The sequence below is a fragment of the Microtus pennsylvanicus genome, chromosome 3, assembly GCF_037038515.1.
Source record: "Microtus pennsylvanicus isolate mMicPen1 chromosome 3, mMicPen1.hap1, whole genome shotgun sequence".
Lineage (NCBI taxonomy): Eukaryota > Metazoa > Chordata > Mammalia > Rodentia > Cricetidae > Microtus > Microtus pennsylvanicus.
The window spans coordinates 63161512-63271963 of NC_134581.1; the positions used below are offsets into that span (position 1 = coordinate 63161512).

At 50.5% G+C, this 110452-nt stretch overlaps 5 protein-coding genes across 13 annotated transcripts; 3 read left to right on the forward strand and 2 right to left on the reverse strand.

Moving 5' to 3' along the window:
• The first annotated feature begins 9439 nt into the window (after window positions 1–9439).
• Window positions 9440–33629, forward strand: Csk (C-terminal Src kinase). 4 transcript variants are annotated; one of them, XM_075965768.1, is made up of 14 exons: window positions 15286–15872; window positions 26343–26395; window positions 29082–29158; window positions 29485–29598; window positions 29714–29826; window positions 30089–30308; window positions 31119–31212; window positions 31404–31469; window positions 31551–31650; window positions 31749–31839; window positions 32015–32088; window positions 32186–32381; window positions 32456–32542; window positions 32762–33629. In XM_075965768.1, the coding sequence occupies exons 3-14, from the start codon at window positions 29144–29146 to the stop codon at window positions 32942–32944; spliced, it is 1353 nt and encodes a 450-aa protein (XP_075821883.1). In that variant the 5' UTR covers window positions 15286–15872; window positions 26343–26395; window positions 29082–29143; the 3' UTR covers window positions 32945–33629. The 4 variants fall into 4 exon arrangements, with proteins under 4 accessions (XP_075821884.1, XP_075821883.1, XP_075821882.1 ...); XM_075965769.1 differs by lacking the exons at window positions 15286–15872; window positions 26343–26395 and adding an exon at window positions 9440–9605; XM_075965767.1 differs by lacking the exon at window positions 26343–26395.
• A 7162-nt stretch (window positions 33630–40791) lies between these two features.
• Lman1l (lectin, mannose binding 1 like) lies at window positions 40792–56917 on the forward strand. Its single transcript, XM_075965750.1, is given in 13 exon segments — window positions 40792–41085; window positions 44469–44623; window positions 44722–44829; window positions 44931–44989; window positions 46819–46918; window positions 50425–50545; window positions 51521–51576; window positions 52256–52388; window positions 52878–53029; window positions 54033–54100; window positions 54836–54959; window positions 55778–55905; window positions 56785–56917. Coding segments are annotated over 13 exon segments (1512 nt in total). The 5' UTR covers window positions 40792–40910.
• A 931-nt stretch (window positions 56918–57848) lies between these two features.
• Window positions 57849–63030, forward strand: Cplx3 (complexin 3). The gene is made up of 3 exons (XM_075965752.1): window positions 57849–58014; window positions 59192–59279; window positions 61974–63030. The coding sequence occupies exons 1-3, from the start codon at window positions 57851–57853 to the stop codon at window positions 62196–62198; spliced, it is 477 nt and encodes a 158-aa protein (XP_075821867.1). The 5' UTR covers window positions 57849–57850; the 3' UTR covers window positions 62199–63030.
• A 5630-nt stretch (window positions 63031–68660) lies between these two features.
• Window positions 68661–75225, reverse strand: Ulk3 (unc-51 like kinase 3). Of its 6 annotated transcripts, XM_075965757.1 has the most exons (17): window positions 74941–75149; window positions 74413–74543; window positions 74180–74320; window positions 73975–74095; window positions 73402–73506; window positions 72582–72725; window positions 72304–72386; window positions 71724–71879; window positions 71448–71553; window positions 71218–71258; window positions 70864–70966; window positions 70666–70730; window positions 70505–70580; window positions 70394–70434; window positions 70019–70066; window positions 69829–69895; window positions 68661–69736 (listed from the first exon to the last, which is right to left on the reverse strand). In XM_075965757.1, exons 4-17 carry the CDS (start codon window positions 74066–74068, stop codon window positions 69720–69722), a joined length of 1146 nt encoding a protein of 381 aa, XP_075821872.1. In that variant the 5' UTR covers window positions 74069–74095; window positions 74180–74320; window positions 74413–74543; window positions 74941–75149; the 3' UTR covers window positions 68661–69719. The 6 variants fall into 6 exon arrangements, with proteins under 6 accessions (XP_075821872.1, XP_075821873.1, XP_075821869.1 ...); XM_075965758.1 differs by lacking the exon at window positions 74413–74543 and having other exon boundaries at window positions 72304–72410; window positions 74941–75225; XM_075965754.1 differs by lacking the exon at window positions 74413–74543 and having other exon boundaries at window positions 74941–75174.
• Window positions 75226–76455: 1230 nt separating this feature from the next.
• On the reverse strand, window positions 76456–101907 carry Scamp2 (secretory carrier membrane protein 2). The gene is made up of 9 exons (XM_075965759.1): window positions 101734–101907; window positions 86811–86879; window positions 86313–86411; window positions 84436–84553; window positions 83094–83222; window positions 82355–82514; window positions 80928–81029; window positions 77985–78105; window positions 76456–77760 (listed from the first exon to the last, which is right to left on the reverse strand). Exons 1-9 carry the CDS (start codon window positions 101788–101790, stop codon window positions 77626–77628), a joined length of 990 nt encoding a protein of 329 aa, XP_075821874.1. The 5' UTR covers window positions 101791–101907; the 3' UTR covers window positions 76456–77625.
• Between the last annotated feature and the right edge of the window lie 8545 nt (window positions 101908–110452).

Consider the following 110452-nt stretch of genomic DNA (forward strand, 5'->3'; position numbering starts at 1 on the left):
CCTATGACCTGCCTGTCTTCAAACCCAAGGCAAACTCCTCAAGGAATTCCAGACAGGAGGAGACCAGCTCATCTCTTAGACTCAGAAAGGCACATCTCTAACCCTGGGCAATCTCATTCTAAAGTGAGAGAGTGATGCCCCAGGATTCCAAGACTGATCAGGCCATAGCCCAGTCCTAGATATTTCAAAACGGAAAAAGGGACAAAGTTCCACAGGAAAGCCCCTGCTCTGAGACAGCCCACTAAGGAGGAGGAAAGCCCAGCTCTTGGAGAGCAGGGAGCAGCGGCCTTCTTCTCCACTCCTCGTTGAGAGAAGAGGCATGGATCCAGTCTGAGGGGCATGGACCACGTTCTAGAGCCTTTAGCCAAATGGAAGACTCCCTGGGCATGATAGTGATGTGGGATTCCCCTCTGTATGCTGTGAATACCATTGGCTAATAAAGAACTGCTTTGGACCTATAGCAGGGCAGAACAGAGGTAGGAGGGGAAATCTAAACTGAATGCTAGGAGAGAGGAGGCAGAGTGAGGAGAAGCCATGTAGCCCCGCCAGAGACAGATGCTGGAACTTTACCTGGTAAGCCACTGCCACATGGCATTACAGAGATTAATGGAGGTGTGTTAAATTAATATGTAAGAGTTAGCCAATAAGAAGCTAGAGCTAATGGGCCAAGCACTGTTTTAAATAATATGGCTTCTGTTTGATTATTTCAGGGCTGAGCAGCTGGGAACCAACAAGTGATAGCTAATGTTTTTGTGTCACATATTAGTCATACACGGTAACAGGTTTTAATTATGACATTGTCATAGGTGTGTTTTATGTATTTTTGAGCATATTCCCCCACTACCCTCTCTCATCACCTTCAACTCCCACTGATTCCCTTCCTCTTCTCTGCCAGTCTTTCTTCTGATTTCATGGGTTGCTTGATTTGTTCTCTCCCTGTCTCTGTCTGTGTGTGTGTGTGTGTGTGTACATGCCCCAATGACTTTGATTAGGGTTCCTTCTTCCATGAGCGTGGGTGTCAGGTTTTTTTTTACAGGAGCATGGAAAACTTACAAGTAGCTACACCACTAGGGAAAATGTCTCTTCCTCCTCCAGGAACCATTGACTGTCAATATCAGAAAAGGATGGGGCCTCATGATCCCCTCTCCCGTTTATGACTGAGCATTGACTGGCCTGGTCTTGTCAGGTAATCAGAGCTGCTGTGAGCAGCACCCTATCACGGCCTCAGCTCAGCACTTTGACCAGTTCTACGTCTCAGCATTGACTGCTGCCCACTGTAAAACAAGTTTCTTTCAAAGTGGGGAGAGCCCCAATCCATGGACATAAATAAAAACATTTAGAAGGCAGTTTGACAACACATCCATTCAGCAAAACTACAGTAGCAGTGATCTCATCAGAGCCTAGGAGCTTGCCAACTATGAGCTATTAGCAGGCTTCAAATCCAATCAGAAAGTGGCTGGACTTTAACCACTGTTGTGCAAGTGGGCACATATTGGTGGTTAATCTTGAGTGACTTGATTGGATCTGGAATTAACTACGAAACACATCTCTGCATGGCCCCAGAGTGGATAGGCAGCACCTAGTGGAGAGCAGCTGATGAAGAGGTCTGTGGGGGCGGTACTAGAGAGATGACTCCGTGATTAAGAGCCCTGGCTGCTCTTTTGATGCCCAGCACCCACATGATGGCTAACAACTGCTGTAACTCCAGTTCCAAGAGATCCTCTGGCTTCTTGGGCCACTAGGCAAGCGTGTGATGGACTGATGTGCGTGCAGCCGAAACACCCACCACAAAACAAAAGAAGCCACTGTTTTTCCTGTTGACTTCACTTCTTTTGTTTTTTTGAGTTTTGATTTTGTGGGACTGGTTGGTTGGTTGGAGATAGGGCCTCACTCTGTAGACCAGGCTGGCCTTAAACTCAGAGATCCTCCTGCCTCTCCCTCCCCAGTGTGTACCACCATCACCACACCCGGCTCCACCTTCACTTCTTGCTGAGTGTCTACTTAGCCCTTGTTGTCTAAGCCAACCGTATCTCATGATATGGATTCGTTCTAGCACTGCTGTTCCTCTGGAGAGCACGGACTGATGCACTGGGTACCATAGCGGCATGTATAAACCCTCAGAGGCAACGGTGGATATCACCATACTTCTCCAATCCAAGGTCAGCAAGGCTCAGCTTCCTGTGAAGTTTCAGGACTGATCTATTGATTGTCATCTAATGGTCATGGACCAATCTGACCTCACGTGGACTGGAGTTGGCCTGAGCTTCTCACGCATACCTGGCCAATCTTTAACCAGGCGACCTAGGTCTCCGCTCTGGCAAGAGCCAAGCTAGGAAGAATTGGACATAGAAACCTCACTCCTACACTTGCCGCTCATGACTGACAGCTGGTAAGGGGCACGGAGCCAGGTCTGTTGTGGTCTGTCGTGGGCAGACATCAGCTCAGGCTGTTCTCACTCCACCAGATGGGTTAACACTGAAGTATGGTACACCAGGCATGAACGAATTGGTAGAAAAAGCCCTGAGGTGGGATCCTGCCTCTGTCTCCCCATGGAGGTTGAGGAACTTCATCCGGGCATGATGGTTCACAGCTTCAGTCCCAGCACTCGGCTCAGGAGACAGAGGTTTTCTGGCAGTCTGAATTCTAGGTCAGCCACGGACTACATAGTGAGACCCTGTCTATAAATAAGAAAATAGAATCAAGATCGTGATCTGTGGGCAGAAAGAAAACCCTCCATCTTCACTCTTCCCTAGCTGCTGTTTTCCTTTTGTTTTTGGAGACAGGGACTCACTATGTAGCTCTGGCTGTCCTGGAACTCCATATATAGAGCAGGTTGGCCTTGAACTCATATAGATCTGCCTGTCTCTGCTTCCCAAGTGCTAGGATTAAAGATGTGCACCTCAACACCCAGCTAAACTGCTGGTATATTATTCTCCTTTCTTGCCTGGTCCTGCGTTCTCTAGCCAAGCTTTGCCCTTAGCTTCCACTGTTCTGGGCTGTAGCACTGAGAGTGTGGTCTGCGCTGCCCCCTTGTGGTCATCTGAGAAAACTGTTTCCCTTAGTGGTTGACCCACAGAACCCGCCAAACTAGGCAATAGGGTGGAAAGTGGTTTGTGTTACAAATACAACTTCGAGGGAAATCTCAAGTCTTTCCACCCCAAAAATTCTAGAGAAGCTACTAATAGTGGCCATAGCATGCGCCCAACCCCACCCTTCTCTGGATCTTTTCTTGGACTGGTTTTTGTTTTGTTTTGTTTTGTTTTGTTTTCAGATCAAATTGAAACAGAAATTCTTTGTCCAGGCAGGTGTGGTGATACACACCTGAAATCCTGACACCTGACAGGCTGAGTCAGGAGGGCTCGGGTTTCTGAGCTAGAAACCAGGATGGGTCACAGAATAAGTTTCAGGTTGGCCTGAGTTTGATACTGAGCATCTCAAGGTAAAGCTTGGAACCAACTAACTACATAACTTAGACACACAAACCATCATCAGCCCCAGGAATGTGGAGGACCAGAGTCCTCAGGGCCCTTCTGACTGCTGACTGGGACGTCCTGAACTGCACCTTCCCCTCCTCCAAGCCCTGTTCATTTCCTCTCTCACTCCACCCCCAACACACTAACCAGGAAAAACCCATACACATTAACATTTCCCAAGACCCAAGAAAACACCCAGTGGGGAGAAGGGTTAAAAAGCCACAGAGGAAGAACAAGAATAACACAACGAATAATGAGAATGTGCGGCTGGAGAGATGGCTCAGTGGTTAAGAGCCTTGGCTTGTTCTTCCAGAATCCTATCCTCAGCACCCCCATAGTGCCTCACAACTGGTACTCCAGTTCCAGAGGATCTGACGCCCTCTCCTGGCCTCCATAGGCACCACACATACACACGACAGACATACAAGCAAGCAAAATACTCATACACATAAATAAAATAAATAAATCTTACTAAATCAACAGAAAAGAATGAGGATAATGAGGAGGATGGGAAGCAGGGGGATGAGGGAGGGGAGTTGTTTCTTGTCCAGCTCCTTCTGTGGTGTCTCTTCTCGTGCCTCTGAGGACCACCTTTGTGGCTGAGCCACTGGTGGTTTTGTGTGCACATGATGCGTATGTGGAAATAAGAAGACAGTCTTGAGCATCAGGCCTGGCCCCCCGCCTCCTTTGAGACAGGGTCTCCTTATTGTTTTCTCTGCATCCCCTGAGCTTCCGAGGGTTCTCTGGTCTCCACCACCCATCTTTGCAGGAGTGCTGGGATCACAGTGCCCGCAATGCTGGGGTGCTGCACTCAGTCCTCGCGCCTGCTCAGCCATCACTTTCACTCACCAAGCCACCTTCCCTGGTCCCCACTGTTACTTCCTGTTTGTCATTTTTGGTTGTTTCATTTGGTTTCTCCCTTTCTTTCTTTTTCTTTCTCTCTTTGAGACGGGATCTCTCTGTATAGACCTAGATGTCCTGGAACTAAATATGTAGACCATGCTGGCCTCAAACTCACAGAAATTCTCCTGCCTCTGCCTTCAGCATGCTGGGGTTAAAGGTGTGAGCCACCACATCCCCCTTGGTTGCTTCACCGAGACAGGGTTATATGTAATACAGGCTGACCTCCAACTATCCATCCCTCTGCATCAGCCTGTCAAGTTCTGAGACTATAGATGTGTACCCCACACCTGGCCCATCATCTTTCGGGGCTGGGGCTGCTGGAAACATTGACACGCACCCATTTTTGACTTGGGATACATGTGCTGCTTGCTTGCCTACAATGACAGATGAGCAATGAGTCGTAGTACAGGTGTGCAAGGGCACAGAGACAGGAGTGGTCAGTTCCGTAAGGCCCCCCACACACACTTGTAGGCGGAGACTGCTCGTTCATTTCCTGGCCACCCAGACCAAAATAATCACAAAGAAACTCTATTAATTACATCACTGTTTGGCCAACAGCTTATGCATATTTCTAGCTAACTCTTACATCTTAAATTAACCCATTTTTATTAATCTGTGAATTACCACGAGGCTGTGGCCTACTGGTAAGGTTCTGGCTGGCAGCTGGCAGCTGGCATCTTTCTCCTTCAGCAGCTGCATGGGGGTTCCCTGGCTCCGGCCCACTTTCTCTCTCTCTCTCTCTCTCTCTCTCTCTCTCTCTCTCTCTCTCTCTCTCTGTTCCCGCCTGGCTTTACTCTACTAAGCCATTGGCTGAAACAGCTTCTTTAATAACCAATGGGAATAAAACATATTCATAGCGTACAGAGGGGAATCCCACGTCACACACTCACATTCCTTTCAGAGAGAGTGTATTCAGGGGAACTAAATTCCAAATTAGAGTCCAGCCGCATCTAGAGGCAAATCCCTTGTGCAGGCGCTTGCCCCAGCTGGCTCTCCTGCTGTTTGCTCCCACTGAACCCTTGCCTGCATGTGTAGCTTCTGCTCACTGAGAAGGTGGATACAGAGATGCAGAGGGCTAAGTCGTGGGCTATGACGTCTTCCTGGTCATCTTTAGAGTTGACAGTATGAACAGAGCCCTCAGAGAGAAGCTGCACCTACAAAAGCTGAACTGATTCGAGTTTCACCATTTGGTTGGAATGTTGCAGGCCCAAGTCACAGCTGCACTTTATCTTGGCCATCTTGAGCCTTCCCTTTGAACAGCCATTTGCTGCCCACCTCCACGTGTGATCTAACATCACGACGAGGTGGGTCCTTTGGGAACGTATGAACAGATCCCCACCTTTCCCCGACCCAACTCAGACAGCTTCTGAGGCCTACAGCAGAGAGGTCTCAATTCGCTGTAACCGTCCACGTTACGTATCTACCCACTGTATGAAAAGTGCGTTTGCCCATGACTTACCTAGTTCTGTTACTATAGTAAAAACTTCCTAAGTCTGTGTTCCCAAGCCAGAAGACACGATCTCTTATCCCCCCTTGAGGTAAGAGGTAGGTTTTTACATTTTTTTCAAGATTTACTTTTATTGTTTTTAACCGTATGTGAGTGTTTCTACTAGTAGGAATGCACACACTCAAGTGCAGTGTCCACCGTGGAAGCCAGGAGTGTAGGAACCCCAGGAACTGGAGCTACAGATACTCGCAAGTCTCCTGATGAGTGTGGTAGGAACTGAACTGGGGTCCTCAGCCGATTTCTCTTAACCAGTGAGTCATCTCTCCAGTCCTGTGTGTCTGCCTGTCTGTCTGTTTTAGTGCCCACAGAGCTGTTCCTGGAGAATTCCCTAACGGTGAGAGACACCCCAGTCTGGCACCAATGCCCTGAGCTGCCTCTCAAAGCGCCTGTGTCAAGCCAGACCTTACAAAGCATGCTCAGAGCAGATTACAAAGCCTGCCTCCTTTCAACCCACCCTCCGAACGCCTTTGCTGTTTCCCACCTGTTGGCCCGGGGACCACTTTCCAGCAGGCTGCAGGCACCGATGGCTACCTTATGATGAGTGGAGGCGAGGTGGGCAGCCACCCTTCTCCTCCAGCTCACAGCGCTTCTCTACCAAGCGAATCCAGCATGTGGGGGCTCTGGCTTCTGCAGCTCCTATCAGAGGCACGTCCCGGGGCAGGAGAAAGAGGTCAGGGTTTGAGCAATTCTGTACATCAACCTCATCATACAAAGACGATCTAGGTGCTACCTTCTTTTTTTTAATTTTTTTATCTTAAAATATTATTTACTATATACCCAATCCAAGTTCCCGCTCCCCCCTCCTCCTATTCCCTCCTAGATGCTACCCTCTTACTTGAAGAACGCTAATCAAATGAGAGATAGCACATCCAAAATGCCCTCTTCACAGTCCTCATTCAGAAAAATCTGGGTTTATCAGGAACGCGGCTGCCAGGGGCCATTATAGCGGTTGCCTTAGGGTCAGGGAGCAGGCCAAGGAAGGGAATTCAGGGTCTCCTGCTACCCATGAGCTCACCTGGCTGTCCTGCTCCAAAACACCCCGCTAAAAATGCCCTCCTACAGCAGGCAGAGGCATTGGGCGTGGCTTGTGGAAATGTGTGTTCCCTCCATTCTGTGGAAGTATGATTAGTGCAGCCGAACTCTCTAGAAATGGCCTTATCTCCTTCCTGCTCCAGCTGCACTCCGCCCTCATTCATCTAGGTTTGCTCCGGCCTGTACAGGCCCTGATGCTCTCGACTCTGCGACAGCGTCTCTCCGGGCTCCTAACAGCCTAACTTTCCTGAACAGGTGTGCGGAGTCAGACTAGCCCGACACTCGGGGTAGCGCCCTGGTGTAGAGTCATGTGACTTTGACTTTCCTCGGGGCCTCGCCTCCTGTCCTTTCCTTTGTGGGTCTGGGCTTTGGACACCAGAGGGCGCTGTTGCCTCTCATATATGACTAGAGTAGGAACTTGTGCCCTCAGAGACCAAACCCAAGTCTAACAAAAGTCAGGAGGAAAGAAACGGCAATTCGCAAGAAGTAGACATTGGTGTTTATCTGCCACAGCTGTGGCTCTGGCATTTCCCCTGAAAAGTAACCCCATCGCTTGGGAGGACTGCCACAGTCTGCTAGCCGGGGCAAACGTCTATGCTGTCTGGGGCTACAGAGTGAGAATATCTCAAAACGCCAGTAATATTATCATTAACTCTGTTGATATAATCATTTTTATTAGTTGTTGGATTTTTGTGGGGTTATTTTGCTTTTAGTTTAGTCCGTTTGCTGTTTATGATAGTCTCTTTCAGTCCAGGCTGGCCTCATACTCACTATACAGAGCTGAGAAAGACTTTGAATCCTGCTCCTCCCACTTCTGCCTCCCACGTGCTGGATTACAGGCAGGTGTATTTTTTAAAAAAGCAATCTATGAAGGAGATGGGTGAGCTGGCACATGCCTCTTTGATGCCAGCACTTGGGAAGCAGAGGCAGGCAGATTTCTGTGCTCAAGACCAGCCTGATCCACATAGAAAGTTCCAGGACTGCCAGGGCTACAAAGAGAAACCTTGTCTCAGTACAACAACAAATCTAAGGGAAGCCTGGTGTGGATCAGGACCCAGTCACTCAGGAGTCTGAAACAGAAGAATTCAAAGTCCAAGGCCTGCCTGGGTTACAGAATGAGTTCAAAGCCTGTCTGGGAAAGTTAGTGAGATACTTTCAAGATGAAAGTTCAGGGTCTAGAGAGATGGCTCAGTGGTTAAGAACACTGGCCACTCTTCTAGAGGACCTGGGTTCAATTCCCTACACCCACATGGGAGCTCACAACCATCCATAACTCCAATCCCAGGGGATCTGATGTCCTCTTCTGGCCTCCAAGGGCGCTAGTCATGCAGGTGGTGCAAAGACATGCATGCAGAATACATACAAGAAAATAATAAAATAAAAGTTCAAAGAAGACTGGAGATGTAGCTAAATGGCAGAGCACTAGCTTGTTATGTGTGAGGGCCCAGGCTCCATTCCCAATACCACGAACAGGAAGAGGAAGAGAACCTGTCACTTGTCACAAAAGATATCACCATGTCTCCTGCAGCCTCACCCCATGGGGGTGAGTTGCCTAGGGGATAGCGGCCAGGATCTAAGCGACAACAGAAGTTACCTCTGCTAACATCAGCAGAGACTACATAAACCCACTGCTCATAAAAGCAGCCGCAGACAGAACCACGCTGCGGAGGTGACAGGCACCGAAGATGAGGCCTCCAGTGCGGTTTGAACAGGATGTGGCCCCTGGCCTCTCAACTTCGGCTGCCAGGAGGAATAATCTCCAAATCCTTGGTGCCAGTTTCCCTTCTTTCCACATCCTCATACTGGCTGCCGTAAAGCACCAACATGGGGAGCCACCAGCTCCTCCCAATCTGTGCTCAGTCATTCAGATATCCAGTCCTTCAGTCCTTCACTCAGGCACAGGGGAAAGCCCTGACCCCGCAGCCCTGGGCAGTCCCTTCTCCTGACAGGCAAGTTTGCCTTCTCTTTGAGGGTGCCCCTCAGTACTCACTGGTCTTCTGGTGGAGCCGAGCTAGATATGAATAACAACAGATGACTAGCTGCTAACAGCTGAGAGCTCAGGCCCAGGGAGCCAAACATGGCCCCAGGGATCAGGATGGAAAGTCTCAGGTTATCTGCACACAGGAGGAAGCTTCCCGAAGGCGTGAGGTTAGTTAGAGTTCAAGAAGACTGAACAGAAGGCAGACGTGGAACTCCTCCCTGGACTGATTGGGGGTCCCTGTGGCAGGAGTGACAGACAGGTCCCTCTAGGCCTCAACTCCCACTCTCAGGAAGCATCCACAGCCCAGCTTTTGTGGAGTTTCCCTTCTGACAGCTCCACCCCATCCTTGACCAGACAAGGACAAATGGTTTTGTCACGCGTTGTCACTCCGGGTCTAGCAGGTAGACCTCCTGAGCTTTGCATGTGATTTGCAAAAGCTGGACTTGAAGCAAGCCCCTGCTCCTCCCCTCAGGCACCCTGCCTACCCAACCCTGTTAGACAGCCAGCCTTCCTTCAGCCAAGCACCCCAGGGCCTCTGCTTACCTCCCCACCCCCCCTCCACCCCCATCGACCCAAGAAGTCCCCTGAGCAAGCTAGAGCAGCAGCTAAGAGGCTTCCAAACAGCTGCCGGAGCTAGGGATTTCTGGGTAGGGTGAGTCCTTCATAAAAAGAACATCCTCCAGCCGGGGCCTCGGGACAGCATGAAGGGGTGAGTACCAACCTGCAAGTGGCTTTGGGAGTGAGAAACAGGGGTGCATTAGCCCCGCCTAGTAGCAGCCATTCAGTGTCTTGGGGAGTGGAGTAACTGAGTATTTGGAGAGTAAATGAATGAATGAGGTTTTTCAGTTCCTCAGCTTTTGTGGCACTGTGGGTTCAACAACAAAAGCTCCAGCCCCACCATGCAAGAGGCCATGAGATCCCCGAGAGGACTGCAGGCGAGAGCTAACTACAAAGCTGTTCCAGAAATGAGGGAAGGGGGAAAAACCATTTAACTGCCAATGAGTGCCAGAGCTTTGAGCTAAGTCCCACTAGGCCAGAGCGCTCAGCCCAAGTCCCCTCAGCTGCTGCTGTTCTCGTTGAAATAGGCTCCTGAGGATGAGAAAGGCTAGGGGTTGGGTACCTGAGAGGGCTCAGAGGGCAAAGGTGCTTGCTGCCAAGTCTTATTGCTTGAAGTCTGTCCCTGGAACCCACAAGGTAGAAGAAGAGAACCAACTCTCAAAAGTTATTCACTCAAATACCTCCCACCCCCCCGCCAAAAAAAAATGTAATAATTTTTTGAAGCCTCAGCGTTGGCCTAGGAGTACGGCTCAGAAGTGGATCACATGACGAGCATGCAAAAGAGCCTGGGTTCCATCCCCTGTACTGCAGGAACTTCAACTGAAAGGTCACATAGCTAGGCAGGGGAAAGTCAGCCCCCTCTAACTAGGAAGCTGCTAAAACAGCTTCAAGACATCACCCCGGTCCTTCCTCCCTATCAGAGATCTGATGACCAACCGAGTTAATCTCTCTTTGGTTTCCTTTTCTGCAAAACAGGGCTAGTAATAACACTGTATCAGGAGATTCAGTGTAAAAACAGAACTAACTGCTGGGCTGGGGGGTGGCTCCATCAGCAGAGAACTTGCCTAGCATGCACGAAACCCTGGGTTTGATCCCCAGACAACACAAACTGGGTATAGCGACCCATTCCTGTAATCCAGACCCTTGGGTGGTAGGGTAGGAGGATCAGAAGTTCAAGGTCATCCCCAGTAATAAAGAGGGAGTTCAAGGCCAGTTTGGGATCTGTAAGATTCTATCTCAAAAGTAAATTAAGTACATAAACAAATGCCATCATCAGTGCTAAGATGCCTGGCAGACAGTGGCGTGGACTAAATAAAAAAAGAGGTCCCTAGGTCTCCAGGGGACAGGAGCTGGAGGCAACTTGTAGCCCCCATGCCCATCTGCAGAACCCTCCACTTGTGAATGCCGGCAGATCACCAAATCTAATGCTTAGATATGCAGGTGGGGAAACTGAGGCCCAGAGTAGAAAGACTAATTGAAAGTCAAAAGAACATGGATCTCCTAGGTCATTTGATACTCAAGACGAACTTCAGTCTCAAGAGGGAGGTGAACAGTGTGACAACTCTGCATTCAGGCATGGGCCCTTCCTCCCACTGGCAGTATTGGGAAGTAGGAGCTGGGGTATTCTGAGGCACAGTGGGGGAAGGTCACCTGGAGGGCAGAAGCCCCCACCTTAGCCCTCTGAGTCCTGGCTCCTTTGGCATCTGTGAACATCAGCCAAGCCAACCCAGGCATTGACAAGAGGACAGAAGCCACTGTGGCCACTTGCTTTCTCCTGGTTTCTGTCCTTTCCTACATACTTGGGGCCTGGAGCACTAGCCTGGTCTTTGTGACCATCTTGCCGTCCATCTCTGTTCCACTGTTTCTTTCCTTTCGTCCATCTTTTTTAACTTAGTGGAACCCCGCAGCTGGGAGGCCTGAGTGACCCTGGAGCCCATGTTCTTCCTTCTTGGTCCCCCACCTTTCAAGAGTTCTAGCTACTGTGTCCTATCTCCATTCTCATTAGGCTGTGTGTGAGGAGATGAAGAGGTCAAGGCCGTGGAACAAAGCTGGAGAGGCAGCCACAACCTAGGCAGGTGCCACCTCTAGGAAGTCAGCCCAGGCCCTCTGCTCTGCACTCTGCTTAGAGTCCAGCCCCTGTGCACTCTGCAAGGGGCACCTGCCCTGCAGGAAGTAGGAGACTTTGCTGGAAATCAGTCTTTAATCTTGGCTTCCTGTTTTCTGCCCTGGGGGACGCCCAGGGTGACTGAGTTTCAAGCTACTTCACAGCAGCTTCTCTAAACTATCATCTCTTAGCGTAAAAGCTGGGGGAGGGGACCATGGGAACACACTCCAGTAAAAGTGCTATCAGCTCTGGACCCGCCAACCCCCTCCCAACCAGCTCTGCAGCAGCTGGGCCATCTGGTCCCTTCCCCCAAAAGCTGCCAGAAGTCTTTGGCTCCATCACCCTTCCCTTCCTCTGCCTTTCTTTTTTTTTTTCCTCCACTCTCCTGGAGCTAGCCTCATCACCAGAGAACAAGTGGTCCAGTCTGGGCACACAAATCTTAAATGCCGACTTGATATAACTGTATATTACAGGCACTCAGATTCAGTTTAACCAAAGTTGTGCACCTGAGTGTTTCCTGGCAGCCCCCAACCCCTGAGTTCACCATCTCCCAGGAGCTGGGCTACACCGGAGTCATGAGGCTCCATGAGACTCTTCATAAACTCTCCTCGTGGACAGCTGACCCTAGACACTCCAGTCTACTCCCCTCCACCTGTCAGCTCTGCCAGGACCTATGGCCCTCTTCACCATGTGGACCCTGCACACTCTTGGCTGAGCTTTGTGGGTTTGTTATGGTTTTTGTTTTGTTTTGAGGTAGTGTCTCATGGAGCCCAAACTGGCCATGAACTTCCTCTGAGGTCATGCATGACCTTGAATTTCTTATCCTCCCACCTGGATATCCCATTTTGGGGATTCCAGATATGGGTCACCACGTCCACTTCATGCTGTCTGGGGATGGAATTCATGCTCGGCAAGCACTCAGCCAACTGAGCTACATCCTGAACCTTAATTAATTAATGATGCACATCCCCCTTTACTGGCCTTTTTAAACACACACACACACATGCACTCACGTGGTGTAGGGGTTCACCCTTACCACAGTGTGCCTGTGGAGGGCAGCGGAGTCTGTTCTCTCCTGTCATGGAATCCAGGAATCAAAGTCCCGTGTTTTGGGAGCAAGGGATCTTTTCCTGCTGAGCATCTCACTGCACCGCTGCTCCTCTTTCCAGTTTCATCCTCCTCTTCACCGCTTTTGTTCTGTCCATTGGGTGAGCATGGCCTCCAAACACTGTGGCTGATCAAACTAGGTGTTTTCTTTCTTCTTTTTCTGTTTTGGACAAGAACCATGGTGTTCTCCCCCCCCCCCCCCCCCATATCCAGCATGAAGACCACGGCTAGCAGCTGTTCCGTGACTGTTGAGAGGGAGCGAGAGCATGAACGATGAACTGGATGGTAGCTCTTTCTTGCAGTATCCAATTCAGGCTTTAATTCCCAAAGCCTGGAATTCAGGAAGGTTAATTTTTTTCCCCTCTTCACTTTACTGAGAAGAGGTGGAGCCAGGATTCAAATACAGGTTTATTTGATTCCAAAGTTCACATTCTGGGTCCCAGCTCACTTAGAGAGACAGTTGAGAAGGTTTATGGGTAAAGGAAGATATATTGGTGGTAAGATTTAGGTATTAATTCAGGGTTTTCCCCCAAGTTCCCACAGCCTCCCCACCACCTAGCCTCCCTTTTACCAACTAATTCAGACAGAGAAGATATCAATCTCTCAATCCCTCCCTTCCAGAAGGCTTTGCAAGCTGCTAAAGCTCTTCCCTTCGGGCTGAGCAGCACCCCCACCCCTGAATTGGGGCCATATTATCATTCCATCTTAACCTCAAAGGAAAGAAAGCAAAGCCATGAATGCACACACACACACACACACAAAGATACACTGTACGTGTGTGCATACACAAACACACACAGGCACGCACGTGAATACATACACACACACACAAACACACATAAGCACGTGCGTGCATACACACACACACACCCATGCACGCATGCATGCACCATCCCCTCCAGGCCTGTTATCTTGCTGAATCTGCACCATCTCTCATGAAAGAGGTATGCTCTCAGCCTGATCCTACAGAAGAGGAAACAGCTCAGAGATCTTAGGTAACTAGTTCAAAGCCACACAGCCACACAGCTCTTAAATTGAGATCTAACCGAGATTTGATCCCCAAATCCCTGGGTTGGGCTTTTTTCCCACTATGTCACATCTAGCTCTGAGATCTGCTAGATGCCTCCTCTGTGTGTATCCCTAGAGAATTGGTTCCTTGCAAGCAAACTGGTACTGGGCATGCTGGGTCAGAGGGCTAATCTGTAGTCTCCGGGAGGGGAGGTGGGGGTTGAACATACCCAGCTCCTGCTCCTTTCACCTGAAGTTGTGTGCAGTCTGCAACTCTGTCTTTTACAGGACTCTTTACTGTCCTCTTTTGTTGTTGTTTGTTTGTTTTTTTCTTGAGACAGGGTTTCTCTACGTAGCCCTGGATGCTGGGATTAAAGGCATTCGGACCACCACCCTGGCTGCCCCTTAGTTTTTACTTTGTGTAACTTTCCAACTCTGTGCCACTGGCGTCACTTCTTTCCCCCTGAAGAATCGACCCACCCCCCCAAATGGCCGCTTCCTTCAGTACTGGGCCTCAGACAATGCCAACACCTAGAACCTCCAGTGGAGCTTCTGGTTTCTATCTTGTCGCCCTACGTCTGTCCTGTGCCCCTCTCATGCCTGAGCACTGCTTGCTCTTGTAGCTAAGAGCAAATTGCTCAGGGAGGATCCTGAATTCTCATTAACAATGGTGTATAATAACAGTCCGGGTTTAATTGAGGACTCACCACGTGCCGCTGCACACCAAGCACTTTAAAGCTATTAACTCATTTCCTCTCCACAAAACCTTACAAAGTTGGTGGTATTATTTTTGCTCATCTTTTCAAACAACAATGCAACAGGGCAGACAGAGATTAGGTAACTTATCCAATGTGGCACAGCCACTGACAACTTCTTTACTGATTCCAAGCCAAAAATGAAGTTCAAGAAAGTCCTATGAGAGGCTCTTTGGGTCTTTTGCCCTGTAGCTTGCAGGAACCCATCTCCCACCGCTCTCCCCTACCCCCGGTGTAACCCGCAGCCTGCCGGAACTATTTATAGTCCCCAGAAGCCACCGGGAGCTCTCACTGCTCTCTGTCTTTGTGCATGCTGCTCCCCCAGCTCTATGAAGTCAACCCGTGCACCCTTCTTTCCTGTTTCCTGTGGACCTTGTACACTACATTTTCGTTTTATCAGTGTGTTCTTTGTGAGAATCTTTTTGCCCCAATCCCGACTGAGAATTTGACAGAAACAGAGGTCTTTAGAAGTGGACTCCAGAGCAGGGGCCCTGGTAATTTCAGCCCCTAGGATATGTTTGTGAAGGGATAAATACATGCATGCTTCTGCCACGGAGGAGTCTAGCCCTAGCCTCCACCCTAGCAGGGGAGATTCGCCTAGAGAAGGTTGGGAGGTTGGCTCTAGTGAGCTGGTGGCTCTCTGGAAGGACCTTCGGAAGCCTTCGCCAAGGCCAGCTAGTGGGGGCAGGGCGTGAGCGCGGACACACCCCCCTGCATTCCCTCCAAGATCCAGCAGAGGGCGCCGACCCACGCCCCGCTACGCGCCGGGCAGGCCCCCTCGCGCAGGCGCGCCGCAGCGGGCGGAGGATCCGGGCCGCGCTTCCTCTCGCCAGGCCTGCGAGCTTCCTCCCATCGGAGCCCGGGCGAGCTGAGGTTGGCCGCCGCCGCCGAGCCTGCCGCCTTCCTTGCGCTCCCGCGCCACCCTGTACCCGGCCCCGGAAGGTCCCACCGGGGTGGGGTCCGAGCAGATCCAACCCGGGCCGCGCCGCCGTCGGGGCCGTCCCCGGGCCAGCCGTCCCTCCCGCCCCGCCAGCGTCTGGCCGCCCAGCCTCCGGGGTGTGGGGCGCGGGCAGCCCCCGCGGGCCGCGATCGAACGCCCGGGGCGGCCCCCGGCGGCCGGCGCGACGTCCCCAAATCGAACCTCGGTGGCCACGTTCGGAAGCGGAACTCTGCCGGGGCCGCGCCGGCTACATTGTTTCCTCCCCCCGGACTCCCTCCCGCCCCCTTCCCCCGCCTTTCTTCCCTCCCCGACCCGGGCTGCGCGGCCGTCCCCTAGCCTGTCTGGCCGTCCTTCCTCCCCCTATTTTCGCTCCATACACCTCTTTGTACCGCACCCCCTGGGGACCCCTGCGCCCCTCCCCTCCCCCTTGGCCTCATGGACTGTCCTGCAGGCCGCTGATGCCGCCCGCGGTGAGGTGGCCTGGACCGCAGTGCCCCGAGAGAGGTGAGTGCTGGGCAGCCCCCGAGGAGGTGGTTGTCCGAGTGTCCCCTAGAAGGGAGGAGGTCGCTTGTCCCGCCTCTATGGCCACCACTGTCGCGTCCACACCCATCGCCCCCCCACCTCCTAACCGGGTTCGAATTCTCCCGGGAATCACTGTCAGAACATTACTGGGAGGGAGCCACGAGGGAGGTACTGCCCTGTACCACAAGAGACTTAGGTTAGCCGAGTCCTACCCCTCAACCCCGTGTGGAACAGAGTGGGAAGTGGCTGGACCCCGAGGAAGAGAATCGGTATGGGTTGGGAAAATGGGCTGGACTATAGGGAGTTTGGCCCTTCCTGTTCAGGGCTGCCCTGAACATACTGACTTGCTTGGTTCTGAGATCTTGCTGGCTCCAAGCGGCCCAGGGCCATGCCACCTCCCATGAGCCCTGCTAGAAGTCTGGGTCCTTGAGCTGAGTCTGTCACCCTTGGCCTGACAGAGGACCAGGCTTAAAGCAAGGGACCTCTGACCCTTGGGTGGAGAAACTGGGCAGAGCTTCCAGTCTGAGTGGAGGTGACACTGGACATTAGTACTATGCCCCCACCTTTAGCACCCCGGTCAGCCCATTTCCCAGCTCCTCAGGACCCGGCCTGTTGTTTGGAAGGGGTGTGTCGAGTCGCTGGAGCTTTGGAGCTTAAGTAGGCGCATTTTTTTTCTTTTTGTACACTAGGGAACCGAGGCCCAAGGGGCAGGTCATATTCTAGGCCTCTGATGGAGGAAGACTAGCTATCTTCATCCCTATTCTGCAGGGATGGATTGCTGTGGGTGGAGGACAACCAGGCTCGTTCTGGACTTACCAGGGACACAAGCGGTCCCTAGCCTGACCGAGGAGGGACCTTGTGGGGTGAGCACGTGTTCCCCTGCAGAGGTCTAGAGAAGAGGGAAAGGGCTTCCGGCCCTAATGCTACCTCCTTGTGAGCTAAGACATCATGGGTATTGCTTGTGAGACTTCTCCCTGGTGCCTGGGACTGGGTCCTTTCTACTGGTGTGGGGACATGGTGGAGTGGAGTGTACAGAGTGTGGTCCTGACCCTGCCTTCCCCACATTTCCCAGCTGGCTCAGTCAGAGTGGGGTCAGCATGGGCAAAGTGGGAGACAGCCTTGGCATGAAAGTATGGAGGAGTGCGGACACTATGGGACTTGTTTCTTCTGCCTCCCCGTCCCCTGGGCGTCGTGGTGTCTTGGTATGGCCACAACAGGATCAGGCCAGAGGCAGCAAGAGTTAGGTTGATGGTGCAGCAGGATCTTCCAGATCCCTTCAGGATGCTGAACTATGCCTAGGCCCCCTTGGAACAACAGGCAGTTTTGTCCTGCTCAGGCTCTTGCCCTTGTTTAAGGTTTTTCCTGGTGCCCTAAGATGCACTGGGGGGCGGGGGAAGGTGAAATACTCCCCGCCTGTGAGGCTATACTCACATAGTCTCATGCCCAACCCGAACTTCCTGTCCAGCCTCAGGGGTTGTGGCTGGGCCTGACATGGCTGGATGCTTCTTACTTAGCTGTAAGGGTGTGGCCAGGGTCCAGAGGCCTTTTAGAGAGCAGCTTAGCTTAGGCTAGCACATGTTCACAGCTGCTAGTTTCATTCGATGAACTAATGCCCCCCATCAGAAGCAGCCACTCTATGTGTTGGGATGGGAACAAGGAAAGGCCAGGAAAGCAGATGCTGTCCCCACAGAGGCCACTCCACCCGGAGTGTCCCACAGCAGGTGTTGGTGAAGGGGCAGATTCCAGCTTCCTCCATGCCAGTACAAGTGAGTGGGCATGGAAGCCATAGTATGACCCAACCTCCCCGGTAATCCTCCTGGATCCCCTCCAAGTTGGTGGGACCACCCACATCCATTTCTGGGGTTCATCTTTTGAAGGATTCTAAAGTTTTGACACATAGCCCTCAAAGAACAGAGATGTTAAGTCTGGGAAAGAGGGTAGAGATCCTCTCATGCCTGAGAGTGTCCCAGATGGGAATAGCTTCTCCGTAGCTAAAATGTCCTAAGTACCTGGACCAGAGCTGAAGTGATAGGACCTAGGAAAGCCAGTCTGAACTCACTTAAAAACTAGACCTGCATTAATTTTAATATTTCACAAGTACTGAGGGCCATCCGTGGTAGCATACACCTGTAATCCCAGTACTGGGGAGGCTGAGGCAGGAAGAACCCAAGGTCAAGGCCAGCTTAGGTTCCTGACTGTGAAAGAAAGAAAACAAGCCCCGGAAATTTTAGAAGGCAATGTAAGATTACATAGCGTGTTAGCCCCGTGTTCCTGATTTTCTTCCTTTGTTGCTGTCCCATTCAAGCATCTGCCACAACTCTTTCCCCATTTACTACTGTGTCCCTGGGCATTTCCCGAGCTACCTGTCATGGTAACTGCCTCTAAAAAGCTTCAGGGTATTTTCAGGAGCTCTGCTACAGCATCCCGAACCCTCTCCCCGAGTGTACCGTGCTTCCATCTGTCACTGTTGTGGGCTGTTACTACACACCCTGCAAGCAGCTCGTAGAGCGCAGACAGCTTAGCAGCCAAGCATGTGGATTCCAAGCCCAGCCATCCCGTTGCCCCCTGAGCAGAACTAACAGGTACAGAGAGAGACCCTTCTACCTCAGAGGACACTGAACTAACTAACCTACCAAGAAACTAGAAAATGCCTGGGACAGTGGTTAGTGTGGCTGCCTTAGCGTGGAAGAAAGATCCCTGAGCCATGGGCCCCAGAATGGCTGTCCCCTCAACTATCAGCAGTAAAGTGTCCCACCCCTCTGAAAGCCTCTGTGCCTGTGTTATTGGCTGTTGTGTCTATGCTGTGTCCCCCTCCCCCTCCAATCACCACGTGATAGACTGCCTTAGGGCAGGGGCTGGCCTTGGAACCACAGACTGCCAGTTGCTGTCCAAGGCCTGACCCCACCCATTCCCCTTCATAGACTCGGAGTTGAGAGTAGCCGCCTACCACTACTGCTTCCCAGCACACAGTAGTGGTGCTTAAGTAGCCTTGAACTTGAGATCCCTCTGCTACAGTCCTCAGAGCACTGAGATTACAGGTGTGCACACGCCGAACCCAGCCTTCCAGATTCTGCATGACTGTTCTAGGCTGCATGTTCCAGTGGAAAATGAGGGTTCCCAGTTTTCTTCGGTGGCCAGGGAAGGGGAAGGTTAGAGTCTTGTACCTGAGAGTTAGAAACTAGGCTCAAGTGCTAGTGTCCTCCTTTCCAAGTGTTCCCCAGGTCGAAACTGAAGGTGTATCTCTGACATGCCTTGCTATTCTTTATTGTGACTGGAGTAACTGGAATTGCCCTCCAGACCACACTGTGGGCAGTGGGAAGAAATCAGTCTCTGCTTGGCACACCTCGGGCCCAAGAAACTGTAGCTAGCCCTAAGTGACTATAGTGTGGCCCTTTAAATACAGAAGTTCTCAGGCTTGTAGCTTAGGACCCTGGCTGCCAGACTTCCCCTCTCTCTCTCTCTTTCTCTCTCTCTCTCTCTCTCTCTCTCTCTCTCTGTGTGTGTGTGTGTGTGTGTGTGTGTGTGTGTGTGTGTGTGTGTGTGTGTGTGATACTGGTGGCATGAAAATGGGCATTACTACTGCCCTCCTGTCCATAACTTCAGTAGGATGAGGTCACAGGGTTGGAACCTGGCTGGGGTGAGCCCTTGGTGGGTGTTTCTCCCACCCTTGGTTAGGGACAGGATGGGTGGAGGAGCAGGCTGCTCCCTAAACCCAGCAGGGAGCACTGCTTCCCTCCTCCCTTCTGGGTCCCTTCATCCAAGGGCTGGAAATAGAATCCGCTAAGTAATGATTAAAGTCAAATTCGGGCCTAAAAATAAAGAGCTGAAGAAGGAAGAGCCTGTGTGCTCCCTACATGGCTGAGGGAAGATGTGAGAGGGAAAGACCGCCGTTGGGTGGTTGAGCCCTAATCCCCAGAGTCAGGAGTGCTCCAGGAATTGGGGGATGCTCTCTTATTGGGCGCGATGCAGCCTGCCGCACCCACTGGTTGTAAACTGAACGGATGGTGTGCAGGATGAGAGAAGAGAATCCCATTTTGCCCCTGAGGAAACTGAGGCTCACTGAGTGAAGTGACTTGCCCTGGACTAGCAGGGAGCTCCCCTGAGTGTAGGCCCCAGGACTGGAGGGCCCCACACAGCCCCGCCCACCCTGTTTTTGCTTGCTTTCTCTTCCTGGTTCTGTGAGAAGGGCAGCTTCTTCTAGCACACTAGTGCACACCCTCCAACCGCAGCTTCCCTCCGCCTCTCTTCCGTGGCCTGCTGTGAGCAGAAGAGAGTTGCTGGGCGCTCCCCTGGCTGCCCTGGGCTCTGCACGGTTGGAAGACTTGTGGGCGGGTGGAACCTGGGTGTCATCCGACCCGTACATCCTGGCTGCTGCTTTTCAACCCAGCCCAGCCTGGCACCTGGTTCTCACCCAGCCTCAGGCGTTGCAGCCTTTAATGTGCACACTACAGGGAAAAAGGGAGGTGAGCTCCATTACTGGCCAGAGAAGAGACTGGGCTCAGGGAAGCCTGGCAGGATAAGCCTGTGGTTCTCTGACCTGCAAGGCTGCTGGGATCTGCATGGGCTGGAGCAGCTTGGAGGCCTTCCTGGAAGGAGAATACGGCTTGTGAAAGCATTTGAGGAGGAGACAGAGCCAGCAGTCCTTGTTCAGTGGTTCTGCTGTCTACTCTGGGTTGCTGTGAGACTGTATGATGTCCTATCTGTCTGTGCAAAGGCGGGGTGTGCAGACAGCCAGGAGTGAGTGCAGGTGTGCACTGGAGCAAGAGGGAAGTGATGTCAGTAGTTGTCCCTAGCATTCCTGTTCTGTCCTTTTCAGGATGTCATACGATCTGCCAAGGAAAAGTTGGGAGGAGGGCTGCTAAGCCAGGTTCCAATGTAACTAAGTTTAAGTCCCTATTCCAGCACTTGGAAGCTGGTGGCCGCCTAGGTGGTGACCATTGGCAGGCTTGTTTCTTCTCCTGTCTAGCAGGGATCTACCAGGGCTTGTGACAGGTAGAAGGGAGAGGAGGATTAAATAGCTGAGGCAAAGCCTTGAACCCAGTTGGCGCAGCAGGCTATCAGCCACATGCTTTTGTTTTCCTTCAGTCTGCTGGGTTGGGGGTTGATAGCCCCTTCGCCTAGGTCTGTCCCTGGTGCTGTCTCAGTAGCTTAGCCTCTGGGCTGGGTGTTCTGCCCATGCTTGCTCTGGTGGCCCCTTGGTTGCTTTTGTTTGCTTTTCTGAGGCAGGGTCTCACTTTGTAGACCGAGCTGGCTTCAGATTTACCTGTCTCTGCCAAAAGCACTGGAGATGAGAAATCTGCCACCCAGATTTGTAGATCTTTATCTTAGTCGCCTGGCCTCAGTCTCCCCTCCTGTAACTTGGCTAGGAGAAGTTGGTGGTATGGAACAAAGCCGCTGCATGACTTTAAAGGGTTGTTGGAGGTTAGCGAAGAGGCTGTATGTAAATACAGGCAAAAGAAGATGCAAAGACCTAGAGTCTGTTCTAAGGGGTGGGGGGCAGAGGCCTCGGGTAGGACCCTGGGGAGACCTGGAGGCCCAGAGGCCCAGTGCCTGTAAGTAATTAGGCTTCTGAGTGGTAATTAGAAACCTTTCTGGGCCAGCAGTGGCAGCCTCTAGCCACAGTGTACCCTGGGGAGGAGGCTCCCCGTTAACCTCCCCTTAACTCACCCCTACTGCTCCTAAACTGCCAGACAGGATTTCCGGTCTCGTTGAGCCCCAGTGCGTGCTATAATTTGCTTCTTTAACATTTTTCAACCATTAAACTCTGCCCTCCTCTTAGGTCAGAGGTGCTGGAGGCTGAGGGAGCCTGTGGGTGGGGGCAGGGCAGCAGGCCCCAGAGCCCAAGCCAGGCAGCTTTCCCACCCCTCTTGCCCAGAGCTCTGCGCCCCAAAGGTGTGTGCTCTCAGACCTCCGGGGCTTCTGTGCAGTGGGGGTGCTGAGGGCCTGGCGAAACTGCTGGGATAGTGGGAGCCCTCCAGCCCCTCTGCCTAGTGTGTAACTGGGTAACAGTGCTGTCTGCCAGAGAGCCCTCTGCAGAGCCAGGGGTGGGGCTGACTGTGGCTGCCAAACCAGCTCAGCTGCTGGCTGGCTGCCCTTCTCAGGTGCTCAGCCCACTGCAGGGGGCGTGCCCAAGACGGCAACTCCACCTTTGCCCCGGCTGCCCTGTGACCTATGGGAAACTTCCTTTGGCAGCCTTGCTTGACTCTCAGCAACCTGGCCTGCTCTAGGTACTCCTTTCCCGGCCCTTCCTGCTAACTGCTAGGCAGCTCTGGCTGTCTTCAGTCTTTTTAAGGCACTGGGGGTAGAACCCAAGGGGTTGGGGGTGGGCACATGGCTGTGCACATGCTTGACCACTAAGTTATACCCACAACCCTCTGTTTTTTGAAGCATGGGCACACCTGGCCGATTTAGGAAGTGTATTTTGGAGTGTATTTTGTTGGAATCCTCAGTACCTCAGCATAGGCTCGGCACAGAGGAGAATTCTTATACCTCTAAGCTCCTCAGCCTTCCCTCCTCCTGCTCATCTTGACCACCAGACCTGACATGAAGTACAAAAGAAGGCCCCTGAGACTCCAGCAGAGTGAGAAGGCAGAGGACCTTCCTGTGTTGCCACCACTGCCCCCCCCTCCCGTGTATCTGTGTGTGTCTGCAGACAGTTCAGCTGGGTCCTGTAGCAGGACTAGAGTCTCTGTGGCCCGTAACGCCAGTCCCCCCAGGTCTCTGGTACACTTCCCTTTTCAGTGGGTATTTTTAGCTGCGTGTAAACAGTTTCTGAAGGCTCCCACGCCCCATTAAGCAGTGGAGTTTTGGTGAGGGGGTAGGGCTGGAATCTTTTGACCTACCCTAACCCTCTGCACGTGCCTGGTTCTGGGGGTCTGCAGCTGCTTTAGGGCAAGGAAAGGGCAGCCTGGGAGTGTCTGGGCTCCTACTTTCCCCCACTTCTTACCCGCTCCCGGACAGCCTGGGCTCCCAAGAAAGGCCTGCCTGAGGCTGCAGCCACTGACCTCAGCGCTTGGGCACAATGCCCAGCCTGTTCCTGGGACCCCAGCACAAGGGCTTCTGGGAGCAGGGTTTAGGGCAGGAAGTCAGAGAAGCGTTGGCCCTACCACAATCCCAAGCCCCTGTCCTCCAGCCTTGTGGGGGTGGGAGACAGCTGCTGACCCTTTGGGGTTAAATATAGTCCTATTGGTTGCAGAACCTAGCGTGCCGTAGTTTCCCTTTCTTTCGTTCATTCATTGAGTACTCATTACTTAGCAGCAGCTCTCAGCCCAGCCCATGCTGGGGATGCAGACATGAGTCAGAGCCCAGCTCCTCTCTTCTACTGACACAAAGCTCCCCTTCTACCCTCAACTATAGGCCGCTGCTAGTGAGGTCCTTCGCTGGAGCACTGTGACATGAGAGACCCTGGAGGCAGGACCAGCTTGCACAGCTGGAGGACCAAAGAAGGCCTCCTGGTGGAAGTGGCTTTCAAAAATGGTGTATTTTCTATTTTATTTTTAGGGGCAAAGTAATATAGATGTTTATAGCTTTAAAACAAAACTAGGGACTGTCATTATCGCTCAGTTGGTAGTGTTTGCCTGGCCTTTCTGAAGCCCTGGGTAGACAGGTTCAGAAATTTAAAGCTAGCCTTGGCTACATAGTGAGTTAGAGGAACAAGTTTTCCTTTAATTCAGTTCCATCCCAGAGGCCACCTCTGTTGTCTGTCTCTCTCTCTCTAGATGTATTTATTTTATGTGTGTGAGTGTTTTCCTTGCATGTGTGTGTGTGTATCACGAGCATGACCGGTTCCCATGGAGTTCAGAAGGTGTCAGATCCCCTGGAACTGGAATTATAGACATTTATGAGCTGTTGTGTGGGTGCTGAAAACAGAGCCCAGGTCCTCTGCAAGAGCTGCAGTTGCTCTTAGCTGCTGTGCCGTCTCTCCAGCTTTCTCCATGTCTCTCAGAAACCATCTAGGCATCCCTAAGCTTAGGAGTGTGTATTTGTTTTCCGTAAAACACGCCTTGAGAGCCAGGGAAACGGTTCTGCTGGTGAAGACGACTCCACCAAGCTTGACCGCCCAGGACCCACGTGGTGGAAAGGGGAGAACTAATTTCCACAAGTCGCCCTCTGATTCCCACGTGCACCACATGGATATAAGATAAACACATGCGTGTAATAAAACATTTAAAACAGCACAATTTACACCTGAGTGTGCTGGTGCATGCCTGTAATCCTGTCCTGGAGACTGAGGCAAGAGGACTCGGGGTTTAAAATCTATCTGGACCACATAGCAAGAAAGAACCTGTATCAAAAATTCAAAAACACCTTAGCATGGTGGCACATGCCTTTAATTCCAACACTCAGCAGCCAGAGGCAGGAGGATCTCTGTAAGTTGAAGACCAACCTGGTCTACATAGCAGATTCTAGGATAGACGGGACTACATAGAAGACCCGGTCTCAAAAAAACACAAACAAAAAAATCCAAAATCAAGAATAACAGCCACAAAACAAAAGCCCCACCTACAATTTGTAGTACACTATAGGTCATCTGTGTCTGCATTTGCCTTTTTTTTTTTTTTTGCTTTGTTTCAAAATCACCAAAAAGCGGAAATATATTGGATATTTGAAGGTCCTTTGCTCATGTTTACCCATTCTTTAACATTTTGCCACATTTATATTGCTCCTTTTGCTTTTTGTTTTGGGGTGTGTGTGTGTGTCGTGCGCGTAGACATCAAACGTGCCACAGTCTCTGTGTGTGTCCTCTGGGGATCAAAGAACAACTTTGTGGAGTTGTTTCTCTCCCTTCAGGCATGAAACTCAGGTTGTCAGTCTTAGCTGCAAGTATCCTTACCCTCCCTTGGTTTTTTTATGTCATCGCTGGGAGATTGGGGCCTCGGTTACCACCATCTTTCTGGAGATGGGCGCATGCACGTTTTGCTACTTGTTAGTTGCCAGCATCATGTCTCTTACTCCGGAGAGTTTGGTTCTTTAGTTTGTTTTCGTGTGTGTGTGTGTGTGTGTGTGTGTGTGTGTGTGTGTGTTCATGTGCACATAAGAGTATGTGCATGTGAAAGCCAGAGGTCAGCGTCAGGTCATTCCTCAGGAACTGCTCACCGTGTTCTCACTGCACCCTGGACTCACTCGGTAGGTTAGGTGGGAGAGCTAACAAATTCCTGGCATCACGGGGATTGCAAACTCATGCTGCCAACACTCAGACTGCTGTGGGTGCTTGGAACCAAACACGGGTCTTCACGGCAAGCATTTTGCTCACTGAGCTATTTCTTCGGGTCCTTCTGTCTGTCTGTTTGGTTTGGTTTGGTTTCTCTGTGTGTCCCTGACTCTCCTGGAGCTTGCTCTGTAGACCAGGCTGGCCTCAAACTCAGAGACCTGCCTGCCTCTGCCTCCCGACTGCTGGGATTAGAGATTGTTTTGTTGTTTTAAGACAAGGTCTCACTTTGTAGCCCAGTCTTGCTTCAAATGTATAATCTCTGTCCATTTCTTGTCACCACAAAGAACTCCTGTTGTATTTTGCTCTTTTGTTTGTACAACAGTAGCAGCCCCCTCTGTACCTCAAGGCTGCACAAAAATTCCTGGGATGATGGGAGAGGGCAAGTAAGTGGGCAGAGTGTAGGTGTCTGGGAATAGAAGTGAGAAAAGGGGACAGCAAGGTGCTTAGAAGCTAGAAAATGTGGGACATTCCAGTGACTTCCCAAAGGTCACACAGCAAGTCAGTTATAGGGCCAGAGCCAGGACTCAGTGTCCCTTACTCCCAGGACAGTGGTCCTGAACTACCTTCCTAGAGTGACTTGGCCCTAAGGTCAAGTGACCCACAAAGGACTGTCTTCTGTGCCTACTCCTTCGCTAGTCGGAACGTGGCTTATAGGAAGCAGCCTCTTGAAGCTGCTCTGCCTGGAGAGGCCACAAGGCAAGCTCCAGCCAGGACACTGCAGCTGCTCAGCCTCCTGGCCTGGTGACCTCACCATGACTGACAGGATGGAGGGTGTGTGGGAAGGCATGCAGTGACCCAGGTGCCAAGAGGATGGCAATGCTGGCTGTGATTGCATCCGTAGGCCCTGCTGGCTTCTTACCTAGCTGGTGTGTATGTGAGGAAACCGTCCCAAAAGGCTCTGCTCTGGACTTCAGAGGTGGTGGCTGAGCAGCCTGCCCCTCTAGGCAGCATCCCCTGACTACCACTGCCTTGTCCCATCCTCTTCCTACATCCTTGTCCGTCATGGCTGCTCTTCACCCTGTGTGCCCCAGGCTAGGATAGTCCCAGATAGACAGCATTCCTGGGGACAGAACATGGGATGCGGGAGGCAGGGGCTACCAGGAGGGCAGGGAGTCCTGACCGAGGGGCTCAGGAGTCTGAATGTGAATCTCACTGGAGCTATGACCTCGGGCAATCTGAGCCACACTTGGGGGCCTCATCTATGAAATGGGGTTAGTAATAATAGCCCCTCTGTTTCTCAGCGTCTTTAGGATTGGACGAGCTGTGAAGTGCCGAGGATAAGGCCTGACACTGAGTAAGTGCTCAGAAAACGGGGCCTGTGATTATTTTTATTATTATCATCAAGGCAGCAGGGAGGTGGCGCAGCAGCTGCAGGCCAGGAAGGAGTGTTTGCAAACTGACAGCTGGAAGGGTGACTAACAGTGCCCAGCCTCCGCTCCCTCCTGTGGTGGCAGCAGTGAGTTTTGAATTTGGGGAGAGTGGAGGAGGTGTGGTGAGCTGGTGAGCTAATAAGATCTCCATAGAAGGGCCCCCTATGGTTGGGGGCTCAGCCAACAGCAGTGGGACCCCAGCTCATGCTCAGGCTGTGTGTCTTGGGCAACCTCTTGGGCCTTGGTTTCCACTCCTTTAACAGGGGAAGGAGGGCTCACAGCTCTCCATAGCGTGTGGTCCTCAGGACCCAAGAGCTGGTTCTTGTGCTCATGCTGGCTCAGTCATGGAAATATGGGGTGTGAGGGGGTGGTTCCTATCACACTTCCTGGGCTCAGTCTAGACAACAAGTTTGATAGGCTGGCCTCGCCTCTGGGTGCAAGAAGGGCTGTTTGTTCTGGAGAGGACAGGAAGCAAGCCAGACACCGCCAACTCTGGGGTCGCATTCCATTCCTTCCCTAGCCTCTTTGCAGGGGTTCACTGTGTCCCCTTTCAGGATGAGGGCATACGAGGCCCAAGGGGTTGGTTCATTCTCTCCAGGTTGGCATGTCGATAAAGCCAGATTCAAAGTGCAGGTCTGTCTAGCTTGGGAGTGCTGGTCAGTGCCTGCACCCTTCATCCTTGCTTCTGCTGGATTCTGGGAGCATAGGCTCCCTGAAGAAGTCCCCCAGGCTCAGCACCCTCAACGTCCAATCATAGCTCTTCACAGTGCTGCCTTACAGGCTCATGCTAGGGCCTCTGGAACCTTTCTCATAGAACAGACAGACAAGGGTGCTTGGTGGGCTCAGCAAGTTCGGGGTCATAGGGCCCAGAGGGCCCGTTGGTTCCGCTTTGCTTCACCAGCTTCCACCCAGGCCAGTTCTTTTTATTTTTTTTTTTAAATTTTTATTTGCATTGGTGTTTTGTGTGCATGTGTCTGTGTGAGGGTCTCAGATCCCCTGGGACTGGAGTTAGAGCTTAAGCCATGTGGGCTCTGGGAATCAACCAGATCCTCTGGAAGAGCAGCCAGTGATCTTGACCACTGAGCCATCTCTCCAGCTCCCTAGGCCAGTTCTCCAGGCTATGCCTACCTTCTGCTCTGACACCTTGGCCAGGATTGGCTAATAGATTAAGCTTTTCTATGTTACTTTTTCTGGCCCATCCTCATAAAAGAAGGTCTTAATCATGTAGCTCAGGCTAGCTATCTCTATGCCTCACCCTCTACCATCTGCCTTTCTAACAAATTCCTTTTTATATCAATTTTTATTTGCTTGATTGCTTATGAATTTGAAACACACACACACTTTGTGCTAGGGTTTAAACCCAGGGTCTTGAGCATTCTAAGCAACCACTGACCACTAAGATCAGTCTCTACTCCCACCCTCTACCTTTTGAAGTCTGCAGTCTTCAGGGCTCAGTTCCCATGCTTCCTGCATTGGGTGTACGCAGGCGTGCATGCATGTGTGCCAACACTTACACTGAACGTCCTCGTCTAGTAGTGAGGACATAGCCATAAATGCAACTACTAGACCTCACCTCTCCCATCCCAAGTGAGTCTGTCATGTAGCCGTGTGACCACAAAAGGGCCACTGGGTGTTTACTCACCAGAATGGGAACAGTAGCCCCACTCTCTCTGCATCCTTCTGGGGTTCTCTGAGGTCTGGGGCCACATTTGGACCAATAGTAGTGGTGACCTGTGTGTGCAGACGTGCTTGCTGCTCTTGAGGAGTGACCTAAGGAGTTGCCGTTACAAAAGTGCATAGACATCCATAGCCCACAAGCTGCTGTGGAGCAAGCCTTCTCCTGCAGAGGAGCTCAGACAGTCCCCATAGCCAACACCTTGAAGTCCCCTCATACTTGTCCAGTTCTTTTCTCTGCAGACATTCATCCTAACAGGCCTGAGTTGGTTTGGCCAGATTTTGAACTTGATACAAAGGGAATCACAAACCTTGTGCTTCCCTGTACTTGATTCTTTGGCTGAGAATCCAAGGCTGATGGGTGGCTGAGGTGGGTCATGCCACTGCCATACAGAATTCCCTTCTGTGGCCTCTCCCTGTTTCATCTACCTTGTTTTCAGCACCTGGGCAGTTCCCGGTATGAGATTTACTACGAAGCACATCCACCACAGGAGAGCATCTGCCCCTCTCCTGGTGGACATGGGCTATTTTCTCTTGGGTGTGCACGTCGAAGTAGGCACAGACATTTACCTGTGCAGAGGCTTCTGGGGCAAGTTCTGTAGCCTGTGAGTTTGTACAGAGCACAAGTGATTTTCTTGGACCACTAGAAACCTGCCCAGTTTCAGTTTCCCTGACAACCCTCTAGGCCTCATTGGTCCTATTGGTCATTCTGTGGGACCTAGAAGGCCCCAGAGACATAGAATTGATGGCCACTTCTCTGGGACTCTTGAGTCTGTGTGCGTCTGCCCAAGGCTAGATAGAACAGCCCTGGATCCATATCTCAGTTCTCGGAAGCTTTGGCACCGCCGCTTGTACTGCTTTGAAGGGGTTGATGATTACTGAGTGGGTAGGGGTCATCTCTTCTCAGCCTTCCTCAGCTTGGCTTTTCTCCCGCAGCTCTAATGGTACCAAGTAACAGATTGGCCTTCCTGTAGCACGGGGACGCCAGATCTAAGAAGATGTCGGCAATACAGGTACCATGGGGTTGTGGTGGGCATAGATAAGGCAATCCCACGTTCCACCATCTCCAGTCTGGAAAAGAGGAGGTGCTTAGACCAGTCTATTCCCCATGCCCAACCCTTCATCCTAGATGAAACCTTGAAGTAACTTTAATTCCAGTGTGCTCTGTTGGGCACAGGGCCCCAAACTGGGTTACAGAGGAATTTGAGCTGGAAGGAACTCGGTACCTCCCCAGGTTCATGGAAGTCAGCTAAGATGCTCTGGTCCCAAGGGCACTGGGGCAGGTGGGCAGAGAGGTGCGCCCCAGGCTGCACCCACACACCTATCCCTTACCCTGTAGGCCTCCTGGCCATCCGGTACAGAATGTATTGCCAAGTACAACTTCCATGGCACTGCTGAGCAAGACCTTCCCTTCTGCAAAGGAGACGTGCTCACCATCGTGGCCGTCACCAAGGTACTTGGGGACCCTAGATGCCTATTCCATTCTTTCACCGTCAGGGATTCCTTCTGGGTTTGGCTCCCCTTCAGAGGGAGGCAGACCTGAGAGTCTGTCTGGTCTCTCTCTCCAGGACCCAAACTGGTACAAAGCCAAAAACAAAGTGGGCCGTGAGGGCATCATCCCAGCCAACTATGTCCAGAAGCGTGAGGGCGTGAAGGCGGGCACCAAACTCAGCCTTATGCCGTGAGTACCAGGAGGAGGGCTGGAATCTCCTGGTTTGGGGAGAAGAGAGGAAAAGAGCCCCTGAGTAAGAGTCATTGTAGGAATGGAACCAGAGGTTGCACCTAACAGAGAGGAAATGGGGACCCAGCAGAAGAAAAAGAGGGCAGGGGGAAAATGATGTCCTCAAATGCCTGACTGGGAGTTGTAGGAAGTTGCACATGGGAGGCTGGTGGGAGGCACCTGGGTCAGTGCCATTGTGACCCCCAGCCTTGCCATTCTCCAGCTGGTTCCATGGCAAAATCACACGGGAGCAGGCCGAGCGGCTTCTCTACCCACCAGAGACAGGCTTGTTCCTGGTGCGGGAAAGCACCAACTACCCCGGGGACTACACACTGTGTGTGAGCTGTGAAGGCAAGGTGGAACACTACCGCATCATGTACCATGCGAGCAAGCTGAGCATTGATGAGGAGGTGTACTTCGAAAACCTCATGCAGCTGGTGGAGGTGAGCACGGAGTGTGTGTACTTGGGGAAACTCCCCTTCCTCCCCACACTCAGACATACCTGAGTCCATCTAAGGACATTTAGCACAAACCTGGCCCGACTCACCTGGCAGAGTAACCTGGACACGTTGACAGCTTCTGGGAGTCTTGGCTCCTCACACCTCAGTGGAGCACCTGCTGTGGCCAGGGCCATAGTGTTTGCTGCCCATAGTGCCCCAACAAGGGCACTTATAGGTATGGACACAAAGTTCCGGCTCAGTGAAGGTCTCATCTATACGTTGCAGGGGCCACTAGGCTTTGAGCCCATCTGATTCAGAGCTCACTTCCTCTGCCACTTGGAACCTCATGGCTGAAGGTGTACCTTGGCCATCAGGGTCCTTGAGGGCTCTGTACACCCACAGGTTCTTGCAGCTTCCAGTGCCAGCTCTGCCAGCTCTGCCCAGGCCATACTTGGCATTGGAAAACTGTAGATTCCCTCCAAGCTCCCTCATCCTGTCTCTAGCTTACATCGGCCCTGAGTACACCTGGCTCAAGGCTGGAGTAGGGAGCAGGCCAAGCTTTGCTGTTTACCTCAAGATGCTGGTGAGGCCCAAAGCAGTAGTGGCAACGGGGAGTCTAGTGGCCCAGGGTGGGTGGGGTGACAGGCATTCCCACCCTTCTTGAAATGAGGAACCCTCTCCACACAAAGCAGCTCGGGGTTCTGTGAGCTGGCCTCTGCTGCCCTCTGGTGGTCAGGCCTGAGCCATGCATGAGTCAATGAAAAGTGAGGCCCAGTGGGTCTCTGGTTCTGAGGGCCTGCCCTCCCTCTGCAGCACTACACCACAGATGCCGATGGACTCTGCACGCGACTCATCAAACCAAAGGTCATGGAGGGCACAGTGGCGGCCCAAGATGAATTCTACCGCAGTGAGTGCCCACTACACCTCCCACACGCCCACTCCCCGCCCCCCACACGCCCACTCCCACTTCTGTCCTACCCTGGAGGCTTGGAGACCTCAGACACCCACATCTGAAAGAATCTGCCTTGCATCTGTCATCTCAAATGACCTCAACTAGTGTTCACCTCACTGACTGCTGCCTTTCCGCCCCGCCCACAGGTGGCTGGGCACTGAACATGAAGGAACTGAAGCTGCTACAGACGATCGGGAAGGGGGAGTTTGGGGGTGAGTTAAGGGAACCGGGTGGGGGGGACGTTGAGAAGCTTCAGGAGTCCAGGAAACAGCGCCCCTTCCTTCTCCCCCCAGATGTGATGCTGGGTGATTATCGGGGCAACAGAGTTGCAGTTAAGTGCATCAAGAACGATGCCACTGCCCAGGCCTTCCTGGCTGAAGCCTCTGTCATGACGTGAGTAGAGACAGGCATAGGGCGGGCAGGCTGCCTGGGGCCTGGGTGGAGGGGAGGAGGCTGGCCGAACTCAGACCACCCTGTCCTGCCTTGTCCAGGCAACTTCGGCACAGCAACCTGGTCCAGCTACTGGGTGTGATTGTGGAGGAAAAGGGCGGGCTCTACATTGTCACAGAGTACATGGCCAAGGTAGGTGCTCCTCAGCCTCTCACTGTCCCCCCCCCCAGCCCCTCTACCTTGGCCCCACAGAGCTTTGAAGTTGCCAGTCTTGACCAGTCACTTATTGACTGACTTTAACAAGTCATGCCACCTCTCCAAGCCAAGGTGTCCCCCACCCTCACTTCTCTTTCTGTCCTGCCCCCAGGGGAGCTTGGTTGACTATCTTCGATCACGTGGTCGTTCGGTGCTAGGCGGAGACTGTCTCCTCAAATTCTCACTGTGAGTGATGCAGCCTGGGGTGGGGCTAAGAATCCTGAGACCCCTGCCATGCTGTGGGAGCCCCAGTCTGAGGGACCTGTGGCTGTCCTGTCCTCAGAGACGTCTGTGAGGCTATGGAGTACCTGGAGGGCAACAATTTTGTGCACCGGGACTTGGCTGCCCGGAACGTGCTGGTGTCTGAGGACAACGTGGCCAAAGTCAGTGACTTTGGCCTCACCAAGGAAGCTTCCAGCACTCAGGATACAGGCAAACTGCCAGTTAAGTGGACAGCTCCTGAAGCCTTGAGAGAGAAGGTGAGCGAGGGTCCTGGTTCACCCCCTCTCCCGAGCTTCCTAGAGTCAATGCTGATTGTCTTATCACATGGCAGAAATTTTCCACCAAGTCCGATGTGTGGAGTTTCGGAATCCTTCTCTGGGAAATCTATTCCTTTGGGCGAGTGCCTTACCCAAGAATTGTGAGTATGGGTCTGGAAGCCATTGCATTGCAGAAGCTGTTGGCGGGGTGGCAATAGTAGCATCCTATGGGAACCACCTCCCTGGCTGGAGCCTAGTACCTCAGCTCTGTCCTGAGGAACTTCCAGGCCGCTCCCTGACCTGGACCTGAGGCAGGAGGAATTCTGGGTAGGGGTCCTTTCTGTGGTAAGGCATTGAACTCACATGCCACCTGCTCACAGCCCCTGAAGGACGTCGTCCCTCGGGTGGAAAAGGGCTATAAGATGGACGCCCCGGATGGCTGCCCGCCTGCAGTCTACGACGTTATGAAGAACTGCTGGCACCTGGATGCTGCCACACGGCCCACCTTCCTGCAGCTTCGAGAGCAGCTGGAGCACATCAGAACCCATGAGCTGCATCTGTGACCTCTGCCTCCGCCTAGGCTGTGGGCCTGCAGGGACAGGGCCTAGAAGATCACAGATCTGGTGCCTGCTGCTCACTGGGCCTGAACTTGAACTGAGCCCCAGCGGGCTGGTAGGCCTCTTGCCTCTGACCTGCCTGTCCCTTCTGGCCCCCCAGGGACCCCACCTAGGCCTGGCATCTTCTCTCATGGACCCACCTATAGGGCTTGGGGCGCCCACTGAAGGGGCTTGAGAAGGGAGGAGGACAGGAGCGGGAGGCAGTGCCCACAGTGGTCAGCCCTCTCTTGGCCTTCCATCACTCGCCTTCTTAGAGTTTTATTCCTTGCCTTTTTTTGAGATTTTTTTCCGTGTGTTTATTTTTTATTATTTTTCAACATAAGGAGAAAGAAAGTACCCAGCAAATGGGCATTTTACAAGAAGTACGAATCTTATTTTTCCTGTCCTGCCCCTGGGGGTGGGGGAGGAATCAGCCTCTCTCTAGGGACCGATCACCCCAGCCTGTTCCCCATCCCGTGTTCCATGTCCAGTGTTGCCTCGGTCGCCTATGTTTGCGCTTGACCATGTTGCACTGTTTGCATGTGCCCGAGGCAGGCGTCTGTCAGGGGCTTGGATTTCATGTGCTGTGGCCGCTCACCCACCGCCTTGTGAGATGGAATCGTAATAAACCACTCCCATGAGGACACCGCCACCCAGCCTCGGCGCTTTCTCTGCCGAGCCTGCCTGTCTGCCCAGTCGTCTTCCCATGCCATCTTGTCCATTCCCCTGTCTCTGTGAGTGGGGCTGAGAGGGAAGCATGGCCAGAAGATGTAGCGCCTCTTTGTGTCAGCTGCACGAGCCAGTGTCCTGTGTCTGCCCATGGGGGAGTGCTCACCGCCTGTCCGTTCCTACCAGCTGCCACCTTAGCCCAGCACCAGGGCTGCCTTGGGCCCTGGGACCAGCCCGTGGGATGCTGCCTGGGTATTCTGGCTGCCTCTCCTGTCACGTTGTCATGGTCTGAAGCGCAAAGAATTTGAATGGAAGTCCAGGCCTGCCCCGATGGGCTGTGGCCCTGGGACAAGAGCCCAGATAAACATGCCTCGAAGATACTGACCTCAGGGGTGATGGAAAGGGAGCCACTGGTGATTCTCACATTTCATCTAACATGTGACAGCCTTCTTTTTCTCACCCCTACTGTGTGCCAAGCCCTGACCTTCCTGGGCATTGCATGGATTGAGGCATTTTCCTTCTACCCCAACTGGGATAGACAAATGGGAAATGAGGGTGGGCCCTGGGCTTTTCTCCCCTCGGGTTGTCCAAGGGTGGTAGAACGCAGGTAGGTAGGAGAGACTTGATTCATTTGAGATAAATAGGGAGGTTCCCTTTGTCTCTTGGTCCTGGCCCTCCCCTAGTTACAGGACCCGAGCCCCAGGAGTTTTGGCTTGAAGCGTGTCTTATGTCTACCTCCCAGACCCACTGTTTTCCTGTCCCTCCCAAACAACTTTGCCCACCAAGGCCACCTCTGCACATATTGCAGGCTGATTTTTGTGAGAAAGCAGGCAGCTCAGTCATTCAACTGTAAATGTCCAAGTATCTGCGGAGTATAGACTAGGCTGGATGATTGCAGCAGCGTGGACCCTGTGGAATTTGTGGTTGAGAGGACAGACACACAGACAATGATAGGCTCTTACGTTGTGAAGGAACACCCAACACCAGAGTGTCATCCATGCTGAGCTCAGGGAGGGTGCAAACACAGATGGTACCCCAGGGAGAGGAAACCACAGGTCTGGGAACTCAGATGAGTGAAGACAAACCTTGGACAACTGGACACCGGTGGACAGCACTGGGAGATCAAGGGGCCTGCGGGTGGAAGGGTGTGGCCTACGTGTTTCCTATCAAGCCACGAGTTGGAATTCAGTGACAGGTTTGGGGCTTCAGAGACATTTCAAGTAATGCCATTTTCAAAGTGATCACCCTCGGTCCCAGGAGGGAAGTGTGAGTAGGGTGGTGGTGAGAGGTGTAAGGGGGTCAGTAAGTCGCCATGCTCCAGAGTGAAGGAGAGGGAGAAGCTCTGACTTCCCTGCCGGCTGGGTGTGAGCAAAGCGGTAGCTAGGCACCTGCCAATCAAGAGGACCAGAAGAGACCATCCCAGGTTGTGATGAGGGCAGTCTGAGTTGTGTGCTTTTGAAACTGCCAAGAGGTAGGGAATTGGTAAGACGCAGGCTGGAGAAGGAAGTGGTGAGTTGCCAGTGGATGGACTGAACCTGAAGGATGAGGTCCAGTGGTAGGAAAGAGCATAGGACAGAACCTGAGGGGCTCTCAGCAGGTCAGGAAGAGGACGTTCACAAGCCTGCAAACCCAGCGCTCGAGAGACTGAGCCAGGTAGATAACGCGTTAGAGGCCAGCCTGGGCTACTTATTGAGACCCTGTCTTCAAAAAAAAAACCTAAAAATTGCCTGTGCAGGGCACAGAGGAGGACAAGTTTGAGATTAGGAGGGAGCAGGGAAGTGGTGTTCCTGAGGCCCAGGGAGAGGCTTTCGATAGGGGAAGCCACTGGGGTCCTGCCTCCCAGAGGCGTAGAGAGACACTGAGGCATTAGTGTCCAAGTCCAAGGAGACTGGCCAGAGTGACCTCTGTGTCTGGTCAGGCCCGTAGCAGGAAAATGTATCTGGGACTGGGAGGAGAGGGAGTTAATTGTCTGAGGGAAGAACATTGGGTCATGTCTAAATTCTGAAGGGAAACCAAACTGCTGAGAAGGCGTTGGGGGTCAGAGCGTTCCTTGGAGCTGGTCTCTGAAACCTCGGAGGAGACACACACTGAGGCCCTGGTGAATGTTTAATGATCAAATTGAAACCAGATACACACAGTGCTGTATCCCCAGCGCTTTCAGGGTGAGAGGGCAGGAGGATTGAGAGTTCAAAGCCACTTGGACTACATAGAGAGTTGTGAGACCCTGTCTTAGGAAGAAAACAAAAATGACAGCAGCGTGGGTGGGAGCTGATTTGTAACATTGATATCTAAATCATAAATACGGTGGCTAATTTCAGACCACCATCTCTGTTTAGAAGCCAGCAGCAGAGACTTGTAGAGGAGCAGAGTCAGAGCAGGCGCAGGTCTAGGTCACCTGAGACCTGAGGGTCCTTCAGCTTCTCTCCCTTATCCTGTCCCCTGCCTCTAGCTCCCTTCTCTATATTTCCTTTCCTCTTTCTGTTTTTGTTTTATTTTTAAAGGGTTTTTGGGTTTGAGTGTGTGTGTGTTTTGTTGTTGATATCTGTATATAAAGTGCCAGAGACCCAAGACCTCACAAATGATAGGCACGTGTTCTAACAATAGGATTGAGCTAACCCAGCAGCACAGGTTTTCCTTTCTTTTTTGTTTTTTGCTGAGATGAACTTACATTACTGAGGCTCCTACCCCCATTTTCCAGGTGCTGGAAACACCAGCCTGTGACTCCAGGCCCACTGTATGCAGTCCTAGGAATGAAACAGGACTTGGTGTTTGCTAGGCCAGCACTCTGCCAGCTGAGCCTCAGCCCCAGCTTTTGCTTTCTGTTTATGCTGCGTTTCTCCTGTCCTCCAGCTGTCTGTGTGACTGTTGGGTTGTTGTAAATGAGCATGACATAATTCCTAACCTAGAGGGTACCCCTAACATTGTGGACAGATGAGGGAACCCTCTCAGGAGTCAGCTTGCTGCCCAGAAATCCTTTGGGGTGTCACCTACTGCCAGTAGCCAGCCAAATAAGACAGAGGCATCAGGAGGTGCAGGCCACTTTCCAGGCACTCAGTAAAGGGTGAGTATTGGGTGGTGGTGAGGGTGTTCCTTCTCAAAAGAAGGACACATGAGGAACAGAGGTAGAGGTGGTGATATTCCTAAGAAAGATGCATTCAGAGCTGAGGAGTGGGGTTTGGGAGCAAAGAAAGCTGAAAAAGGCTTCGCAGACCAAAGTGGAGCCCAACTTTAAGCAACTGTGTACAGACTAGGGGCTACCATTGGCCTGTGCAGGACAGAGGAATAAGGGGAAGATCTGAAATCTAAAGAGTTTCTAGCCTGGACTGAGTTCAGAAAGGGAACCAGAAATTGTGGGGAAGGAAGCTGCTGTCAAGAGGACAGAACGTGATGGGTGATACTTGAGCTGGGCAAGCAGGAGAGCAGAGATGAAGGTCAACCCAGCTGCTGTTTTGCTGAGCTGCCCAACACTGTGTGTGTCAGGCCCTGGTCTATACACACGTCACATAACCCTCCAGACACCTCTTATATACTATGTCATACAGTATTTATCTGTAGTATACAGCACATTGTAGTTAAGAAAGCCAAGGTCCAGAAAGATTGAGACACAAAGTTACAGGCTAAAAGTGACAAGAGCTCATTTAAGTTAGTGATGGCAGAAGTGAAGGAGGCGGGAGGGTGTAAAGGTACAAGGACATCCTCTGACCCCTGGGGTGAGGAGCCTGGGGAGGGTGTGCTGGAGCAGAGATTCCACTAATCAGGATGTCCGGAATTTGGGGGCATACAATAGAACGGTTCCTTGCAGAGCTATCCATGCCTGTAGCCCCTGGGGAGGCTGGGCTGGAAGAAGGGATTTGGGAATCCCTCGTGGTGGAAACTAAGCAGAGATGAGCAATCCTAGCAGGCAGGTACAGAGGAGGGAAGGGACCTGAGGACCCCAGCTTATGAGGCTGGGAAGGGACAACAGCTGACAAAGGTGCCGTGCAGGGAGCAGAGGACTAGGGGAACAGAGGTGAGCACAGCAAAGGGAGAGTCCAGTGAAGGCGAAGGGTGAGCAAGATCGCAGGGAGTGCTGCATGGAAGCTGCGATGTGAAGTATTCTCTAAGCCAGAGGCCCTGTGTGATGTTAACAAATATCTAATTGGTTCCAGTAGGAAACAGACAAAAGTAAGGATACTGCCATGGTCCAATTTGGTGAACCAGTGAGTTCACCGGGGTTACTTGCAGGAGTATGGGTGAGGGTCATTTACAGGAGGAGGAGGAAGAACTCAAAAGCAGATGCGTTGATACATGGATGAAAATGGGAGTCTCTGGAACTTGCTGCACAGCTTGCAAGAAACTGCACAGATCACAGCGTCTGCTAGGCAGCTCCACAAGTCTGAACCTCCTCAGTAGTTCATCCTTAGATAACCTGGAGACTCTTACACATCTCGTCAGTTTCAGGGACTTCTGAGAGTTCTGAACTGTGTGTTTCCTGGGTCTTAATGAGCCTCCTTTTAGAAACTCTCGAGTCTTAAGGAGCTGTCCTTCCCTCAAAATTCTCTTAGTCTTTAGAATTTACTAGATTTCAGTGAACTTCCATCAAGGTGGTTTGTTAAAGCTCACAAGGAAATGGCTACACAATACTTTGCTTGGATAGAGGTGAGAGCCAGGAAGCAGGGGTGTAGGAGGATCCATTTTTTCCTGAGATTAGCTGGGAAGGTGAAAGTGGTTGAGCATGGTACAGTGACTTCCTTTACCATGTCCTAAATGTGTGTGTTCACAGCCTGGGACTACTCAACTGAACACAGCCCAGACACACAGCTTTCAGAATGCTTGAAAGGCTGCGTGGAAAGCCAACCTCTATCTGGATGGAAAGTTTGGAAATTAGCGTTTCTTACCTTTCAAGAATTTTTTTCTTATTATGTAAAGAGTAGGCTGGAGTGTAGCTCAGTGGTAGGGCTCCCTGGGTTGGATCTCCAGCATGAAAGAAAAGAAAGGAAGAATAGGAAGTAGAAGGCGAGCCTGAGGATATAGCTCAGTTGGTAGATTGCTTACCTGGAAATAAGTCCTAGGTTTGATCTCCCACACCACATAAAACTGATGAAGAATCAGGCGAGAAAGACAGAAGGAAGAGATAGGTGGGTTGCTGTGAGTTTGAGACCAGCCTGGTCTAGATAGCACATTCTAGGGCAGCTAGGGCTATAAAGTGAGATCTTGTCTCACAACAAACAAACAAACAAACAGAGAACAATTGTAAGCTGGACATGGTGGAGCACACCTTTAGTTCCAGTACTCAGGAAACAGAGACAGGTGGATCTCTGAATTCAAAACTAGCCTGATCCATGGAGTGAGTTCCAAGATAGCCAGGGCTACACACACACACACACACAAACCCTGCCTCAAAAATCTAAATAAAAAGCAACAAAAAAAAACCAACTATGACTACAAATGTTGTAACCTTAGCCTTGGGGACAGTGAGCAGAAGGGAGACTCTAAAAGTCATCTCATCTACACAGCAAATTCCAGGCCGACTTAGGTGACATGAGACCCTGTCTCAAAAAAAAAAAATACAATGAACCCTCAAATTCCTACCATCTGGCTGGGGGGGGGGGTGGCGCACACCTTTAGTCCCAGCACTTGGGAGGCAGAGGCAGGCAGATCTCTGTGTGCTGAAGATCAGCCCAGATCAGCCTGCTCTACAGAGTGAGTTCCAGGATAGTCAGGGCTATTACATATTCATTCCTACTATCCTTTTCAACAGTTACCACCCCAGGTCTGACCTGCACTGTCTATACCACCTGCTTGTCCCAGGCTTTGAGATATGTGAGAGCAAATCTCAAACGTGAATTCATCCAGAAAGCTTTAGTATATTTCTCCTAAATACTGAAAAACCATAAACTCAGTACCATATTACACCTAAAAAATTTCCTAAATACTAAAAAACCATAACCCCAATATATTACACCAAAAATTTAACCACAATTCTTTATATCTCATCAAATACCCATTATTCCAATTTCCCCAACTATTTTATTTTTTTTCCAGTTAGATTAAAATTACACTCCAAACAAGTTCTATACATTGCATTTGTACTTGCTCTCCCCTCCATCCAATCCCACCCCTCATTCATCTTTTGTGAGACAGGACCTCACTACAGAGCCCAGGCTGGCCTTGAACTCAGAGTAATCCTCCTACCTTGTAGGTACTGATGTCACTAGCATGAGCCACCACACCCAGTTATACTTTGCTTTTTTTTTTTTTTTACAAAGGCAGAGCCTCACTGTGTCATTATGTCATGTCTGGCCTGAAACTCACAGTACAAACCAGGCTAGTCTTGAACTAATGAAGACCCCCCCTGCTTCTGCCCTCTGAGTGCTAAAATTACAGGTGTCACCACACCTAGCCTCATTTCTGGTTTTTGTTTTTTGTTTTTTGTGGTTTTTTTTTTTTGGTTTTTCGAGACAGGGTTTCTCTGTGGCTTTGGAGCCTGTCCTGGAACTAGCTCTGTAGACCAGGCTGGCCTCGAACTCACAGAGATCTGCCTGCCTCTGCCTCCCGAGTGCTGGGATTAAAGGCGTGCGCCACCAACGCCCGGCCCTCTCATTTCTGTTTTTAAGACAGGGTTTTACTGTGTTGCCCCGTCTGGCCTGCTATTTACCAGTCTTATCAAACTCACAGCGGTCCTCCTGCTTCAGCCTTCTGAGTGCCAAGATTATAGGCATATGGGCCAGCTGCTTTATCTTTAAGACACACTTTCCTTATTTATGGAATTTATTTGTGGGGGACCCAGAGGCACTGGCAGAATGAGCTATCTGGTGCACAGGATCACAGAGGGCCATAGCTGAAGAGGAGGGGAAGGGGCCGGGTGGGAGGCCAGAGAGTAGAATATGCATGTGCTGTTGAAGGAGAGGATGCAAAGACTACCCCCCAACAAGGAAGAGCAGGGCCTGGCACTGAGCATCCCTTAGCACCCCATCCTGTCACCAGCTACTGGAGCTGAGGGAAAATGGGAAGGCAGAGTAACCCAAAGAACAGGGGCGAAGCTCAAATTGGCAAGGAGCCCAGGGGACAGTCAAGGCTGCAGGGTGGAGGTGAGGGAGGGTGGGGCCTAAGATCAGACCTGCAAGAGAAACAGGATGTGTGTTTTGGGGGGTGAGGTGCACAGAGTCAAAAACCAAGATCCTGGAAGGTTCCGGGTTATCTCCCTGCCTGACGGTGCATCCTGGATCCCATCATTATCTCATAGCCAGGATAATCCTGGTGCCCAGAAATCAGCTCCTTTGCAATGCTGGGGACCGGAGGTCCATCACCTTCCCTCTGCCTTCTTTTCCCACTGCTGGCTCTGTACAGTGCTGAAAGGAGCTTCCCTCCTCAACGCAGGTTTGAGTACAAGCTCAGCTTCAAGGGACCAAGGCTGGCAGTTCCGGGGACTGGAATACCCTTCTGGAGCCACCACGGAGGTGAGGAACAAAAGGGGACTGGCCATGCCCAGGGTCCCTCAGAGTGCCAGAGGGCCTCTAGCCAGATGGACAGCGGGGGTGAAAGGTGCTGTATAGCGAAAGGGGTAACACGGGGGCGACAGTGCCTGGCCCAAGACCCCTCTCCGACCAGTCTCCTGCTCTGCCATACCCAGCTGCTTTGTCTTTCAAGACATGCTTTCTTTGTTCATGGGATTGTGTGTGTGTGTGTGTGTGTGTATGTATGTGTGTGTGTGTATGTGTGTGTGTTTGTGTGTGTGTGTGTTTGTGTGCATGTGTGTGTGTGTTTGTGTGTGTGTATGTGTGTGTGTGTGTTTGTGTGTGTGTATGTGCGTGTGTGTGTGTGTGTGTTTGTGTGTGTGTGTGTATGTGTGTGTGTATGTATGTGTGTGTATGTGTGTGTGTGTATGTGTGTGTGTTTGTGTGTGTGTATGTGTGTGTGTGTGTGTGTGTGTGTGTAGGACATGGAGGCACTGGCAGAAGAAGCTATTGGGCTTGCAGGACAACAGAGGATCGCAGCTAAAGAGGAGGGTGAAGGGATGCAAGACTCGGGGAGAGGGATGGGGTTGTGGCCAGAGAGCACCACAATCTCACATCACCTCCCAGCTTTAGTTTCTCCTGTGCCACTCCTCTGCCCCAGGACCCCTACTTGCAGCCTCCTCTCCCTCTGCCTTCTGACTGTGAACACACAGGTGTGCACACATACACTCACGCACACACCTAATATGCCTGACGCACAATAACAAGGCGCCTTGAACAGGGAAAAGTCTCTTTTCTGCTATAGTGATATTTTATTTGTGTTTTAATAAGTAAAGCTTTCCTGAAGATCAGAAAAGCAGAAGAGCCAAGCCACTAGAGAAGTCTTACCTCTGCCAAGGCTGGGCGACCGCAGATTGAGCTCTGAGCCTCTGTCTCCTCCCGTCTTACATCCCCTCTTGTGCTGGGATTAAAGGCACATGACTCCCTGCTACTAAAATTAAAGGTGGTAGGCCCCACCACCTGGATCTGTTTCTGCACAAATCTTACGTAGCCCAGAATGGCCTTGAACTCACAGAGATCCATCCACCTCTGTCTCCCAAATCCTGGGATTACAGGTGTGTACCACCACTGCCTACCTTCTAGGGTTTAGCTTTGCCCTCTGATTTTCAGGCAAGCTTTATTTATTAAAACATAAATAAAACATCATTATACTCTGCTGTCCTCATCCTGAGCTAGAGGTCTGCTGGAAGGGAGGCCCTATGTGTCCAGCTATTTTGTTACAGCGAACACCAGACCCTTTCCTGTGGAGTAGAGGTGGAAGCAGACAGGAGAGGATCTTAACTCACAGGTCTGTGCTCAGGGTCTTCCAAACCCAGACCTACAATTTGTCTGATCTTGTTCATAAAGGGTCTGTGATGATGTCCTGAAAACTATACAATATACAGGATTTTAAATTAAGGGTCAGAGTAGGTCATGAACTGAGCCCAAGAACATGACTCATTTTCAAAATATACTGTGAGTTTTGCCCAGCCATGAATTTTGTTCAGATCCTCCTAGCTCACAAAGCAAAAAGAAAAGGAAGGTTGGCTATGTATTTCTATATGAGATACTAGTTCTGAACAATGGTCTGATTCCTAAGAAGCTCCAAGATGGCAGAAACTTTGATCCTCCTCCTCCTCCGAAGCCCAGGGGGTAAACAGAGAATGGGCTCCTTCACAGCCATGGTGCTGCCTTAGGGACAGTGGCAGAGCCAGTGCTCTCTGCTCAGAGCCTTGCCACGTCTAAGGTGTCACAGAGCATGTGGGGGGTAGAGGGACATCCTCCAAGATCACCAGGCGATATGATTATAGTTGATTCATTCATCTCTCCTTTATCAGAGCCCCACCCAACGCTCCCCTGTGCCAGCCTGGATACCCAGAACTGAGTCAGGTTCTCAGCCTGGGGTGAAGTCCCAGACACTCCCCATAAAGATGAGTATGTAAGCTTAGTCAGATAAGCCTTACCTCCTGCAAATCTCCTAGGGCTGGGTGTGGTGGTATAGTCCTGTAATCTCAGCACTCAGGAGGCTGAGGCAGGAGAATCAAGAGCTTGAGGCTAGCCAGGACTGCTTGGCAAGACCCTATCTTTGTTATAAAAAGAATTGAGATGGCTTAGCTAGTAAAACCCTAACAGCCTGCATTTGATTTCCAGAACCCCACAGTGGAAGGAGACAACAGCTATTGGAAGACTATTGAAAGTTGTCCTCTGACCTCTATGTATGTGCCTGCATGTGTGCTTACACACACACACACACACACACACACACACACACACACACACACACACACACTTTTCTTTTTGAGACAGGGTTTCTTCTGTGTAGCAGTCTTGGCTGCCCTGGAACTTGCTCTGTAGACCAGGCTGGCCTCAAACTCATTGAGATCCACCTGCCTCTGCCTCCCAAGGACTGGAATTAAAGGCGTGTGCCACCACCACCTGGCCACATTAATGTTTTAAAGTATGAGAAGAAAAGCATTGGGCAAGCAGTGCTGCTCAGTGCTGGGCCAGCTCAGCTCAGAGTGCTTGTTTGCATGTTCAAGGCCCTGGGTTGGAATCTGAGTCCCACACAAAACCAGGTAGAACAATGGTCTGATTCCTAAGAAGCTCCAAGATGGCAGAAACTTTGATCCTCCTCCTCCTCCGAAGCCCAGCACTCTGTGGAGATGGAGGCAGGAGGATCAGGAGTTTGGAGTCATCTCTATCCAGAGAGTTCTAGGCCAGCCTGGGCTATTTTATAAAAACAAACAACAGCTCATTTCAAGAAGTGGTGGCTTCCAGGGAACTCTGAAACTTCTGTGCTTCCCCACCCGCCACTGACCTTTGCAGAGCAAACAGGCTGGATTAGCAAACTCCCGAAAGTCTTGCCAGGGTCTGGGCCTTGTACCAGGTTCCAGGCTGGCAGACCAGAGGGTGGAGAGCCAGCTAGAGTGGCTCCTCTGACTCCCCCCTCCCTCTAGTTTCAGTTGTGTCTGGGATTACAGGTGTGTGTTACCACACTCAATTTTAGGGGGACACTGGGGATGGAACTCAGAGCTTTGTGTTTACTAGGCAAGAACTCTACCAACTGGGCTCCATCCCCAGCCCCATAAAATGAAATCGTATAAAAATCGATGGCATAGACTTTCAGTGAGGCTGAAGTGGAACACAGGAAAGGACTGGCTCTTGCTGCCTTTTCTGGGTAACACTTACCAGCTGGATGCCGGTCCAATTTCCCCAATGGACTCTTGCATCTCACCAGCCAGCCCCATATCAAATGACAAGGTCTTTCGATACCCAGGGCTCAACTTTCACCAATGAGACAGGTGGGAGAAGAGGGTCTTGTGGTCCCCAACTGCCCTGCTCCACAGATGCCATACCAGGCCTAGAGGAAGTGCGGCTGGCTCCGTCTATGAAGAACCGTAGTGGTGCTGTGTGGAGCAAGATCTCTGTCTCCTTCCCTGACTGGGAAGTGGAGATGCAGATGAGGGTGACTGGACCGGGGCGCTGGGGAGCCCTGGGTATGGTGAGTGATCCTTACTCATATCTGTTGGGGAGGTGGGTGTTAAATCCCAGGTACCAGTATCCTTCAGAGTTTCTGACCCATGGGCCTGGAACTTGCAGGCCATGTGGTACATCTGGGACAAGGGTCAAGTCGGCTCTGTCCCAGAGGGGCTGGTCTCATGGGATGGCATCAAAATCTTCTTTGATTCCTCTGCCAACAATATCCAGGTGGGTAGTCATCTCCTGCCCATTCTCCCGCCTGTTTTAACTCTGACCCTCAATCTCCTGACTGTGCCTGAGGCTCAGGCTGATTGTCACCTCCCATGCAGAACAGCCCTGCCATTCGAGTGCTGGCCAGTGATGGGCATGGCCTCCAGGAGCAACTTGGGTAAGGGTCTGAGGGAACTGACCTCCCCCGTCCCTGGACTTAGCAATCACCTGTACTTCCTCACCTAAAGAGCCCACCCCTCCTAGACCTGCCACCTTAGCTGACCTCTCATTATGAGCCCTGGGACCCTTTCCCACTGGTCTGAGCTGCACGTCAGGAGCCAGTGCGACAGTGTGCTTGCTCTTCTGGCTGACCGCTCCATCTTTCTCCAGTCATTAGCTTACCAGCCCCAGGTAAAGCGATCAAGACCCAAACTACCATGAGGTTCTCACTCCAGATGTCCTTATTAAGAATGGCTTGGGGCCGGGCGATGGTGGCACACGCCTTTAATCCCAGCACTCGGGAGGCAGAGGCAGGTGGATCTCTATGAGTTCGAGACCAGCCTGGTCTACAGAGCTAGTTCCAGGACAGGCTCCAAAGCCACAGAGAAACCCTGTCTCGAAAAACCAAAAATAAAAATAAAAAAAAGAATGGCTTGGTAGGTGAGGACACGTAGGCCCAGAAAGGCTCATTGCCCTGAATGGTTTCCCAGCAGTGGCCAGGGAAGATCTAGGCACTAGCTGCACTGCTGTCTTAACTCCCAGCTGAGGTGGCCTCCCGTCCTTCTCCAGCTGGCTGCCCTAAGTGGCTGGACTGGTTTGTCAGTGTGTCTCCGCAAACATCCTTAGCCCATCACAATTAGGATAATTGCTGACATTTATGGATTTGGGCTTACTGTATACCAGGCGCAGTGCCCAGACATTTGACATTGTCTTGTGAATACTCATAACACTGTTATGAGGTAGTTGCAATTATTATCCTCATTTGAAAGACAACAGGACTGGGCCCTGGGAAGGGGAGCGAACTTGCCCAAGGTTATACAGCCAGGCAGTTGCTGCCTTGAATCTGGCTTCTCCCTGCTCTCTACTACCCAACACTCGGCTGATTGTGATAGCATAGGTCCCAGAGTGTGCACCCATGAACCAGAGAAACTCCGGCCCAACTCTCTGCTCCTAATTCCCTGGGCCTGCTGAGCCTTTCTGAGGGAAAGGTAAACTAGCCATATTTTCCTTGGCCTTTAGGACAGGTCTCCTGTCTGCCTCCAAACAGTCTGAGCCGCAGAGCTGTGGTGGCGAACACCTTTAATCCCAGCACTCAGGAGGCAGAGGTAAATGGATCTCTGTGAGTTTGAGGTTAGTTTCAGGGCTAGAGAGATGGCTCAGTGGTTAAGAGCACTGATTGCTCTTCCAGAGGACCTGGGTTCAGTTCCCAGCACCCACATGGCAGCTCACAACTGTCTGAAGATCCAGTTCCAGGGGATCTGACACCTTCACAGCAGTGCACATAATATAAAGTAAATAAACAATAAGAAATATTAAAAAAAAAAAGAGCTAGTTCCAGGACAGGCTCCAAAGCTATAGAGAAATCTTGTCTCGGACCCCTTCCCCCACCCCCACAAAGAAAAGAAAGGGACAGGCCTTGAAGCTTAAGGAAAGTAGAATGGGGGAGGGGCAGTGGGCTTGAGAGGTGAGCTGGGGGATAGAAATTGGAAATCTCACAGTTAGCCTGGGCCTCTGTCCCTTTGCAGATGCCCCTGGCTCCTGGGAACTCTCAGGTTCCAGCCAACATTGCCACGCAGCGTTTTCTTTCTTCCTTCTTCTCTGGCCAAGGAAGCAAACTATTGCAAGGGAGCCTCAAGCTAGACAACAGGAACTTATTCCAGGCCAAGTCACCTAATGGGGACAGTGATAATTAATTCAGGCTTGAACAGAGTTGCTCCTGGGATGTCCCCCATTGGCCAGGCCAGTCTGTGGGTCTGTAGGGGCTGGCTGCATTCCAAGTGTCTGTAGGGATGGAACTGTCCGCGAGCTGGGCTCCTGTCAGCGGAACTTCAGGAACTGGCCATATCCCTTCCGAGCTCGGATCACCTACTGGAGGCAGAGGCTGCAAGTGAGTCACCCCTGCTGTTTCTGTGGGAGCCTCCAGTGGGGTGCCTAGCGTTCCAACAGCTTCATGCCTGTGACCCATGTCACTCACACGCGTGTCTTCACAGCTATGCTTACATACATGGCTCTGGTACACTCAGACCAGTACTCACAGGTGCTCTTCCACTCACACAAAGGGTTTTTTTAAAAATGATACTACATTTTTTTGGTGGGGGCATTTTGTTTCTTTTGTCTTTTTTCTTTTTCTACATTGGACCGCTGTTTTCCCTCCTTCCTCTCCCCTCCTCCCCCTCCCCCATCCATTCCTCTTTGTTTCTTTCTTTATTTTTTTTTTAAGATTTATTTATTTGAGCCAGGCAATGGTGCCAAACGCCTTTAATCTTAGCAGTCAGGGAGGCAGAAGCAGGTGAATCTCTGTGAGTTCTAGGACAGCCAGAGATACACAGAGAAACCCTGTCTTGAAAAACAAACAAAAAAGATTTATTTATTATGGTGATACAGTGGTCTGTCTACATGTATGCCTGCAGGCCAGAAGAGGGCATCAGATCTTATTATAGATGGTTGTGACCCACCATACGGCTGCTGGGAATTGAATTCAGGACCTCTAGAAGAGTCTGGGCTGGAGAAATGACTCAGTGGTTAGAAGCACTGCCTGCTCTTCCAGAGGTCCTGAGTTCACTTCCCAGCAACTACATGGTGGCTCACAACCATCTGTAATGAGATCTGGTGCCCTCTTGAGGAAGAGACCTGGTCAGTCATCCTCATCAACTTAGACCATGACACCCAGTATGGACAAGTTCAACAGAACCACCATATACGGGCTGCCCATGCATGCTTCAGTATTGCCAGGGCATAAATTTCAATTTTTCCAGTTTCCTCTAGAAGAGCAGCCAGTACTCTTAACCTCTGAGCCATCTTTCCAGTCCCCTCTTCCTCTTTTTCTATTCAGAAAAGGGCAGGCCTCCTACGGATATCTACCAACCAAAAATGGCATACCAAGCTGCAGTAAGACTAAGCACTACACCTCATATTAAAGACTGGATGAGGCAACCCAGTAAGAAGTAAAGAGTGCCAAAACTGGCAAAAGAGTCAGAGACAGAGAAGAAGAAAAAGACAAGATTTTCTGAGTAAATTGGGAGCATGGGGACCTTGGGAGAAGGTTGAAGGGGAGGGGAGAGGCAGAAGGAGAGCAGAGAAAATATAGAACTCAAAAAAATCAATTAAAAAAAAGAGTCAGAGACAGCCCCCACTCCCACTGTTAAGAGTCCCATAAGAATGGAGCTGGAGAGATGGGTCAGCGGTTAAGAGCATTGCCTGCTCTTCCAAAGGTCTTGAGTTCAATTCCCAGCAACCACATGGTGGCCCATAACCATCTGTAATGAGGTCTGGTACCCTCTTCTGGCTAACTGTATAAATAATAAATAAATAAATATTAAAAATAAGAGTCCCATAAGAAGACCAAACTATACAACTGTGCATACACACACCTCGGCAAGCCCCGCACAAGCTCTCTGATTGTCAGTTCAGTCTCTGTGAGCAACCTCTGAGTCCAGGTTAGTTGATTTTGTGGGTTTTCTTGTGGTGTCCTTGACCCCCTGGCTCCTACAATCCTTCCTTCCCCTCTTCTACAGGATTCTCCAAGGTCCATCTAATGTTTGGCTGTGGGTCTCTGCATCTGTTTCCATCAGTTGCTGGATGAAGCCTCTCTGATGGCAATTGGGCTAGGCACCAGCCTATGAGTATAGCAGTATAATATTAGGAATCATTTCATTGACTGTTTTTCCCTTCAGTCTTGTTTGGTTCTATCCTAGGTCTCTGGGCTGTCCAGCCTCTGGGTCCTGGCCCTCCAGGCAGTATCGGGGTGGCTCCCTCTCCTGGCATGGGTCTCAAGCTGGACCAGTCATTAGTTGGACACTCCCACAGTTTCTGTGCCACCTTTACCCCAGCACATCTTGCAGGCAGGACAAATTGTAGGTCAAAGGTTTTGTGGCTGGACTGGTGTCCCATTCCTCCACTGGAGGTCTTGCCTGGTTACAGAAGATGGCTAGTTTAGGCTCTGTGTTCCCCATTGCTAGGAGTCTTCACTAGGGTCACCTTCATCGATTCTTGGGAGTTTCCATTGCAATAGGTTTTTAGCTCATCCCCAAGATGCCCTCCAATCCCAGTTATCTCTCCAAGTACTCTTTCCCTCCATGCTCCCCTCAACCTGATCCCTCCTGTTCCTTTCCACCCCTGCCTCCCTCCACCCTCGATGTCTATTCTATTTCCCCTTCCCAGGGAGATTTATACACTCACCCCTTGAGCTCTCTTTGTTACTTAGCTTCTCTGGGTCTGTGGACTGAAGCATAGTTCTCCTCTACTTTACAGATCATATTCACTTATGAGTGAGTACATACCATATTTGGCTTTCTGGGTCTGGGTTACCTCACTCAGGGTGATTTTTTTCTAGTTCTATCCATTTGCCTGAAAATTTCATGATGTCATTGCTTTTTACAGCTGAGTAGTACTCCATTGTATTAATGTACCACATTTTCTTTATCCATTCTCTGGCTGAGGGGCATCTAGGTTGTTTCCAGTTTCTGGTTATTATGAATAAGCTGCTATGAACATAGTTGAGCAAATGTCCTTGTGGTGTGATTGAGCATCCTTTGGGTATATGCCCAGGAGTGGTATAGCTGGGTCTTGAGGTAGATTGATTTCCAATTTCCTGAGAAATTGCTGTATTGATTTCCAAAGTCGCTGAACAAGTTTGCTATCCCACCAGCAATGGAGGAGTCTTCCCCTTGTTTCACATCCTTGACAGCATGAGCTGTGGTTCATGTTTTTTATCTTAGCCATTCTGACAGGATGGAATCTCAGAGTTGTTTTGATTCGCATTTCCCTGATGGCTTAAATGTGTTGAACATTTCTTAAGTGTTTCTCAGCCATTTGAGATTCTATCTGTTTAAATCTGTACCCCCATTTTTGATTGGATTATTTTTTTATGTCTAGTTTCTTGAGCTATTTATATATTTTGTCAGATGTGGGGTTGGTGAAGAGCTTTTCCCATTCTGTAGGCTGCTGTTTTGTTCTATTAATGGCGCCCTTGTCCTCACAGAAGCTTCTCAGTTTCATGAGGTTCCATTTACTAATTGTCTATCCTAGAGCCTGTGCTATTGGTGGTCTGCTCAGGAATCTGTCTCCTGTGCCAATGAGTTCAAGCTTGTTCCCCATCTTCTCTGCATTTATGTTGAGGCTTTTGATCCATGTGGACTTGAGTATCATACAAAGAATCTTAAGACACCCAGAACATACAAGGCTCAGGTGAAACATACAAGGCACCCATATCATTTTCATGAACATACACGGCTCACATGAAACCAGCATCCATATCATCTTCATGCCATTCTGGTCCCAAGCTGTGTAGTTTCTATCTTCCCTCAGCTCTGAAGCCAGTGAGGCTGAGTAGGGGTCAGTGCCTTATCCTGGGACCAGGCAGAGGCAGGAGCTCACTCTGCCCATCCCTCTCAGGTGTCCTTGAGTGGAGGCCTTACTCCCAACAACCCTGAAGAGCTCTGTGTCAATGTGGAGTCCCTGCTCTTGGGCCCTGGAGGCTTCTTTGGGGTCTCAGCAGCCACCAGCACCTTAGCAGGTGAGGACTCTACCAGATAGGTAAGAGCAGAGGGCTGTGTTTGATAATGACAAAACTTTATTTATTCTAAAACACCTTTGTATGGTGTCAACTACTTCCTCATCAAGTGGTCTGGGCTGGTTACACCCCCACTCTGACTTCTCCGTCAGGAGGTCACACTGGCCTTGAAGAGTTCTTGAGAGTCTCAGAGGGGAGACTGAGACTGTAGCTCTGTTGGTGAGTACTCTTGTGGCATTCGGGATCCCAGGTGTGGTGGTGCACGCCTGTGAATCATATCACTAGGGAGGGAGAGGTGGGGGAGTCAGGAGTTCAACGTTACCCTCTGCTACATAGCAGATTCAGAGGTCAACCTGGGCCTCATGAGACCCTTACACACACACACACACACAAAAAAAAAAAAAAACCTCTCAAATGATATAACACATGAGGAATTTTATATTCCCGTATCAATATCCATAAAGTCACGTTCCTGGATGCTGCGGATGGTGAGAGGGGGACAGCACAAGCTATAGTAGGGAACCGCAACAGCAGGGTGTCTTGTAGTGGAGAGCCATGGAGAGTCCTGCAACTGAAAAGCAGGCTGAACCAGAGTACTGGAGCCTGTGAATGCCAGGACTTAAGTCTTTAGACCCTGGGTACAGAGGAGCCGTAGAAGGTTTCTAAGGAGAGAAGAGGGACATGGTTGTGAGCTTGCTGTGGCAGCAGCCACTGTGTGCTCGGGATTGCAGTAGCAGCAGCCTTAGGTATCTCGTGGGCTACTGCATGGCTGTTGGGCTGTCTCTCTCTGGCTGTGTAGTTCAACCCATACATCCCACACGCTTGTCTATTTGACCTTCATACCTTCCCCATAAGACAAAGGTCAAAGTCGTCCAGAGTCATGCAAGCCTCTCGTTTTCCCAAAAAATACTAGAGTCTGGATGGATAGGCTGCTGGGTGAAAAGTTCCTTATCTTCCTTTCATCTGCCCCTCTTCCAGATGACCATGATGTCCTGTCTTTCCTGACCTTCAGTTTGAGGGAACCAGGTCCAGAGGTAATGCCAGTCCTTTCTGCCTAGGAGAGGTAGCTCAGAGACACAGCTCTCCTCAGATGCCTCCACTCACAACAGGACATCCTTAGACCTGACATTCTAGTTCTCATCCCAGCTAGCTAGCTCTCTGAGCCCTGCTGAAGTCAGGCCTTGGGTTGGGTAGTGTAGGGGCCAGGGTTTGTCCTTTAGGACCCCTAGGTGGTATTCACCTTTAATTCCAACACTCAGGAGGCAGAAAGGGGGGTGGATTTCTGTGAGTACTAGGTTAGGGCTGCACAGTTAGGATCTTGTCTCAAAAACATCAAAATAAAACCAAAAAAAGCCCAGGGTGGGGGTTGGGAGAGGGAAGAGAAGGAACCCTAAAGAGGGGGCTGGGCCAGCAAAGAGGGGAGAAAAGGATGCCTGAAAGAGATGAGCCTAAATGAGCACCATACCTACAGGCTTAAAATGTCCAAAGGCCTGAGCTCACAGTGAGCAGAGAAAGAAGTGAAGCTGTGGTAGATATGGGGCTCATACGGCTGCTGGGCTCCATGGGGCCCTGGTGGTTGAGCTGTGGTCCTCCTTGGTCCCAGTGAGTCTATGGTTTGGGAGGGAGACTGGGCTCCCAGGGGCCCTGAGGGAAGGCTGTCCCCCACAGGATTCTCATGCATTTGGGGTTTGACCTTTTGTCTTTCTCTTCCAGGTGGCCCCCCAGACATTCATGGTGAAGGAGCAGTTCCGCCTGGCTAGGAAATTGGAAGAGCTGCAGGCAAGGCTGGCCCTGGGCACCAGCAAGGACAGCATTTGACCACTGGGCTCTGAAGTCCAGGAAGAAGGTAAGGACCCAGGAGCAGGCAGGTGGGGCTGTAGTACATTGGAGGCCACAGGTCACTGTCCTTAGAACCCGAAGTCCATTAACCAGGGGAGAAGTGGAGGCCCAAGGAGGTCGTATCTAGGCAGAACCTGGGTATTCTGACCTATTCCTATGAGACCCGCCCCCAAGACACATTTTCTTTTCCAGCGCGCATGTGTGTGTGTGTGTGTGTACAAGAGTATTTGTGTGACAGTCAGAGGACAAACTTTGTGGAATCTATTTTCTCCTTCCACCTCTACATGGGTTCTAGGGATCTGGGAATCAAACTTACATTATCAGGTTTTCCTGGCAAGCACTTTCCTATTGCTTACCTTGCTTGCTGACCCCCAGACCCATTTTCCAGGGGAGGGTCTTAGAAGCAGAATCTACACCTCCTCATGTGCCACTCCAAAGCAGGATCTGCTGCCCCACCCCAGCGACCTTTCCAGTTTGGCTTTGCCCCAATCCCCAGGGGAAAGATTCTTTGACCTGGAGGATATACTGGGCAGACAAAGCCAGATCCTGCAGGCCCTCCAGGCTCTCTCCAGGCAGTTGGACCAGGCTGAGAGGAAGTGGAAACAGCAGCTGGGGCCTACAGTCCAAATCAGGCCTGAGGGAGGCTGGGTGAGTGACCCTGGGGCACCCTAGTCTCCACCCACAGCTTGTAAGAATAGTGGCAGTCTAAGCTAGCCTTGTCAAAACTTGGAGAGAGAGGAGAGCAGGTCACAGGATGCAACAGAGCGGTATGTAAGAGGACATTAACACATAGCAATTGTCCTGGAGCCACAGGCCTGGGCTGCAGAGAAGAGATGCCAGGTATTTGGAATCCAGTCTACAGACAAATGGCAGAAATAGACTAGGCACTGATTGGCATATAGCCTCACGTGTATTTGCATAAGACTTGCTTAAATGCTCTGCTGCACCAGAATCCTCATTTCATCTCTGCTACCACTCTGGCTCCTCCCTCCTCGTCCCCCACCCCCACCCCCGTGTCATTCCCTGGACATGCTCTGACTTGGGGAGTGAAAGGTAAACCCAGCCAAAGTGCAAGCTAGTGGGCAGAGGGAGCTGGCTGCTCACACAGGGTTTGCTGGGCTCTCCCAGCCCAGGGCTTTAATATTTTGTTCTCAGTCCAGAGAAATCTAGGCTAGACTTTTGGAGTGACACAGAGGGGAAAGGCCCACACTCCAGGTATTTCTGGTCCTGCCTTCATGCTCTAGACCCCACTGGCATGATTCTGCTCACCCTCCAAAGGGTCAGCTATGTCTCCAGGTCACTTTGCCAGACTTGGGCCCATTACTGGATTCTAACCAGTGCTGACCCTCATTTTGGATCACAGCCTAGGAGAAAGACACAGAGAGATCCTTTTAAAAAGGGAGAAGAATTTGTGGAAAGCCTAGAGGTCCCTTTTGGGAGACACATCACACCTTTGGGTCCCCCAGAAACCCAGAAACCCCAGAAACTCAGATGGATAACATCTATGGGAGATTTAGTGTGTCCCAAAAGGGAGAGAACCGTGATTATTTAGTAAGGCCATGAAGAAGAGTAAAATATCCCTGGGGAACATGGACCCTGAGGAGAGGGGCACTCTACTCTGGACACTAGATAAGAGCTGGCTCTCCTGTAGAACACTGCTAAGGTCAGCACCCTGCTCTATGGACAGCGGACTCTGCTCCAGGCCCTGCAGGAGATGAGGTAAGGGGAGTAAGGGGTAGAGTGACTGAGAGGGAAACAAGGCTCCTCTGACATCCTGCCTCTGTCAGATTCCTGCCCGCCCGCCCTGCCCCATGATGGGGATGTAGCCATACATGGCTTTTTTACCTGTGTGCTGGGAATGTGGACTCAGGTCCTTGTACTTGCAAAGCAAGCACTTCTACCCACTGAACCATCTCCTCAGTCCCCGAGGGCATACATTTTGATGGAGGTTCTTGGAGGAAGCCCAGCCAAGATGAGGCCCTTTGGAGGAAATGATGTGAGGTTATTTTGCCTCCAGTCTCCCGGACTCTCACTCTGGCTCACCCTTGCCTGCAGAGCTCCCCTTAGAGCTCCTGGGGTGGGAAGATCCCTTGAACATTATGGATCCTGTGGCTGTATCCCCTCCTTCTAGATGCCTGGGGGTGGCAGAGGGCAAGAGCCTGAGAAGAGCTAATTCCCCTGGGCTAGAGATGAAAAGCAGAGCCCAGGGAGCCTGGTCCATAGACAGACACTTTCGGAGAATTCTGTGTATATGCTAAAATTGTCTCAGGTTCTAGGGAGTGTATTTTTTTTAGAGAAAAAAAATGGCCCCAAGGATAAGACTCTATCAATGATATTTATTCTTTACCATGTGCTGGCTTGGGGGATTATGGGAAGAGATTAGGTAATTTGGGTACAACCAAAAAGGATAATGGATCATCTTTCTTGATTTCCATGCCCCCACCACACCACCAGGAAAGCAGCTGCCCGAATGGCTTCAGGAGCCCAGGTCTTCTATCTGCCTGTGGGTACTAAGCATCACTTTTTTGAACTGGACCAGATCCTCAGCCTCCTGCAGAAGGACCTCCAGGATCTGGTGGTAAGAAGTAGTGGATTGTACAAGGTGCTCATCCTTGAGGTCTGGTCTCTGCCACCCTTTTCCTAACACTTCTACAGCTTTGGAGGATTTGTCCAGTACCCCAACAGGCACATCTATGTATCTATATGTGCCTGCACATGGACATGAAAGGACACAAGAACACAAATTTCATAATCAATCTCTCTCTCTCTCTCTCTCTCTCTCTCTCTCTCTCTCTCTCTCTCATTTTTCAAGACATGATTTCTCTGTGTAGTCCTGGAACTTGCTCTGCAGACCAGGCTGGTCTCAAACTCATAGAGATCTACCTGCCTCTGCCTTCCAAATGCTGAGATTAAAGGAGTGCACCACCACCACCTGGCTGTCTTTGCACTCTTTTCCTCAAGAGGAAGGCCCACAAAGTCAGAACTACCCAAATGCCCTAGATGACCAGAGGAGAAGTGGGGTAGACCTTGCCAGGGACCACTCAGGTTCAACAGTGGTACTGACTTCCCCTGAGCCTCTGTCCTTTCCTTGTTCTTTCCCTTGCCCTCATGTCCCCATCTGCCTCTCCTTTTCTCATCTCTTAGACCTTTGGTCTGTTGATGATTCCAGGGCCTGTCTCTTCTGAGCTATTCCCACAGATGGAACCATGCAAGAGTGGAGAAGGAAGCAGTTTTGGACACTTGTCTTTTTTCCTTGTTCTAGATGACAGCCCCAGATAGCCCCAGATAGCCCAAGCTTGAGGGAGCTAAATAGGGACCATGCAAGGCATGGATTCAGGCCCCCTCCCCTCTCTTGGGTTAGAAGCTGAGGCAAGGCCTCATGCTGTCCCCTTTCAGAAAAGGACAGCCAAGGCTCCCCGCCCGTCTGGCTGGCTCCCAGGAACTTCTGCATGTCTTCGGACCAGCATCTTCCTGTTCTTCCTTGTCATTCAGACCGTAGGCTTCTTCTGCTACATGAACTTCAGGTGAGCCTTCCCACAGGCAGGACTTCCCATAGAACATTTATATCTTGGTTCTGGTCTACAACCGGTGAACTTGAAGTAGGGGACCCCAAAGCTCAGACGGGAGCTACCCAGTTCACCAGAAGGCTGGGAGCAGAATATAGACCAGCGACACCTCACTTATCAAGCCCAGACACCCGCTCAGGCCCCAGTTCCATCTGGTCCTGCCCCACAGAGCTCACTCTAGCGTGAGCATCTGAAAATTACCTGACAGCCAGCAGTGCTGTGATGGCTGGGAAGCTTGGAGAGCCGGGAAAAAGCAACGGAATCATGGTGGGGGTGGGGGTTTATGGGGATCAGGGAATTGACCTGGAAAGGATATTTGATTTGGGTCATCAAAGTGACTAAGAGTTTTCCAGCTTGGCAAAATAGGTAAAGACATTGATGCAGAGGGAATAGCATCAGAAAAAGCGTGGAGGCATGAAAAAACATCTTTAGGGGAAAGAAAAAAATGCAGCAATTGAATATTGTTGAAGTAAAGTGCAGGGCCAATTTACAAGACTGGGCAAGGAACCTGGGTGTTCTGGATTAGAAATGAACGTCTTTAATCTCAGCACTTGGAAGGCTGGGGCAGAGGGATGATGAAGTCTGGACGAGCCTGGGCTACATAGTGAGATCTTCTCTAAAAAAGAAAGAAGAAAATGTGTTCACAGGAGTGCAGCTTTGGCACTAAGCCACCCAGAAAGACTTGAAATGCCAGGGTGAAATGTGAATGTCTGTGGCATGTCAAGGGAGCCATAGAAGGTCCTAGAATATGGGAGGCCATGATACACTGTGTACTGAGACGCAAGTGGGAGTCTTGGTTTCAGAAGGAAGACTCAAGTAACTTTTTCTCTCTGGCAGCAGGCAGGAGCTGGACAAGAGGCTCCAGGAGTACCTGTCCACAGGAAGCCTTCCTCTAGAGCCCATGTTGCCCATCCCTAGGACCCTGGGGGCTCTAAGGAGACAGCCTGTCCCCTCCAGCATGCATGCTTGACCCAACTCAAAGCCATGTCTTACGGGGAGACAAAGGGAGGATGGAGGATTTGGCCAGTATCCTTCCTGAGTGCCCACATCTTAGCTTTTGGCAAGTTCATCATATTAAAGGTGATGTTCCTCGCGCTGTGCTGATCCCCTCATTTACCTGGTAGCTTTCCATCTTCTCTGGGTGGCAGGAATAGGGTTCGAGAGGGCAGGAAGGCCAAGGGTCAGATACCCCCACAGCCTTTTCCTCTGGGCTGCCTAGACAAAGGGAGACAGCTGTGCACAATTCTGCCCCTGAACTCACCAAGGACAAGGAGAGTCCCCTGGGTTCCTTCTGGCTCATCTTTTCAGTACCCCCAAACAACACTCCCCTTCCCCACTCCCTGAGGCTCCAGGGACAGCAGGGCAGACACGTGACAGAGGAACTGAGAGCAGACTCACCGAACCATGTAACTAGAATTCCTGATCAGCTCTTGCGGTCTCCCCACTTCCTAGCCTTGTAGCTGCTAGGGTCAGCAGATTGGAGGATGGAATAGGACCCAAGGCTAGGGGTGTTGGTTGAGGCTACCGTGTGCTCCAAGCTGAAGTCCTGGTTCTCGGGGATGCAGGGATCAAGGCACACATCAGTACAGCCCCTTCTCCCAGGGCAGCGACCCCACCACCACAAACAAGCCCTAATCAGCTGTCAGCAGTAGCCGAGCAGAGCTTGGCTGGCGCTAAAGAAGGCACATGGGAAAGGCGGGAGTGAGGAGCGGGCACGTGGTCCAGGCTTCTCAGCCCCGTGCATGCCCCCCCGCCCCCCCTCCCGTGAGGAGGGGTTTGGGAAGGTAGAGGCAGCAGCGAGCAAAGCGTGGGGCGAGCGCGCGCTGCCGGAGCTGTCCCTGGGACTTAGTGCTGAAGTAGGCTCCAGCGAACCAGGCGCCTGGTGCAGTGGCCAGAGAAGACCATGGCGTTCATGGTGAAGTCCATGGTGGGTGGCCAGCTGAAGAACCTCACCGGAAGCCTGGGGGGCGGCGAGGACAAAGGGGATGGAGACAAGTCTGCAGCCGAAGCACAGGGCATGAGCCGAGAAGAGTACGAGGAGTATCAGAAGCAACTGGTGGAGGAGAAGTAAGTGGAATTCCTTCTTGGCTCCTGTGACCCACACACAAATACACTAACGCTGCTCTGCCCACCCCTGGGTCAGAGCTTCCCTTTACATCACCTAAACGTGGTGAGCGGGCGGGAGGGGCACTCGGCTACTTTCACAACCATCCCGTTTCTTCAAAGCCTGGACCCTGTTCCATCTTCATCCTCTGGTCCAGGGGGAGTTGGGGGGGGTGATGAGTGCCTGGGGGGAGGAGTGCACGTGCATCTCTGATGAAATAGGTAATCCCTTAATCCGATCTGGTCTTAACTGTCTGTTTCCAACTGGGGCTCCTCTGAGCCTGAGACTGTAAGAAAAGTGCTTTTTATCAGCAGGGCACAGAGTCATGGGCACAGATCCAGGATGGGGCTATTCATAGATACTGAGCCTACTGTGTGCAGTAGTTCTAGGGCAGAGCAGAGATAGTGAGCTAGGGTCTGAGTTTTGGGGTGAGGTTGCTTGGTCCGGAACCTCATTTTGCTTACTAGCCGAGTAACTTTAGGAAAGTCCCTTAACATTTCTGTGGTTCCTTTTCCCTTCTGGAAGATGGGAGTGGTAATCACAACCCGTGCTTTATGTATCCGTGAGAGCTGATGACGTCACACATGTTAACCCTTTAGTGCGTCACCTGGCACAAGGCAGGTCTTCATGAAATGTTGGCTATTGTCATTTTGTTTAATCTTGATTGCCTTGTGAATTGCAAAGTTTCATCCCCAGTTTACAGAAGAGGAAGCTAAGTGATTTACTGAAGGACACACTACAAGTGGCAGTGGTGGAGCCATGGGCCACATCCAGAGTGCCCACACACGCCTTCACTGCCTGCTCCACACAGCTTGCTGAGAAGGAACGGCAGACCCCAGGCAGCCATTGCAAAGGACGTATATTAGGATCATCTGAGACAGAGAGAGTCAGGATCCCACCCAGTCAACTCTGTTCATTGGCAGGAGTGGAGAATATCAAGGAAGGACGCTGTGACAACCTGGTAGCAAAAGTTAAGACAGTCAGTCTGAGATGACTGGGCATAGGTCAGCTGGGGACTGGAGAACCCATGCAGCCTCCTCCCAGGTCTTCCAGGCCATCTTAGCCCTTCCTTTGCTGACTTCCCAAAACTTCTCTCAACCTCTGAGGGGACTTCACAGCTGGTGTCCTTTTCCCATGCAGAATGGAGCGAGATGCACAGTTCACACAGAGGAAGGCGGAACGGGCCACACTGCGGAGTCACTTCAGAGACAAATACCGTCTGCCCAAGGTATCCAGGGCCTAAATTATGAGGTACTACTGGGACTCTGAGCACTAGGAGCTGGACTTCCCTCAGGGCCCCTCAGCTCTCAGCCCTGCAGACCCACAAGGTGCTTGATTACATTTTCCTTTTCTTATCCACTCACTCATTCATTCAACTCATTCATTCATTCACCTCCTCTCGGAGCTGAGACAGACCCTGGGCCTTTGGAAGCTTACAGGTTTGTGTTTATGGAGTCAGTTCTTGTTTCCTTCATTCCCTCCTCTCCCACCTGGGTCAAGCCTGGCTCATGAAGGCACAGAGGAGTAAGAAAGAAGACCTTATAAGGGGTGAGCCGTTGTGGGGCTGTTGAATGCGTGTGAAGAGCTGGTAGGAGGAGAGAACACGGCTCTGCCTCCTGTGCACCAGGCATTTACCTTCCTGTCCTCAGCGAACCCTCAACAAAGCTGCTAGATAGTTCTCACTGCGTGTGTGAAAAAGGAAACAACTCAGGGAGACTAAGGGACTCGTAAGGTCATACAGCCAGTGGGTGAGAACTCAAGCCCTTGGCTATTGGGCCTCTACCTATTCCAGCTCTCAAGCTACTTTCCCGGATATGGGGGTCTACCTACAAAGAATAAGGTACCCCCTTAGCCTGTCTTTGTCTCAGAAGCCCCTGCCCCATTCTTCCCAAGATGCTGCAACACTAGATTAGCATACAAACGCGCCACTCCTACATGGGACAAGCCACTTCCAAGAATATCACTTTTGTGTGTCCAGAGCTGTGCTAGACTCCAAGGAGTAGGATGCCATAGCCTTGGCCTTGACTTCAGAGATCAAATATGTTGTATCACATTTACTCATCCAGCAAGTGTTTACTGAGCCCTTGGCTGCCATTGATTTCCCACAAGTCTCTCACAGGCAAACCTGGTTCAGAAAATTTGCATTATTGAACATCTGTATTATTATTTTTTTTAATATTTATTTATTATGTATACAATATTCTGTCTGTATGTCTGCAGGCCAGAAGAGTGCACCAGACCTCATTCTAGATGGTTGTGAGCCACCATGTGGTTGCTGGGAATTGAACTCAGGACCTTTGGAAGAGCAGGCAATGCTCTTAACCACTGAGCCATCTCTCCAGCCCCGAACATCTGTATTATTGAAAATCTGGGTAGCAATGGGGTCATGGTTCAAATGCTTACACTAAACGTGGAAGAGACATTATTCTGCTGTGAGGGAATTCGGAGTCTAGCAGAAAAGGCAAGACTTGGGTACAGCAGTGTGGGATGTAGGAGAAGACCCTCCCCCAAGGCCTAGGGGAGTGTGGTGGCTCTCAGCAGGTGCCAAAGGAGTACAGATACTGGAATGAGTGACACAGGTCTGAATCTAGCTGACCACTTCCCTTCCTCGTTGTAAGATCTTAGGCAAATTGTTTAAAATCTGTCTCCTTTTTTAAAAATTTTAATTTCTGAAGTAGACCTAACAGGTTCCATCCTGCTGAGGATGACCTTGAACTCCTGACCCTTCCGCTTGCACTCAGTGCTGAGGTCACAGCTGTAACCACTTCTCATTTTTCCCCTAGTTTTTGCTTGTTTGTTTGCTTGTTTTGAGACAGGTCTCATTATGTATCACTGGCTGGCCTGGAACTTGAGGTGCTAGGTCAGATTAGCTTTGAACTCATAGAGATCCACTGGCCTCTGCCTCCCTAGTGTTGGGAGTAAAAGCATTGATCCCCACTCCTGGCTTTTCCTAGTTTTATTTTGGTCTTTTTGTTTGATCATTTGTTTTGTTTTTGAGACAGGGTTTCTTTGTGTAGCTTTGTAGCTCTGTAGACTAAGCTGGCCTCAAACTCAGAGATCTGCCTGCCTCTGCCTTCTGGGATTAAAAATGTATGCCACCATGGCTGGCATTTTTCTAGATATTTTTTATTTATTTATTTATTTTTATTTATTTATTTATTTATTTATTTATTTATTTTGGTTTTTCGAGACAGGGTTTCTCTGTGGCTTTGGAGCCTGTCCTGGAACTAGCTCTGTAGACCAGGCTGGTCTCGAACTCACAGAGATCCGCCTACCTCTGCCTCCCGAGTGCTAGGATTAAAGGCGTGCGCCACCACCGCCCGGCCTTCTAGATATTTTTTAGTCACAAAAAGAAAAAGCATTCTTGGTGCTAGACTATGGCCACCTGTTGCTCTTGCAGAAGACTGCAGTTTAGTTCTCAGCGTGCACATCAGAAGTTCACAACTGCCTGTAACTCCAGCTCCAGGGGTTTGATACCCTCTTCAGGCCTCCATGAGCACCCCCCACATGTGCACACACACTTCAACATAATAAAATAAATCTAAAAAAATTTAAAAGCACCTAGGTCCCTGTCAACATAGACTAGGTATTAATAACCGGTACCCATCACTGGTTTCGTTGTGCCATTCAGTGGAGTAAGCCACAGTCAACACGTGACTCAGCCTACCATAACAGAGTGACATTTTCCTTTTGATTAGTCTCTCTGCTAGTCCTTCAGTATCCCAGGTGACTAAGGCCATGTAAAAGCTGCAAGGTTAGGAAGTGCAAAGTCTCCGTGTCTACCCACGGAAGGCTTGACTCAGGTGTGTGGGGACAGACGCTGACCTCACTGGAATATAGCCTCCACGAATCCAGGGCCCCAGAACCAAGCCTGCTAGGTCCTCCTAGACCTCCACCCTTGTCTCATCTCTCTTCCCTGCAGAATGAGACAGATGAAAGCCAGATCCAGCTGGCAGGAGGAGACGTGGAACTGCCTCGGGAGCTAGCCAAGATGATTGAAGAGGACACGGAGGAAGAAGAAGATAAGGCCTCTGTGCTGGGACAGCTGGCCAGCCTCCCTGGCTTAGACCTCAGCTCACTCAAGGACAAGGCCCAGACTACACTAGGGGACCTCAAGCAATCAGCTGAGAAGTGCCACATCATGTGACCACTTCCCCTGGGGTTACCTCTGGGATGGCCAGAGGACTGGTCCCATGTGAGGGCTAGGAGAGTGTCTCAGCTTCCAGATACCTCCACTCCATCTTGGGCTCCCCCCCTCCCCCGTCCCAGCCTAGCCCCAGAGCCTTCTCGTCCATGTCCAGCCTGGGCTCTGACTCACCCTCTTTATTGCCAGCAAAGTTCTCATTCTTCCTTCTCTCCCTCTTCGGCCTGGAAAGGTTGCCAAGTTGATAGGATTAGCCCAACCCTCTCTGGGTACAGTCCCCTGTTCTTTCACACAAGAGCACTCACAGAAGGATACAGAAGCCCTGGCTCATTTGCCACAGATGCATCCTGGCACACATAGACACATACCCCTTGGGTTGCCAGCCCCTGCAGATACCAGCACTTGGATGCTCAGAGGGACTCTGGGCACACAGGAAGCCTGTTTCTATCCCCACCTTTATCATCCTAGAAGCTGCTCCTTTCGGGTTTTGTCTCGCCATCTGTAAAGTGGGGATGGACTGAGTGATTTCTAAAATTCTTTCCTGATTGGCATCCCTGACCGCTCAGAACAGAGCTCACATCCCTTCTTGGGCAGGGCAGCAGCTGCAGCCACAGCATCACACAGCTGCCACTGTGGGCTCTGGGAGCGGAGCAATGCTGTGTGAGGGGCGGGGTGCCAAGGATGGAGCTGGCACTGAACAGTAGCGCCAACAGCTCCAGACCGACTCTGGGCCCAGGGCCCAGCCAGAATTTGTTCTGTTCCTGTAGAATTCTCTAGATTCCATAGTTGGAATTTCCTCTTCTCGTTGAGTGGAAAATAAAAATTCCAAATGGCATGACTCTTCCCACGTCCTGCTGACTTGGAGTTCGCAGGCCTCACGCCTGCCCTTGGAGGGGCATCCTCTATCGCTTCACCCCAGCTTCAGAGGGCTCTTGGAGAGGAACGAGAAAAGGAGGCTTCTGTGGGACTGTTTAGTGTCAGCCTCGACAAGAGGCCCTCTCAGGGCCACATGTGGGGGTGGGGGCTTCACTGAGGGAGCAGACGCACTGTGGGCCTGACGAAGTAAGTCTGGGCACCAAGAGTTAGAGGAGGGCGTGGCAGCCAGCTGGATGGAGAGGTGCATGGGAAGGTGGGACATCTGTCCTGTTGTGTCCCCTCACCTAAGAGATGGAGAATGAAATCCACCATGCTCCAGCCTGGCTCTGCTGTGTGTCCCCAAGTAGGTTCTTTACTTCTCTGAGCCTGTGTTGCTCCTAGGAAATGAAGAGTTCTCTCCCCCCAAAATGATATGTGTTTCAAAGAGTAGCCATTTGTTTTCTTTTTTCTTTTATTCTTGGTAGTGCTGGGGACCCAGGGCCTCATACGCTGCATACTAAGGCAAGTATTCTACAACTGAGCTGCACCCACTCCCTTAAGAATAAGAATGCCCTCTATCAGTCCTAGTAACACTTTTTTTTTTTTTGAGACAGGGTTTCTCTGTGTATCTTTGGCTGTCCTGGAACTCACTCTGTAGACCAGGCTGGCCTCGAACTCAGAGATCTGCTTGTCTCTACCTCCTGAGTGTTGGGGTTAAAGGCATGCACCACCACACCCAGCTGTGGTAACACTCTTTAAAATAACAGGTAGAGGAGCCGGGCGGTGGTGGCGCACGCCTTTAATCCCAGCACTCGGGAGGCAGGGGCAGGCGGATCTCTGTGAGTTCGAGACCAGCCTGGTCTACAAGTGCTAGTTCCAGGACAGGCTCCAAAACCACAGAGAAACCCTGTCTCGAAAAACCAAAAAAAAAAAAACAAAAAAAAAAAAACAGGTAGAGGCACCACCAGCACTGAAAGCCACTGGCAAAGGCAGCATTAGGCCCTGGCAGCTGGTGGGGAGGTGCCCTGAGGCTGGAAGCTGGTGCTCTCAAAGAGTTTTGTGTTTAGGTAGTGAATTATTGTTTCTCTCTCTCTCTTTGTTGGTCATTGGTTGGTATTAATGTTATTTTGCTCTATTTAAGACAGTCTCATGTAGCTCAGGCCGGCCTCAAACTTCTACATAGGCAAGGATGATCTTGGACCTCTGATCATCTTGCCACCACTTCCTGAGTGCCTTGATTATAGGAACAGGTCAACACACCCAGTTTAGGCTGTGCTTGGAATCTAACCAAGGACTTTGTGCATGTTAGGCAAGCACTTTTACCAACTGGGCCGCATTGCCTCACTTTCTGTGTTTGGTAGTTTTTAAATTTTAACTTTATTGTTTTGTATGTATGAATGTTTGCATGTATGTATGTGTACCATGGGTGTGCCTGGTGACCAAGGAGGCCAGAAGAGGGCATCAGATACTCCTGGAGCTGGAGCAGCTACAGATGGCTTTGAGTTGCCATGGGGTAGGTGCTGGGAATTGAATGTGTGTCTGGAAGGGCAACCAGTGCTCTTAACCACTGAGCCATCTCTCCAGCCCCTTTGTATCTGAGAGGGGATCACTATCTAGCCCAGACCAGTCTGGAACTTTGCTCTCCTGATCTAGCCTTCCAAGTGCTAGGATTACATTAGTAGCAACACCATGTATGACTTTAGTGAAGAATCAAGAGAAAAATGTTTTTCTTCCATGAAGACTCCAAATGTCATCACACTCTCTGGTGGCTGGCAGGCAGGGTAGGGGATTGGTGTTCTGGAAGTTCCAAATAGCTGCCCCAGTGGGTTATCCCAAGGGCTTGCCAGGCAGAAGGAAAGTGCTACAGGCACCTGGGACCTCCTGGGCTCTGCGCTGAAGGGCTAGCCTGTGGGGAAGCCATCGCTATTACAGGCAGGAATTAAGCAGTTGGTTTTCAAGGGCAAAGTTCCTGTAAAATAAGAACAAGGAAGAGTAGGTAATGCTGAGGTGGAAGAGCTGAGAGAAAGGGAGGAAAAAATCAAGGGGGTGAGGACAGAAGGGATCTACATCCTGATAATAAGAGAGGGGAACAGCCTAGGGAGGCACCTGAGTCTCTCAGATGCTCCTGGTCCACCCCGGGGGAAGGGCTTAGCAGCCACTGGACAAAACCCTCTTCTGACCTTCCCAGAGGAGCCCCAAGCTGGGGGTGGGGAGAGCATGGGCTGCCTCAGCAGCATCAACAGCAGGGTTCACGTCAGCCCTCCACCCTCAGGGGCCTTCTGCCTAATGGGATTGGACAGCCCCTTCCCCCTCAGTGCTTTGCTGGCTGAGAAGGAGGCCAGCACGGCAGGTCAGGTGGTAGGGGTGCTTGGGGACACTCACTGAACCCTGTCAAAGCAGGGCTGTTTGGTGCCTGAGGTCAGGAAGTGGGAGGGGACTCTGCCTCTCACTGACTCCCTGCTCATGTCCCAGGAACTCCATGAGACCCTGACCTGGTGTTGTGTCCCCAGAATGGAGCAGAGGAGGTTCTAGGGCAGAGGAACCAGCCTGAAGCTCAGGCAAAGATGGGTAAGGTGGGCAGGCTGAGCCCCACCCCATCTCTGTCAGCTGTGCTACTGAAGTTTTCTGTCCTTCCACATGGTCATTCTTGGCTCCATGCCCTCCACAGGAGAGGCTAACCTAGCCAAGCTGGAACTGTCTTCAGCACAGGCCCTGGATGTAACCGCACAAGCTCCTGTTCTCCTATTCTGTTTCCACTCTTTTTTTGAGACAGGGTTTCTCTGTGTAGCTTTGGAGCCTGTCCTAGAACTCACTCTGTAGCCCAGACTGGCCTTGAACTCAGAGATCTGCCTGCCTCTGCCTCCCAAGTGTGCGCCACCACCGCCTGGATCCACTCTTATTTTATATAGTCACATGCTCCAGGACTGGCCCACCCATCTGATAGGAAGTGGAGACCACAAAGGAAGCCATTTGCCTCCAACATTTCCCTTGCAACAGAGCCTAACCACCTCCTCCCCAAACAGGCCGTGATGCCTCAAGCCTTCTCTTTCCCTCCCATCTCTCTGCTCTTTCTCCCTTCCTCTTCTATCCCTTGCAGGACACAGGAAATGTCCAGAGTTGATGAAAAAAAGAGTCTTTCTGGGCCCAATTTTTCTTACTCCCTAACTCCTACCCTGAGCTACTGTAGATTTCTTACAGAAAATAAGAACTCCCCCAAATGGGGAGGGATTCTGCGGGAAGTATATCCCAGGACACCTCCTAGCCCACTGCATACACATCAAGGTCTCTGCCTCCACAACACACAGGATTCTGGAGAAATTAGTGACACCTCTGGACCCTACAGTCCACGTCTCCTACCTCCCACGCACCCAGGCAGTTCAGGCCCAGTTCCCAACGGGAAGAGGAGTGCAGAAATAACAAGTGGCTTTCTAAGGCCAGCTGTTTCCCAGGGCTGGGGTGGGGAGGGTGGCCAGGCTTTGGAATGTGCAGGATCTCCCTTTCTCCCAACCGCCAGATGGTCCCTCCTCAGACACTGGAAGCCCTAGGCAGGCACTGGGGACATCTGGAGCATAGTCACTTGTCCAGCTGAGCTCCTGACAGTGCCTATTGACCCAATTGACGCTCAGCTCAGCACTGGGAGGTGGGAGCTTCTGTCCTCTATCCCAGAGCTGAGGTTGCTACACGGCTGTGGAGCCTACAGTCCTGCCTCTAACCCTGTGACTGCCAGGCATTGCTATTCCCACAGCCTGTGGGAGGGGTGGGGAGGTCACTGGCCTGGGTCCAGGGGTGTGTAGCAGTGCCGCCCTCACTCAGCAGGACCATGAATGTAGGTCTACATGTGAGCTAGGACACAGTTGTTTGTGTCTCTGTGTTTGGTATTTCAAGTGATAGCTTGGTAGTGTGAATTACTATGGGGAAAAGCGGCCATTGATGTGCTGCACCCCTCCTGGCTCAGCCGTGTCCCTCTCAGAGAAGCCTGGGACAGCAACTTGGCCTCTCAGGCTAGAGTCCTTCCAGATCACAAGCAGGAACTAAGGCTGTATATCCTTTCCTATAAAAGGGGGAGGTGTGTGCTGCAGGCAGAGCCCAGACACCTGCATCCTTTGGTCTATTCCAGAGGCTTAGCTGCTCCTCCAGGGGCTGGCCCTTGGGAAAATGTGAGGTCCAGGCCCAGGTGCCGTCCCTGCGTCACTGTGGTCTTGGGTGAGATGGGAGGACAAGGGACGGAGCTCCAGGATGGACATCTCTGAAAGCCTGGGAGGTAGGAAGTGGCGGCAGTTCTTCACCTCTCAGATGGAAAATATTTGGAAAGCAGATCTTGAGCTTCCTTTGGCCTGTGCCACTAGAAAGGCTCTCCGGAGCCCCCTCCCCTCTTGCTCCAGCTCCTAGTCACCTGCTTCACAGGTAGTTTGGCAACAGGACCTTCCTGGAGGACATCAGTTCTACACTTGGGAGAAGCCCTTCCCAGAGCCTCAGACTCCCATGCCCCTCCTGTATTGGGTGTCCCATGCAGTCCTCTCCTCAAACACCCTGCTCTCAGGCAGCTGCCCAGCGCTGCTATGACAAGAAACAAGTCTAAAGCCACGATGCCCCTCTGCCTCGCCCTTTTGTGAGCTTTGCCTCCCTCCCAGCCAGTCTTCTCCATTCATCCCTGCCTTCTTCTCCCTAATTTTTCTTACTGAAACTTTTTATCTGCTCCATTCCCAGAGAAAATTTGAAGTTTGCTTTCTCCCTACATTTGAAAATAATATTTTATTGTACTCATGCTATGTAACAGGCCCATAAACACTGCCTCATCACCAACAGACTAACCGTGCAGGCTAAGCATCGGGCCAAGGACCAGAACCATGACTTCAGCAGCTCCCACTGCCCCATAGGACACTGTTGCACACTGCCCCACAATGGCTAGGACAAAGGCTACAGAAATTTCATTCTTTCTGACTTGACCTCTCCTGTATCAGACCCACAGACCCCTCGTAGTAGGCCCGAGACTGTTGGAAATTACCCAGTCTAGGGATCTTTGAGGGACTAGGAATGAGATGAAGAAACTCTAAAAGTTGCCCTTTTCCTAAAACCCAGCTTGCTGTTCAGTCACTGGCCCAGTGTGAGAAGAATGAGAAGCCTGGGACATGGAGGGTGCACTGTGGGATGGTGCAGAGAGAAGGCTTCTAGAGGGCTTGCCACCTGCTACGAAGAAGCTGAGGTATGTACCGCAAGGGCCTGGCTGGGCTCCAGGCCTGTCCCCCCCTGCCCCGCCCCTCTCCAACACACACTAGGTAGTGGGCAGAAATGGTGCCAATCAGTGGGGCTCCTGGATCCCCAGAGAGGAAGACAGATGTGCACCTGCTGCTTCCCTCTCCCCAGCTTTCCTAGGTGATGAGTAGGGACACTTCACCTATTTTTTCTTTTTCTTTCCTTTTTTCTTTTTTTGGTTTTTTGAGACAGGGTTTCTCTGTAGTTTTGGAGCCTGTCCTGGAATTAGCTCTTGTACATCAGGCTGGCCTCGAACTCACAGCGATCTGCCTGTCTCTGCCTCCTGAGTGCTAGGATTAAAGGCGTGCGCCACCACGGCCCGGCTTCACCTATTTTTTCAAGGCAAGAAGAGATGTATAAGTACAGAAAATAATTTAATAGAGAAACAACGAACCGCATTCTTTACATACAACCAGCCTCTGGCAAGGAGGATGCTCCACTTTGCCCTATGGAGGCAGTTAAGGGCAGGATGATTAGAAATCACCAACATTCTGACTTTAGAAATAACCCCTGCTCCCCCCATACAAATAAAAAAAGAAACTCTCACTGCTTGTGATTTGGGGTTATTTGATGCAGAACAGCTCCCCTGTTCCTTATTCAAAATCAGCCTTCAACACAAAAATTTGAAACAAGATGATTGGGGGGGGCAATAAAAAGAAACCCTCCAATAATTCCAGGTATGTAAATTCATCTCCAGCTCACATAAGCTATAAACTGTGGAGGTATCCATGGCTTAACAAGACAAAAGAGAAGACCCTGACCCAGTCAACCCCCCGCTCTAGCACAGGGCCCACTATACGGCTAAGGTGGCATGTTCCCCCTGAGGATCCCCTCCTCTATGCCAAGGCAGGGATAGTCCTGAAATTCTCACATGTACCCCACCTCTACAAAGGACATGACTTTCATGCATGAAGGATTGTCTTAAAGTACTGAAAAGGACGGCAGGCGTGTGCTCCCGGAAAGACTGGAGAGTTCTGCAGGGCTGATTGCATTCTGTAGGGTAGGTAGTCCCTGAGGGGTACTGGAGGGTCCTATTCCAGTGCAAGAAGGGAGCAGGGCTAGAAAAAAGGTTCCCAGGAAGGGTTGGCCCAGGTACAGCAGCTGCCTGGTAGCAGGGAAAGAAGAGAGGTGCCCTCAAGAGACATGATGTCCTCTTTGCAGAGCAGAATACAGTGTGATGATATCCTGAGGCCAACATCACCTAATAACAATGTCATATGAAGGTAATCCTCCCAGAGTTCAGTACACCTGGCCACCAGATCCCCAGGGGTGGAGAGCACTCAGATGAACACTGGGAACTAGGATGAGGGCATCTTGGAGGTGTTCATCCAGGGAGGCCTCAGGTGCACGGGTGTGAACCTGGGCTGGTAAACGGCTTCTCTCAGGCTTGTGTCCCATCCACTAGTCCTTCTGGTGTCATTGTAGTGTGCAAGCTGAGGGAGGGGAAAGGGAAAGTCAGGCTTGGGTCTGTGGCAAGGGAGGCAGGACCCTGTGATGGGCTGTCAGACCCCAGGGCACGACTCACAGCTACGGACAGACTCCGACAGTCCCTCTTTGTCCAGAGTCGCTGCATCCCAGTGAGATTCCCTTATCTGTGGGACGTAAAGCATGGCAGGGGTAAGGCAGACAGCTAGACTCAGAAGCCACAGTGCACACACAACCACAAAGAGGAAGAACCCACAGCCCACTGCCCAGTGTGGCTCATCTATGCCCACCTTGATCTGCTCTTTCAGGTATTCAGCTCGAGCCATGAGGTTCTGAACCTGCCAAGAGAAGGCACGCCCAGAAGTGAGCAGGCTTCAAATCAAGTGCTTCTTCACCCTTGGTGCTCTCTGGAGTCCTCTGCCTTGTCTCTGATCCTCTACTTTGCTCCCTCCTTCAGGAAACCTGCCCTGCTGCAGGAGCCCAACAAACTTTTGGTTTACCCAGGCACCAAAGTCCTGGGTCACTGACTTCACTATTCTGAGGCCTGCACTCTGGTCTTGAAACACCCGAGAGCAGGGGAATTCCACATGTAGTCTAAAGAAGTCCCACAGACACAGCTGGGTAAAAGGAGAGGAAGACACTCTACTCCCACACCCACTGAGTACCTCAGTGTGAAGGAGTTCCCGCCTTCGGCCCTGGGCTTCTGCTGTAAAGAGAGCAAAGATGGTGAGGACAGGGCAGCCAGAGGCAGAGGCAGAAGCGGGCTGTGGCCTTACCTGCCAACAGCAGTAGCAGCTCCCCGAGGCTGTGCTGGTACAGGTCAAGGGCATCCTGCTCCTTGCCAGCTTCCTCCTACAGGCAGAGGGACATCACATTATTCCATGTTGTGCCCTTGGTTTCCTTCCAACCCACCTGTGCCCTTCCCAAGGAAACAAACCTTGGCCATGGCAGCTGAGGCCACTTCCAGGGCAGCAAGGAGGCGAGGCTTGTCACGGGCCATCTCTGATGTGAGAGGAAAGGCTCACAGTGAAGGGAGCAGCCTGTTGTTTTCTCCACAGAAAGCCTACCTCAGTCTCCCTGTCAAGATGGAGTGGGGCTGCCAGGACTCGTGCATGGTCCAAGAACTGAAGCCTACCTCGCAGCAGGCCTTGGACAGATGTGCCCTGCCTTAGCAGGGCCTGGTTGGAGGAGGAGACGATGGCTTTGAGCTCCTCTGCCCGGGACACATACTGCCCCACCTGTAGGAGAATAAGGGGCTGAGGGCTGTCCCCTTAGCCAGCACCCACCTCCAAATTTGTCTCTGGTCCTCAGTAACTGCCTCACACTAACCAGGTCAGACATCAAACACGCTAGCCTGACCTAATCCTTCCCCCAGCCCTATCCTGTGACAGAGGAGGTTCCAAATCTGAGCGCCATCTGTCAGAGATTTGTGATCTTTGGGTCTTCTTCTTCCATGTCCATCCATTTCCTCCTGGGGAGATCACCCTACCTTGGCCTTAATGGCCTCCTTCCGCTGGGAATCCACTTCGTCTGTGGAAGGTGAAGGGTTCACATGAGGATTCTGTCTGGAAATCCCCGCCCACAGTCAGCCCTCTGCAATCCTCAGATACCAGCTCCAGGTTTATCGTCTGCATTGTCTCCCCTAAGGTCCTGAATGGGGAGCCTGACCCCACTCCTGCCCCTTCTGCACCCAGGTCATAGGAATGGTCTGGGCCTCACAGTGCAGGGCAGGTACAAAGAAGTCCAGAGCCTTGCAGTAGAGTGACAGCGCTGTGGCAGCGTCCCCCTCCTGGTCCTTCTTCACAGCCTCCACCACAAGGGCAGTCTAGGGGAGGGGAGAATCAGCGGTCAGACCTAACTTCCCAATGCCACACCTACCAGCACCAGTCAGAATCCCACCTGCCTTGTGGCTACCAGCTCAGCTTCTATGAGACAGTTCACCACCACAGTAGGTAAATGAGACCTAGCCCACCTCATCCCCATTGGTCTGCTTACTGCCCGCGCCAGGCTCTCCCCACTGGGCATGTGCTCCAGGTCCACCCAGGGGTGGGCAAAGAAGTCCTTGAAGGAGATCCGACGGCTGGGATCCCGTTCTAGAAGTCGCTGCAGCAGGTCACGGCAGTCTAGGGAGAGTTGGGGCCGAAGGGGGAGCTGCAGAGGAATATGGCAGGGACATATGACGCTGAGTCCAAAGCCCGAGGCTTCTTAGGAACTCCCGTAAGGGGTACATATTTGGAGGTGGGCTATCTAAGACTTGAGGAGAACACGCAGGTGGTGACGAGCAGGAAGAGAGCCACACATCCTTTACCAGGCTCCTATCAAATGGGAATTTGCCACCAGCCCAGTTCTATGGGAAGACTGGACCTGGCTCCATCATGGCCTTTGCCCCATTGGTTGCCTGCTGCGGCTGACCTGGATCCTCAGGAATGGACCAGATCCAAGACTTCCACTGTAGAGCATGTCCCACCACCATGAAAGGCCTGGAGCCTAGACTGCAGTCTGCACCAGAGGAATAAAAACCTAGGGCCTTGAACCCCTCAATCCCCAGCAGATGCCACAACCCTGCAAGACGCACCTCAATAACCCGATTGCTGCGAATCTTTTCTTCTAGCTCTGAGAACGATCTGGACGCAAAAGGAGGCTGTCCAAAGAGGGCTTCTGCGGAAAAAGGCAGAGGGGAGGCTGGAAGAAAACGGTTAAGTTTTGCCTCGCTCATCCCTGGGAAGGGAACCAAAATCCCTTGGAGTAGAGCCCTGGGGCCTCCAGTTTTCATCAGAACCCAGGAGGGGCCCAGAGAAGCCTTGCCCAAGTTCAGAGTAAGCAGGGTGGAGAGCAAGGGAACAAAGGTCTCACCATACAGGATGACCCCCACAGACCAGAGGTCCACACGAGCATCATACTGCCGCTGACACACCATCTCAGGAGCCATGTAGAGTGGGGAGCCACGCAGCACATGCTTCTCGTCTCGTGGGGACATGTGCTGTGCAAAGCCAAAGTCTGCAGGCAAGAGGCCAGGCACAGGGCTTAAATCCCAGCTGCTACTGTAACTGTAATCAGAGCTCCTCCCCACCCTAGACTCACCGGGACTGCTCCTGTCTCCTCCCCTGTGCTATGATCCACAGCACTCAACCTAAGTCACTCTGGGGTGGAAACCCTCCTCGCGGCACATAGCCTTTTAAGCACCATCTTCCTAAGAAGCCCATCTCAAAACACCATGAGCACTGAAAGTCCTCCTGCCCCTCCTCCCAGGACTAAGCATGTTCTCTGGCCTCCAAACTCAAGTCCATTCTTTTTCAAATTGTATCAGAGGCCACGACCACCCTTCCAGGGCCATATTCTCCTCAGGTGTCCAGACTGAGCCCTAATCCTAATGACAGATTAAGTTGGGTCCCTACTCACAGACTGATCCTGGATGCTGGTCACACACTGGCATTATTGCCAGACTGAGCTCCATCTCTGACCCAGAGTGATCCCTAACTCCATCCACAGCACTGCGGGACTTAAGTGTGTGCAGCCTGAGAACAGGCGCTACCTTTTGGTGACAGGCTCAAACCTGACCTGCCACCAATGACTGAAGACAGGGACCCCAGGGGACAAGGATGCTGAGGGAGCCCAACAAGGAGCTCACGGTTCACCCACTCTACACCATCACCCTGCTGTTCCTGACTCAGACCTGCCAGTTTCAGATGGGGCTTCTCCAAAGAGCTCAGCAGAATGTTCTGGGGCTTCAGATCCAGATGAGAGATGTTTCGTTCATGCAGGAACTTCAGGGCACTAGCTGGGGAGCGGGCCCCATGAAAATTAGTCAGAGTCTAGTTCCCACCTGCCTCTCCCTGCCCCAGGCTTCCATTTACCCTCTTCCTGAGGCATTACAGTGGCTTTGTCCTGGCTGGACTGCAGGATACAAGGAAGCACCAGACTCCTGTCACTTTTTAAAGGCATGCACCGCCATCACCTGGAACTCCTGCCACCACTAAACACTTCCCCAAAGGCCTGCTCTTTGTACCCTTCATAAGACACTGCCCTCCCCCCTTCTAGGAGCCTCCTGAAAAGCCCAAGTCCTTTTGCATTCTTCCTCACTAAAGCACTTGGGTTCCACCTACTGGACCCTGGAAGAGTCTACAAGGTTCTTACATCATGTTCTACATGTGGAAGAACTCCCCACATACGGTAGGACACAGACATGGGAGACTGCGAAGCACTGGGGTGGGGGGAAGAGAACACAGGGCGGGCCGTTGGCTTTTACCCAGCTGTTGCATGAAAACACGAGCCACCTTCTCAGGTAGGATCCTGCGGGTGTGGATGAAGCGAGAGAGGTCACCCCCTGCGCAGAACTCCATGATGAGGTAGATATTGTCATTGTCCCACTGTGGTTGGAAGTAAAGAGGCAACTATAGGCAGTGTCCCTTCCTCCAGCCTCCTTAGGAGGGAGCCCCGCCCCAGGCTCGCACCTGGAAGTCTTTCAGCTGCACAATATGGGGGTGCCGGATGCCCTTGAGGATCTCAATCTCAGTCAGGAGGTTTTCCACAGATGCCTTGTTGAGACTTTTCTTGGCCACGCATTTTATGGCTACCACCTCCCGAGTATCCTTCTGTAGGACAGGAAATTGGAGGTCTCTGTCTTGGGGGAACCTGCCCCATGGGCTAGAGAGGGCTCGGGGTCCCTCTGCAACCTTCCCCCTACCTGGGTCTATCCACTCTCCACAGGCCTCCAAGTTTCCCAGCTTCCCCTTCCCAAATCAATGAGGCACCCAGATTCTGGAATCCTGGCTTCCCAACCCAGCAAGTGTTCTCCAAATCCCTGTTTCTAACCTTCTGGAGCAGCCAAAAAAAAAAAAAAAAAAAAAGAATGTCAAGGTTGTTAGAACTGGCCACTCTGCCTTCTAACTGGTCCTGCCTCCCGGGGAGTCTGGTCTCAGACTCCTCCCAGCCCCTAAGGCGACTTCCGTGCAGAGCCGGTTCCTCAGCCACTGACACCGAGGTTCCCTTACGTCTTCGCCCGCCCTTCCAGAGCAAACCGGCGTGTGTTTGTTTTTAAACCTAAGAGGGGCGGCCAGCTCCAGCCTCTTGCACTCGCCAGGCGTCAGGCGGCCGCCTCTCTCCTGCTCCAGCCGGCCGGTCACCCAGCCGCACTTGCTCGGGGCTGGCGGGCACAGGAGCCAGGTAGGTGCCCGGCGCCGGGACATCTCGGGCACGGCCCGCCCACACCCACCTTGGCGTAGGCCTTGTACACGGTGGCGTACGTGCCACTGCCCAGGCGCTCGGTAAAGATGAAACCGTCCAGCCGAGGAAGACCCCAGCAGGGCCCAGCCATCCCGCGCCCGCCGCCAGGTGCTTCCTGGTTCGGGGCGCAGGTTCCGGCCAGAGGCGAAGTCGGGGGCGCTCGAGGGGCGGAGGGGCGGGACTCCGCACAGCCCCAGCACCGCCCGCCGGAAGCGCAGCTCGACGCCTCCCCTCCGAAGCTCCGCCCAGCCTGCCGCGGGCTGGGTGACACCTTCTGCCACGGACTGCCAGGCCGGTTTTCAGACACTAGGGCTTAGTGGGCTGGGCGAAGCGGAAGTGGGTCGAGGACTGAGGACACTATCACGTGGAAAAGCCTCTCTCAGCACACAGCATCCTAGAGACCACCCGCGTTGGGGGCGGGAGGAAGACCCTGGCCTTCTGCCCTCCACGACCAGAAGCAGTGGGACGAGATCCCTGGGCCGCCGTGGGTGAAGGAGGACCCCAGCAAGTTCTCTGATCCACTACAAGCGCTCTGGCACGCACACAACACACACAATAGAATATTAAAAACTGGTTTTTATATACGCATCCTCCTGAATATTAACCTTCATCAGGTGATGAAAGGAGACAGAGACAGAGACCCACATTGGAGCACCGGACTGAAATCTCAAGGTCCAAATCAGGAGCAGGAGAGAGAGCACGAGCAAGGAACTCAGGACCGCGAGGGGTGCACCCACACACTGAGACAATGGGGATGTTCTACCGGGAACCCACTAAGGCAGCTGGCCTGGGTCTGAAAAAGCATGGGATAAAACCGGACTTGCTGAACATACCGGACAATGAGGACTACTGAGAACTCAAGAACAATGGCAATGGGTTTTTGATCCTACTGCATGTACTGGCTTTGGGGGAGTCTAGGCAGTTTGGAAGCTCACCTTACTAGACCTGGATGGAGGTGGGTGGTCCTTGGACTTCCCACACGTCAGGGAACCCTGATTGCTCTTCGAGCTGATGAGGGAGGGGGACTTGATGGGGGAGGGGGAGGGAAATGGGAGGCGGTGGCGGGGAGGAGGCAGAAATCTTTAATAAATTAATTAATTAATTAAAAAAATAAAACAAAAACTGGTTTTTGAGACAGCGTTTCTCTGTGTAACTCTGGCTGTCCTGTAACTCACTGTGTGGACCAGGTTGGCCTTGAATGTAAGAGATCTGCCTGCCTCTGCCTTCCCAGTGGCTGGGACTAAAATGTGTGCCACCATGCCTGGCTAAAAATAATTTTTTAAAAAATGTCTTTGGAAGAAGTCAAGTTGCCATTGCCAGGGTCCTCCCTCATGCCTTTCAGTGTTGGAGGGCGTTCCTCCTCAGAGCTGAGTGGCTTGACAATCTCTCAGTCCAGCTGCCAAGGATCTCAAATTGTCACCTCACCTATCTTCGTGGGTCCTCAGCCCAAACTTTCAGTAAGCCACAGCCCTCCCAAGTCCACCAGAGATATCAGAAACAGTGCTGTCCGAAAATCTTATTTTTATTTAAGCACAAAAATTGAGACATGACATATACATTTGTACATGGAGGAAAATACCAGAAAGTTTACAAAACCCTGGTGGCTGTCATTACCATTCAATGGCTCTAGGGATAAATGGCTGACAGTATGAGGGTAGCCTCAGGAGGGCCCCAGTTCCCAGAGGCAGGAGGCTGGCCATCTTGGTGAACTCCTGCATCACTGACATAAGGTCAGGTTTCAACAGTGATCTAAGTGTCACTGTAGTGACACAGCTGTGGAGTCCCCAGGACAAGTGGAGATCCCTCAGAAGGATGGCTCAGCAGTCCTGCCTGCAGGACATAGTTCTGGGCTAACTTCCTCCAGCAGCCCTAAGAGTTGTAAGAGGTGAGTATTGCTGAAAATGGGGCAGGAATAAGGCTAAGGCAGAGGGGCAGAGTTCCTCAGGAGGTCAGAAGCCAAAACAAACAGGTCAGATGACACCTACCCTCTCAGAAGACTGCCAGAGGCTGGGTAGGACAACTTGAATGACTGTCTTCAGTCCCTCCCAAGTCAGAAGTCTGAGAAGAGCTAGTGAGGGCCCCCAGAGGGCACAAGGTGCTATTACACCATGGGACAGAGCAGGCATAAAGAGAGGGTCACGACTATTGTGAGGAACACCTGGAGACAATCTGAGGAGCACCTGTGCCCCTGCCCAGAACACAGCGCTCACCTAAAGTGGAGCCCTGGGCAGGTTTATGAAGCCTAAGCACGAAAGGTGAGACTGTGAAGGCCCCAATATAGGTCAAGCCGGCAGAGGGAAGAAGAGTCCAGGGTGTCTGGGAAATTCCTAGTGCAGTGAGCCCAGGGCTGCCAATGATCCCGTGTGGGGGCATGAACACGCATGCACATGAGTGAATTTGTTTCCAGGGGAAGCAGTCCCACTGCTTCCAGACAAAATCCACCGTCAGAAAAGAGAAGACAGCTTTGTTATTTTTTCTTTTCCCTTGTCCCTGTCCCTTCCTCCCCTTCCCTTATGAGGAAGGGAAAGCTGACTACTGAGGAAGGAACAGGGACAAGACAAAATCCCTGCCAGGTCTGTGCTGGGCAGAACCACTGTGTAAGGCACCCACGGAAAGTGCAGCTCAGAAGGCAGGTGACAGAGAGGCTGGGGTGAGGGAAGGAGAGTCGGGAAGACTAATTCCCCTGGAAGGTTCCTCGGGCAGCAGATGAGGCAGCGCTGCGGAAGGTTCTGTTGCTGAAGATGCCCTGGGAAAACTCTTCCTGAGCCTGCTGGAAGCTGGCTCCTGTTCGGCGGTAGAAGGCATGCACCTAGGAAACAAGGCTGGGGTGAGAAGAGCCCAGAGCAATCCTAGCTGTCAGGGTATTCTCCCAAAGGGGCCCCCAAGTGTTTAACCCTGCCTGCCTGACTGCCCACCCGAGTCTTGGACAAAGGTGTTGGGTTCCTTAGGACTTTAGGGACGAGGAATATTTAGATGTCCACCCAGGAGAGATACCTTTTATTTGTGTTTGCTGTTGGCTCATACCCTACTTACCCGCTGCAGGAGGAAAAGTGAGAGCCCAGCACAGAGGGTAAAGAAGCCAGCCACTACCATCATGATGATGGACACAGGTAAGTGCCCACCTTGCAGGGTAGACAGGGCTGCGAGCCAACCACTATGAAAGGAGAAACCAGGGGTGAGGTAAAACTGAGACTTGGAAGTCCCCAAGAGGAGCACTTCTCCCAAACGGCTGTCTTGGTCACCACCTGGGCATCTCCCTGCAGCACAGGGAGCCTTGTGGTTCAGTGACCTTCCTCTGTGACTGGGATGTGAGCGCTGATAGTGTGAGCCCACACTGCTCCAACATGACCTCTCCTGAAGTCTCAGAGGTGGAGTCACATGGAAATCTTCTGCCCCAGTGAGGTCTAGGAAGGAGATGTGACAACTGCCTTGTCAGAATCAACCAAAGGCTCAATGTGTGCTGCTGACTGAGGGTGGGGACGAAGAAGGCACTGGTTCTGCACAGAGGAATCTGGGACAAGGACACTGACCAGCTGTTTACCTTGTCACCTCAGCTTCCCCCATCAGCACTCTGCTTCTCGCAGTTCTGTCATTCTCACAGCCTCAGGGTCCTTAGCTATAAAGGGCTTATTCTCATGCTTCCTGACTTCCAAACTTACAACATAGCCACCGTAATAAAAACAGTGAGGGAACAGCATGAAGACAGAGCAATGCTATAGGCTTCAGAGTCCAGATACACCTATTTTTTTAAATTTTATTGAGTTTTATTAAGCTCTACATTTTTCTCTGTTCCCTTCCCTGCCTCTCCCCTCCCCTTCAACCCTCTCCCAAGGTCCCCATGCTCCCAATTTACCCAGGAGATCTTATCTTTTTCTACTTCCCATGTAGATTAGATCTATGTATGTCTCCCTTAGGGCCCTCATTGTTGTCTAGGTTCTCTGGGAATAGAGAGATTTTTAAAGTTACTTATTTTTATTTTTTCTGTGCATTGTTGTGTCTGTGTGAGGATGTCAGATCCTCTAAAACTGGAGTTACAGACCGTTGTTAGCTGCCATGTGGCTGCTAGGAATTAGCCAGGTCCTCTGGAAGAGCAGTTAGTGCTACTAACCACTGAGCCATCTCTCCAGCACCAGTCTACTTTTTTTTTCTTTTAAATAAGGGTCCTAAAACCAAAGGGGACAGTGAGATGGTTGGGTGGGCAAAGGTATGTAGTATATTAAAGCTGAGTGCTGTGGCTTATACCTGTAATCTTAGCAATTGGGAGGCAGAGACAGCAAGATCAGCAGCCTTGTATAGGAGAACTCAGTTGGTAAAGTGCTTACAGCATAAGCATTAAGACTTGAGTTTAGAACCTCAGACCCCATATAAAAAAGCCTATGCTTATCATCCCAGCAAGCACTGGGAAGGCAGAGACAGGCTCAGAATGCTAGTGTGGCCAGCACTTGCCTCACACTCTGGACGTCCTAACTGCTGCAGGGAGGGGATCAAAATAGTGCCACCCTTCCAGGCTCAAGCTCTCAGCCTCATGTCAAGTTGACATTTTTGCAATGTTCCCTGTGCACTGGGGTAGAAAGGAAAACGTCAGCCATCAGCTTTTCTTTTGGAAATTAATTCTGAGCTAAGACGCAGTTAGCCAGGAAACTCAAACCAGCTACATGTTCCAGAATGGCAAGATGCCTCTCCAAGGAGGCAGGCCCCATCTCCTGCAGTCACAAGGCCTTGAGAGAAGAAGATGGGAGCTGAAGATGTTGCTCTACTGGTAGAGGGCCTGCCTAGCATGCATGAGGCCCTGGATTCCATTTTAAGTGCTACATAAGAAACAAAACCAGAAAAAAATGAAACCAAAACCAAAACACACACACACACATACACAAACCAGGTACAGCCTAGAGGCAGAATAATGCCAAGAAGTTCATGGTTATTTTGGGATAACATAGTGAGTTTAAGAGAGGTAAGGTGTAACTTTGGCTGCATCAGTCCCTGGAAGCGTGCTGCAGGAGAAAAGTAAGAAGTTGCCATACAGTGCCAGACACAGCCCTAAAGATTTAAGCCTAACTGGCATAGTAGCTCGTACCTGAAATCTCAGCTCTCTGGAGGCAAGCAAGAGGATCACCATGAATTTGAGACCACTCTGGGATATATTATATATAATAAATCCCAGGCTGGAGTGAGACTCATCTACACACCATAGAATGTAGAGAACAAGGAAAGACTGGTAGCTACTGTAGGATAATGGGAAGCTGGCGTGTGGCTCAGAGACAGAGGATTGAGTAGCATGCACAAGGTTCTTCTGGGTCTGATCCCTAGAGTCACAAAAAAAGATGACCAGGAAAGAAGGTGTTGTATGGAATTTCCTCAGAAATTGAAACATTCTATCCTATTGGAAGCTCAAGCAGAAAGGTAAAATTCAAAATAGATTTAGGAAGTTCCTGAAACTGACCAGATTCACTAGGGCCCTCCCTGCTAGAGTAAGCAATAAAAGCTGAGAGCTCTCCTTTGCTGAAGGAGCTGAGGTGCAAAGAAGACTCTGAGACCACAGCAGATACCTGGGAATGATGTAGACAGTCACTTAAAAGGACATTCTCCAGCCTGGGGAGCAGCCTGCAGGCTGTGCAGTGTGCTCTAGACTCCCAGCTTCATGGACTGTTGCCCAAGCTGGGGTGGGCTTTGGTAATGCCTGAGTTGTTTCTGCTCCAGTCACTACACCTCACCCATATCCTTGTAAGTAACCCTAATAAAACTTATTGGTTCACCAAGCTAGGCTTTGGTGGTATCGGTACTTTGTTGTCATGGATTCCCTATCTGGGGCAAGTAGATGTGTGCTCCGTCTTCCCAGGAGATGCTTCGTCACACAGCGGAGAACCAAGGCAGATCATAGGATACCCTCCACTCTTTCTCCACCATGGTCAAAACAGGCTCTCCAAGAGCCAGAAAATGGCAAGGAAGTTGAATCCTCTATGATACCTCATATCTTACCTGGTCCCCAAGTTAGGCAAGCCAATCATTTGGATGAAGTAGATCCCTATTTGACAAAAAAATACAAAGAAGAACACGAAGAAGCTGAAAGAGTTGTCAGACCTGTGGAGAGAGAAGAAGTAAATCACAAGCGGGACAGTGAGACGAATCCGTGGGGAAAGGGATTTGCCACCAAGCCTGATGCTCTATGTTCAATCCTGGAGCCCAAAGGATGAAAGGAGAGAACTCTCACAAGTTGTCCTATGACATACTTATGTGCACTGTGGCACATATGTATATGTGAATGTACACACACATATCAAAACCACAAACAGATAAACCTAGGGCTCGAGGGATGGTTCAACAGTTTAGAGCACTAGTTGCTCTTCCAGAAGACCTATGATTCCCGGGATCCACATGGTGCCTCACCACTGTCTCTTAATTCCAGTCTCAAGGGATCCAACACCTTCTGGCCTGAGGACACTGCATGCATATGGTGCACAGATATTCACACAGGCAAAACACTGACTCATACAGTCTTTAAAGCCTGTGAATTCAATGCACTAAACTTCCCCCAACACACACACACACACACACACACACACACACACACACACACCCTGTAGACTTCAGAAGCACGCTGCAAAGACTCCTCAAGAATTAAGGACCTCCAACACTGTGCTATTTTGTTTTAGGTATAGACAAGGGTCCCAGGCTGGGCTCTTAATTTCCTATGTAATCTTGAACTTCTGACCCTCTTTTCTACACCTCCCAAATGCTGGGAGTATAGGCGTATGCCACTAAACCTAGTTTTATGTGGGGCTGTAATAGAACCCAGGCTTTGCACATCCTAGGCAAGCACTCATCAACTGAGCCATATCCTTGGCTTTGACCACTGCATCCTTGAGAATCAGAATACTATGCAAATTCAGGATCTGCCTTGCTGATACTTCTGGCTCTTCATCCTAAGACTTGGAGGACTCCCAGCCCTAAAAGCATCAAGCATGGAAGTTTAATTCCAAATCCCTAGAGTGTCTTAGAGATACATATATTTATGCTCACATATTGGCAACAGATCATATGGTGAGCCACAGCATCTGACATCCAAAGGGCAGCACCTCAAGTCTCAGGAAGGTGCTCCCTCTTCACAGCAACTAAATCCCTGCCTGCCAGTTAATCGGCCCAGGAACAGTACCACAGCAGGGAGGCTCCCAGTCCCTCTCATTTGCCTGTGTTCATTCATGAACAGGCCTCTAGCTAACCTCACTCACAGGGTAGGCTGAGGTAAATGGCTTTTAATTTGTCTGCTCTGACTCAGTGAGAAAAGGAAAGCAATTTCCCCACTACTTTGTTCTGAGCTAGGACTGTGATGAGACCCAGAGCTTGGATCTATCGGCTGCTCCTGGGATGCCAGCCATACCCTCATCCCTTGTACTAGCTCCACTCACCTGAAAGCCTTGTAGATTGGTCGGTACCAACAAAGGAAGGCACAGGGGGTGAAGATCACAAACCAAAGGATGGAGAGGCCAAAGGCCGTTCCATTAGCGGCGTTACTTGTGAACCAGGCCAGGCATGCGAGGAGGTTTAAAAACAGAGTCACTGAATGCACTGGAAAGGGGCAAGGAGAGAAAAGAGGTTTGACCCAAGGTGGCCCGAGGCCTGGCTGCCCACAGAGCAAGCCACTCCCTAGGAAAGGCCTGCTGTGAGGGAGGCTGCAAATACAGGAAGGGACTTCAGTCTATACTTAGGCAAGATTAGCTTTCAGATCCTGGTTCTCTGGGACCTCACACCAGTGACCAAGCTTTCTTAGGAGGTGACAGTGAGATCTAGGTTTCAGGGATAGATGTGGTAAGGTGCAGAGCCAGGGCTCATCCTCGGGGAAGGAAATAAGTCTTTCTCAAAGGCCCACAAAGAAGGTGCAGAATTTTTCCTCACTGCTGCAACCCAGAGGCCTTTTAATGCGGTGAGCTCTACAGGAACACAGAAGTCTCTGGATAGTCCCTTCTCCCTTTCAAAGAAGTCTAGCTGGCCCTCTTGAGCAGGTTCCCAGACAGGACATAAAGAACCTCCCCATGCCAGCCCAAACACTGGGAAGGACAAAGTCTGTGAGAGGTCTTGACCCCAGGGAGCAAGGCCCAAAGTAAACACAGACATCTCAAGACAATGTCAGTGCACCCCGGAACTCACACATCCAGAGATAGTAAAGCATTTTGCATATCCGCTGGTAGTCAGCAGGGATCTCTGTGGAGAAGTCCTGATAGAAGCAAGGCTTGACTGGGCACCACGAAGGCAGGGGCGGCCAGTTGTTGTCTCTCACTGTGTAAAAAGGATTCAGCCTCATCAGTGGCATGGAGGAGAGCACACACTGGCCCAGCTTATAGGCAAAGCAGAGCTTGCAGAAGTGCCCCTACAAGCAGAGTTCAGGAGTCTCGGGGGCTTCATGGACCATGACATGAGATCAAAGAGGAAGAGAAATACCCAAGACAATGAAGCCCAACTACATCAGAGAGAGCTAAATATCCTAAGTCAGCGATTCTCAACCTTCCTAATGCTGCAAGCATCTGCCTGCTTTTACCTCTTGAATGCTGGGATTAAAAGGGCAAGCTACCACATGCCTTTTAAACTACTTTTATTAGTGACCAGCGCATAAGCAGGACAACCAGGGTTGTCATCATAAGCATGTATAGGATGACTATACAAGTCAAGCCACCACCATCTTGGGAATTCAGCTGCATCCTGTAGCAAAAGCATTATCCCAGCTGGGCTTGTGAACCATTTACCTCCCCTCATGAAGGGGGACTGGTCAGGAGACCCTCATCTAAGTATCCAGACATTCCCTACCACAGGTCGTTTGCAATTCTGCTTTAACCGCACACGGTCTTCGGGGAGGGGCTACTCTATAAGGAAGGGGGCTCCATCTACACCGCTACAGGGAAGTCTTCATCCCTGCTGGGTAAGGCTTTCCAGGTGTGGCCTGTTGGAGGAACACCCACACCCCTGGAAGTAACCCCTCACCTATGCTCTGGGAGGAAGCCCAATAAATCTATTGGTTCCACAGAGAGAACTTTGTCATTGGGATCTTGTTTATGTCTCCTTCTGGGAAGTAATTTTAACAACAACATGGAACTCTGGGCCCAGGGAATCAAAGAATTTCAGATCTGGGAAGGAATGCAAAAATAGCCCGTATCTGTCAGGCCTATTCTGCTGGTATCCTAACTTCTGCCTAGACCCAGCACCCACCCATTCTTCCTTCCTTCCTTCCTTCCTTCCTTCCTTCCTTCCTTCCTTCCTTCCTTCCTTCTTTCCTTTTTTTGGATGCAGTCTTGCTATATTAGAGCCTTGTCTTGCCTGGAACTTGCAGTGACCCTCTTGCCTCCGCCTCCCACATGCTAGGGCTACAGATATTGCCACTATGCTAAGCTCCCCAAACCAATATGCTTCCAAAATCAAAAGCTTTGCAAGATCTCCCATGAAGATAGCTCAGTACACTGCCAGGTAGAGGAGGCTAGACCCCAACAGTCTTCTTTACCATGTAAGTTTGCCGCGGTATTCTGCAACTCTCGCTCCTTGCGTTCCAGCTCAGCAGCTTTCCTGTCTAATTCTTCCTGCTGCCGAAGCAGGCCTGCCTGGGCTGCAGCTGCAACAGCCTAGAGAGGACACGAGCAGGGAACAGCCAGAAATGAGGAAGGAACAGTGTCAGCCCAGGTAGGCCAGCAGAGGCACTTTACCCAGGCAGGAAGAGCTAGCAGGAGGTCTCAGAGGCAGCCCTGTCCAGTAAAGTGTCTCTGGTACTAAGGAATACCATGCAAATGCCTAGGTGATCCACCGCCCACTACCCTTATACCACCTTGACTCCTTGGTCCTTGCCAGGACTCTCCACTTCCTCCCCTTCCCCCATGGCTTGTCTAGTTCCCCCATACTGGAGTCCAGGCTAAATTGAATTATATTGTCCTTTGGGTAACACCAAAAGGGAAAGACTTCACAAGAGCCCAACCTGAAGCCAGAAACCCAGAGACCTGAAGCTACAGGGAAGAACCCAAAGCGAGTGTGCAAAGTCGAAACAATGCTAAGCTGCCAGCAGAAAGCAGAGGGAGGATGTGAGGCAAGCCATGGACACCAGAGCCCCAGGAATTTACACCAAGGCAACCTTCCTCCCTATTCTGCCCAAGGAGCTGCCTCCTAAGCCCACCTGAATAGTGTCTGGCCATGCCTTGGAGGCAGGCCATGACTATGGCCCTTCTCTGCCTGACTTTCATGGCAGGCAGGGGCCAAGCTTTATCACCTCTGCAGGCAGAGCAGAGCCTTCTAATGAGGCAGCTCAAGGACGCTCAGGTGAGGCTAAGTAGAACTGGGCCCAGGGTCCTGCTCCTGCTGCTGCCACCACTGTTTGACCCCATCGTTCTCCTGGAGAATGAGACGGTGGTCCTCCAGAGCAGCCAGTCCACTGGCCATCTCACAGGATGACAATCAGGCATAAGTGTACACATTTCACCAAAGCAGTTCTCCAGAGAGTGAAGGCTGCCTCTGGACACTGGGATTAGCACTGACTGTACAGTGTCACAGTGAGGGTTCTAGGCTCATCTCCCTGTGCCGTCACTGGAACAGAGGCAGGGTCTCTGCACCCCTACTGCATCACCCCGATGAACATAAATTGACCCTGCAAGTAGGGATTGTCTCACTCCACAGGGTTCTAGGAGCCAGCCTGAAGGCTCCAGGTGCCCAGCCCACCCTCTCGCTCATCTACGCTAGGCCTACCTTTGGAAGCTTTCGCATGTAGCTGTCCCTGGGAATACTATCTCCTCCTAGTAGCATCTGCCTCTCTGAGGGCTCACCCGCTGCCAGGAATCGGGCAGGCAGAAACTTGCTGGCCTGCCTAAGCAGGAGCTGCAATACACAACTCCACTGTGGGCCATGCTCACCAGGGCAGTGAGAAGCCCGGGGTGGGGATGAGGGTGGGGAGGTGACTGAGGCCAGCGTCAGGCACAAGCAGACAAGGTTCAGCAGACCCAGTGACAAGACAAAGGCAAACAGGATGGAAGGCAGGAATAAACGAGGTTGAAAAAGAGAGGGGCCAGGGTTGTAGTTTGGTGACAGAGCTATTGTAAGGACCCTGATTCGATTCCCAGTATCACAAACAAAAAAATAAAGAGATTCTGGGACCTAAGAAGGACCTGAAGTGACACAGCAGGGCAAATGCTCTCTGAAGACACCAAAGATGCTAGCCCAGTGAGTAGTGCTTACTTCAGAGGTGGGAGTGGAAGAGTGACGCCACAGGTTGGTTCCAAAGAAATTCACAAGCCACCTCAGGGACAAAGGTCCTTTGCTGCCCCCAACCCTACGGGTTCAACTATGGACCTGGGTGATTCCCACTTGCACAGGAGAAGCCAAAGAACTCTCAACCTGTACCTGGGGTGTTGGCTGTGCAGGCTCCACTGAGGGCTGGAGAACTGCTGGCTGCGAGGGCCCAGGATGTTGTGAGACAGGAACCGTTGTTGCTGCATTTGTCTGTGTGGGGCAAAGGAGGGGAATGAGAGGATTCTACTAGTGGCAAACCACAGTGAGGGACCTGATCTGGGCTCTCTCCTGCAGGTTTTTGGCCAACAAGGCTTAGGCTTAGAGAACAATGACCTCTAACCCATACCCCCTAACCCATACTCTTGGCCTTGCTAGATACAAGGCTTTCCAGCATAGCCCTGTCACAGACTGACAGGAGAACTTCAGTGACGTCTCCATTCTTACCTTACCCCAAGTCCTCACCTGGACTGTCCCTCTGAGGATGTTAACTCCCCAGAGCTGTTCTTTTCCTGCCATGTTCCTTCCCCAGACACCTTGGCACCTCCCACTAGCACACAGGCCACTACCTTCCAGCAGACAGCACAACTCAGAGACAGGACAGTCACCAACCTCCGAGAAGGGATTAAATTCAGCCAGGCCACCCTGGGGGGCATTGGTCAGCTGGGTCACAGAGGGATCCTGGGAAGGAGAGAAAGAGGCATTAGTTATTGATAGGAGGAAACACCCCTGACCAGAGGTTAGCAGGCAATCCCAAGTCCCAAGTATCCAAGGTTCTGGTCTGCTCTGCAACCAAGTCTCTTCATCTGAATGCTTTACCTTTCTGGAAACAGTCGGCCCCACGTAGGTGTTCTCAGTGCCCAGATCCAGAAGGGGTCACAATATTTAACCCTGGTACTTTCTTCACTTTGGTGGGGAGGGGGTAATGTGGTTGGTGGCAGTAGAGACCTTCCTGTACTGTTTTATTTACTTATTCATTTAAATTAATTTTATTTTATGTATACTGGTGTGAGGTTGTTGGATCCCCTAGAAATGGAGTTACAGACAGTTTTGAGCTGCCCTGTGGGTGCTGGGAACTGAGCCGGGGTTCTCTGGAAGAGCAGCCAGTGCTCTTAACTCTTGAGCCATCTATCCAGCCCTTTTATTTATTTATTTATTTATTTTGTTGTTCTTTTTTCTGGCGCTGGAGATGGAACCCAGGGCCTTGTGCTTGTGAGGCAAGAGAACTCAACCACCGAACTAAATACTTTTCCCTGTTATTTCTTAGTCTACAGAGAGCATTTTATTCCTCTTGCTTTTTAGAGATGAGCTGAAGGTTCTGGGACGGAAACATGCTGCTGGCTGCCAGCAGTGACTGTTAATCAGGCACACTTGCGAGGAGGGAGAAGATCTCAGATGAAAAGGCCTGGAAAGTGTTCCTTTTCTTTCTCATTCTTAAAAAAAGAAAGAAAGAAAGAAAGAAAGAAGAAAACAAAATTCCTTATAGTTCAGTATGGCAGTATGCCTGTGATCTCAGCACTCTGGAGGCCGAGGCAGGAGAATTAGGATCCAGAGAGTTCTAGGCCAGCCTGGGCTTACCAACACACCAGCAGGGCTATAGAATGAGAGATCAGGAGATCAGCACAATACTCAAAAAAAAAAAAACCAGAAATGGAAATCAGCAGCAGAATACAGTCTGCCTGTGTTTCTGTTGTCTTGCTCCCACCCTCCTCTTTGCTTAGGTGGCCCTTTTGGTGGCAAGACAGTTTTTATTCATCAATCCTGCTCACGAGTATGGGGTTCAGGTCTTGCTCCACAGCCTGCAGGAACTCTGGGAGGAACACAGGAGAGAGTGCCACTGGCTGGAGTTCGTTCTCAGACCTGCACTTGTTTTGTTTTAGAAGACAAGAGTTTCCTATACTCAGGTCAGCCTCAAATTGTAAATGTTGGGGAATATTATTTTAAGGTGTGTTACTTTTGTTTATGTTTCATTTGTTTAACTCTGTGAAGCTGTTTTACTGTGTCTATCTAAAACACCCGATGATCTAATAAAGAGCTGAACAGCCAATGGCGAGGCAGGAGAGAGGAATAGGCAGGGCTGGCAGGCAGAAAGGAAAAAATGAGAAATTTGGGGGAAAAAAAAGAGAACTGGGAAGGAGGACTTCAGGGGCCACCCCCCCCCCCCAGCCCTGCAGCTAAACAACCAGACACTGAGTAAGTAAGAAAGAAAAGGTAAACAGGAATAGAGAAAGATAAAAGCCCCAGGATAATTTACGTTAAGAAAAGCTGGCAATAAACCAGGCAAGCTAAGGCCGGGCATTTATAACTAAGAATAAGCCTCTGTGTGTGATTTATTTGGGAGCTGGGTGGTGGGCTCCCCCAAAAGTAAAAAAAAAAATCCAAAAAGTCGGAAGAGTAAAACTTTACCCAACACGTAAAGACCAGGATGGCCTTGCTCTTCTGATCCTCATGAGCCCACCTCCCAAATGCTGGGAGTACAGCTGTGTAGCATCACACCTTGCTCTATAGACCCAATTCTTAAATACTGTGACGGTGTCACAGACACTGAGAGCACGCCCCTCAGCTCACAGGTGTGGAAGACACTGGTCATGGTGAATTGGCAGGAGCTTCCTATTTTGAAACTTAATGGAGCTAAGTGTCAGCACCAAGAATGGCCTCTGGCTTTTCTATACAGGAGATCTAACTTCCCACGGGGACCAGCAGCGCCTAGGATAAAGCTGTGCCTGAGCACCCCAGTGCCACACCCTGAGTGGAGCACCAGCTGGAATCACTGGAATCACAGCTCATCTTAGGGACCCTGTACCTCCTTTCAACCTCCTCCACCAGACTGCGTCCTGTCTGTTGGACACACACCTCTGCTTTGGTGACTCCTGCAACTCAGTGTGACAAAGTGAGGCTCTAGTGGTCACTAAAGGCCACGGGGACTGGTCCTGCGGTTATTCCTACTAGCCGTCTTCTCTCAGGATCAGTCGGCCTGTGGGAGGCTCTGGCTAGGGTCTACCCTGCTTGCAAAGCCAGAAGATACATACCAGTGCAAGCAAGCCCAAGTCACTGAAATCAGACCCCAGTCAAGGAACTGGCTAGTACAGTCTGTCACAACAGGACACAGGAACCAAGGGGCAGCTCAGGTAGCAGTTTCAGGAGCTGGCGCATACACACCTGGCTAAAGTGTGCATGTTTGATAGGCAGCTTGAAGCTCAAGGCAAGGTTCCATTTCTATCACAGGACAGTCAGGTAGCAGATTCTTTAGGGTGGTGATGAGACGGATGGGACTACCCTGTCCACAGAGTCTCCCCCTCCCCTTTCTCTAATGTCCTCAAGGTATGGCCCTGGGGCCCGAACCAGGCTCACCCTAACTAGTGAGCTGGGAGTGCTCTGCAGCTGGGGCCTCTGGGTCTGGCCCATTCTTCAGGCTCCCTGGGGTTTGCTGAGGGGCCTGTGAGCCACACTGTAGTGCGTCTTTGTTCCCAAGCGCTGCCTCATGCCAGGGAACCTGCAGGACAACAGAGGCCTCTTGCCTGGGACCAGATGAGACTAACACTGTGACATATGGGGACTTCTCCCCTAAGGAAACCTGAGCTGTCCCTGAGAGAAGCTGAGGTTAGATGAGGACAGGGAGGGGGTGAGGACTAAGGGAAGGTGACATTTCCTAAATGTCTACTATGTACCAGGCTCATCACGTAATGACATTACTGTGAATTCTATTCACCCAGAACCGATCAATGTGTCACATCACTAGGAAGTTATTTGCTATTTATTTTTGAGAAACTTACTCCATATTGCCTTACAGAATTCACTATCTACAGATCCCTTAACCCCACCCCGACACAAGAGTCTCTGTTGCAGCTCAGGCTGTCCTGAAACTCAGTATTGTTTACCAGACTGGCAGCGAACTCGAACCTTCTGCTATGGCCTCTCCAGAGCTGGGATTACAGGTATGTGCAACCACACCTAGCTGGGCAGTGACTCAGCTTCTCTCCTTTGTTTCTATAATGTATTGATGGGCTGACGAGAAGGCTCAGTGGGTAAAGGCGATTGTCACTTTGAGTTTAATCCTCGAAACCTACGTGGTGGAGAGAATGAACTCTCTACAAGTTGTCCTCTGACCTCCACACATGCAGATATGCAGGTAAAAGGAAGAAAGAGGAGCCAGGTGGTGGGAGTGCACACCTTTAACCCTAGCACTCAGGAGGCAGAGGCAGGCGGATCTCTGTGAGTTCAAGGCCAGCCTGGTCTACAGAGTGAGTTCCAGGACAGCCAAAGATACACAAACCCTGTCTCAAAAAACAAACCAAAAAAAAAAAAAGAAAGAAAAAAGGAAATATTCATTATATTTCATTCTGTAAAGACTTGATACAGATACTCTGGTCAGCTTTTGTGTTTATGGCTCTACTGAAAAAGACAACCACAGATTTCCTCATAACCTCCACCACAGCCATATGAGAGACATAGATGGGAAAGCTCAGTGCGGGGCTGGTAGCTCAAGATCCCTGGGGCAGGAGACTGGAGATGGCTGGGAGGTTAGGAGCACTTGATGCTCTTCCAGAGAACCCACATTCAATTCCCAGCACTGACATGGTAGCTCACAGCCACCTGTAACTCCAGTTCCAGGGAATTTGATGCCCTCTTTGACCTCCTCAGGCCTCATACACATGGTACATAGGCCTACACACAGGCAAACACCCATGTACATTATGTCTGAGTGCGACTCCGGATCCAGGTCTGACTCTAGCGATAGGACAGTAAGCCTGAGACAGCAATGCTGCAGGACAAACAGAAGATTATCAATTACTATGTGGCTAAAGTAAACGACTCCTATTCCCAAAAGGCATGAGCAAGGGCTTCCTTCCTAAACTTCAAAGAGCTGGATGTTGGGGCACATCTTCAGTAAGTCACAGGTAGAGCCTTCTCATGTAAGGGTCACACTGACGAGCCCGAGGAGGACCATGAGCTTTCACTCCAAGTCACAGAAATGACATTACCAGCGTCAACTTTTCCCACTCACCAAGCACCAGTTGGCTCTTAAAGGGGTAAGCAGTTATTTAGAAGAATGGCGAGGTCCAAGCACACCTACACGGAAGATGTAACCTCAAGCCCCCAGCTGCTCAGACTGGAACAGCACTTTTACTAACTGATACGAGGGAGCAAAGCTAAAGTTAGTTCTTTACATTCAGTGGACAGCTACAGTGTGAGTTCACAGTCTGGCGGACTGGTAACTGAGACAAGTAGACACATGCCAAGAGTATGCTGGGGTGAGGTACAGAGTGATCGACAGGGAAGGGTTGGGAGGAAGGTGGGTGGGACGGTTAGCTTTAACTGTGAACTTGCTTCAACTTTATAATCATCTGGGGAGTCTCTCAATTGGAGACTCTCCACACTGGGTTGGTTTGTGGGTTTGTCTGCGGGAAGGTTATCTTAAGTTAATGGATATGGGAAGCCCCAAACCACTGTAGGTGGCTCCATTCTCTGGGCAGCCAGGGAACCCCTGAACTATGTAAGAGTAATCAAGCTGAGCATAAGCAGTGAGCATCTATGCCTTATATGCTCTTCGCTCTTAACCGCAGGCGCGAAGCCTCTGTTTGAAGTTCCTGTGTTAACTTCCCCATAATGTTGGACTGTAATGGAATTCTAAGTCGAAATAAACCCCATTCCCCCCTAAGTTGCTCCTTGCCAGAGTCTTTTATCACAACAGAAATGAAACTAAAATAGTGGGGTTCCCAAAAGAAAGGAGGGAGGCAAGCAAAGGCCCAGAAGATCAAGGCCAGCGGCGGGTAAGGAGCATTTCCACTGCAGTAGAGTGTGAAGGCCCTGGGAGAAGCGTGGCTGGGCTGGGGTTTACAAGGCCCCTCTTCCTGGTTTGGAGGGAAATCTCTTTGTGTGTTTCTTATTTCCCGATTAGCTCTGAGCCTCACTGACTTCCCTGCTTTCCCGTTATATGCCGCACTCAAGCTCCTGGTGTGAGACTGTTCCAGACTCCAAAGTAGCACATTAAACCCTCGGGTCTGGCAGGGCAGTGCATACCTGTAATCCCAGCATCATGAGGCTGGCAGGAGGAATACTACAAGCTGAGGCTACCGACATCGTGGGTGTGAAGCCAGTCTAGGCCACACAGCAAGACCGCATCTCAAAACAAAAGAACAAAACGAACTATCCTGAAGTCACACAAAAAGGTTCCATTCTGTAAGTGTCAAATTAGTTTGGTCAAGTTAGTTTCGTTAGGCCGGCAGGAAAACACACAAAACATAATGCAACAAGACTGTGGGAAGTATGGGTGGCCTCTTTTCTGTCTCCCAAAGTTCATAAAATGTGATAATGACACTTTGACCTCAAAATACAAGGGCTAGAGGAGGGACATGTTGAAAAAAAAATTGGGATGTAGCTCATTTTGGTAGAATGCTTGCTTAGCAAGTATGAAGCCCTTGGTCTGATCTTCAGCACAGCATACACGGGGCAGGATGGTATACGTCTGATGGGGGAAGAGTCTTCTGTTTTGTGTTAATTTCATTGGTTAAATAAAGAGACTGCCTTGGCCCTTTAATAGGACATAAAATTAGGTAGGCGGAGTAAACAGAACAAAATGCTGGGAGAAAGAAGCTGAGTCAGGGAGTCGCCATTGTTCTCCCACTCCAGACAGATGCAGGTTAAGATCTTTCCTGGTAAGCACACCTCGTGGTGCTACATAGATTATTAGAAATGGGTGAAGAGGCTAAAACTAATGGGCCAGGCAGTGTTTAAAAGAATACAATTTCCGTGTAATTATTTCTGGGTGTAAGCTAGCCGTGTGGGCGGCAGGGTGCCGGGGGACGCAGCCTCGCCGCTCCTACTACAACATACGTCTGTAATCTCAGCACAGCATACACAGGGTAGGATGGCATACATCTGTAATCTCAGCACAGCAGAATGATCAGAAATTCAAGGTGAACACCATTAATCCCAGATGGAGCTCTACAAATCTGAGGACAGCCTGGTTTATCACAGTGAGACCCAGTCTCAAAAAGTAAACAAATACACAGGCCCCCATGATGTCACATGCCTGTAATCCCAGCACTTGGGAGATTGAAGCAGGGAGATCTGCCTTGAATCTGAGGCCAGCTTTGGCTATATGATGGTAACAAGATCCTATCTCAAAGAAGGTGTGGGGGGAGCAAGCATTTGAGAACCTATCTGAAGGGCAAGGCAACCCTGGGTCATGTTCCCTGCCACTGGTAGTGATGTCCAGAGCGGACTCGAGAAGGACATAGGAACTTCTTGGCCCTGAGACCCCTCCTATGGGCACGGTCTTCTTAACTTATGCTACTTGCCTTCTCCCCCCACTTCCTGCCCATTCCCTACACAAACCAATTCATGAAATGCTGTGGCGGGGCCACCAAGAGAAAGCCTTGTCCATGGCCCTGGAAGAAGCCGTGCAGAGCATCAAACCTGATCACACGGAGCCCACGTGAGAGTAAAGGCAGCAGTGTCACACGGGAGCTGGGAGCGTCAAGACCGGAGTCGCTCCTTAATTGGTATCGGATCACCTACGCTTTAAAATGAGCGATGGTGGCACACGCCTTTAATCCCAGCACTTGGGAGGCAGAGGCAGGCGGATCTCTGTGAGTTTGAGGCCAGCCTGGTCTACAGAGCTAGTTCCAGAACAGGCTCCAAAGCCACAGAGAAACCCTGTCTCGAAAAACAAAAACAATAAATAAATAAATAAATAAAATAAAAAGAGCGTGCTTGTGTTCTGCAAGTGAGAAGGCTGTACTCAGGTATTTTGCTTGGCTAGTTTTCTTTTTTAGAGACAGGGTCTCACTGTATAGCCCTGCTGGCCTCCAGATCACAGGATTTACCGGCCTCTGCCTTTTGATTACTGGGGTGGGGTTAAAGGTATGGGCCACCACATTTGTCTCAATTTTCAGTTTTGTATTGTTTACTCATTAATGTCTGTCTTTCTTTCTTCTTTCTTTCTTTCTTTCTTTCTTTCTTTCTTTCTTTCTTTCTTTCTAATCTGCGGGTGACCCTGGTCTCCTGATTCTCTTGCCTCTACCATCCAAGTGTTGAATTATGAGCTTATACTACCACACCCAGCCTGGAAGAAGGTTATGGAGCCTTAGAGGTAAGAGTGTAAAGAGAACAGCCAGGAGTATCAGGAAACCAGCCTGACAAGGGGAAGGCCAGACTGGAGCAGTTAGGACTTGACCTCAGTGGAGGGGGACACAGTCACAGGAGTCTGAGCATTCTGGTCATCATGAGGGACATGCAATGTTCAGGAAGGGCAATGTCAGATCATGACTGCTGGCATGAATGGGTTAAATTAGGGGGCAGCAGTTCTGGATGGAGGAGTCTGGGACTCTACAGACCTGGAGGAGATATCACAGGCTCAGGAACTCAAAGCTGGTTAAAATGGAAAGGCTGCCAGGAGACTGCTTTTTTCAGGCTGTGTGGGAAAGGAGAGGACCTGTGTAGATTCTGGACCACACTGGAAGTGTCTGTGGAGAGATCTGGCTGGCATGTCTAGAAAAGTGTGGATGGAAGCTGGAAACGTGTCGGAGCCTGAGAGTCAGCTGAGGACTGAGCTACACAGCCAGGATCTTTGGGTGAGGATGCTATTCTGAGGCTACTGAAGCAGAGGCAGAGAGTGGGAACCAGGTCCAAGACAGTACTCAGAAATACTAAATGGAGAAGACAGGAAATAAAAATAGCCTGAGATAAGCCAAAGTTATCAGAGAGATCCTGGAGAGAGTCAAGTCAGGCAAGTGTGTGTCACGAAAGCAGCAGACAGCCCCAGGGGCTCAGAGAGAGATCAGGTACGGTGTGTGGTGGACGGGTACTGGGCATGATCATATTGCCTGCAGTCTCAGTACTCAGGAGGTGGAGGCAGAAGGATCAAAGTTCAGGTTCGTCTTTGGCTCTAAGTTGAGGTCCAGGCCAGCCTGGTCAAATTGAGACATTGTCTTATGGGAAAACAAAAACAAGCCAGGCATGGTGGCACATGCATTAGCTCTTGGGAGGCAGGTGAATTTCTGTACGTTCTAAGATGACCTGGTCTACACTCAGATCCAGGCCAGCTAGGAATACAAAGAACAATTGCTTTGGAGCCATGGCCATGAAGCTGTCTAATCTGCCCACTTTTCTGAGTCCTCACACAGAAAATCCTAACTTCCTTCTTCTTTTCTCTCTCTTTCTTTCAAATGCTGGCCAGAACGTAAGCATGTTGTCTTACAGCACAGGGCCAGCTCCAGACAGCTGCCCAGGAGAAGCTGTCCTCCTGCCTTAATGCATTAAGCCCACTTTGGGCTCTCACCACATGGCTGCTTGCCGACCTGCCTTGATAAGCATACCAGTTTAACTAAAAAGGCATGGCTGTCTTCCTCTTCGCCACGTCCCTCTTGCTGGTGGCTGCCATGGTTTACAGCTCACTTGCTCTGTTATTTCTTTTAAACTCCAATACAATTGTCAGAGAGAGAGAATAAGATCTGAGACTGAAGCAGTCCCTGGGTGACAGAATACAGAGGTGACATCTTAAGAACTGAATTTTGGCTCTTGCTGTCCCTTCATCCAAAATCCCGCATCTTCTCATTCGCCAGACTTTCTGCCTTCCACCCCAGCCCCTTTCTGGCACACGGCTCTGCTCTTCCTCCCGAGATCCCTCACAACTTACTCCCCTGTCCTCATCCTGCCCACAGAATACTGTCCTTGTCCATAAGCATTAGCTCTCAGCTTTGCCAACCACAGACTGCGCACTCATTCACCTTGCTCTCTGGCACCAGCAGGTGGAATAGCAGGGCTTCTGGTGCGTGTAAAGGTGTGAGCAACTCAAGGGGGCACCGGATGGCCCTGGGCACGCCTTGCAATGTGGACAGCACCCTTCTCTGAGTGAGTCTGTCCTAGTTAAATATTACCATCCTCTGAACGAATGATAATCCTATGCAGAGTGACTCCAGAGAAAATTTAACAAGTGTAGGGGCCAAGTTCATCCGAGTCTCTAGCCCAGTTCTAACACCCCCCTGGCTCCAGGTGCTAAGCATAAAGGTGGGAATGCCTCCACCTGGGAACCTGTCTGGAATTGGCCTTAAGCTGTGAGACGCTTGCCATTTTCAATTTTTCCTTACAATTTTTTAAATATTTCTTTTTATTTCATGTGTACAGGTATTTTGCCTGTATGTAGTCTGGGCACCATGTGCATGCATGATCCCTTTGGCGGTCAGAAGAGGGTGCTGGATTCCCTGGAGCTCAGGTTGCAAACAGATGTGAGTTGTCAACACGGGTGATGGGAATCAAACCAAGGAGGAACAGCCAGGTCTTAACCACTGAGCCGCTGCTCCAGACCCATTTTTAAATCTCTCAAGACAATGCTCCTGTTCTACAGTAAGCAGTGGTGCACACCTGGAATCCCAGCACCTGGAAACGGAGGCAGGAAGATTCAAGGACAGCCTCAGTTCCACAGCAAGTCTCAGGCCAGTCTGGGGTATATGACCCCTAACTCAAAAAAGAAAAGAGAGAGAAAGCAAGAAAAGGAAGGAAAAGAAGCAAGCAAGAAAGAAGAGAAAGAAATGAACGAAAAAGAGAGAGGGGAGAGAGAGAGAGAGAGAGAGAGAGAGAGAGAGAGAGAGAGAGAGAGAGAGAGAGAGAAAGAAAGGAAAAATTATATCAGGTCTAGTTGTGATTCTGAGAATTCCCAAAGGCTGGAGGACCCTCTCTGGGAAGTGGCACAGGCCTTAATGTCTATGGACTTAGTGTCCTGTAACTGTTCACACAAATCACATTTCTGCCATCATTTCCCACAGGAGAGAAATATCCTGCATCCCTGAAAAGCAACCACGGCACTGAGATTATCTTTAAACTGCAAGGAGGCAATGTGTGAAAGAGAGATTGTGTGAACTGGCAGCTCCAAGCCCTGAAAGACTGCCTCTGTTCCACACACCACCCCTTCCACACACCCTCCCAGGCCAGCCTTCTCGGCTGTAATCTGACAGAATGCTCGGAGGAAAGCAGCCCTGGCATTTGCTTGGGTGGTCTGATTTCAAGTGGATTGCTGGGGTGGGGGGAAAGACATTACAATGATGCCTCTTTTTAGTTTTCCACCTCTGCATCACTTGACAAGACTGGTGAGAAACATCTGTGAACAGACAGCCTAGAATTGTTCCAGTGCAGGGACTCAACAATCCAGAATTAACAGAGGAACCAGGGTGCGCCGACGGAGGTTGTGAAATCATTAGGCTTGCCTTGCAGCTTCCTGCTTCCTCCTAGGAGTTTGGTAAGCCTCTGCCACACTCCGGGGATTTCACTTTCCACTCAGAACTCCTTTTGGCAGGGCAGTTTTCTAATGATTTCAGTTATACCTATATGCAAGGAAAGGATTCATGGAAGCCTGTGATTACACTTTGAGGTGGAGGAAGTAGGGGCTTCATAAAGAACCTGGATAAAGGGTTGGGGAGATAGTTATCAGTAAATGGATGTCTTTGCAAGTGTAAAAACCTGAGCTGGGTACTTCGTTTTTCAAATATGCATCAGTGTTTTGCCTGCATGAAGATGTCCGGCCCTCTGGAACTGAAGTTCCACACAGCTGTGAGCCGGGTATTGACCCCGGGTTCTCTGAAAGAGCAGTCAGTACTCTTAACCACTGAGCCATCTCTCCAGCCCCACAACTCCCGTTTTAAAACTTTTTTTGAAAGAGGGTCTCACTGAGTATCTCTGGCTGGTCTGACACTCACTCTGTAGACCAGGCTGGCCTCAAACTCACAAAGACTGCTTGCCTCTGCCTCCACAATTCTAGGATTAAAGGCATGGTAACACTCTCAGCCAGAACTCATATTTTTAAAAGACAAAAAGTCAGAAGTAGGGGCTGGAGTGGTGAGGAGTGCTGGCTGTTCTTCCAGTCCCTAGCACCCACATCAGACGGCTCACAACTACCTGTTAACTCTAGCTCCAGGGGATCTAGTGCCTACTTCTGTGCCCTCCTCCCTTGGGCACCAGCATGTATATGGCTCACATGAACACAAGCACACATCACATATTTACTATTTGTAATCCCAGTCCTGAGCAGTACCAAGTCAGGCAGATTCCTGGGCTTACTGGCCCGGCCAGCCAAGTTCTAGACCAGTAAGAGACGGTCTCAAAAAGAAAAAGAAGGTTTTGCTCTGTTTAACTTCCATGGCTATCCAGGACAGCCAGGGCTACATAGAGAAACCTTGTCTCAAAACAAAACTTTATATGAAGGGGTCAAGTATGGAGTCAAAAACCTTTAATCCCAGCACTTAGGAGGTAGAAGCAGGAAGAACCATGTGAGTTGGAAGTCAGCCTGGGCTACATAGGAAGACCCTATCTAACACACACACACACACACAAAATCTATAAGGGGCTGCCCCAAGGCGGAGCACATGCTCAAGACCGAGTTTAATCCTCAGCAACAACAAAACCAAACATCAATAAAATCTGTCCTCCGCCATCCCTTCACACAAAAGATGACGAGACAGCTCAGCAGGATGATCATCACTAAGCCTAACTACCTGAGTCTGCGTCCTGTGACTCATGTGGAAGCAAAAGACTCACTCCTGACCTCTATCCTGCGACACAGCATGAACATGTACAACAAATGTAAAACTTTTGGGGGTGGGGGATTTTGAGACAGGGTTTCTCTGTGTAGCCCTAGCTGTTCTGGAACTCGCTCTATAGACCAGGCTGGGCTCAAGCTCACAAAGATCCACCTGCCTCTGCCTCCCGAGTGCTGGGTGGGAATAAAGGCGTGCGTCACCACTGCCAGGCAATGTTAAACATTTTTAAAAGTGCCAATTGATGACCATTACCAGCATTCTCGTTTCAGGAAAGACAAGGCTGCTCTCTGGCAAGGTGGCCCGTACCTGTTCATCCCAACACTTGGGAGACAGAGGCAAGATTACTGCAATAGCCAGGCCAGCCAGGGCTACATAGTGAGACTCTGTCTAAAAAAAGAAAAGAAAGAAAAGTAAAAAGGTGACAAGCGTGACAATACCACAGCCTTACCTTAGCTGATCTGAAATAACCCCAAGACAAAAATGTATGAGATTCGAAAGTCTTTAAACTGCACCCCACGGGCAGTGAGACCCAGGTCTAGATTCTCCTGTAATGCTAATTCTGGCACACTGTTGGCTCTAGCACGTCCCAGCCTCACTGGAGTCTTGGCTTCTGTAAAGCTGAGATCTTAGAATCGACGTCTAAGAACATTTCGGTCCCCTGTCAGCCACAGACTCCAAATAGTAAGTATATTTTTGCAGTCCACCATTATATGGTATGACAAAAAAAGTCTGTTCTCCAGGCTGACTAGGTGTGACAGTCTGAGTCTGTCACCTCTCCACCTGCATGTTCCTGAGCTATGAGCCAACACCCTGAGCAAATGAAACTGGGTTCACACCTAGCTATCCAAGGACTACACCCTCCCAGTGCCCTAGCCCTGGCAATAGGGAAGCGGCGTACAGCATCCTAAGCTCTGAGCAGAAGCAGCTCCAGGCATCAGATGCAAGGCTGCTTGCTTCGCCTCACACAGCTTCATGCCAAGAGTGGAAAGTCATTCCAGAATGAGGGGGAGCATATCACAGTTAGCCAGGCTCTCTTCTTCCCACAGGATTCCCCTCCAGATGTTGCTGATTTGCTGGCCAACAGCTGCTTCCTGCCCCACCATATCCTGAGGCTGCCTGGAAAAACTCTTATTTGAATGCAATGCAGAAGTTACTTTCTGTCACTTCTAAAATTACTATCACGCTTTGCCCAATCATTTCCACCAGAGATGCCGAAGAATCCTGCCCAGTGCTGGCCCTGGAGAAGATCTGCTGCAGTGTTGGACAGCTGACTGCCCCTGATAGCAGCAGAAAATGTATTATTCTGACAGAAGAAAACTGAACAAAGAAACATCATTGCATACCACATACTCCAAAAGGCTAGTAGATCCTTGCTATATATAACCCAGACTCTAGTGTTACAGAGCCATTCATCATGAAATCAACGGAGTTCACACAAGACAGTAGCAGGAAAACTACAAACATCCTTTCCCTACTCATTAATAGAGGCTACTGCTTGCCTTAAATAAGAGACAAGGTCCTGCTAACGCTCTGTCAAGAAACATTAAGCTAAAAGAGGAATACTCTAAGTTCCCCAGTGGAACAAGGAATGAACTACCAAAATCTGCCTGTGAGTTCCTATCAGCTAGGTCACCTTGAGAAAGAAGCAAAAAATTTCCACTCTCAGCCTGGCTGGGTGTGGTGGCACAAGCTAGTTATGGCTCTACTTGGGAGGCAGAGGAAGGACTCCAAGTTCAGGACCAGCGTGTACACATAGCAAGTTGAGAGCCAGTCTGTGATACATAAAGGGCCAGGGATGAAGCTCAGTGCTACCCATTATGCTCAGAGGATTTGCCTAGTATGCGCAAAGTCGTGGTTCAATCCCCATCACCGCAAAACTTCAAAACAACAATAAATTCTATTCTCCTGACTGCATGACCATCTATCCAGGGCACCTCTGCCTTTTCTTTTCCACCTTTGGAAGGATCCATGGTGGGGAAGCTCAAACGACTTCTCCAACACCTGCAGGAAACTTTGAAGTTGCAGATGACCAAAATAAAATAGCAGCAGGATGAGGCTGTGAGCCTACTGACACAGGAGAAACAGTTGGGCTCGGAAATCACCAGTCAGCACAAGCACCCTTCCCTCAAACTGGTTTCGGGCAGACATGAAAGAAGAAGCACAAAGGGCCCCGTTGCTGCTGACGAGAGTTCCCGTCCTTCAGCAAAGACAAGGTGGCATCCCTGTGTTCTCCACTCAAAAGTTTGGCTTTAAGTCCGAAAACTGTTGTATTCTTGAATGTTCCAAAGGTCAAGCCAGCAACCACCCTTGAAGATTTGCCAAACTAGTGTACCTTGTGCTCCAAGGTCCTTCACCAACACCCCACCCCACCCCACCCTGCAACCCTCTCTTAGTGGCCCAAACTCACTCCAAACAAAGCCCTTGGTCAACATGTAGAATTTTTGACAGAGACCACTTTCTGGCTTGAGCTCTCTACCCTCCCTCGGCTTTCTTTCCTTGTAAACACCGGGGACTCTCCTGTACTTTAGATACTTGCTTCTCTAGTGCTGCTGCTGCTGGGGCGTTGGGTTGTCTCCACCCCACTAGACTTCTACTTCCTCATTATGTTTCAGTGACCCTTTCTCCTAAGATGACTCAAGACAGGTGGATTCCCAAGACTGTAGAAATATCACAGCCACACTCTGCTTCCCTTCCTGTCTCTAGGACACGTCCCTAAGGATAAGACCGTGCCTGCTGGCCTTTCTCCAGCAGTGTCCAGTCAGAGCGGCTACATCCCAGGGCGCAGTAAGAGCCCACTTCTTTCCTTGCTGCAGCGCCCCGCCCCCTTGCCGCAGTTCCACCTGTTGCAAACTCCCGCCTCCATACAAACTATGATAGGCCCGGCTTCATATTCCATTCTCCCATTGGGCAGGCCATCCGTCCCTCCTACGCCACGTCTCCCGGCTCTGGCGAAAGAGGCCCAGGCCGCGGCCTTTGGCCCTAAAGCAAGTTGGGGGTTCTACCTGGAAGGGGTTTACATCCACTGGGTCCGCGAAGGGGTTAGTGTCGAAGGCCGACATGGTGATCGGGGGCCGGCGGGCGATCTCCGCGAGCGCTACTGCCTTAGAGCACTCAGACCCAGCAGCACTCAGTGTAGACCCTCCACTTCCGGGAGCGAGGCAGCCGTTCTGGCGCAGGCGTAGGGCTCTCTGCGGGGGCGTGGTCCTGTGTCGTCACAGAGGTCCGCTCCGCCCCCTGCCCAGCCCACTGGAAAGCGATGGATAAGCGTTCTGTTTCCATCTACTTATTTTTTTTCTGCCAAGGTGCTGGAGGTAGATCCCAGCGCCTCACGAATGATAGTCAAGCGCTGTAGCCCTGAGCTACATTCCTAGTCCTTCAGTTCACTTCCTCCTCCTGTGCAGAATGTCTTCTGATACTTTCTTTCCAATTTGTGTTTATTCTGAGCTTCCAAATGAGGGACCAGCAAGAAACTCTATGCATTCCTAGAGAGCAAAATTGGGAAGTTAGGGCAAGTCCAGGAGCAAAATGACAAGGGTGGCATGTCAATCAGAGGAATTACTTGAAGAACTGTGCTCCAGGATAAAGTTGCATCAGCACCTGCCGTAAATAAATCCCACATCTTTTTAGGCCCCACCCTCCTTGTCCAATTCTGTGGTTTTTTAGGAATGTCCTGGAGGAGGTTGCAAATCCACTCAACTTATTTATTCGTGTCTTTCGGGGTGCTGTGGAAAGCAGCGCTTATCATTTCTTATCCTGGAACGAAACAATGTTACTAATTGGTCTATTCTTGGTGTTGTCAAAACAGATGTTTTTCCTTTTGTTGGTTTCCAGGGTTGTTGGTTGGTTGGTTTGCTGTTTTGTCGTCGTTTATTGTTGTTTGTATGTTTGAGGCAGGGATTTACTGTACAGCTCAGGATGGCCTTGAACTTGTGATCCTAAGATGGTACTGGTATAGAAACGCGGGAAAATTATGGGGATTTGAAAAGGGAAAGGAAGCTCTCACCTCAGAGTCTGATTGATGCCTTCTTCCTCATCAGCTAATAAGTAAAAATTATAGCATGATTAACATTTACTGTAAAGGCTGGTAACATAAACATATGCATGTCCTTTCCCAAGGAATCTCCTAAGACTCTCAAGCAAATTATTTACAATGAACACTTGGTCTTCCTGCATCCTGGAGAGCTTATCAATGGTAATTAGACAAGTTCCCCTCAGAACTACCAGAGATCTTATGTAAGACTTTTCTTTTTAAAAAGTAGTAATAGATCCAGAGTGGTGGCATGTGCCTTTAGTTCCACCACTCAGGAGACAGAGGCAGGCAGATCTCTGAGTTCAAGGCCAGCCTAGCCTACAGAGTGAGTCCCAGGACAGCCAGAGCTGTTACACAGAGAAACCCTGTCTTGAGGGGGAAAAAAGCCAAACAAAAGTGGGCTGAAGAGATGGCTCAGAGGTTAAGAGCCCTGGATGCTCTTCCAGAAGACTCCCATGGCGGCTCACAACTGTCTACAATTCCAGTTCCAGGGACCGAGCCCCCTCACACAGACACACATATAGGCAAAACACCAATGCACATAAAATAAGAAAATTTTAAAAACAAAAACAAAGTAGTAGTGCTTGTTATGCCTACACGAGGTGTGGCTGGGTGTGAGTACTTGTGTCCGAAGGTAACTAGTGTTGTTTCTCCTCCACCTTTATGTGTTTTTCAGGGATTGAACTCGGGGCATTAGGCTTGGTGGCAAGCACCCTTACCCTCAGAACCATTCTAATGTGTGGACTCCAAACATTTAGTTTGCCCTCAAGATCTTTTGAAATTTGTCTTCCCCATCTCTTCTCACCCCCTCTTTTGCCCACACCCCTTCATTCCTCTCTCTAGTGACTTTTTGATTCCTGGAACTTCCCTAATCTCTCCTGGCTCAGACCTTCACACATGCTGTCCCTTCTCTCTAGCATGCTCTTACCCCAAGCCCCACTGAGTGTACTCTTCAAATCCAGTTTCAGACATTTTCCTCACAAGTGACTTTTCTTCACTAGATTAGATTACCTGGTACTCAGATTGTTGCAATTTCCTTCCCAGTGTAGAGATTTTAATTGCACACCTGTTGTCTGTCTCCCCCAGTAGACAGTAGGCTCTACAGAGGCCCACTTTGCTCGCTCTCATGTATCTGGTACTTACATATCCTGGTACTAGTGCCAAGCACATGATAAGCATTTAGCAAACACTGTTTCCACTGATCAGTTTCCTTTACCTTTCTCCCTCCTCCCCTGTGGATGTCCTAGTTATCCACCCAAGCTGGGCTCAGTGCCACCAGAAAACATCTGAAAGTTGAGACAATGAGAAAGGGACCCATCGGTGCTGCCCTCTGTCCCTCAGCCCCTAGAGATACCCCTCCAAGGGCAGGAATCTTAGTTGTCTGTGTTCTGAGAGGAAACCGCACTGCACAGTGTGAAATTGTCTCACTTCCTCTTCCACAGCACCAAGGCTAAGTAGTATGCTGAGCTGGTGAAGAAGGAATGAAACTTGATTATAACCAATGTGGAGACTGCCCACCATTCTGTCCCTGTACCAGTCTGTCCCTGGGAGATACCAGTTTGTGTGTGTGTGTGTGTGTGTGTGTGTGTGTGTGTGTGTATCTGGGAGCAGGGGCGGTGTATTTGGGAGAGCAGAGAATAACCTGTGGGATTTAGTTCTCTCCTTCTACCATGTGGATCACGGGGATCGAACTCAGATTGTCCAGCAAACACCTTTACCTACTGAGCAATGTCTCTGGCCCCATTTGTTGTTGTTGTTTGCTTGTTTTTGGACAGCATATCATGTAGTTTAGGTTTAGACTCCTGATCCTCCTGCCCCCACCTCCCAAGCGCTGGGATTATAGACCTCTGACACTTCCTTCAGCTTTTGGTTTGTTTGTTTGTTTTTCGAGACAGGGTTTCTCCGTGTAATAGTACTGGCTGTCCTGGAACTCACTTTGTAGACCAGGCTGGCCTCAAACTCACTGAGATCCACCTGCCTCTGCTTCCCAAGTACTGGGATTAAAGGCGTGCATTACCACATCCTGGCCCTATCTCCAGCTTTAGAAAAATTTATCACCAACAGATTCCAAGGAGCTATGAGCTAAGAAAGGGAGATATATGTTTTTCAATATTGCTACCGGACTCAGGTTTATTGAGTTGGCAATTAAAAGCCAATATTCCTGGGGCAAGAGAGATGACTTAGGGGGGCTGGAGAGATGGCTCAGTAGTTAAGAGCACTGACTGCTCTTCCAGAGGACCTAAGTTCAATTCCCAGCAACCACATGGTGGCTCACAACCATCTGTAATAGAATCTAATGACCTCTTCTGGCATGCAGAGCACTCATACAGAAAATATAAATAAATTAAAAAAAATTATCCAGGAGGTGGTGGCACAAGTTCCAGGACAGGCTCCAAAACTACAGAGAAACCCTGTCTCGAGAAAAAGAAAAAAAGATGACTTAGTTGCTAAGAGCACTGACTGCTGATTCAGTAGATCTTGATTTCATTCCCAGAACCCACATGGCAGCTCACAAATCTGTAACTCCAGTACTACGGAACGAGCCAATGCCCTCTTCTGGCTTCCTTCGGCACACATGTGGTTCATGGACATACATACAAGCAAAACATCCATACACAGGAAGGAAGATCAGAAGTTCAAGATCATTCTCACCTCTCTATATGGAGTTCAAGGCCAGTCTGGGCTACAGAAGAACCTGTCCAAAAGATAGGACGACAAGTTATAAGATAAGGGGGGGGGGAGAAGGCCCAGTTGGTAAAGTGCTGTCAACACAAACATGAGTTCAGAGCCTTAGCAGCTGTGTAAAAGGCCGGCTATGAAGGTGTATCTGTAGTCCTCGCGCTGGGAAAGCAGAACCAGAAGATCCTGGGAGCTCATTGACCCCTAGCCTAGGCCACTAGGAAGCTACAGGTTCAGTGAGAGACCCTGCCTTGAAAACTAAAGTGGAGAATGACAGAGGACGACAGCTTGTTTTCAACATCAACCTCTGCCCTCCACACTGTATGAATTAACATGGGCTTCCGCACACGCATGTTCTTACAAGCAATAGATTAAAAAATATGATAAAACATGAAAACCTTGGCTTTGCATATGGTGAACAAACCCTCTCCCACCGGTATACCAGTCCTTATGATTCTTAGACAAACGTACCATCTCCTTGTAAGTCAAACATTATTCCACTTTTAATTTGATTAAAAAATTTTGAGACAGGGTCTCGCATAGCCCAGGCTGGCCTCAAGCTGTTTATGCTGAGGATGCCCTTCAATGCCTGATGCTCCCGCCCCTACCTCCTAAGTACTGAAATTACAGGCAGGTAACATCCCAAATGGCTCTACTTGTAATCAAAGAAGAAGATCAGCAAATCATTGGCCAGTGGTTTAATGTTATGCTAAGCCCATCAGAGGCCCTGTGTTCTAGAAGTAAAAGAGGACTTACTTAACTCTTTTTGTTACTTTTGTTGTTGTTGTTGTTGTTTTTAGAGACAGGGTTTCTCTGGGTATCTCTGTCTGTCCTGGAACTCACTCCGTAGACCAGGCTGGCCTTGAACTCACAGATATCTGGCTGCTTCTGCCCCCCCAAGTGCTGGGATTAAAGACACGTACCACCACCACCCAACTGGCTTACTGAACTCTTAGAAGTCTTCATTTGTCTTCTTTTAATTCCTTTTTTGGGTACTACCTAACCTTGCAGTTTAAGATGGGAAAAGAGAACCGAAAGCAATGTTTGCCAAAGAACATTCTTAACCCATTAGGGGATTTTAGTCAAAGGTGATGGTGACGTTTACAGCAAAGTTGGTGGGAGACTGGTAATACATTGCTCAGCTGCAAGCCTTCCAAACTAATTATATATATTTTTCAGTAGTGGGAATGGGACCCAGGGTCTTGGACATGTTGGACAAATGCTCTGTTATTGAGTTATATTGCTAACTAATTTTTTAAAACTTTGATTTCATAGGGTATGGTGGCTCACACCTGTAATCCCAGCACTTCATAAACTGAGGCAAAAAAATTACTAGTTCAAGGCCAGCCTGAGTTTCAGGTCTTCCTCAGCTACAAAGTCAGACCCTGTTGAAAGAAAAAGAAAAGAAGGAAGGAAGGGGCTGGCAGCGGGGAGAGATAAAAAGAAAATTATTTTGAAACAAGAGTCTCACTAAATTGCCTAGGCTAGCCTTGAATTCATGAGTAGTTAGGGTTCTTTCTTTCTTTCTTTCTTTCTTTCTTTCTTTCTTTCTTTCTTTCATTCTTTGCTTTCAGATGAGGCATCATAAAGGCCCAATCAGCCTCCAGTAGCATGTAGGCTAAAGATGATCTTGAATACCTGATCTTCTTGCCTCTGTATCAGGGTCCCAGACCTTAGTACAACTAACTCCATGACAGAAGTACCATTCGCGCTATAAAACTCAGCACATAGGTGGCACCACCTGCCCAAAGTAAGACAAAGGCTTCAAAGCCATCATTCTGAGAAAGTCTCTAAATGTGCTAATCTTGCTTTTTGGCTTCTGTGGTTCTGTTTCTAGCTAACTGTTCTTGTTAACTGAAGTGTGTCAACCCAGAACATGGTTTTTGTGCTTTTTTTTTTTTTTTTTTTGGTTTTCGAGACAGGGTTTCTCTGTAGCTTTGGAACCTGTCCTGGAACTCGCTCTGTAGACCAGGCTGGTCTCGAACTCACAGAGATCCGCCTGCCTCTGCCTCCCGAGTGCTGGGATTAAAGGCGTGCGCCACCATCGCCCGGCTGGTTTTTGTGCTTAAAAGCTCACCCTGAGAAAGACTTGGGGCTACACTGAGATCCCAAACACCCAGTGTAGTCAGACACCAGCCAACCAGCTACGAAAGACTTTCTTTTGGCTTATAGCTATGTCTGAGCCGTCTTCTCTGGTGAATACCCCCATACACCTCTACTTCCAGATTTCTACTGTTACAGGTATGTACCATTAAACACAGCTCCAATTAGCTATTTTATTAAATTTCTTGATATACTAGGACATTGTCTAAGACATTAAACTTGCTAGGTAAGTGCTCTGCCACTGAGCTATTGCCCCAGTCCCCACTCCTCTTTCTTTCAAGATAAGGTTTCATTGTAGCCCAGGTTGGTCTAGAACTCAATTTATGTATCTCAGGCTGGCCTTAAACTTTCAATCCTCGGGCTGGAGAGATGGCTCAGCCGTTAAAGGCTAGGCTCACAACCAAAACTTTCAATCCTCGTGCCTCAGACTCCTGAGTCAAGATTATAGTTCTGTGCCAACAAGACTTTCAAATTAGTGATTGTTAAAGTCAATTAAAAGCAAGTGAAGATGCTGAAGAGATGGTTCATTAATTGAAAGCAAGTACTGTTCTTGACGAGAACTCATGTTGGACAACCTATAATGGCCTGCAATTCCAGCTCTATGAAGAGTTGATACCTTTGGTCCCCTGTGGACACCAGCACTAGCTAGGCAGTGGTAGCACACGCCTTTAGTCCCAGTACTCAGGAGGCAGAGGCAGGCAGATCTCTGTGAGTTCGAGGCCAGCCTGGTCTACAAAGCTAGTTGCAGGACAGGCTCCCAAAAGCTACACAGAAAAACCTGTCTCAATAAACAAAAACAAAACAAAAGTTTAAAGCAAGTGAAGCTAAAAGATTTATTGGCTACAATATCTCAATCATAAAAGGAGAATTCTTGGAAAGGGTTTAAATAGTATGTAGCTTAACAAGAATGAGAGCAGCTGCTGTCTCGGTTTGAACTCTCAGCAGGTACTGGCAGGAAGCCGAGTGTGGTGGCGCACATCTTTAATCCCAGCACCCAGGAGGCAGATGAAGGTGGTTCTCTGAACTCTAGGCCAGCCAGAGCTACATACGGAGACCCCGTCTCAAAATAAACAACAAAAACTCTACAAAGAGATGGGAAGCCGAGTTAGACATGGTAGCAGGGAGGTGGGGAGGGAGAGGAGGGGGGGGAGGATATCCCTGAATAGCACAGTATACGCTGTCCTTCAAGAGTCAGACCAGCAAGAGGAGTGGTGGGAGACTCTAGGTTCCCCAGGCACTCTGGTTTCCTCTACAGATCATTTTCTTGTGTGTGAGTGGATAGCAGGGACGGGGGCATTCTGTCTCAACAATCACATTTTTTTCTTTCTTCTGCAAATGATGCTCGGTGGAAGTGATTCTGAATCTGGTTTCTCTGGCAGTGACAATGGAAGTGCTTCCTGAACTCCTGCATCTAATTCTTTTTTTTAATTCTATGTGCTACTTACTGTTTTGCCTGCATGTGTGTCTGTGCACCGTGTGTGTGTGGTCCTGCGGAAGCCAGAAGGTGTCAGAACCCCTGAAACTGGAGTGACAGTCTGTTATGAGCTGCCATGTGGATGCTGAGAACAGAGCCTGGGTTCTCCGCAAGAGCAATGTTATTATTGTGGAACTGTCTCTTTATCCCTGTGTCTAACTCTCTCTCTCTGGCTCTTTTGAGACAGTCTCACTATGTAGCCCAAGCTAGCTTGGAAATCATAGAGATCTGCCTGCCTTTGCCTCCTAACTGCTGACCATGCGCCACTCCTGTTCTGATTCTTTTATTTTTTAAATATTTATTTATTATGTATACAATATTCTTTCTACGTGCATGCCTGCAGGCCAGAAGAGGGCACCAGATCTCACTACAGAGGGTTGTGAGCCACCACGTGGTTGCTGGGAACTGAACTCAGGACCTCTGGGAGAGCAGTCAATGCTCTTAACCGTTGAGCCATCTCTCCAGCCTCCTGTTCTGATTCTTAGCCCAGCAAGTTAGTATGGCTTGGGGAACAGGGGTGAGGGAAGGAGACCGTACTCCAGTTAGGAGGCATTTGAGCTGCCAAGCACATGATGTTTGTGCTTTCCATTTTACTAATTAGTATGTGAGAAAGCTTCCTTTGAAATATGGTTTGATTTATATAAACAAGAGGACTCCAGGAGGAGTTGATAGCCACACCCAGGAAAGAAAGTTTGAGAAACGGCTCCCCTTTCCTTGGACTTATGTGGTAGAAACTGTGCAAATCAGCTCCCCCATCCCACATGTATAAGGGAGAGTCAGGTCTGAGGGGTCTCAGAGCTGGCACAGAATACACCCAGACACCAAACTCTCAGCACAAAGAGATCTATTTATCCTGGATCAGACAACCAGGGGGCTCCCTCAGTCCAAGAGCAGAAGGTATCTCTGCAGGAGTGGTTTTTAAGGAGAAAAAGGAGAAGTCTGTGCTAATGTAAGTTGGTAAGTCCTGATTGGACATTATAGTCAGTGAAGCCAAATAATGAATTTTGGTTGCTGGGCCTCGATGTTTTGATAGTTGGGACTCGGTGGTCAGTCTCAGGAATGAGTTAGGGGTAAGGACCTTGGAGGCTTTAAGAATGTCATCTGTTGATTTAGCAAGGGAGTGGGAAGGGGAATTGGCAGGACCTGCCTGCCAGTGCTGTGTTTGCAATGCTTGGGACTGTTCGAGAGCCCTCCCAGGTCTGTAACCGCTCTCTCATGTTCCCAGGAGTTTTGACAGCTGTGAGTCTGGGTCTCCAGCTGGCTGCTCTCCTGCTAGGCTGCTAAGGAGGTTTGGATGCCAGAGACTTTCTGCAGAGGATATGACAAGATGACTTCACAGCAGAAGTCCATCCCCAGCCTCTCCTGTGCAGGGTTCCTAGTGCCTTCCCCTCCTGCCAAAGCTTATGAGCACCTTAGACTTAGGAGGGCTGGGTTC

Coding starts and splice junctions, on each gene's coding strand:
- Csk (XM_075965769.1), top strand. Junction 29,827..30,088: donor ACCAAACTCAGCCTTATGCC/GTGAGTACCAGG, acceptor GCCATTCTCCAG/CTGGTTCCATGGCAAAATCA. Junction 32,543..32,761: donor GAGTGCCTTACCCAAGAATT/GTGAGTATGGGT, acceptor ACCTGCTCACAG/CCCCTGAAGGACGTCGTCCC.
- Cplx3 (XM_075965752.1), top strand. CDS start 57,851: ATGGCGTTCATGGTGAAGTCCATGGTGGGTGGCCAGCTGAAGAACCTC. Junction 58,015..59,191: donor AAGCAACTGGTGGAGGAGAA/GTAAGTGGAATT, acceptor TTTCCCATGCAG/AATGGAGCGAGATGCACAGT. Junction 59,280..61,973: donor ACAAATACCGTCTGCCCAAG/GTATCCAGGGCC, acceptor TCTTCCCTGCAG/AATGAGACAGATGAAAGCCA.
- Ulk3 (XM_075965758.1), bottom strand. CDS start 75,042: ATGGCTGGGCCCTGCTGGGGTCTTCCTCGGCTGGACGGTTTCATCTTT. Junction 71,880..72,303: donor GCAGCAATCGGGTTATTGAG/GTGCGTCTTGCA, acceptor ATTCCTCTGCAG/CTCCCCCTTCGGCCCCAACT. Junction 71,259..71,447: donor CTTTGTACCTGCCCTGCACT/GTGAGGCCCAGA, acceptor CACCTTCCACAG/ACGAAGTGGATTCCCAGCGG.
- Scamp2 (XM_075965759.1), bottom strand. CDS start 101,790: ATGTCGGCCTTCGACACTAACCCCTTCGCGGACCCAGTGGATGTAAAC. Junction 82,515..83,093: donor GCTTTACTATCTCTGGATGT/GTGAGTTCCGGG, acceptor GCCCCTTTCCAG/TGCATTCAGTGACTCTGTTT. Junction 78,106..80,927: donor TTGCCTAACTTGGGGACCAG/GTAAGATATGAG, acceptor CTCCTTTCATAG/TGGTTGGCTCGCAGCCCTGT.